At 39.9% G+C, this 122240-nt stretch overlaps 3 protein-coding genes and 1 long non-coding RNA gene across 4 annotated transcripts; 3 read left to right on the top strand and 1 right to left on the bottom strand.

Moving 5' to 3' along the window:
- The first annotated feature begins 705 nt into the window (after positions 1–705).
- On the top strand, positions 706–5414 carry NUDT7 (nudix hydrolase 7). Its single transcript, XM_050904048.1, is given in 5 exon segments — positions 706–740; positions 1147–1256; positions 1259–1299; positions 2441–2599; positions 4552–5414. Coding segments are annotated over 5 exon segments (729 nt in total). The 3' UTR covers positions 4936–5414.
- Positions 5415–28338: 22924 nt separating this feature from the next.
- VAT1L (vesicle amine transport 1 like) lies at positions 28339–92760 on the top strand. The gene is made up of 9 exons (XM_050904208.1): positions 28339–28644; positions 35202–35331; positions 39392–39607; positions 51274–51416; positions 54248–54351; positions 55592–55647; positions 57409–57603; positions 87735–87818; positions 89688–92760. The coding sequence occupies exons 1-9, from the start codon at positions 28415–28417 to the stop codon at positions 89784–89786; spliced, it is 1257 nt and encodes a 418-aa protein (XP_050760165.1). The 5' UTR covers positions 28339–28414; the 3' UTR covers positions 89787–92760.
- Positions 80916–117085, bottom strand: LOC127021234 (uncharacterized). Its single transcript, XR_007767181.1, has 2 exons — positions 117012–117085; positions 80916–81309 (listed from the first exon to the last, which is right to left on the bottom strand). It is a non-coding gene; the product is annotated as an uncharacterized LOC127021234 (long non-coding RNA).
- On the top strand, positions 107919–113737 carry CLEC3A (C-type lectin domain family 3 member A). Its single transcript, XM_050904209.1, has 3 exons — positions 107919–108033; positions 110117–110197; positions 113346–113737. The coding sequence occupies exons 1-3, from the start codon at positions 107919–107921 to the stop codon at positions 113735–113737; spliced, it is 588 nt and encodes a 195-aa protein (XP_050760166.1).
- Positions 117086–122240: the final 5155 nt, after the last annotated feature.

The following is a 122240-nucleotide window of genomic DNA, read 5'->3' as shown; positions in this document are numbered from 1 at the left end:
TGTGAATTAGTAGTACTGAGCTAGGCGCCTGTGTTCAAGAGGGTCTGTTGACATTCTTTAGCTCTTAAGAGTCCTGGGCTACAGGTGACCAAGCTCTGACAGGTGTGCAATGGTGCTTTCCAGAGCCCCCCGAGAGCTGGAGACTGTGTCTGTCACGTTATCCGCCCCTTAAAGCGGGTGAGAGGAGGAATGCTAGTGCCTGTATGACTGGACCCCTTACCTAAAGCAACGGGAACGGCTCATACTGGAGCCCAGCGCCGCTCGCTCCCTGCCGCCGCCCTTGCCCCTCTGAGGGCGGGCCACGCACGCCGCTCGGCGGGGCGCGATGCCAAACCACTCGGCGGGTTCCCGCTTTTCCCAGCTGGAGCGAGGACTGCTGGCAGCCAACGCCGCCCTTCTCCGGGTAAATGCAGCCCGGAGAAGCTGTCGCCGACTGCGCGCTGACCCTGACAGGGCACCCTGCCCGCGGCGGCGGCGCCCGGTCCGACCCTCTCCTCAGCGCCCGCCGCGGGGGCACGTGACGGTCGTCCGGGAGCGGGAACGCCGCGCGCAGCCGTCCCGTGAGGGCCTCCTCGCGTGCCCTACCCGCCGCTAATCAGAAGGCGGAGCCCGGCGATCTCGCGTGTTGATTGGAGGGACTAGCCGTCGGTCACGGGGGGGGCGGGCGGCGACAGGGAAGGGGAAAGTCCGCTTTGGGTGCCAGAGATGGCAGCTGCGGAGCGGGAGGCTGAGCTGGAAAGGTAGCGGTCGTCCCTGGCCCTTCCTCCGCCGCCCGTGGGTGCTGCCCCGTCCGCAGCGGCGTCGGCAGCCCCCGCTCTCCCCGCCAGCTGCGGGGAAAACCCGGAAGGAAGGCAGCAGAGAGGAGAGACCTTCCCGGGCCTTGCGGGAGGGGAGGGGAGGGCGGTGTCTACAGCGCCCTCTGTCGGCCGGGGGCGGACAGCCGCCGCCGCCGAGCCCTGCCCGCGTCGCCGGCAGCGGCAGGCCCGGGCGGAGGGAGGGGCGGCGAGCGGTGTGTCCGGCGCCGAGGCTCGGCGGCCGCCGGCACCCGTCAGGTTCCGCTCTGTGGGAAAACACCTCCCTCGTTGCCTGCGGGGTGCCGGGGCACAGCCTCGGCGGGTTACGGCGCTCCTTTCTGTTTGCTTCTAGAAAGAGTGTAAAAGAAAAAGCCAGGCTCCGCTTGAGGGAGTTCGATGTTGGAGACAAGTTCTCCCGCTTGCCGCTGCCCAAAGCCTCTGTCCTCCTGCCGCTGACGGTGAGGGGGGGGAGCTGCACTTGCTGCTCACGGTCAGGTCGATGCAGGTAGGTGAGCCGGGGCCGAGGCCCGCCCCAGCGCAGCCCCTGCCCTGCGCGGAGCCGAGCTCTCTGAGGGAGAGGAGCGGAGCACCGGGCAGGTCGCGTACAGGGAGATACGCGGTGTGTTCTCACCCCGGTGTTTGCACAGGTCCCATCCTTGCCACGTGTTCTAGAGCCAGCTTTCAGACTTCAGTCTGGGCAGCATGTCTCGGGTTACAAGCAGATATTTTTATACACCGACGATTCTGGTATTGTCGTGCCAGAAAAATGCCGGATACCCAGAAACCTGTGACAGTAAAAGATGATTTCCCGATCAGAAAAGGAAATTTTGATTGTTTACTATGACTTAAATAAGAAAATTGATAATGCAGTGCAGCTTTTATTAATGTGACTTTTCAATCTGCATTTAATATTACTCTTCTTTCCCTTTCATATATGAAAGGAAAGGCAACAACCTAAGTCCCCCAGAACTCTTCTGCCAGCATTTTGTTTTCTTTTACAGCTCTTGTTTTCCATTTCACCCCCCCCACCCCGATCAACTGCCTGTATTCAGAGATTATTTACTTGTCTGTTTTTCTGTTGCTGAAAAATGGAAGGTTTTTGGGGTCTGTCTTAGAAATTTTAAGACCTTAATAATTACACTTACTTAGCTGATAAACTGATTGTAAATGGGCTTTTTACTGATCTTTGGTGCACAAGCCTATTACTATAATGGACTTAAAGGTACGTTATTTAAATGTGTATTTTAGAAATTCTTGCTCTTACCGTGAGTATTTTAATCTCACTATTCAAGTTGTCTGTCTAGATTCATCTGTCAGTCTCTTATGCAAGCAAGATGATGGAAAATGTAAATTTTGAAGTATTAAAGCAGAATGTATAGTATGAATTACACAGTACCATACAAGTGATACATGCATTTCTGATAGTTAGGATTTATAGATGTTAGGTATAGGCCCAACTTTTTCTTGTGTAGCTCTTGATAAGGCACATTTCTGATCTGCAGAAACCTCCTACCCACCATTTGCAGCTGCTTTGACTGGAAAGATAAATCGAACATAAAGTGATTCTGCAGTATGAACAAGTGTCTCTGTGGATCCAAGAAGAAATGTAAAACTCTTTATATTTAACGGTATCCTTTAAATTCTAGCTGAGAAGATCACCAGGGGAAGTGTGTTTTCCAGGAGGTAAAAGTGAAGCAGTTGATAAAGATGAAATTGATACTGCTCTCCGAGAAGCTAAAGAAGAAGTGGGACTCCAGCCAGAGAAGGTGGAAGTCATCTGTAGGCTGGTGCCTGGAATTGATAAAGTAAGCAATAAACTGAGTAAGTCAGCATATCATTAGAAAATAAGCTTGGGTTATTTTCTTTTGTAAGGTTGATAATGCCTTTTCAAACCTGTAACTGTAAATAACCACCGCTTCTTAAATCGCGCAGCCTGTGTTGCCAGCAGAGTGAAGAGAAGAGATTCTTGCTCTGTATTTGGTATTTGTGAGACCACATTTGGTGTACCATGTCCAGTTATGGACACACTGGAGTACCAGAAAGACAGTGCTGAACTGGCGAGAGTTTAGTGGAGAGCCATGAAGATAGTAAGGGGGCTGGAGCACATGGATTATGAGGAGAGGCTGAGAGAAGTGGGTTTGCTCAGCCTGAAGAAGAGAAAGCTAGCAGGGGATCTAGTTGCTCTCTTCAAGTACCTGCTGGGTGGTTATAGAGAAGATGATACCAGACTCTTCTTGAGACAATGGACACAAGCAGCAACAAATGAAATTTTGATGAGATGCAAGGAAAACACTCTTTACCGTGAGGTTAGCCAAACACTGGAACAGATTTTCCTGACAGGTTGTATAATCTCCATCCTTGGAGATATGCAGAACTCATCCAGACAAGTCCCTCAGCAGCCTGATGTAACCTCAAAAGTTTTCTCGTTCAATAACCTGCTGAAAGCAGGGTTAATTCAGGTGGAAAGGGACCTCTGGCGGTTATGTGGACTGTGATTCTGTATGGAACTCTAGCAAGGAGACTTCTCTTCTGGAGGTGTTGGGAGTGTAAGTCACTGTTTGTAAATTAACAGGCTGCCAATTTCAGTAACAGTATTCAGTGTTACATAGGATCAGTGTTCCCATAGTACAGAGGGGTTACTGTTTCAAAAGGCTTTTTGTTGTTCAGGTAACAGTTTCTCTTTATTAATATGCCTGCTGTTTGTTTTTGTATCTGTTAGCCACTTACTGTTAGCAATATCCTCCCCCCATTAAAAAACAAAAGAACTAGTTTTAAAATTGTATTGCAAAATGCTTTATTTAACTTCTTAAATTATAATTTCTGTACAGGTAACACTAAAGCCACGTAGTTCAGAGGCTAGATGTAAAAAGGATCAATTTAGTTTTTATAACTCTTGGCAGTGTTTTCTAGCAAATTGCCTCAGTCAATAGAAAAGATCATGTGGTTTTGGACCACAAAAATTTTACCTGTCGGATTCTACTTTGTCTTCTCTGTACTTGCATTCCAAGTGATTCTGATTTGGATGGAGACTCTCCAGACTTGCATCAAATAGCACAAACGTTGAGTTTTGCCGTTACTGCTTTCTGCTGAACAGTGATGCTTTGTTGGTACAAATAAATAGAATTAGCAACATATCTTAAAGATTTTGGTGTCCTCTTTATGCAAGCTACTATTTCAGTAGATTTTTGCCTCCCTATCGAAGAAGGGATTATATTTAAAATAAAAATGTCCATAAATGAGCAGTTCCAAAAAGTGTATATATTTTATAGCTAAATATACTTTTACTGTATTTCTGTATCTATAGGAAAATATTCCTATATCCTAGGAAAATTCCTATATCCTAGCAAAATAGATATAGAGATATCATAAAACATAGGTGATTTGGAAAATTTGAATTAAAATCAGAACTCACTAAAGTAAATAAGGAAGACTTGTGAGAGAGCATGCATGTGTTTTATTTCTGTAGCAGATTGACAAACCTTTTTAACTGCTATATGATTATAAAGGATGAACAGAATATTAGTAAAATAATGTTTAACAAATATAAAAAGAAAATTTAAAATTGATTAAAATATATTTAAAATCAAATATAAATATTTTGCTTTTAGAGAGACTAAATTGCATTACAGTTAAGAATATTTCATAGGTTTCTGGTACTCATTTTGTAACATCTGAAATGTTTTTAAAATAAAGAACATTATTTTACTTGCTACAAACTTAGTGTTTGGGTGTTTGGTTGTTTTTTTTTTCCTTTTAGATGAATCACTTGGTAACACCAGTTGTAGGATTTATAGAGGATACATTCCAGGCCACTCCTAATCCAGATGAAGTGAGCGATGTTTTTCTTGTGCCATTGGAGTACTTTGTCAAGCCCTTAAATTACAAGACCTTGCCTTATAAAACCTCATCTGGTTACTTAAGTTGGATGCATTGCTTTACATATGATGACCATGAACGTAAAATGTCATTCAAGATATGGGGACTTACTGCACACTTTGCTGTATTTCTTGCTCTTGTAATTTTTGGAAAGAGACCTACCTTTGAAGTTGATTATGATCTTGACAACTTAATTTCATCCTCTGAGAATAACTTCATGAATTTATATGCATCCTTATATGAAAGAAAGAAGAGTAATCTATGACAAACTGGTCTGGCAATTAATTTATATTGAAGGAGGAAAAAGGTTTTTGTTTATTCCCTTTGTACCTATTACTTGTTTGAATTTCACACTTGAATTTCTTCTGAATTGGGAACTTACTAAAATTTATTTTTAAATAATATTTTTAAGTTGACAAGCCCTAACTAGATTAATGTAATTTTTAATCTGTTTTAGAGTTGCCAAAAGCACATCGTATTTTTGGTGGACTTAATATACAGTTTTGGAAGATCTGTTTCAGTTTCTGCCTTTGTTTTGTGTGATCTAAGACACTTTCTGTGGTTTGTCTTCTGTATAATGAGATAATACTGTTATCCAATTTTTGTCTGTTTGAATTAGAATATGAAAACTTTTGGGGGTCTGTCTCTTATCTGTGTGGCATACTACATATGGACAACGTAATGCATACAGTCTTGTGTGGCATCTTTAAGCACTTACAAAATGCACAATAAAAATATAAAAGTTGGCAAGTGCTTTCACAATCTTGTTTTGTTTTGGTTGGGCTTGTGGAGGGAAGAGGGAGGTTTAATGAGTTTTATTACTCTTGCTCAATTTAACGTTTCTCACAAGGAAATTCTGTAGGCTATGGAAAACTTAGTATACACACAACAGTACTGAACTTTGCTCCTCAGCATCTTGTTAGCATCACTCAGCTCCTAGAGGGAGTCATCTTAAGGAAAGAAAAGTGGAGTTGAGTATTCTTGAGGACTAAAATGCTTATCTATAGTTGAACCTTTACCAGTCACCCTGGCAATGTCAGCTACATGGTGTTCTTTGTGCTGTGAGTCCCTGTTTCCTCATTGCTGGTGAACTAGAAGCTTATTCATAGTGGTCGTGATCTTATTGCCAAATGGTTAAGTTTTTAAAAGCACAATCAACTTAGGCTGGATTTGAGATGCAGTTTGCAAGTAAACAAGTTACCAGTCCTTAAAAGCTGATCTTCTCTGAGTAACAAGTGTGAGTTGAAAGCATTCAGTGTCTCTCAGAATCGCATGCCCTAGTGCTAGTCTTGAGTAAGATGAAGAAAAACACTTGGTTGTTCTTCTGGGTGTTTGCACTTTGTGCTCCTTCCCTCTATTCACTAACGGATGCAAGTGTGATAAAGTGGCTGGCAATTCCTATTAACTGTGCTGTAATTGAGCAGAAGTCAGATTTTTACAGTAAGCAGCTTTTATAGTATACTTGAAGTTGGCTGGGACTTGAGCAAAATGCATCTTTTTTACCAATAAATATTTCCCAAGTATGGCTTGGATAGCTAATTATGACTTTGTAGGAAACCCAATTCTGATACATTTTTTTAGCTTCTCATGATTGCCTCCATAACATTCTTCAGCTGCTGTGCTAGGACAGTAGCATTTAGGCACTGAAATACCAGCTTGTGTTTGGTTGGTAACTGCAGCATGACCTTTTACTGAAGAAGAGAAAGATGCTGGAGTTGCACTCACCTGACAGAAGTGTACCAAACCCAATCAAGGCTAAAAGCAATTCAAATCTTCGTGCAAGGACTGAGTTGCCATTTGCCTCCTCTCCCTGCTACAACTGTGCAATACTTACTATTTGTCTCTACCTGAAACGTTCTCTATGCTGCGGCATTAAAAAAGTACAAGATGGGCAATCAGAATACTGGGTTGGAAAAGGCCTCAAGAATTAGCCTCGTCTCTTGCCACCCAAAGATGGAATCAGATACATGATATTCTGGTAAGTACCTAATTTGTTTTTAAGCTTCCCTGGACAATCCATTGTAGTCCTTTAGCTATGTTTTAGCCAAACAACAAAGTTTTTAATTGTAGCAAGGAACACTTACTTCTTGTCCTGTACATAGCAGAATGGTGAATAGCTCATTTCCTTAGTTACTTTCCGCGCTCCTGACAACTACATCGCTGTGTCTTCCTAAGACATCTTTAGACTTAATGATCAGATTCCCTCAGGGTTTTTTTGTCAGTCACGTTTTCTATACATCTCTTGTCATTTTTGTTGCTTTCCAGAATCTTCAGTGAACCTTCCTGCCCCATTTCCCCCCTCCCATCAAATATGTGATTATCAAACCCGGTCATAGTATTCTAGTTCACCATTTATTTGGGTTGGATGGGACAGGATTACTTCACAGCTCCTTTTTATATATCCCATTGTGATTGCTGTTTGTGAAGCAGCATGGTCATATTGACTCATATTCCACTTCTTCCACTAAAGTTGCCTCATCCTTTTCTGAAAACGCTGCTGATTGTTCCTGTATTTGTATTTATTGCATTCTGTATTTGAACAGTTGATTATTCCTACCAAATGTAGCACTTCGCATTTGTCCTTATTGAATTACATCCTGATTTTTTCAAAACAAATTGTAATGGTCTACTAATGTGTTTTTCAGACATTTCCATTTTGCTGTTATCCTCAAGTTTAATGAATATATTTTCCGTTTTGTTTACAACTTAGAGTAAGCACACTCAGAACAGGCCTCTACAGAATCCCAATTGGTAACTGCCACTTAGACAATGAACTACTAACTACTGTGTGTGGTTTTCTAACAAGCTGTGTAACATACTACTATTAGTTTCGTATAGACCAACCCTTCTTATGTTGCACACAGGAAGATTAGGCAGGGCTATATCCAAAACTTGAGGATTTATAGTTCTCCCTATACGCCAAGCCTGTTATCTGCCTCACAAAGGAAGTAAACGCATTTGTCAAAAACAGTTCATAGGAAAAAGACAACGGTTGCTACGTATGTCCTTGTTAATTAAAGTACTTATGTAGAGGTTATTTGTTCTGATATCTTCCCAGGAATTGGAACAATTTGTATGAGTTCTCCAGTTCTTTCATAGGGCACTGTTTGCCTTTTCCCAGCCTCTGTTAGGGAACAAGATAAAGTTCCCTAATTTTCAAAGATAATTGCTAATAATGTGGAGATTGGTTCTTAAGAGAATGGCTGTCGCATTGGGACGTTTCAAAAGATTTGGCCAGCTTGAACATTTTAGCATATCCAAATACTATCAAACCTTTCATAGTCCTACATTAGCTCTTTTGGCACGTGTGTTAATTATATTTGATATCAGTTGACTTTTTAAGTTAAAAGAAAAAAAGATTTTTTTTTTTTGGCTGGGATGAAATCCTTGGAGAAGTAGTAGCCACATTTATGAAGAACAGCTTTATTTTTCATTATTAAACACTTGTGAAATTGTTAAAACATTTTTAAAAGCTCAACTTTAAACTCTTCATCATATTATTCATATCCTCAGTGGTTTCTCTCAATGCTAATGTATGCAGGAAAAGTAACTAATTAAAATAAGAACATTGTTAATTAAAATAGAGCAAAGCAATTAGACCTGTGATTAGTAAACAAAACAGGTACCAAGAGACGTAATTACTGACTTACCATCCTCCTCTGTTCCCAGCAGACTTTTTTCTTCTTCATCTCTCAACCAGATCTGGCACAGAAATTGTACAGATTGTACAAATTGTACAAATTCAAACCTTAGTTTGTTTTTATTTCTCTTTTTTTTTAAACATTATTGTGTGCAACTGTAGGGACAGCAACAACAGTTACAGCTGTCACCCCTTTTAGCAAATGCAAATCTTGTTGATTTTTGAATGAAATCAACCATTTGAACTAGTTGAAAAAACAAAACTTACAGAGGTCCAACCAAAAATCCTTGAGTGATTTGCAGTAAAACCACTGGGGCTTCATGCTTCACGTTATGCATCCTACATAATTTTACTGACATTAGTTTTGAAATTTGGGAATTACTTTCTTAACTCAAAAGACATTCTTTATTTAGACATCCATCTGGGATTTGAGTGCCCAAAAAACTCCTTTGAGCACAAAAAGAATAGAAGGAAATTTAAGTGCTTGTTACTAAAACTCCAATTCTGCAAGTCCCACATTTACGAATGGGAAATTGTTTCCTTGGGCAATCTTTGGATAAAATTCTTCCACAGTTCTTGAGGCAGAAGCTAGATCATGACTCCCTCCAACCTAGGCAGGCCTCCTAACCAATCCATGCCGTGTTCGTAGTCTCTTTCCTACCTTCAAGAGGTAAGGAGTGGAGAGTGCCCCAAGCAGAGTATCATAAAGTCTGGTGATAGAGGCATTTTTCAGGATACTACCTCTGAAGTATGAGAACTGAAAGTGTGTAACCCTCACTCCTCCTGGACAAGTGCCCTGTGTAGTTAAATAGTGTATTAAAGGGAAGTTGCAGCTGCTCTGCACCTCATGTTTTTAAAGGAGAGTGTGACTGTACCTTGTTTGTGTGAGATCAAACTCATGAAAAGGTGAATCCTCCAGGGAGATGAATCTTTCCCTGGGCCTTGGGCTGCAGGGAAGCTGTGCCAACTGAAAAGGGAAAAGATCTAGCAAATGTGCTGTTCTGAGAATTTCCTGTTGGAAAATGCTGTATTCTGCCCTTAAACTGGTTCACGGCCTAGGACAATCAGCTCTCCCTTTTATTGTATACAAAAGTTTAAGCGTCTCAAAAAGGCCCTGGTTTTTTTTTAATGGGCCAGGTGTTTTGCAGTTTGACACTGCAGTGTTACAGTGTCTCAGTTCCTTTTCAGATCTGTCTTTAAAGTCATATAACAAAGCACTTACCAAGACCTGGGTGTCCCAGTGTTCTCTTACTGGTCCTGTGTTATACCTGAATATTATTAAAATAGATTTGTACCTACTTTTATTTTGAATGTGGTGATTTTAAAGGACTCCTTTACTTTGAATTATTGATTGCAAATGCATTTATGCCTTGTTTGGTTTAAGTATGGTATGTTAATATAGCTTCCAATCTGAAAAGGTGTTTTATACATATATATTTACTCTTTGCACTTTTTCTTACAAACGGTCACCAAGGCCATTGCTCAGTTGAAAAAAGGTATTAAAAATATATTCCAGATTACATTTTCTAGCTATGGGATAAGTAATGCTAGCACGACAGTAAAATGAGTGCAAAGGCTCGTATCAGAACAAGAAAATTACTGATATAAAATTAACTAAAAATAAGTGGCATGCAGTTTAATGTGAGTTGTTAGTCATTCTTTTAGTTATTGTGCAGTGATTCAGCATTTAACATTTTAATATTTTTGAGTACTTGAATAATCAGACTTTTGGTATTTAATGTTTATGTGAACATTTAATATTTATATATATTTGATATGTAAATTGGTATTTAACAATTATAACCATATAAAAATGAAAATTATTTTTAAAATGATATAGTATATGTACTAGTTTACAGCACTTCTGTGTGGGGAAAAAACATAAAATGTTCATTTCATTTCAAGAAGTTCAGTGTATGCTGCTCGGTTAAAATGCATGTCACTTGCATAGCTAGAGTTCATGCAGGGTTAAGGCAGTTATAGTTAGATGAGAATGTAAATATTCAAGAAAGGAGATTATTTATATTCAGCCTATGTCTAAATCATATATATCAAATAGAAAATCTGGAGATGTTTCTGTCTTTCCAGAAAAACCTCATGTGAGTGCTTACATGTCAATATGTATGTGATATACCTACAGTGATTCTTTTTTTTCAGCAGGTTGCCATAGCAATGCAGTTTTCACAACAGTACATGTTAAACCATCTCCAGTTAAAAAAAAAATAGTTGTAGTAGAAAGGGTCATTAGGTAATCCCTCTGTTTCTCTAACCTTATCTCTTCCCAAAACGTAATCTAAGAAATAAGGAAGACAGAAAAAGGAATCACACTTGTTTCTGATTCCTTGCAGAAGCTCTAATTCTGTAGTCAGAATGCTCACCTCGTGTATGGGATTCTGAGTTTCAACATAAATTTCTTTATGCTTTATGATGTTAATTAAATTTACTATACTGTATGGTTGCCTGTTACTTAGTACTTCAGATTTAGGGTAGATTTTGTTTGTTTTTCAAAATGAAAAGTACGTGTGCTAGGAAGGAAAACATCCAAGTAATAATGAAACACTAATGAAGAATAATCATCTTGTTTGTCAGAATCTGCTGCAGGGGGAAGACTGTTCACTGGCTAGCAATAGACTCATTATTTTGGGCACATTTACCTCTTCTCATCCTGAATTCTCTAATCCTTTAGACTGTCCAGTCATGACCATTTATTGACCCATGTCTGTCTTGATCTCCACTCTATTATAAAGTACATTTGGACATATATTGTATTAAAGATATACCCCTACAATTCATCCTGCAGCTGCTCCAGTGCTTGACTGCTAGCACAGCTGCTTTAAAATATGTGCATAGCTGTTCTTAATGCAGTGCTGGCATCCCCTTTTATGCCTATAGTAACATCCAGAACTACTGGCAACAAACAGGAACTGTTCTTCAGAGGAAAGCTAAATTTGTCTTGGAGCTCTGTGGTAGATCATAATGCTCCTCCAGAGCCCCGGTGAGAGTCAGATATCCAGTTGTTGAAATGAATACGAATAACTCCAGGCAAAGAGGTCTGTATATGTTTGAAGGATTAAGGATATAACGATGTAAATCTGTATTCAGGTGGATTTGTATATAGAAACAAACACTTGTAGAAAAGGGGTTGACAAACAAGACATTTAAATAGTGTTTATTTTATTCTCTATTTTAGAGAAAATTAATGAAACTATTTTATTTTTCTAATAATTTAATTGCTGCAGATCTGTAGTTGGCATAAATCACAGTAATTTCATTGACCTTAGCACAGTTGTGCCAAAGTACATACTCTGAGGCTTTAGTTTATACTGCATACCTACTTTAACTGATAATGTATATTATCTCAATTATATTTTATCTTGTATCTTCCAATTCATTATTTTATTTCTTAACATTTGCATTACAGGTGCTATCAATAGTTCTACTTAATAAAACAGTACTTTTAAAGAAGCCTAAGTTTGTTTAGAATATATTGTTAGTTTTTCTTAAAATATTAGGGCATAATTCTAAATCTAAGAGCAGCATCTTTTTAGATCACCTACGGTACTGATTCGCAGATATTTATGGGAAACAAACAATAAAATGGGAGTGCTATAGTTCATTGCCAGGTTTCATTGCTAAAAATGGAAGTCATACAGAATGCATTATTTGTGGATTTCAGCTATTAACTGTTAAATTAGAAATGCAGTAACTGATGAATTAGTAAGAGATGTAAATGAAGGTCCACCAATCCTTGTAAAACTGGGAATACTGTTAACAGAAAGAAAGTTGATGTTATACACCTGGCATCAAATTGTTCCTTACTTGAGGAAAAGAAAAAAGGTGTGTGCAGTGGATGGAGCACATTCTCTACCATCTTCAGGCTGAAAAGGGCTAAAAGGCAGCTGATCTGATTGAGACCTTTGTATCTGTGAGAGCCTGTTAACCTGGACAGAGCTCTAGAAGGCTGCAAAAAAAGACAGAAAAAATGAGATGATTTGGATGTAAGAGCACAAGAGTTCCGTGATTAAGAAACAGAATCTATCTGGTGAGGGGAAATAGCAAGGGGTTGCTCTAGCAGGGGCTATGGTCAGATCTTCCTTCCAGTAAGGGGAAAAGACCAAAGAATTAGAAAGGTGCCCAATGTCCAGGAAGTGATGGAGAGAAGGGACGAGCAGCCAGCATCCCAGCATACCGCCACGAGAGGGTGCCACCTCCCAGGTGCTTCAGAGCAAGCCTGGTTCAGCCGCCAGGCCAGCACAGGTAACCCTCAGGTAGCAACTGGTTAGAACTACCTTAGACTGGCTGTTGTGTTCTGTGAGGCAGCTAGATACAGGGTTATCCAAACAACATGATTTATAGCTATTTAGAATAGGACTATATTCGTATATCTCCTCAGCATCACATGATTGACTGCATATAACTTTCTGTTTTGCTCACATTATGACATCTGGAGCGATGGATTTACTAAATAATTCTCCTGGAATTTGTTCTAATGTGCTAGAAGTAACGATATTCTTCCGGTTCATTCAGACCGACTTTACGTCAATGGCTGAGCAACATGAAGATACACTATAAGCCTGGATTCATGCTTTTCTTCAAGACTGAATGAATAGCAGATCTCAAATATCCCTAGCCTGCCTTGTTCACTCTGTCTTACTAGTCCATTATATGGCTGTTTAGTGAAGCCATGCAAATTGATAATTGGTTTTCTTAAGCCCTAGTGCTCTGCTAGGAAAAATATTTCTCTCAAGTAGAAGGAAAAAATCTCTTTGGTCTGAGAACTGTCTTCCAAATATATTCCTGTTATTTGAAACTATAACACTGATTTTAATTATTAGAATTTGCTGTGGTATTTACTCTAGCTTTGACTAAAGATGACTGATTACCACACTCATTTACGTACTACATAAAACATTGCTCTGAATTTAAGAGCATCAGTCAAAATAAATGTTCCAGTAAAACTTTATTGAGTAGCGTTGTTAGTTAGATTCTTCCCAGATAGCCCAGATGAGGGCTGCTATCTAACATTGCTAATATGCCACATTTAGATATATCCTTGGGTCTTAACTGTCAGTGAGGAAGCTCTTTTATATCTGAACTGGTTATTCACAGATGTCCAAGCTGAAAAGTTTTAGGTGAGCATTTTTACCAGTTTATGTTGTGAGTGTAACATGAAGAAAAAGAAGTGAATTTAGAATTCAGAGAGACAAGCAGGGAGGGATGGAGGATGGTGAATGGGAACAAAAAGAGGGGAAAAAAGTTTCTTAGTTGCTTGAACTATTGATCCTATTTATTAATACCTACATTTGTGTCCAGAGGCCCTGCTTAAGATACAAGCGTCCTTCTGCTGAACAAAAGCATAGGAAAACTTTCTGCTCTTGAAGCTTGCTCATTAAGAAACGTTAATTTCAGAAAGTGTCTGGCATCAGGAGTTCCTCAGCTACATCCACAGAGGCAGAAATGCAGCTGTGTACGTTCTGTTGGCTATTTTGCACTTGGCAACTGCACAGCCTGCAGCTTGATTTCTGTAAATATTAAATATTTCACTTACTTATTAAACATTAAGGCTTATTAAGCAGGACAGACAGATGGTTCACAATTTTGTGTGGTGGGCAGTCATATGGTTCCTACAGATGTATTGCAGAGCTCAGGATATAAAGACGTTTCAGTCACATTTAGGCACTGTGAGTCAGACCTGCAGCTGGTGGAAATTAGTGCAGTTCCAGAGATACTGATGATTCGTCTACTGTGTGGAGTTGTCCATTAGAAAAGCAGGCATGGTAAATTCTAGCTCTATTCAGTACAAAAAATGTGCTTTGTTCAAAAGCTTGAAGAAGTTTTCCTTGCTTTCAATGAGACTGATCAGATAAATAGGACCAGAGCTCTTACTGAATTGGTAATCCAAATTTTCTCCCGGGTGCCTGTCAGCATAAGTCCTTTTACATTTGCACAGATGTCAGTGTCTTTCAGCCATCAGGGACTCAGAGTCCTGGGCTACCTTGCAAAGGCAGACAAAGCAGAGGAACTCCCAATTCCCTCTCACCAGCCTGGGCAGCAAAACTAAACTTTTCACAATTTCTCATAACATTTCTGAAATTCTTCAGAATAATCATCGGTCTTTTATTTCCACTCTATATAATTAAACCTTCTCTGGACTGAATTCCTTCAATTTGGCACTTTCTATTCACTTTCAGGTTTATGTGCCTGAGAACAACAGACTCTGAATCCTTAGGCTTCAAGCTTTCACAGTAGTACAAAAGGATGATGCACCTCAAGAACAGTCATAACATATGTCTATTCTCCTAAAGTGAGGGTTGTATCTTAAGTAAATGCTGACTTAGTTCATCCATCATTCTCTGCTTGAATCTGACAGCCCACAAATGTGATACTGAAATGTTATCCTTTAAGAATACACTATTTAAGCTTTATGTGGGGTTTTGGGGATGATTGTTGCTGGAGTTTTGAGGAAGGAGTTGGCACTTACTCTCTATCTATGTCTTTTTAAAGCAGGAAAAATATTAAAGGTAGGATTATTTCCTTTTTCTAATTTTTAAGAAATTATAATCAAAGCGATGCCAAGTAAACTCACAGAGCCAAACTGTTTAAAACTTTACTAGTTGAACCACTAGGGACTTGAGAGACAAAAATCTCTCTCAAAAAAAGTTAGTGTTTAATTTTAGGCATGAACTTATATCCCATTAGAAAAACACCAAAGCCAAAAAGGACAAAAGTAAGTGGCTTAAATGCTTTCCTGAATGAGATCCTATATTACATTCTTTACCATTTCCTATCAGACTCAATATTGGATAAAATTCACCCCAGTGTAAGCTGTTCTGTACAGAATAATGCAAACCAGACAAGGGCCACTTAAGTCTCTTCTTAAAATTCAAATATGGTTTCACTGAACATTTCCCTGGGCTAAATAGGACTTTGTGATAGATCTGATGCTTCTTTCAGGATCAAAAATCAGTCTGGGCACTACCACGATGTGACAGGGATGAAAATAACGATGATGGTGCTAACCGTTGAAGTCTATCAGGTGCTCTGTTAAGACTATGGCATGTACCTTTGTGCTTTGTTTTGTTATTTCTCGTCCATCTTCCTTCTGGTTTATGCCTTATTACCTGGGGTCTGTTTATTGCTGTTGTTAAGTCCCTCACAATATTTTCTGACAGATAAATATACAGTAGGTAAAAGATGGAACATAAAAATAGATGCTCTCAAACATTAAAAAAGCCATTTGTGCTAGATGATTGCAGGTGAATGTTATCTGTTCTTCATATTGCATTTAGGGCCTCAACCTGCAGTAACCTCAACAACTTTCTAATAAGGAACCTTTCTTTTTTATCTATTCTTTTCCTTGGTGCTTTGTGTTTTGAGGGAGGTATTGGAACAGTTATTCCTTTATGAAGCAACATTACATTCCTTTTGTAGTGAAGGCAATTAAAACTTAGTTGTGACCTGAGCATTCACTTAGATATGTCAATTATTCCAGAGCCCATAGATCTTTGGTGAGTGGAGCTATCTGAGTAACGTTGCTATGCTACATATTTCTAAAAGAGCATGCATTACCAAAACCTGCTGATTTAAAGACAACCTCAGGCTGGCTGTTGTATTTGATTGTGCTAGTTCTTTGTGTAAAAACAGATTTTATTGGCAAACAGGTGGTTTACTGTGTATTTATCCATAAACTGTCCTTTTTTCCTTTAATTATAGTAGAACTAGAAGCCAGTTCTGGAAAGGTGACCCAATCAGCCAACCTCAAGGGGAGAATGGGGAGGAGTGGGAGGAAGAGGAAGATGACAATGACTTGACCTGGATTTCTGCACTGTCAGAAGCAGCTACACTCCTGTAATGATTCCAGTTGAGGTGCTCAGAAGTGAGCGGTACTGCGTGGTACCTCATTTTCATCATTGCCTGGTTGGGAGGGGAGGAGGAGAGGCAAAGGGGTGGGGGACAGATTCATTTGCACATATACGCAAAATGCTTTGTGCTGAGGTGAAGACGATGCAGAGGACATGAGCTGCTGCTGCATACAGATATGTTTGTTTAGTTAACTGAGTTGTCATGACAACTACTTCATCTAAACTGCTACGGTGTATAGGTTGTCGTTGGCACCTGATGACTCTACACAAACCATTATACTTTCCAACAAAATCAGCAAACTCTGTTCAGTCTACTTAGAACTAGCGTTAAAGAATGTAGTTTTAATGGCAAAAAAAAAGGACTTGTTAATAGTAGGTCACCACAGCTTAATTTTAGTGAGTTCAGCTTCAGGCTGGAAGCACTCTTCTGGCTCCTCCAGAAGAGCTGGCATTTCATCTTCTAACCCACAAAATATGAAACAAAGGAGAATTATTCAGAACCTACAAAATAAGCCAATAAAGAATTGTAAGAGACTGATGATGCTCAGAAGAGCCTCTGAATATATAATGTAGGTGACTGACTGCTCAATGTTAAATACACTGTAACCTGAAGAAAAGATAGAGCAGTTTAAATTTGAGCCAAGAAATAAAATACTATCATTTTTCACATGAAGTGAATATGGTTTCATTTACAGGAAGCTAGGATTTGTTGTGATAATGCTTACCACTGAACAAAGTGCAACTGGAATATCCCTGTCCTAGTGCAATCTGGCAAGCATTCACAGCTAGAAATCCACGTTCCTTGGCACAACTGGCATGTCTGCAGTTAGAGTCTGGAGCTAGAGAGCACGCAAAAATGGGTGCTCATGGGGATGCTCCTCTTGTTAAGCTCAGAAGCAAAGTGGCACAAGTTATGGCAGTGATTTTCACTTTACAGTATCCTTGCCTTTGGGAGTGCACCTTACTGAGGCTCCTCCCCTTGAGTTTGAAATCTCAGTATTGATTGATGGGAAAGTATCTGGAAGGTAGAGGAAGAGCTGCAGCATCAGGCCCAGTCCTGGCTGAAGGGTACCTTTGTAACTGCAGAAAGGGGGAAAAATATTTAACAGCAGGAATCCCATACCTTTGCTTGTCCTCAGCTTGACACATAAGGTGACATATTTTGTGGATGAGGGTCTGTGGTACCGCATAGGAAATTAAAAGGTCTGGGAAAGAGATCATTCAGTGAAAAAGTATGAAAACTGTTCCTCTAAGTTCTTGTTGCATGGACATTTATTTTCCCGTAGTTGACACTCTGGGGCATTTTAAGCCCCAGTAATTCCATGGTGTGTCTCACAGTGTGGCCACGTAAGCGGCTGGGCCAGCCCAGCTGAGGAGGCAACACCTTGCAGCAGGTTGTGGGAATGAGCAGTGAGCAGCTGAACAAGGGGTAAGTGAGAATACCCTAAACTGCTGGAAACTTTGTCTTCATGAGTTGCAGCTTGATTTATAGTTAGTTAGTTAGTTTCTGACAGCTAATATTCCATAACTCTTTGTGGACTAATAATGTGCTCTTTGCCTACCCAGCTGTGAGGTACAATGTGTTGGGCTGGTTGAAAAAGAGGTTTACCTCACAGATTGGGTGATCTGTGGATGTGCAAAATCCATTACAGCAGCTCAGATGATAGGAAGTAACTCAGCAAGGCATGATATTGATCACAGGCATAAATCAATAAGAGGAGGACTGGAAGTTGTGACTTAGGGGTTGTTTTAAGCTCTGTCACTGATTAGCAGCATATGCATGTTGTGTAGGTTGTGATGATACAGGCGTCATGAACACACTAGATGGTGTATTACAAGATCTACTGCACAAGCACTTCCTTCTTAGATGGCACAATTCAAAGCAGAGAGCAATGATAAGGGGGAGTTACTGTCAGGATGTATCATTAAGCGTATCCTGTAATTCTGTCAAAGAGCATGTATGTTCAGGATAAGGATATGCTGCTATTAGGCTGGACTAACCCTCTCGGAATGGCTTCTTCCTGATGAAGGAATCTCCTGTTCTCCATTCTGGCAAAGAAACTCAGCTCCTGGCTGAGGTGCTTGAGCAGAAAAATCAGAGCCTGGCAGGAACCTATTCCTTCTGGGGCCACTCTGTCTCTTGCGCAGCAATGCTGTATGATGGGGCTAATGTACTGTCACTGTTTTTGACATTGACACGCCTATGTCACAGTTTCCCAATTAAAGGCCTCTTAATTTCCTCTTATTTTAATGATTAAAATGATCTCTTCCCTTTTAACTTCAGTTGTTCCACTTCTGATGTTGCTCCCCAGCAGCATGGGCTGTGATCACTGTAACTGTCCGTCAGAATCTTTGCTAAATTCTTGGCAGTTCCCTCCAAAATTTGACAAGACTTGGCTCTGTATTTTTATTTGAAGAGGGCTTTGGTCACAAAATTCACGGCTGCCTGGTCATCCAGGAAGCTTGCTGATAGGTGTTCTGTTCAATTGTTTCTGTATAACTTTTGAAGTCTCCTGCAGAGGTCAGTCTCCGTAGCCGTGAAGCTGGAACATCACTAAAGAAGTATTGTTCTGTGTCCCTGATGATTCTCGCCCACAGTACCCCAGATCACTGAACACTCATCCTGCTATTTAAAAGATTTCTTGCCTGTTTTAAAGGACTGTTTTATTTGGATAGGGCATGCATTTTCAAAAGTAACTCATGAACCTTTTTTGAACAGCTTCATATGGATTTCTCTTTTGGTGTGCTTGCTTCCTATGAAATTATACCAGATTCTTCTGCTTAGGTGTGTCTTTAGGGCACTGCCTTCTCTCTTCATTCCTTCATGTTCCTACCCACACTTCTCTCTCAAAATATAGCAAGTTCAACATCCCCCTCCCCTTGTTAAAATTTATTGCAAGAAGAGCCAAATTCTACAATGTTGACTTTCTGGAGTGCTGTTCATCTTTTCTGAACCTAGCTAATAATTGTGGATAGGTTCTTGCTCCTCTTTTAACTTGATTAACCCAACAGTAGCTTTATCTTTTCTAAACTGGAGAAATTAAACCCTTCAGTTAAAGACTTGAAAGTAGTTTAGGCCTCTTCCATTTTCCTACTAAGGAGGTGACTTCAAGGTGACTAGAGGTCTGGCATCTTATTGGAAAAATTGCTTTTTTCATAGTCTTTTGGGATTACACATGCCTGAGAATCCCACTGATTTCAAGGTCTCTGAGGAAACTTGGGTGACATTCAGCAGAAATAATTCTGATGCTGCAGCTTAACCAAGATAGTATTGGTATTTGGATCTGATTTAGTAACACAATCCCCCTTCTCCTCTACCTGAGAGTCCAGATACTAGTCAGCATCTCCACATTTAAAGACAGATGCTGACTGGTTACCTATCATGAAAGGACATTGCTTAGCTCATGGTTAAAATATCAAGCAGAAAAGTTTCTGTTTATTTTTCTTACACAACAAAAAAAAGGAAGAGCTTTTCTATTTGTATAGTGCAAAATACACATTCCCCTAGAAATCTCAATTTCCTTTCTCCTGACTTCACTCTCCATGTTAGCCCTTCCCGACTTTTATTTTTAACTGTAGATGTAGACTGCATTTTGAATTATTTCTTTAAAGAGTAAGGCAAATGCTAGCACTTGTGTAGTCCACCTTGTACTGTGATTTCACAAAGTGACTCTTGGCTGCATTCCAAACTCTTGCCTAAAATGATTTCCAATTTTAATTTAAATCATCTGATATATCGACCAGCTAGACTTTAGATATAAAATTATCTCAAAGTGAAGGGAATCAAACTGCATGCTCAGGAAGTAGTTGTGGCCCTTCCATTTTACCCTGAAAGAAAAAGATTTATCCAGAGTGCCCAAATTTTCTTGCCGTTTTTCTTAGGCTGGACAAAAGATCAAGCAAATGATTGTTTACATGGATATCTAATTGTGTTAGGTCATACAGGGAGATAGCTGGTATGATCTAAAGCTTCCACATAAAAGATCATTTTGTCAGGACTTTGAAGCCCTTTAACAATGTCTCAAAAAGACAGTAATTTTTGAAATGCACAGCAATCACAATCATGCAATGCGATTACGTCATGGTAGTAACCCCACTTTGACCCCTTAGTTGGGACTTCAAGGTCTAATGTCCACTGTGGCCAAGTTCTACAATTCATGTTTAAATACTTTCTCTGTATATTTATTCCTGGTAGTTCACAAGTTATCAAAATTAGAATCCATCTGCACAGTTTCTAGAGGGAGAAAAATATGAATGCTTCCCTTATGCAACAAGGTATGTTGTCTACCTTGAGTCTACAACCATGTCCTGCCCTGCTACTAAGATGTCTCCTACCACACAGACTTAGTACCAGTGAAAGAACTATGAAAAATCTGTATGGGCTCTTGACTCCTGACTTTTTTTCCCCCAGAAGTTCCAAATGCACTTATAAACTGTGGAGTCTATTGAACCAGATCTGATTTCTCAAAAGACTGGAGTAGTGAAGAATCATTTGTCTCGGTTGCAACTATGAAGGTTTGCTATGCAAGGTTTACATTAATTTTGTCTCCAGAAATCCCCTTTATCTAACAACTGATTATTATTGAAAAGCACAGCGGAAATTAAGCCAACACTTCTTCAAAGCTCCTAGGAAACAGAATGGCACAGTCAGTCCTCGTCTGTGGTAACACTGGTGTCAGCAAATGGTCCCATTTCAGACTACAATACTTGTTTTGCAGTTATCTTCCAGTACTGTGAAATACAGCTACAGATGCAATAAATAAGTCATAAAACTAGAACAGTTATTCTAGTGCTATTATAAATACTGGGTACAGTGCTGTTATCAATAGTATAAGCTTACCTAAAGTACTTCACTAGTATGCTTAACGGTAGTCTAAGGAACTACTTCTCCAGGTGGAAAAGGCATTAAGATTTTTCAGGCCTGTTTCCTAATTTATCAGTTTACCTGTTAAAATTACTATAAAAAGCAGACAGCTGTCTTTTTGGTTGTGTTGTGGGTTAACTCTGACAGGCAGATAAGCCCCACACAGCTGCTCGCTCTCTCCCCTGCATTGGGATGAGGGTGAGAATCGGAAGGGCAAAACTGAGACAACACATGGGTTGAGATAAAGACAGATTAACAAGTGAAGCAAAGCTTTGCGTGCAAGCAAAGCAAAATAAGGAATTTATTCACTACTTGCCAGGCAGGCAGATGTCTAGCCATTTCCAGGAAAGCAGGGCCTCAGCCATAACCCCAAATCTCCCCCCTCCCTCCTTCTTTCCTCCAGCTTATATTGCTCAGCACAATGTCATATGGTGTAGGATACCCCTTCCATCAGTTGGGGGCAGCTGTCCCAGCTGTGTCCCCTCCCAACTTCTTGTGCACCCCCAGCCTACTTGCTGCTGGGCCAGCGTGAGAAACAGAGGAGGCCTTGATGCTGTGTAAGCACTGCTCAGCAATAGCTAAAACATTGGTGTGTTATCATCAGCACTGTTGTGGTCACAAATCCAAAACATAGCATCATATAAGCTGCTGTAGAGAAAATTAGCTCCATCCCAGCAAAAAAGAATATAAGTTCTAAACCTTGCCTGCAAACTCATATGCTTTTATTCAGTGAAAATCCCTGTTTCTGCCAGCCCAAGTGAGATCTAACCTAGCAGCTTTGTAATGAACAGTTCCATTAGCATCTTAAGAGTGCTCAGAGTAAACCAATCTCCTAATAAGCTGGCGTTTATGTTTTTTGTTATGAGTATTTTTTTTTCTCCAGAGGGAGAGTAGAAGAGAATACAGCGGCACGCTCAGTTGGTTTATTAAAATCAATGAGTTAGAAAGCAATAACTAGCTATGGAACTGAGGAAGTGAGACCATTAATAGACCATGATAAAACACTCCATAGAAAACACAATTATGCTAAAGAGCATCCTGTTCCTTTCTTCAAAAGGCCTATCACAGAGGGCACAACCAGAGTGGTACCAAAAGCTGCATCAAGAATCTGTGGGGGAAAAGGAGAGTTCTTTGTATTGTAAACCCTACGGAAATTCCGTGCTGTGACAGAGCTCTCACAAGAGCTGTAAATTAGTATAATGCCTTCAAGTTTAAATTCAAGCTAGAAGCATTACTGCTTCTAGAGCAGCAACCTTTATGTCGCATGCTCTTGGACTGCAACTTCAGAAATATGCAAAACCGTGCTCAGCTTAGTAAACCTAAAAGCTTGCTTTCATTTCCTTGAGCAGATTCAGGAGCTACCTGTATTATACATATAAATACTTAACGAGAAAAAAACAACAGCCACAAAAAGGTAAAATAGCTTGGTAATTTGTAGAAGGTAACTTTGATCAAAAATACAATGCATTATTAGAAGTAATCAGTCTGGAAGATAACATTCACAGACAGATGTTCGTGATGATATTGTGCACTGTATTGTAACAGTGGACAGCAACTGGATATAACCAGTATAATAACTGGATATATCCAGTATAACAATTGGATATGCTTTTCAAACTTAGTATTGGTTGAATTCTCATTCTTCTGTACACTTCAGCTCTGTTGTAAAGTTCAGAGATGTTTTTTCACAAGCTTCTAACAAGGTACTCTGGATCCATAATTACTGAGACCAAATTGAGTCAAAATGCCAAGAGGGATTACTCTTTCTCAATGCCTGGAGTCACACAGAATGAATAAGTACATGAAGCATTGTGTGCATCCCCAAACATATAACAGTCCAATTACTGACCACAGTACTTTCAACAGGAGATTTAACATGTGCAATAATTTTTTACTTTTGCTATGAATTACCTTAAAGAACAAGGTATGAATAATGTCTTGAACCTGTTGGAATTCAGGGATGGCATTGTAATATCCTAAAAAAATCTAAGGGTACTTGCGCTTGCGCAGTACTACAAGTGAACTGTGTGTATTACTAGTTATTATTCATGAGGTAAACACGATTCACCTCAGCTTTACAAAGAGGGAAACAAGTCATAAAGAGTTGAAACGATGGAGTCAGGACAGCATAGTCAGTCTGCTTGTCTTGAGTGATGCTTTTAAGCAATGACAGTACTAACGTATGCATCTCCTGTAACTTTGCTCGTTGTGATTTACTATCCATCTCTGTATTTGTTTTCTGACCTTTTTTTCCTTCATTTCTCAGTTGAGTCCAAAAAGGAAACATACAGCTTCAATTTTACTATAAAAAATAATATAATAGTATTTTTTCCAGTGTAAAAAATACTCAGAGCTTTCAGAAAACACAACAGAAGTGTTAGAATATACAGACAGCAGGCGAAGATACTGAACAGTATTTTTTTTCATTATACCATGTATTCAGTTAGCCAAACAAATGGATAATATGGCTCTAAAAATAAATATATAAATGAAGCTTTGTTAAAAGGGCTTATTTTGGTCTGTCCATGTTTGTTGATGACTATCATCACCATGATATAAAGATTTCACAATTCATTTAAATTTTCCTAAATTGTATTATTTCTTGATCAACAATAATGTGATCCATTTATTTAATTTCTATTGTACCCATCACTGAATTAGCTGAGCACAATTTCCATACAAGACAAACGGTAAAGTAATGAAGGAACACAATAACTGAGCAGTCAACAGGATAAGTCATATTGGCATATATTGGCCTTGCCAAATCCTGTGTGAATGCTTTGATTTCTCTTCCTCTTTAATTTAAAACGCAACACATTTTCATTACTCCTGATGATTCTGAGGAGCTTTAAACTGCTTCTATACTGAAGGGAAATGTACAGTTCTTTTCAGTGACTATAAACAGAGAATTGCTTCATTGCTTCTATGATTCATACGTAGCTCCATCAGTAAGAGAAAGCCTCTGGCTAAGATAAAATAAAATAAAACAATTATCTCAATGTGAATTAACCTTAGGAAATAGAGGTCTCCTTTGTTTTTAAAAAGCCCAAACAAATAAATCTAGCATCCTATACTCTTAGAGATTCCTTTGGAAATGTCTTTCTTTGTTATATGCATTCTACACATGGATACAGGGGGGAAAAGCCACTAAAACCATTTTCCTATTGATAAGAGATGTTGTGGACTATAGGTTATAACAACATCTGAAATAGGTATTCTGAACATGCTCTCAAAACATAATACATAAGATGCATCTTCTGTCAAGCAATGTGGATGTTTTATAGCACACAAAGCTGTAGGGGGAAGATGTTGAATAAGATTGAAAAGTTAAGAGAGTCCTGAGGATTTGTTTTCTGTCCCTGCACTAAACAGAATTTTATAACAGGAGACTGTAAAGAAAACAATGTTTTGGAACTCAATGTACTAAAAGCTTCCCTGTTTATGCACTAAACCAGCCACAACATATATCAATATGATTTTACTAATGTGATGTATAAGTATTAGAAAAATACATAATTTAGCTTAAAAATATTTATAATACTTTATTCTCTAAGACAAAATGTGATTTGTGCCCCAGAGAAAATTAGTGAGATAAAAAATGCAATATTGTCCATTCTAACTGAGGGTTTGGTTTTGCCATTTATGTGTTACTTCCTTTGAGCAAAGTGATTAGCCATTATTCAGGGTCTTAAATGTTGTTCCTGCTAAGAAGAGAAACTGATACAATGACATCAAGTCCTTCTTGAACACAAACTTCATTGTTCTTCTTCCAAAAAACCCTGATACAAAGTACATAATAAGTATCTAATACAGGACAGTTCTTTTCCACAAAGATCCAAAGGTTGTTTTGTTTGGTTTTGTTTTTTTCATCTCTATACAGAATCAAACCTTGCATTTAACTCATCTACTTTAGTTTTTGATTGACCTTCCACATGGTCTCTGTTTCCAGTAACAACTTTGATTTCTTTGGCTATCTTACTCCAGAAGTATAGTAATACTACAATTAGATTTATCCTGAATGGCTGCTCCCCTCCATGAAATTCAGGCATGAACCCTCAAAACAATATCTGTGAAGAAGACTGTTTTGTCCCTGACAGAGTCATACATAGGTTCTTTTGCTGAACAAATGATTATGTTCTGAAAATAAAGGATCTGAATCAGGAAGAGATGTTGACTGTAACTGCCAGCATTTATCCACAAGTACACTGTTCCATTTCCCTTCTTTTCTACATAGCATTTTTAAAAATCACTATTGCAAAGAATAGATATCACCAACTTGACCAGCAGATAAAGATGGTGACCAAAGAACTCTTAATTCCCTTTTGTTCAGGTTCTCACAGTACGTTCATTAATACTGTCACTACTCGACTACACCCATCAAATCCAGTCCTATATTTTCACTGTTACAGGTCTAATCCACCAGCCACAGAAGTCAATGGAAAGCCCCCATTAGAATGTTTTTATTGAAGTCTTAAGTGATATGAATGGCCATCCCACAGCCTATTTCTAGAGTGGTTAAATTTACAGTCAACTGTCAGAATAAATCCTGCTTTTACATCTTAGTGTAAGCTTCTGTACTGCATCATCTAATATTCTTAAAGAAGTGGTTATGAATTAAATCAAAATAATGGAATCAGGATTATGCAAAAATATCTGCTACATGTTACCTCAGTTGCCACAACCGACATGTGCAAGTACTGGTTCTACCATAAGCAAGACATTATGTTTCTACAAAATGGCCATCCTTCAATCATTTTGACTTGCAAACAGTACATGGTTAAATCACGTAGGATAAATTACTTTTGGTTCAGGACCAAGGAGAAATAGAGATAGCTTTAAATCATTATGGGTAGGGTCAATCAGAAAACTCCCAAGTCATCAGCATAAAACAGGACTACAGTAGCAGACAAACCAATGCAAAACAAATGCAGTCTAAAGGTCCAGATTCACTGCTTTGGATGTTTCGGACCACTGGAGTGATGCGAGTGAGCTGCCTCACGGCCTCTTCATTATTGTGGATGTCACTTAGTTGACATATGCTATCTGCTTTACTTTCCCCACTCATTCTGCACTTTACCATTCATTTGAGTTAGAACTGTAATAAGATGCCAGCTGAGTGAATCATTTGGAGTCAAATGCATGTTATTCTTTATTCAGCCGCTGCCCGCCTGGTCGTGCATTCAAATGGCCAGATCTAAAGTGACAGAACTTTGTATTCCCTATTACAGCACTGAATTAGCCAAATATAGGGAACAGGGAAGGGAATATGCATGGTATTACCAGGGGAGAAAGGGAGTAAGAAAGCTTCCTGATGTTTAAAACAGTTAGATCCCTCCACAAGCTGTTACTTAGAACGAAGCGGATGACATCACTTTAATACGTCACACAGAAAATTCTCGATGGTGTTAATAAGCTGGTTTTGAATCTTTGTCCAAAACATATCTTAAGGACAACATAAGAGGTGTTTGAGGAATCAGACTTCACTTTTGATAAAATCTGTTTGAACTTCTTGAGATAGTGAAGCTAGTGAAGTTTCCCTGTGGCTAGTACTCCTCCTTTGCTCCTAACATGTATTTGTTCACTGCTTCATTTATGACGGGCTTAGATGACAAATTCACAGAAATGGGCTGTAAAAAATATTTGTCTGTAAACTTTTTACAGACTAGACAGAAAAAACCCAGAAGTGTACATACTAAGTACAAAGAAATATGACAATTCTATCCATTCCTCCACTATCTCACTTTGTTCATTGATGTGAATGAGAATGTTTTACCCCATTACTCATTATAGCTAAGACATTGCCAAGTTTTTTTGATTCCTCCAAGTACAATACACTGAATACGTAACCCAAGATAAAATCAATGCGTATTGTGAAATTAAGGAATATTGATGAACTCAGACTTCAATAAATCCACAGCCCAAAGAGACGGTGGTGCTAATCCCTACCATGAGTCAGAAAGGTCCTGAAACTTCTTAAGAAGAACTCAGTTGCTGCAGGGGGGTTGATAGAAGAACTGTGTCCACGAAGAGGTCTGCAGGAACGCTCGCTATACACACAGCACGCTGCAATGAATTTTGAAACTCCATAAATACATGTGTCATTTTAGGCACGTAAGAAGTGGATTTATTCAGACCGAGGGGCCATCAACAAACTGATGCAGGCATCTAATACTGAACTCAACAGACAAAATTTGGATGCCCATGGAACCACAACTAGCGATCCCCCCAAATCCACATTCAGCTGTCATAGGTGAGGCTGCAGGCACCCACCCTCATTAACACAGAGCTAAGTGGCTGATGCCTGAGCCTCGTTAGGGCCCCCAAACCAGGCCAGTCCCAGGAAGCTCCAGCTGGTGGATGTCTTACAGCACACCCTGTGCTCGCGTGAAAGGATTAAGCTCCCTGCTGAAACCAGCAAACGCTGGCATTGATCACCAGGAAGAGACCTGTTGTATAAAGGCTTAAACGTGCATTACAGCAGAGCTTCAAGCTTGGGTCTCTTGCTTGCAAGTGTGTCTGTCGGCCGTGAGGCAACTGCCCGCCTGTACGATTTTCCTGATGCTAAGAGTGTTCTCGTAGTTGGCCCCGAGAACAGCTTCAGGACAAGCAATGGGTAAGGAGTGACTTTGCACACCCAGTTCCCCAGCAATGATCAAGACCTGGGCACCTCAAGTGGAGATTTAAGCTGTGATGCCATTAGGCGTGGGGCACGGAGGGGATGAGGGTGTCGGAGGGAGGCCAATCCAATTAGACAACCTTTTGTCCGGCCCCAGCTTGCACACCAAGCTCCTCGGGGGCTTTGGGCTGTGCCCAAGCCTAAGATGAAAGTATCAGGGGGGTATTTTTTGGCTTTGCCTCACAGCGGTGTGGAAGCACCTCCAGCACCCGACCCCTGCTCCAGGGCTCCAACCTGCGGCTTCAGGCGCTTCGCTCCCGTTCGCGGGCCCAGCCGTGAGGAGAGGAGCCAGGCTGTCTCCTGAGGGCCGGCGGGCGGGCCGCCCGCAGCCTCGGCAGCCCCTCACTCAGGAGCGAGCGCGGGGCCCGCCCGAGGCCGCCTCAGGGGAACGCCCGCCCCGCCCGGCCGCCAGGTGCGATTTTCGGCACGGCGGCGGCCCCGGGCGTTCTCCTCACGACGCCGGCGGCGCCCTGCTCCCGCTCCGGCGGCCGGGCAAGGACACGGGACCCGCGAGGGGCGCCGCGGGGCCGCCTCCCGCCGCGCCGGGGCGGCGGATGGCGCTGCGCAGCTAGTCGGTGCATTGCGGCGGGCGGGCGGGCGGACCGCCGTGCCGCTCCGCGCCGCGCCCGCGGCCATTCCACACGGCGGCACCGCGCCTCGCAGAGGAGCAGCCGGCGGGAGCCGCGCCGCCGCAGCCCCGCCATGGCCAAGGAGGGAGCGCAGCGAGCGGAGGAGACGGAGCAGATGATCGAGAAGGAGGGCGGCAAGGAAGCCGCCGAGGGCAGCGCCGCCGGCAGCCTGCGGGCTGGGGACACGAAGGAGATGAGAGCCGTGGTGCTGTCCGCCTTCGGGGGGCTCAACAAGCTCCGCGTGTCCAAGAAAGCCATGCCGGAGCCGCAGGAGGGGGAGCTGAAGATCCGCGTCAAAGCCTGGTCCAGTATCGCCTCTCCTTCCCTCTGGGGGCGGCTGAGGGGCCGCAGCCCCGCGGGGGGCGGGCGGGGTGCGGGCCCCCCGCGGGCGGGCGGGAGGCCGGGGTCTCCCCCACGCACACCCGCGTCGCGCCGCCCGCCTCTCCCCGTTCTGGCGGCTTTGCCCTGCGGCGGGGCTTTCCTGGCCTCGGAGGGGGCCGGGGGCGGCGGGCGGAGGCTCCCGGCGGGCCGGGGTGCGGGTGTGAGTCCCGCAGCCTCCCCTCCCGCTGCCCGGGGCGGGCGGCTGTTGCACGAACGAACTTCCCTCACTTGTGGCTTCCCCCTCGGTGGGGAGCCCCGCTCCGAGCTGCCTCTGCAGCTTCCTGCCCCGCTGCCGCCGGCTGTTCCCCGAGGCAGCAGCTGGGAAAGCCACCCCGGGGTCAGGGCTGAGCTCGGAGTCGCTTGGTACAAGGCGGGCATGGAGTAAAACCGGGGGCTTGTGTGCTGTCAGCAGCAGCTAGAAGGAAAAAAAAAAACCTGTCGTTGATTTTCACGGTACCAGCAGGGAGAAATGGGGGAAAAAGCTGGCCAGCTGTGTTCAGGGTTTTGTTGTTTTCTTTCTGAAAATGTGGATGCCGGCTCGTGTGTGTTGCTCAGCACCGGTCCCTTTCCCTTCTGATACTAGCTGTTGGTTTTCTCCTGGGAATCACTTACTTCAATCATCATAATTTTTCTTCGGAGATGGTGTGACAGCGTAGCTGGAGCTGAGGGTAACTTACCAGTGTTTAATTCCTGTGCCCGGTTGACAAGTGGCTAGCAATCTGGTAGCATCCTGAAACGAGCTTTCCTAGAAGGCTAATTTTTTTTCCCAGACAATTGGAGCAGACTGTTCTTCCTAGATAGCTGGTTCTCAGTGCACATGTTCCTTCATGAAAACAGGATTATTTTTTTAAGTGACAGAAGCAACATTAGGATCTTATTACACAACTTGATGTGTACCAAAGACCAAATTAATTTCTCCTGGACGGGGATTTATCTTTTGTTGTCCTCCTCCGCTATGTGAAAACATGGTGCTTCCAGAAGATAAATTCCAAGGTGAAGGCCAAGTTGTTTATTTTAGAAGTAACTTGCATTAAAAATTATACTGCTCTTGGGCAGTGAGCTTGTTTTGAATGATGTATCTGGTGGATGTGCCTCAGATCTTGGAATATCCCAGTAGGTTAATGTAGCTGAATGTCTTGGCCTGTTCAGACACTGGGCTTTCCATCCTGTATTTAATGGGGATCACAAGTTTTGTGACCTATTTGAGTATTTCCCCCCCCCCCCCCGCCACCACAAGATGTTGCCCATGCAAAATGGTGATATCCGTCAATCTGAATGAGAACTAATAAATGAAGGGCTGAGATTTTTTTCATTCTCTTCCCCCCCCCCCCCCCGTCACAATGGGAAATGAAAGAAATTCCATGCTAGGTGAATATAAGAAATAATGGTAGCATAGTAGCTGCTGGGTAGCTCATTTTGCTGTCAAGCAGGGCTGTAATTCCATTTAAGAATAGGCTGTGTTGTTTTCTGAGGGATTTTTTTTTCAGCCACTGAGTTAACAAAAGTTAACATGCAAAACCTAAAATGTTCTGAGCACGTGGACGTATTCCTTTAAATGCCTGAGGGGTTTACAGCACTCTCCAGTACCTGTATGAATTCCACTTTCATCAAAGCAGTAGATATGTGTGTATCACAAATAGCAAGTTACCTGCAAAAGAACACTTGGCTGTAAAATAGAAACGGCCAGCTCTGCTACAACTGCAGTTGCTTTTCAGGGTTGCATTATCACTAGTGAACTGTGCGAGTTGCATGCTTGCTGTTTGACATCAGTAGACCCGCTCAACTGCTTCATAGTTACTGCCAGGTTGCACAATACCATGTGTGTTTTGGAAGCTTCCCTTTGTGCCAGAGGAGCCTGTAGGCTGTATAGCGTCTGCTCGTCATTCCTGGCTGGAAATGGCCATAGGGCTGAAATGTGATCAGGTCACCAAAGTGGGCTTCCAAACAAGGCAAAAATCAATTTGCCGATCTTCTTGACCCAAGTCTGTAAATACAGAAGATTGATCAGGATGATGATGGACTTGCAGTCTAGTCTGGGAGACTGAGTGAGAAAAATGTCTGTTGCCCAGTGTAGTATGCATATGTTAATGCATGCAGTGCTGAACATGCCAAAGATTGGCTGCTCTAGTAAGACACATTGATGACAAATAATGTTTTAGTTGAATCAGTTTTGCAGTTGACCATCATTATAGATGATGATTATTCTTCTCCACAAGTGGATGGAGAAAAATAATCTTTATTTTAAGAAGAATGTGTGCATGCCTAATAAATAGTCTATATCAGTAAAAAGTGCAAGTTCTATGTGGTCTCTGTATTCACTGGGGGATGAAACCAGTTGAATCATATGTATACACCAGTTAAATCGTATGTATACGTTTTGTGGTATGGTACTATAAATGTAGGAGACAGAGGATATGTTGCTATTAGCACTAAGCCAGCTGAATAATCCTTTTGAAGGTCTGGAATATCAATGATCCAATTGAAAATGTGTCAGCTGAGATGAGTCATGTGTTAGCCTCATTCAGTGACTAAGAAATGGAACAGCCATCAATGTCCAAGCTGAGTCACAGCTTCTGCATATTTCCTGAAATAATTTTTGATTGATAACGACGGAGCAGTTGAAATTGCTGTATTTGTTTGTATTGTAATTTGCAGTCTGCAGAACACTAGTATACATATTGTTTAAAAGATTAGACAAGTAGCTAGAACAAACCGAAGCAGTATTTCAGATAGGGTGTGTGAATAAGGAATGGTGTCCTGTAATTACTTCCCTTTATTTTTCTTTTCTCTGTTATAATTATTTCTTCCTTGTGCTACTATACATGTGCGTCATGAGGAATGAGGCAGAAGTGACCCTTCTGACTCTGTGAGTGTGAGATAACAGCACTTAAAAAACTGGTAGCAAATAAAAGAAAACCTAAGTATAGCACAGTAGCGGACAGTGTATCAATTTTGTTCTTAAAGGCAGTCATGTTCATATACTGTGAGTGTTTCTGGATAAAAAGCATGAGATCGGATCATTTTAAACCTTTTTTTTTTTTTTTTTTTTTTTAAAGATTGTCAGGCAATTTGCTGGCCAGGGGTAAGAGGAAGGATTTTAAGAATGTAAAACTCGGTGGTCCTCTTATTTGCTCTGTTGTATTTCATTAACTTCAGTAATTCATTTCAGTGGAGTCTTACAGTGAAATAAGAAAGAAATCAAAAGCAGCACCTCTCCAAACCAGAGAGTGAAGAATGGTCTGTGTGATTTGGTACTTTGCAATGGAGGCTATCAGGCATCCTTGAGTGCATGGGACAGAGCAAGGAGAACCAAGTTGACCATTGCTGGTCTGATGGTGAAAGAACAGCTTTCAATCTGCAGGACTTTCCACACTTAAAAAAAAGAAAATAAAAACGCAGCAAAGCTAAACCACAAGTATAGAAAATAATACTCAAGATCCTCAAAACTGGTGTTAAGGCAGAGCGTTGCAGACTTAAAGTCAGATTCAAAGATACTTCCATGTTTGATAAACTCTGCCTCCAGAGATGCACAGGTAATTCAGTCTATGCAGTTCACACCAATATCCCTGCCCTTTCACGGAAAGGTTCTTGCAGAACCCCTATGTCAATGTATTGATCTTGGTAATTCATATCCTTCCCTATCTTTATTTGCATCCAGCTCTTGATTTAGGACTAAAAACATACACCTGCAAGAAATTGTGCACTTTTTGTCACTGAATCGCTGTGCATTTACGCTTCTCCCTCTGCATATGCCCGCCCTTAAAGTTCAGGAGTCACTTTCTCTGGCTACACACCAGAACAGGCTATCCTGGTTTGTACTGATACAAGAAATAAATCGTGCTTATTCTCTAAAACCATCGCTCTTCATGAGACATATTTTCTTGTGATGTTCTGTGCAGCCAAACTTCCCTTTTTCTGTGTCTGCTGTAGGTTGAATCTCAGTGAAGGACTTGATAAGGTTCAGTGTCTCAGGGGTAATTACTAAACTAGCCATTCGTCTTTGGGCCCTCCAGGTTATTCAGTGGGGGGAAAAAAAAAAATGCTGGTTTTACCATACAACATCATTGTGCTTTCAGGTCTATTGGTGTTGATAAGGTTTGTTCAAATTTGGCAGGTAAAATAAAACAACTTATTTCTGTCCTTATTTGAAAGCGGAGAAGAATGGAAGCAAATGCATGTATGAGAGTAACAGGGATGTGACAACACATAGATATATAGGAGACTAAAGATGAAGTGAATGAAGAAGAAACTCTCTGGAAAGTGACTAGAAATTATTAGAAATGCTGATCAACACTCTCTGTTCCAGTTAGTAATGAAAATGATAAAAACATGTGACTTAGGTATTATGTACCTCATGTAGTGTTTTTTCTCTCCTTATCACACCTGTTCTAGTATCAAGTCTTGTAAGTTCATTGTAATAAAGATGAACTCTCTATCCTCAATAAAAGGCAGCAACATTAAATAAAATAAAGACAGATGGAAGAGAAACTGAGCTAGAACAGAACTGAATTGCTAGTATTATGTTGTTAGATGCAAAAATGAGTACGTACCCTTTCAAAAATTGTCTGACAAGTTATTTTGTAAGAAGGAATGTTTCTAGAAAGAGCTGCAATAATGTATTTGTAATCATATGTCATTATCAAATAGCTGTGGTCTTTGCCATATCCATCTGTCTGCTTGTTGCCTACTTGTTATGACATCATGGTGCGTGTGCCTACTACAGGTTTCCACATCACAGTTCTGCCTCCAGCTGCCCTTTCTTGCAGTAATGTAGAAAAAGTTAACTTTTTGTAAAATGCTCATAGTGTGGACAGATATATTCAAAAGATCATCACTGAAGTTAATGTACACAGACAATGGTTACCACCATGTATGTTGTGGGGTTTTTGGTTTCGTGGTGTTTCTTTTCCCAAATGATGACTGCCTTGCAGGCATTTTGTTATTTGGAATTTCTCTTTCATTATCAACATTACAGTGGTGATGTAGGAGGTGGTCTTAGCCACTGGATAAGAAGTGGCCTTTCCAAAATAATTTCAAAGCTCCCAACTTAATTGTGCCAAACCCCTCCTAACCTTCCATATGGTTAATGTTATGAGCTTTGTGTATGAGCAAGTTGGGGGTTTTTTGTTTGTTTGTTTTTAATTTTTAATTTTTCTCCTGAGTTTGTCAAGCTAGATTGTCAAAGTCATGTTTTTCAAAAATAATCTGTAATCTTGCTTTTGCAGAGCTAAAAGTTGTGGGTTCAGGTTGCTCTTAAACCCTCCACCACAATTACAAATATTTACATTGGTGGAATTTCCTTCCCCCCTCCCCAGTGACCTACATCTCATGAATGCTGTCTTGTCTTCGCGCTTACGCTGTGCGTCTACTCTGTCTTTTTGTTTGTTGGGTCTGTTCAATCTGTTTGTGTCTTGATTAGTATCTGACTAAAGCTCCATCTTATAAATACTTCTGCACATCAGTAATTTTATGTATCCAAGCAGTTGCTGGTATCATATGCATGAGTAGGACTGGCTGTGTGCATAGCTTCGTAGAGTCGGAGGAGTTAGTATGCAGCAATTTTGGCTAACAGTAAATACAGGGCTGTGTTTTGGAACAATGGATTAATGCTGAAGCATGTTTTAGCTAGTTAGGAGTTTTAGGAGTTTTAACTATGTATGGCATTTGTGCCAGTAATCAGTATATGCACATAGTAGATAAACGGTACCTTTTTTGGTTTGGTTTTTTTTTTTGTGGCTGCCTAGAAAACCACAAAATTTTACTTAATAAAATTGGATAGCGTATAAAAGACAAAGCAAAGATGCCTCGAGATTTTTGCAAAACTGAGACTATAGGGGAAGACCTGTATTTTTTTGTGAGCGGCAACCCTGAGGGCTCCAAAGACCTAAATAACCTTTGCAAAGCTGTACAAAAGTGATCCAGGAGGAACAGTTTTAAAACAACAGCCTATCTGATACCTAATAAGTTCATGTCAAAGTTTGGACTCCTGCCTGGGACGAACACAAGATTTGTTCCTCCCTAACCAAGAGGTTAGGACAGTTACATCAGGTTGCTCTTGGCCCAAAACATCTATAATGTGTGAAGTTTGGGGTTTTCTTCTTAAATTGAACTGGGTTTACTTGCCAGCTAGTAGTGCATTCATAGAAATCTTAATGTTTCACTGTATTGAATTTTTAAATGCCCTTTGTGAATTTCCACATGTGACTCCTAAACAGCCTTGTAAGCTTTGGGGCTAATGACAGATGTGGTTGCCTTGCATGTGTACTTTTCTGCCTGAGGCCTGTACAGCACAGTGTAGTCAGTCTGTTCCACGCATGAAGAGTGTGAATGTCTACTGGGTCCCTCTTATGCTATGGAGCCCAGCTTTTTAATGCTGCCCTGAAGTTTTCTGGCTTTCCCATCTCTCAGGTCAAGTTTTCCTTCTCTGCTTTGATCTATGGTAATAGTCTTGATTTTATTTTTTTTCCTGTGTTTTACAGTGGTTTGAACTTTATTGATTTGATGGTGCGACAGGGGAATATCGACAACCCTCCTAAGACGCCACTTGTTCCTGGGTTTGAATGTTCTGGAATTGTAGAAGCCCTTGGAGATAGTGTGAAAGGATTTGAGGTAATATTTTCTTTATTTTCAGAGCAAGACTAAATAATCACCAGTTCACTGAGTATGTTGTCCATAATCCCTTCTGGTCTGCCAGCGACAGCAGCCTTCACCACCCTGTTGAGATTTGAAAGGGCAATTTTTCCTTGCTGCTTCCCAAGCATGAGAATGACCTCTTGAATTAGTTTCTAAAGCTACCACTGTCATCTCCTTCAAATGCTTCCTGAAAAGTCACTTGTGCCATGTGCATATCCTGATGGCTAAATAGGAACTGGAAAGCAAGACTGATGTGCTTTAAGAAAGTAAAAGAAATTGAGTTAACTTGTTAAGTTTCTTTTCTTGGCCATGTTTGCTATCATCGTTGCTCTGTTCCTCAAAGCCCATGCGCTGCTGATTCTAGTTCCAGCTTTTGATCTTAATGAGACCCCCATCTACAATAAGCATTGTTTCTTACAAGCATGTGCACTCATGAGACGCAGATAAAATTGGGACCCTGATTCTGGGTATATGACTTATTCTGATCGCTTAGGAGAAGGATCTATTTCACCTAACAGCATAGTGATAAATGACAAATAGTTGATGTGTATAATAAAGCTTTCATAACTGGTTGGCATTATGTACTCTTCGGTATCTCTTATTACATATAAACAGCATTCTGTCCTACCTCCTATTCCATTATTGATGTTAAACATCTATATTCCCTCCAATCTTGCACTTTATTTTGTAAGTAGATAGAAAAATTTTGAAATAAAAACTGAGTTAATGCACGTCAATCCTATCTTAGTTATTTGCTAAGTCAGTCATGTTATCAAGTAATTGCATTTTCTGGATTTTTATTGTATCTTGATCTTAAGAAGGCAAGTACCTAAAATATTTTTATTTAAAGGTAACATTTTTGCTCTTCTAGAAGAGCTGTAAAATTTCTCAGTTAAGTGAAGATAATGGCCAATTTAGTTTCTAGTAGGGTCTCAGTGATGGGCTCCTCTTAGGACATTTCTCTACCTTCCCCCTCTGGCCCCATCTCTGCCTTGAAACAAGTCATAACCTTCCAATGTTTTTTGTGACAAACAATAACTGAACAATAACTTTGCTGTTTGAAAAACTCTGCTGCTTCAGTTGTTCTGCTGCAGCGTCTGTGTTTTATAGTTACGCTCCATATCGAAGAATATTCTATGAAAGGAGTATAGAAAGTTTCTGCTCTGAATCAGCATTCTCAGTTTAAAAGTTCTTGCTATTTTTAAAGGGCATCATGAGGCTACAGCATATGGTGCTTGTTTGAGTAACATTGCACCTGACTGACTATACTGGGTCTCTTAAAGTTATATCTTTGTTCTGACTATAGAACATGTTTGTGCTCTGGTGTATTTCCTGAAATTGAAGCAAGCCGTGGTATTTTATTTTATGCATATAATCTGCATAACCATGGTAGTGTTTGAGTGATCTAGAAGAAGGGTCGACACTTGGAATAACTGCTGTGCACGAGTATGAACCCATCAACAGGAGAACGTACCATGAGGAAGATGCAAGACCGTTCTGTCAGTTTCTTTGTGGATTTCTTGCATGAATAGGAGCACGGCGGATGCTTGTTGTCTCCTTGACATGTGCTGTTACCACTGTCCATAGCAATGGCAGGAATGGTAAAGGTTGCACCCTACATCTTCTGACCTTCTTTCCCTTTGTAGATCTCTTCCAGTTCAAATCACATTAAAGTCGTGGGTGTTTCATGCTCTGGAAAAATGTGTCTTACTGGCCCTTAGTCTGTACTGCCTGAGATACTACGCTTGAGATATTGCCAGCCATTTATTGTCTTCATTTGCTGTGATTGCGTTATCGTATGACAAATGACAGCATTGAATGGCAGTCCATTTTGACAGCAATGTGTAAGAACATATTTTACATTGAAAGAAAGCCTTTTTTGTGGAATAATGGTGTAATGCCTATTCCTTCTCCCACTAAAAGAAAAACCTTATTTCTACTGAGCTCAAATGTATCAGGCCTGATCTCTTTCTCGTGGTCGGGATGATTCTCAGGCACTGAAGTCTAATCTGACGTGATGACTAGGCTCTATATAGTGTTTGTGGTAAAATATGGTATTTATTATTACTAAGAAATCCCTTGGGAGTCACCAAGAGGGACTTCTCTGCATTCTTTTTGGTAATCATTTATGTTTGTTTGCAAGGATATAGGACATATTAACATCTTCACTAATTAATCCTAGCAGACTTCAGGTTTTAGATGCTTCTCTAACAGCAAAAGGGAACCACAGAGTGGTTACCAGTGAGGCATTGTTAATTTGAATGTGTTTTTCAAAAGGAGGAGGCATTTCGGTGAAATTGGAATGACAGTTCTGTTGCAGCATCCTCATTCTAAAAGAGACAAACCCTTCAGAACTGTCAGCAGCACCTTAGCTTTTAGCAAACCTGCAATATCCCAAAGCCAAAGTGATGACAAGTACTTGGGAGACCAAAATATGCTTGTGCTATAAACGTTTGCTTGAAGGTAAAAGTGTTGTGCTTTACTCCATTGCTGTGGAATATAGTTGAAATAGTCCAAGAACAACCTGTAGTATTTCTAAAGCACTGGTGGGTATTAGTAGAATGTAAGATAGAGAATATCAGGCAGATAAGCAAAGGTATTTTAGAGGGACAGCTGCTGTTAGTTTTAGTTAAAACATGAAGTCCTGAAGTTTGATGCTATTTCTGCCTTATTACTTACACTGTGGCTCCTTTGAAGAGCTCCTTTCATAATTAAGGATGCTATTTCTGTTGGTGTATTATAGAAAGGCAAAGAGGTTTAAGACAATGCATAGGGGCTGCTGGTGACAAGCCATTATCAAGAATTTGTAAAAGCCATGCCTATGAAGGTTTTAATATACACTGGCCAAACGTTTGCTCACTGTGGCTCTCCCTAGTAGCCCCAGCAGACCAATTTCTACTTTTACGTGAGTGTTGCTTTCCGAGTCTGGTTGTACCCCTGCAGAGGCCTCGGAGCTCCAGTTGCCTTGTTATTATTCTTGTCCATCTGTGGGGAGTCGCTATCTCCATTTTAAAAACCTGAAGCTGCAATGAAGGCCATTATACGAACGTATGAATTTGATATGCCTGGACCTCCGAAAGGGTCCTAGGAGCAACCAACTGTATCTAATATTAACATAAAATCTTTATTTCTCCATAGTGAAATACCCTTTCACTACTATATATTTTCCAAAGAAATTGAGTAGAGAAATGTTGCATTCAAAGAGAATATTTCATTGCTCCTTTAAATCCTGTCAAATTCACTTTGTAGGCTTAGTAGTGCCTCAGAATCCAGAGGTATATTTTTGATGTTTAAGGTGGCTTATTTGAAGTTGCAGGATCAAATTCTGCTCTGACACATGGCTGTAGAAATGACAATGATGGAAATGTATTGATAGAATCAGTTATTAAGATAATAAAAATAGAGAGTGGATACAGATGGTGTTATCTTCTAAATGAGAGATTTCCGAACCCTTTCATGTGCTCTGTCTACCAGAGTACAAGGCCTCGCCTTCTCAATCTGCAGAGAGGAAAAGTAGCTCTACATTAGTGTGAACACTGAGAAAGCAAAGTGAAAATTATCTTAGGTGTAATTTTGTTTATTCCGTGTATCTCATCAATATCATTATAATCTTTTTTCCCCCCTTTTTTTTCTTTTTTCTGTAAGCAAATTTCCTGGTTATTAGTAAGAATGCTATTTTCGTTGTTTACAGCCCCGCTTGTTATTTAGGAGCTCTGCTAGCAAAAGATGATCTGTATTAGTGATGATAGAAGACTGCTCCATCAGAGAAGCCGTGTAGCAAAAAAGAAGAGGTGGCTTTAACTTTGTTTGGATATTTCTGTTGAATTCAACTTTTTAAATAAATACAATTAAAAAATGGTAAAAGCCTAAAGCTGAGCAGTTTAACTGCTGTTTTGCCAAAGATGTGGAGCGCCATTAACTTCACAGTCAGTCAGTGACCCACAGCTTGAACAGGAGAGTTGCAGGTCTTACAAGTTGCTCTCTATAGTCTCAATTGCAGCCATATCCTCAACGTTTTCTTCTTCCTTGTTTGTAGATTGGAGACAGAGTCATGGCTTTTGTAAACTACAACGCATGGGCTGAAGTAGTATGTACCCCAGTAGAATTTGTCTACAAGATCCCAGATGACATGAATTTTTCTGAAGCTGCTGCGTTTCCCATGAACTTTGTAACTGCCTACATGATGCTCTTTGAAGTTGCTAACCTAAGAGAAGGCATGTCTGTGCTGGTTCACTCGGCAGGAGGTGGGGTGGTAAGTTGGAACTTTTCTTACTTTCCTGTCACCAAGTAACTGAAGCAGTCTGATACATCTCAATTTCTGAAATGAGCCAGAACCTGCAGTCCGATTTGATATCGGACTTCCCTATGTGAGGGACTGCGGTGGGAGGAACTGCATCTTTTTTTCCCATCAAAAAGATGATGTGAATGGTTGGCAGGAGCCTTTGGTGAAATAAAAATGTTCTGACAATAAACTCTACCCAAAAACCCCTAACTGGTTGTCAGAGGTCAAGGAGCAAGCGTTGTCCCAAACATTGCATTCCTGAACTTATGCACCTTGTACTTCTATGTAAAAGAAGGCTGTAATGAAAGGAATAAATAAATCAACTGCCTGCACAAGGTATTTGTAGGTAACCATAATCCTCCTTGCAGTAAATGGCCCTCTTGGAATACTCCTGGAAATACCGTGTGTGAGTGTGTGTGATGCTTTCTCTGTGAAAGACTTTTTTTTTTTTCCTTTGTTGTAGAGGGATTGAAAGCAATGAAAAGCATTATCATGCCAACCCTGAGGAAAATATACAAATGCTGAATTTGAGTCAGTGGTGGCTGCTGCATGTCATAGTTTGGATCATTAGTAAGGAGGCATTGTGTTGCATGGGCAAAGCAACAGTAGGATGAATTCAGTGGAATACCAGGCCACACAATGAAATAAAAAGTCAGCATTTTGTGTTACTAGTTCCTTGAACTATCCTTTAGGAAAATCTCTCTTCTTTGGAAAATATTTAAGCTTGTGCAAAATAGTAAGATACTGACAGGGGAGTTTGTTTACATTTGAAATTATGCAGTCCTTTTCCATAAGACATTTTACGACCTGAGAACATTAGCAGATGTCAGCCTTTCAAATTGGAGTACCTCTTCTGTTTTCCTGTTATGCCTTATTTATGCTAAATTAATATTCTGTTGTCTACTGAGGTCTGGTGGGCAGCCCCAAACACCTTATCCTTAATTCCATGCCCTTAGACCTTCTTTCAGGATCTCATATAAAAGAAGGCTGTAATCAAAGGAATAAATTCATGAGTACCCTGTACAAAGTATTTTTAGTTAACGATAATCCTACTTGCAGTAAATGGTCCTCTTGGAATACTTCTGTAAATGAATGGAATTTATAATCGTATTATGCTTTGGCACAGTACAACCTAGAGCGCTATGGCTGACTTTATTGTTCTTTAATATTAAATCTTTTCATGTGGAATTTAGGGCTGTTAAAGCAACATGAGGCCACACATTCAGGGGGATTGTATATTCTACAGGAATCAAAGGCTCAGCTTTAGCTGTAAGGCCATTTGCCCAGCTGACACTCTACAGACCCAGGCTGAGCATACAGAGTTAGCAAAACACCCAAAAGCAGTCCTTGTGCATATGGATGTATCTAGAGAAAATTAACTCCTTGTCCTTATTAAGATAGTGTCCTTGCTAAATGTCTTCATTTCTTTCTCTCTTCCTCTTTCTAACCTCACTCGCCTCTGTTATTTCTTCCTTCTCTTCCTGAAGCACTGTTAATGCTCTACCAACTCTCATGTAGTCTTCTTCACTAGTGCCTGATCTCTGTGCTGGGCTGTTCCTGTAAGGAGCTGCTGGCTTCCTCTCTTTTATCGCAGATGCTCAATGAGCAGCTTTTGACTCATCCTCTGCTGTGGTTGCTTGTGGACCTTGTCTGAGAGAAGGTAAAGGAAGGATGGGTCCTGGTTGGCTGCCAGAAGAACAAGGAGAAACCAGATCCATCACCTGCTAAGTAGTTAAATAAAACAGAGTTTCCAAGGGAAAGAGCAGAGATGCAGGAAGAACAGCCAAGTTGGCCAATAACTGATAAAGGTCTGTGTATGATCCAGGGGGGACTGTACGTAAGAGGGAGACAGGGCTGGCTGGCCTGCAAGCCAGGGTGCTGATCGCTCTGTCACAAGGGAGAGCGCCTCATGCAGCCTGTTCTTCCTTGTAAGGGAAGAGCATGTATAGCTAGAATTGGAAAGGAAAGACGCTTCCCATTGCTTGATAGGTCTTACAGGTAAAATATCACTCTGGAGATGCATGGAATTTTTTCCTTTCTGCTAACTAGACATAAAGATTTCAGAGGGGTTACTCTTTAAACCAGTCTAATAATCTGTCTGTTAATCCTTTGAAAAATTTAATAGCCTCAATCCAACAAATCATTCTCACAAAGTTCTTAGTTAATAAAACAGAAAACTGGCACTGAAATCGCTATGGGAAGAGGTATTTTTTTGTGCTGTTGCTTTAATAGATAGAAGGCCTATTCCCACTTTCAGCAAGTGGGAAACCTGTCCAGTTTGTTTCTAAATGTCATAGAAGTTCCAGAACACTTTAATGAGACAATAGGCTCCCTGTGGGACTAGAAGTTTGTAATTGTTCCTTTCTCATTATGCGAGATCATTATTTTAGCTGCTTCAGGCGGTTTATGAAAAAGAACTTGTTGCTTCAAAAATGTTTGTGAGGTTCTTTGTTCTGGCTCCCCAGCCCCCTTTAGGAGGATCCTGCAGCTTTTTCAATAAATTGAGTCAGGGAAAATTCCCTAGGACCTTTACTTAAGTATTGCCTCAGTTCATTTCTGTGGTCTTATTTTTGTTTATAGATATTTTTGTTAGTGAGGTAACTATAGCAATTGTCTTCCCATTTGTGCCTGGGGTATGATTAGTATGTGATGGTATCCTTTAATGTCTGACAGGATGCTTTAGATAAGTCAGTTTACTTATTTCCAGAAGCTCCAGGGGACATCAGAAGATGATGTAGAGAAAAAGGAAATGTATCAAGATAACTTATCTCAAACAAAGTCTCACATACCGGTCTCTGTTACAGAGAGTTGAATCCTGGTCTGTATACCAAATGAGTACCCTCCCTGCCGCCCACTCAGCTGAAGGGTCAGGGCATCATGCAATCTTCCCTGTTCATGGTAGGAAACACGGCTAGTTGTAGGGAAGCACCTTGTCTCTCTGAACCAGGGGGAGAGAGGTGGACACTCACAAACTCTGCTTCTGACACTGTTGGTATATTGTAGCCTTCCATCTGAAGAGGAGGACCTGCTGCAGTGCTTAGAAAGGGGGTTTGAAAGGAGAGATTGTATTTGCTGTTATTTCCTAGGGCCGGCTTGTTGATTTTGATTGTTTGGAAAGGGGGCCGCTTTGGGGGCTGGTTTGGTTTTCCTGTCTCTTTTTCCCCCTTGAGATAGGGGCGGTTAAGAGAGACTGACTCAGCTCTCGGCCTGGACAGCGAAGTAGGCTGGAGAAATTTTAGAGGCCTTCTAGGAAAGCATGGTACAGGCTCACAGTTGCATTGCATGTTTCAATCAGACTTCGACGAGAAATTAATACCTTGCAAAGCATTCTGTTATCATTGCTCAAGCTGCTGCTGACCAAGATCTAACAAGGACAACGGTTGTCATACGCTGCCTTTCAGGCCTGTGCTTGGCAGGACGCTTAACACTTCTGCTTAAACCGTTATATTGAGTAGCAGGGCAGTTTGATAATTAACAAAAGATATAATTGTGTAATACAAATAGAGTTTAAATGCTTAAAGATACGAAAGTGTTTAAGTGTCCTTCTGAACTGATTGCTAAAATAAGGAGAAAGTCAGCTAACACTGAACTTCAGAAACTTCCTGTTATCCATACATAGAAATTAATGCTCAGAAATATGAGTTTGCAAGAACATATGACTTACTGTAGGACATATATTGGCCTATCTTAACTGTAAAACACTGTAATTAATGTTTGAAATGACTGGAAGACAATGGTAGAGTAGCTCCCTTCACAAATATACTCCCACGTCTTTTTTTTAAAGTGAAGCAAAGTGGCAACTGAAGAAAATACACTGAGAAAACTGAGCAGTAGCACGCACCCCGCTGGGAATGGTCTGCTGTATGAAGCAATTAGTTCTTTAAAATGAAGACTGTTTAAGTCAGTGCATTCAGTGCAAGTCACAGCACAGGCTTGTCTGTGTGTATAGTTGCTCTTAAAATTGTTAATGTAAACTTGTAAACTGTATCCTGGATTAGCTGAATTAGTATAAATACAGGACTGTTGTATTAAAAAAAGCAAAAAAACCTGAAGCAAAAAGACTTAGGCTTTTCTCTTCTGGCTTTAATAAATCCGGTCTCTATCTCTGATAGCTACCTGGCAAATGAATTCTTTCAGGGATTTAGATTTGTTGAGAGACAGCCATTATGCCCATTTGCTTATTTGTTCACTCTTTATGTACTTCCTATTCTGAATATTTAGAGCACAAAACTTTGGTCATTTACCAAGATTGTGTAAACGTTCCATCACTTAACCCCTCAGACACAAGGCAGAATTGTTAGCCAGTTCTTTAGCATTTCGATATTACAGATGCTAAAATTAAGCTGCCTTTCATGCAGGAGTATCGATTGCTATCCTGAAGCTGTGATCTGACCTTCCCTTTCAGGCTCACCAGCAGAGGAAGTCCAAGCAGAGTAAGTTACAGATGCAGCTCTCGTGTTTGAATTTGAAGGGTAAATCTGACTTGGCAACAGATTTAGGTCATCCTGGCAGGATTGGTTACTGCTTGGCAGGAACCCTCTTTTTTTATTGTGTCTCCCCTGCATAAATTGCAAATATTTGAGGATGTGTTCCAAACTGAATCACTGAAGTGATTCAATTTTATCTGACAAAGAACTGGCACTCCTTAGTAAATCTAGTCACCCCCTATCACAGGCAGCATATAGGAAGCCTTTCAAGAGAATTATCAAATTTCTTCTTAAAAAAAATACCTATGTGTTTATCCCTTCAAATTCTCTCTGCTCTGTCTTGCTCGGTGAGAAATCTTTCTCAATTTCCAGACTATTTGTGGCCAGTTGATGCATCTTTGTTCTTTTGCTGATATTGTCCATTAATTAAAATTAGCTATTCTTTCCTGTTGGGGCACTTCTTTCAGATCTTTTTGGTAGGATGTATATGTGTTTATGGCTAGAACAAGCTCAGAATCAAATCCCTCCTTGGCCTGTTGTATTTTTCAGGCTGAAAGCAGGCTGGTTTGTTCATACCCCTTTTTTGTAAGGTCAGATGTCTGTTTCCTTGGTCATCCTGCAGACACTGGTCCAGGCAGATACATACACATTTTCTGGGCTCTGAGCTGGTTGGCAGCAAAGCAGCAGTAAGCTGGTATGAAAGCCAGAGCCTTTTAAAATAGGTCTCTCAGCATCCCTGATCCTTTTAAACATTGTATGGCTAGACTGAATTTAGGTCTGTCTGCACCTAGCAGGTAGGAGCACATTAAATAGCACTCTTGTGTTTGAGTCAGTCCTTCCTGAATGTGAATAATTAGAATTTACTCTGCTCTTCTGATGGTCCTGGCCAGCATACTGTACAATGGCATTAATACTTCCCCCTTTGCTGAAATCTTTACCTGGTACTTCCCAGGTCTGCACTTGCTACTTTCATATTAGCAGTTCATAGCCGTTCTGCATTTGATGAAGTGCTTTCCTCTTATTTCATCTCCAGCAGCCGAGGAAGGGAATAAATCAGCTCACACAGAGCTCTGTGTAACCAAGACTAGGCTGCTTTAAGTACCCAAGCTATCTCACTTAAAGCCAGACAGGGTATCTCGATGCTGAGCTGCCCTGTGCCACTGAATGCCTCTAAAGCAATGGATGTGCTCCCTTAGCAGCTCAGGAGAGTCTCAGTGCCATGCCTGAGTCTATTTCCAGACACTGCCTCAGAGCATAATCTGTTAATCAAACACAAAAGCCTGGCAAGTCATACACAAAAAGCAATTTCCCTGACCAAAGCAGGCTGCAGTCTCTGAAGGTCTTTCTTTTTGCCTCTCCAAGCCCTGCACTCCCCAGAGGACTTGTCCTTTCCCTGAATCCCCTGCTGAGTCACCTCACGGACTGGCAGTGCTTAACTCTTCCTTGGCTGTTCTACCTTTTCAGATAGAGCTTATACCCTCTGGGCAAGGATCTCGGCTGGGATATGTTGTCGTAGCTCCATTAAACTAAAGAGGGTTTGTACTAGATGGAGATTCAGTTCTGAGTTTTGGATGCATCTCAGCCGCACAATTTTGCAAGCGGGTAGGAAAAAACACACCCTGCTAATTGTTGCAGAAAATAAGAGGTTTTGAGGGTGAAAGAGATCGTTATCTCATGGTGACTCTTTCTTCCCCTCCCTCTACTCCAAAACTTATTTGTGGTGCACTGAGTGTAGCAGATGCTGCCTTATGCTTGTTCAAGAATCACACTTCACTTTGTCCACTCTGCGATGTTCACTTTAGTGTTTGGTTTCCAATTTCCTCTGCTGTAATTGGAAAAATGACACCTTCAGGAGATGGAGTGTTGTGTATCTGACTTCTAACACCAGAGAAAAGTTTTCCTTGATGCCAGGAGATTAGTAGATGTCTTCTCTTGCAGTTCTTTTACTATGTTTGTGTACTTCATACCGCCTTCAGATATGGTTATGTGGCATCAAAGCATTTTGGAAATGGGGATTCTCCTCACGTTCGGTTCCAGACAGGTTTCTTGTCCAAGATTAACTCTGAGTGATTTTTTTTTTTTAAATGCTGTAGCACCTTTGGGCTGCAAAAATATATCCTAGAAATTATAATTTCTATGATATCTATTGGTTCTAATAGATGTCATTTTGCAGGTTGGTAACTTTTAGATGGTTTGTTCCTATAGCCCCTGCTATAAAGCTGGCCTCAGTTTACATAATAGCAGAAAAGATGCTTTCTTGAAAGTATGCTGGTCTATAACTGCTGTAATTCAGTGCACAGTTTGCACATCAGACTGAGGTCTGGCTTGTGCCATTAGGTCAGACCCTTTCAGAAATCCACTAACTTATACCCCTTATTTATACTTCATCCAGTGTTAAGTTAGTATTAATTAGCTAATTAGATTAGTAAATTTTCTTCTATTCATGCTTTCTATATTGACTTTTAAATGTCAATGACTTTTTTTTTACTTTGAAATTGTTTAAATGCACAGAACAGTCTATTTCATTTTTACTTCTTAAAAAATCTACTTTTCTGTTCTTTTATGTGATTATGTCAGTGTGAGAAGTTTCCAGTCCTGCAGGTTTAAAGTTGGGTTTTAAAGCAAAGGAATGTAAAGAAATCTCAATCTTTTTACTGGATATACTACTATAAGGATATCCATTTATAATAAATTCTGTAATAATCATATGTGTAGATTAGGTTCAACATACTGGTTTTATAAATTGATAGGATACCTTGAAAAGGAATCCATCAAACAGACTTTGAAGCTAAAGAGACACAAGACTTCTGTGCCAAATCCGGTATTAGGAGACATGCTTCATTTCCACAGAATGCTTTAATCCAAGTTATTAATTTCTTTGAGGACTCACCGTGTGGAGTTCTGCATGATAAGTACTATATAAAATATATATCTCTTAAAGGAGATTAATTCCATTTGAAGGGAATATTTTGTAACCATGTCTATCGCTTCAGTGAAGCAATTGATCATTTTTTTCAAAGACTGCTAAATCCTGTTAAAGGTAAAATTAATTGTCCAAGTGAGAATTATTTTTTGCCACTTATTAATTTTCCCAGGTTCAGGAAGCAAGAATCTAGTCAGTACTTACATGTAGAAATTTGCATCATATACGAAAAATTAGATGTGTGAAGAGTTTTATTTTCATTTTTCAAATCATGCTGTTGTGGTTTAACCCCAGCCAGTAACTAAGCACCATGCAGCGCCTCACCCCTCCCCGTGGGATGGGGAGGAGGATCGGGGGAAAAAAAAAAAGTAAAACTCGTGGGTTGAGATAAGAACAATTTAATAACGAAAGTAAAATAAAATATATTAATAACTAATAATAATAAAAATGTAATAATAATTGTAATGACAAGGAATATAGCCAAAAAAGAGAGAGAAATAAAACCCAAGAAAAGACAAGTGATGCACAATGCAATTGCTCACCACTCACTGACTGATGCCGGAGCAGCAATCTGCCCCTCCCGGCCAACTGCCTCCAGTTTGTATACTGGGCATGATGTTCTATTGTATGGAATACCCCTTTGGCTAGTTCGGGTCAGCTGTCCTGGCTGTGCTCCCTCCCAGCTTCTTGCACACCTGCTTGCTGGCAGCGCATGGGAAACTGAAAAGTCCTTAACTTAGGATAAGTGCTACTCAGCAACAACTAAAACATCAGTGTGTTATCAACAGTATTCTCACACTAAATCCAAAACGCTGTACCAGCTGCTAAGAAGAAAATTAACTCTATCCCAGCCAAACACAGGACACATGCCTATCTAATTAGACACCCTCTTGGAAGGTTTTAGAGTTCATAGACTATTTCTGATAACGTGGTGCCTCCTTCCATACCCATGTGGTCTCCACGGTGAAAGCTGGTACCAGAGATGATGTGGTTTTGTCTGGGCAGGGAGGAGACAGAAAGCCCTTTTGTCTCTGTCTACCACAAAGTAGTTTTTAGGAGGGGAATGGCTTTGGAATCCAAAAGACAGGTCAGGGCTTGTGTGCCCCTGTGATCAAAGGGTTCTTCCTGGTGGGAGTGTGCAGGGGGACAGGAGCCGGCATGGGTACCTCGCCTGCCCCTCCACGGCCCGGGAGGAGGATGTGCTTCCTTCCAGCTGCAGAACCCTTTGTGCATACTTCATTTGTGAACTGTGGACATTCTGAACACCGGGGCCTCGCATACTTGCAATTAAAATGTATAGCCCTCTAAGCACTAGCTACTAATCCAGAGGTAGCTAGATGACTTGAGGGATTAGAAGAGAGACTTAAAAGTGACTTGCGTAGCCACAGTGCTGTTTTGGAGCTTAGTCGAATTCCACAGAAATTAGTGAAATGTTTGAGTTCATAGGTTGAGTTCAATTCGCCTATTTTGGTGGGGAAAGCATGAAAAGTCCAATATCAGCCTTTACTCCTAGATTTCTGAGATACAAGTACGAAGAATACTTTGCACAAAAATAAGTACAAGTCAATGTCAAATTAAGATCTTCAGAAAGCTGTAGAAGAATGTTTTGTGGAGTTGCCTCAAAATACTTCAGTGATGTTGTTCATCCAATTATAAAAGTACTGGTCATATGAGTCAGTTTTAGGCTTTAAATATCTACAGAAAGCTGGAAAGTATTCTGATCTGGGATTTTAGATAAGCTTATCTCTATGGGGGGAGGGAGGGGTGTACTAATGAGTTTGAGTTGGGAGGAAAATAGGTTATACACATCCTGGGGTTTTTGTGCATTTTTCCTATTCATCTGACTGTCAGTTTGTTCAATGTTAATCATCTTCTGCAGGAAAAAAATCAACATGTTTTCTGCTCTAATATTTGACCTTTAAACATTCAATGTTTTTGATTCAGGACATACTCATTATCCCTCGTCTTCCCAAGTTAGAAAATGCAGAAAACTAATTAGAGAATAGATCAATAATATCAGAATTTCAGTCAACTAGCATACGTTATAAAATACGGACTTATCTAAATCACTGTGGGTGATGGTTTTCTGGGAGACACAGAAAGTGAGAAAAGAGGATTGCTAGTGAAAATGACTAAGAAAAGGAGAGATCCAAAATCCAGATTAATTTTTTTTCTTGTAATTTTATGTTACAATATTTGTGGAGGCTGGAACCTGGGCTTCAGAATGGTAAGTAATAGAGAAATGAAGTATGAGAACAGTGAAACGTTTTCTCCTCCCTGAAGACATTACGGCTTGTGAGATGAGGCCCCTCAGGAATGGATTTTCCTATGATTTCTAAGAGATGAGGGATTCCAACCCAGGAAAATGGTGGATGATTTTAAAAAGAAAAGGTCATTTATGTTTGGTATTGGATTACCATGCTACGCATTCATACCTGGGTCCTGCTGTAAGTTTCTCTGAGCTGTTGGACAGGTGGTTCAATTTGCTGTGCTATTCCACTTCTCATCTTTAAAGTAAGAATGAGAATGCATCCCTTCTCCTGCTCTCTTCTCTGTGTCTATTGGTACCTGTCCAAAGGATCACATAAAACGTGCCTTGCTGTGTAGCTGTTTACTGACTAATCCAGTAGGAAACCAATCTGAAACTCCTGGATGCCACCATATATAAATAATAATATTGTCCTCTCTTGCGATGTTCAGCTCAGAGGATTGTCACTAGCAATTAGATTCAGCATTATATGTGAGGATGCCAAGACCCCCAGGGTATGCAGGGTTATCTAATTATTCTACTGTAAATAAAACCAAAGCACTGATTACTGGTATTTACATACTAATAATCAGGGTTTCTGGTTGGAATGAACAGAAATGTGTTTATCCATGGATGATTTTACTGGTCATGCATACAGTTTACAAATGACAATCTTCTGGCTGTAAATATAGGTAAGAATCTGCTGAATTCCATCAGACATTATTTTTAGAATGACGGTGCCATTTCTTGCTTCTGGGCACATCCATGAAACTGTGCTAGCTCTAGTGGAATAATGTGGTTACAACAAGAGGCAGGATGTGGCTACCAAAAGCCTGTCTTCTATTTCTTAGTGTATTAAGAGTAAAACAAAACCCAGGGCTGTAGAAAGATGACCTGTTAGGATCTTCTTTGAAATCTAGATGGCTCAGCATTTATGCAGTGCTTCCCTTCTCTCAGCCACAAGAAATTAGAGGTTAAAACTTAGAGAAGTTAAAGCCTTCTGGGGCCTGAAGCTAGAAAGTCGAAGTACAGACATTTGAATGCACAAATTCTCTAACGCCCCAAGTCCTACCTAAACACTGACATAGCATCTGATTGACTCCACGGGATTCCTGCCCAGTCACAGGAGGGATACACTAGGAGAATGATTTTCCTATACATGCTCTAGGCCATTTTATTCCCTTTGCTGTTGATCAGTTTTGAGGTTGGGGCACTGGCCTAACCAGACCTGTTAGTGTGACTCAAGGCTATTTCTGCCTTTTGAGTAATCAGTGATAATTCTTCTTATTAATAAGAGGTAAGCCAGATTTGCTTTACTATGCAGTATTTGTTATACCAACTTGCTGTCTCCCACTGAAACCATAAGAAAATGTGATTGCTTAGGAACGGTAGACTACATGCTGTCCTGGGCCTGACTACACTAGACCTTCTGTATCAGGACTGCAAAAACCTGAAGCATAAAAGCTGTATCTGAGTATCAGAGGAGCCAAGTATTTTCACATTATCTGCCAGAAATTCTGTTCTGGCATCAGGTGCTGCAAGGCCTTCCCCGTGAGCAGAGAGGATTTGAATCCCACGCAGAAGCAGTCAACACTGTTCTGAGGTATGAAGTGCAAAGAGGACTGCCGACATTACTCAAGGGGCTCTGGGGGAAGTGCATATAGGATGCAAGTAGCAAATGAGAAATATTTCTCTGGCACTCTTTGAGTAATCATTTTTGGTGGTCCTCATAACTTAATGCCGTTTCCCTTAAATTATACTGCCTTTGTTAAAAGATCAAGAACATCTCTTTTCCAGTCCAATTTTTATACATTAAATTATTTTTATCGCTGCAGTTGCTTTGTCTTCAGAATATCCTTTTGATTTAAGTGTATTTTTCTTCCTGTGGCTGAACGGCATGGCACTGGCAAGAAATTAGTTTGGGAAGTCCTTGCACATGTTTGGTCTTGGATTTTGCTGTGTCATGAGTGAATTGGCAGCTGCAAAGTCTGTCAACCAATTTCCATGTCAGTGAACTAACATAATAATGTGTTTGCAGGGTCAAGCTGTTGCTCAGCTCTGTTCAACTATTCCCAATGTTACTGTTTTTGGAACAGCTTCATCTTTCAAACATGAAGCAATCAAAGACTCAGTAACTCACCTGTTTGACAGAAATGCAGACTATGTTCAAGAAGTAAAAAGGTAATCTTTTATTTTCCTGAGTAAGGGTTGTATAGTATCTGGCAAAATACTATGAAAGACACTGGGCTGGTCATATTTATGGGAAGAGATTACACTTGTGAGTTTGGGAATTGTTTATTCCAGATATTCCATCTGTCCACTACAAGGGACAAGATAGCAAGCATCTCCCTATTTCTTTATAAGCGACATAAGCTTTGTTAGTCCATGTTCATACTCGGACATCTATTGTGAGCAAAGTAAATTAAGTGAAAAAGAATAAAGGTCTTAACAGAAGGATGTACTCAGCTATTATCTGCATATGTAGTAGCTCACTGTAATGCACTAAGATATTTTCAGTGGATCTGTAAGTTATCCAGGTTTTGGAGTTCTCTGGTGTGTTTCTATCTGCCTGGGTTTTTATCCTCTGCCAGGGATTGATATCAGAGCATGTGATGTCTGTTTTAATTTCAGATCCTTAGATTTTGTTTGTTTGTGTTCAGATTAGAATCGTCCTGTTGCCTTTTGAAGTCATCATGTGTGTTTCTATTTACATGCTTTCAAATACTTTGTCTAACTGTTTTTAGATATTGATGTTGATACAGGTGGCAAAACTTTAGAATTGATAAGAAAATCGTAGTAAAAAATGTCTTTTTGATTTTACTTGTCAGACAGAGGAGAATAATGTTTTCCCTTCATCTTGTATCTGTCAAAACACTAGATTGTGTAGCTGGGCATAAAACAAGAAATTTCTCAAAGGGGCACCCCAAGGTAGTACAGTTGACAGGCTTCCTGTCAAACTTATGCATTCCTCAGAGTGACATGCAAAGTCTCAGAAGATCTCTTAGTGTGAGGGTTACAAAGGGGTGGAATTCTGCTCTGTTAAGTCTGTTAAAATCCCTTTTGGTGATCCTGCATTTTCACATACTTTTTCACCTCGCAATAGACCAATGAGGCAGAGAACCAGTGGGTACAAAAGATAAAATGTAGATACAACAGGCTAGTTTTGTGCTTCTTTCCTGGTATAGAGGTGCGTAGTATTAGCACAATTGATAGTCCTGATTAAAAGTCAGAATTGGCACCCTGTAGAATATGCCAGTACTCTGATTTGTTGCTCAGATCCGTGTATTTTCACTTTGCATTGAAAAAATAAAAAAGTACAGGGGTAATTCTGAGAATTTCAAAAGACAATTTGTCTTTATAGCAAAGGCAGTGGGGGGAACAGTGTAGTTGGTTGGTTTGCTGGATATTAGCTGTATACTATGTTCTGCTTAAAATGTTTGCCTGGCCAGCAGGGAGGACAGCTAGTCTGCATTTGCCTGCTGCGCACTGGGTCCGGGGGAGTCCTAAGGGAAGGGGAAGGCTCTTCATTTCTTGAGAGTTTGTGAGCAGGAAGGGGTGGGCCTGTGGTTGAGAAAGGATAGTGGTAGGAACCTGCTTTATTGCGGGTGACTGGGGTATTCCAGGGAAGAGCTTTCATCAGGAAGCAAAGTCCAAAAACTAAAACGACCCCCAAAAACCCCAAACAAATGAACAAACAAAAAGAAAAAAAACCCAGAAGTGATATGAATGTGGAAATGTTCCTAGGGGATGAGGAATCAGTTCAACCGTGGAAGCCACTGAAAGCTTTTTGATTGCAGAGTCAGTATTCGTTTACAGTGAAAGCTCATCCAGTGGCCTGAATATAAACAATTTATTACCCCACATACGGCAGCAATACCGAAGAGTAAAGTTGTTGGATTTTGTTGCTGTTTGTAACCAGTGGATGTCTGAGTATCACCTTTGTTTTGTGAGGAACCAGAAAGGTGCATTACAAGCCATAAAGCTTTACCTCTTTCCTGACTTCTAATTGCAGTTATACCACTGCAGAAGGCATGGTCATCAGGAGCTAATTGATGTTCCTGGGGATTAGATGCTATTGACTGCCCCTTAAATCTTTGATAGTCTCCAGGTTGCAATTTTCTTGTAGTGTCTGCACCAGTTATTTGCATAATTGTTTAAGAGTATTAATCAAGAATTTACAACTGCTTGGGCTGTTTACTTGATTAGGAGGTAGGATATTAGATTTAGATCAAACTGGTGATAGGATTTTGCAGGCTGGTGTTTTGCCAGAAAAAAAAGAACTAAATCAGGATATTTGAGTGTATTTTTTTCTTCGTCAGCATCTTATTAATGTTGCATTCACAAAGCTATTTATTGGAAAATTATAAATATGCAAACTATTTATTGAAACAGTATAAATACAATCAGGCCATATTATAGAAAGCAGAAAGTATCCTTAGAGCTGGCTTTCTAGCTCTTGGTGACTTCTCTTTATGCTTGATTTAACTCTGCTGACGTCTAGTTGATACAAAGTCTGAAACAGAAGACTCTTTAAATAACTTTACAAGGCCATCATTTTATCTGAGAGGATAAGAACTGTTTCCTTACAAATTCAGAAAAAGAATGTAAGATGTGAATAACAAAAATGTCCTTTTTCTCTGACATTCATTGGTCAAAAAAAAAGACATCTGACATTTGCATTCACTCAAAAAGAACTTTATATCTATCACCTGTTTTTTGATAATATAATTTTACTGAAAGCCCTCAAAAAGGGGGAACGAGATGGTTTCCCACTCTTCTAAGCCTGAAGGGCGTGGGTTGGCTAGTGCAACAAACTCACATTCCAGCACTGAATGAGTTTGAATTGCCTTTTGATGAGGAGAAAGTTTTCACGTAGTCAAAGCCTCAGCCTTAGAGTCCTTTCTAAAGTACTTGGAAAATGTTAGTATTATGTTAACAATCAGCCTGTATCATGCTGGCTGACTAGTCCTGTGGATCTTATTGCAAAGTGAGATTTCTTTCTTGCTTTTTAGAATCTCAACAGATGGAGTAGATATTGTTTTGGACTGTCTTTGTGGAGAAAATACTGGGAAAGGCCTCAGTCTTCTCAAACCACTTGGGACTTATATTTTATATGGTGAGTGGAAAAAGCCAGGTGCATATTTCAAAACTAAAGCTTTGCAAAGCTTAAAATCTCTTAAAATCACCCATGCCACTCCTTCCAGAACTGGAGGCTGCCATGTTATACTTTCTCAATTTGACCATTTCCAATCAAGGATTTTAGTGAAGCTGAGCATGGACTAAGTTTATTGAGAAACAATAGGTCATACAAAGAAACTCTTAAAAAAAATTTAAAAAAATAATCCAAAAGTGAAACTGAACGTACGTTTCAGGTTGTTAAACGTTATTGGGTGATACAGGAGAAGTGTAGGAGAAAGCTTGGATCTCTCATTCTACACACCATAGGAATCACAGCGTGGCCAAGGAAACTGTAATATAGTTCTTGTGGGAGGGAAGCTGGGAGGAAGATTTCAGAAAGAATGCTATCGTTTTTATTTGACATGACTTTAAGGAATTCAAGCCCAGGCTTCTGTTCACAAATTTCCATTCATGTACATGGACTGCTTCACACACTGAGTAAACATGTCTTTCTTGCAGTTCTGCCGGGTTGCCATGTTGTGTGTTGATAAAGCAGGCCAAGCTTCTGTAGGAGGACAGCTGAAGGGATTGCTAAACTTTTGAAATGAAGAATGTATCTGTATCGCAGTGGAAGGTGCAGTGGCATCATGGATAAGCGTATCTGCTTCCTCGGGCGTTCATCTAGCTAGCTGGGTGGCAATAACAAACGCATTGTCACTCGGATATCTGCTTGGACTGTACAACCCAGCCTGGCTGCCTGTTTATAATGAAGTCCCTGCCAGTGAATTGTCATTGCGTTTGTTAACAGGTTGTGGTGTACAATGCATGTATGGTCACACATGTGGTGGTCAGATAAATGTATCTTTACAGATACAGAGGAAGGACACCTGTGTGGTGATCGCTGCTAAGTCATAGTGTCTCAGAGACAAATGGCATTTTACTGCAGAGAAGGAGAGCGCCATAGAAGAGTTTTAGTAGCACCTAACCTGTTCCTGCTTTTGGAAGATTTGATAGATTGTTTTTGTCATCGCAGAATACCTATAGCCTTGTAGGGCTTAGTCACCTTGGCCTCTTTGTTATTTATTCCCAAAGTATAAGGATGTCTACTAATCCCTTTGAAACCTGGGGAATTTTTTTTTTTTTCTTAAATATGAATCATGGAAATGATCTTGCATATAATAAATGATCTGCTTGTCAGCATGTAATAAGTTGTGTGTGAATGTACTCATCTTTTACAGGTTCATCTAACATGGTTACTGGGGAGACAAAAAGCTTCTTCAGTTTCGCAAAATCAGTAAGTGTCCCAGTGCTGTGATTCTGCTCTTTCCTCTAAGTTCAGTCTTTTCTGCAGCATTTTCATCTTTATCATTCTCATTTATCTCTACTAAGTTGTGGCTTCTGATGTTGATAAAGAGAGTGTTTTTCTGACTTCAGTGTGGTCTGGCATGTCTTCTTCTAATACGACAGCTAGACAGGAATTGGATCTGTGTGCAATGCATATTTAAATTGTTAGCTATCAGACATATATCTCTTATATAGCTAAGTTTAAAGTTAGACTGCATTATTTATTTACTTATGGCAGAATATCATATACATGGATATGGATAACTGTACCCCGTAGGTTCCTCATATCTGAAAACACTGTCGGGACAGTGCAGTGGATTAAAGGAGATATATCTCCTTTAATATCTCTTAAGATGGGGCTTGTGTCCAGTCATTTCCAGCTTTTCAGAAGTCAGTTCCGTACAGAAATGCATTTTTCAGGTCTCCATGTTCATTTCAAGTGATGTCAAAGAGATGATGATGTTGCATTTGTTTCCTAACTGATGATGTCAACAAATCCAAAATTCAAATGTTAAATTTTTTTTCTTCAGCTTACTACAACAGCAAAAATCTGTTCAGAAATCCTAGAGATCAAAAAAGGGACAAATTATCAACTAAACTGCTAGCGAGAAATAAGTTAACCAAGAGTGAAAGTGATTCCTTCAGACAAGAAAAACAGGGAGAAGTCTTGACTAAAGATCTATCATATGATCTTTCTGCCAAGAGCTCATTTAGTGCTTCCAGCAACAACCCCTTCCCAGGAGAGATTAGCTTCAAAAGTCTCTATGTAGTTGAAAACAAGATAAATCAAAGACTGTAGCAAGAAGCTATCTTTGCCTCCTACATTTTCTTAATGGTTGTAGTGGCACGATCTTTGTTATTGTCATGTGTTTGTGAGCTAAAACAAGATAATCTTTACTATGCAGCCTTTTTACTGTTAATATAAACATATCCAGATACGTATAATTTGTAGGGTAGGTTGGCCCAATGAAATCAATTTCACCTGAAATGTTTTTCAGATACTACTGGTGTTTATTGAATGAATAAATATGAATAAATGGAATTAATTAAAAAATCATATCAAATTTTGTGTAAAAGTATAACTAGATTCTTTATGTAATTATACTGCAAAATTAACGCATCAAAATTGTATGAAAATTTTAATTAAAAATTGACCCATTCAAATAAAACTTGCTAGGAAGTGCTGTCTCAGTCTCAAGGATGCTTTTGGGCTAAATGAGATAAAATAATTTCATTAGATATTATGAGGCTTGCTCCAATATCACAAACATAATAATGGGTGAGACGTAAATGGAAGCTGATAAGCAGTGCATGGATTCCTTGTTTTTGAGAGAAGAGTAATAGTCAGGAGTTGCTTGTGAACGTTTGGGAAGCTCGCATGGCTCTCTTGAGATAACAAAGAAGGATAGCAGAAGTAAGAAGGGAGGTCCAAATTCGTTACTTCTAGACCCATGTCCTAAAACCAGATCTGTCCACCAGTCTGCTAACACCCTAATCTCATGCAACAGAAGGCTGTGTTTTATTTCCACATGTCAGCTGCATACTTTTTTGCCTCTTCCTTAAATAAATCCTTACTGCTTCTCTTGGCTGTTGCTTCAGATCTGACAGATGAGTCGGGTATCACATCTGCCCAGACCGTTTTCTTGTGAACTTTCCTGTACATGTCTTGAAAAATGTTTTTCTAACCCTGCTGTTGTTTATTGCTTTCCAGTGGTGGCAGGTTGAGAAAGTAAATCCTATCAAGCTGTATGAGGAGAACAAAGTCATTGCTGGATTTTCCCTGTTGAATCTACTTTTCAAACAGAATCGAGGTGGCCTGATCAAGGGTGTGATGGACAAACTGCTAAATCTATATAACAATAAGAAGATCAAGCCTGTGGTTGATTCATTATGGGCCTTGGAAGAGGTAGGAGCAAAATTTCTTTCCCCACTTTGAAATTTCTGAACTATATGCACCTTTAGATGTAAAATTAGATTTAAATATGTTTTCTAGTTATTAACATATTCTGCTTTTTAGTTTGTGCACAAGTTGTCTCCAAAGCCCCTGCTATTCAGAAACTCCATGATCCAGAGTTATCCACACATTTCTCTAATAAATATTTCTGGAGTTTCAAATGCTCTGTGCAAAGTCCTTGAAAATACTAATAATAAATGTGGTTTTTCAATCTTAGAGAATTGTTTCTGTTTCCTAAGTGCATGAAACATGTGACTAACAAGTGCAGCATGAAACGCAGACATTATAATTGAAAACAACTTAAAATCCATTCGGAGGAAAAGATCTAATACTTAAGCTTTAGTTTCAGTATTATATTTGTGCTAGCAAACCTTGGAAGCTTGGAGATTTTCAGGAAGTTACTGAAAAGGTATCACAGGCAGTCAAATCAGGAATCACTTTTAATGTAAGTTACGTTTGTGGAGTGTGGGTCTTTTGGTTCTTTTTTTCCTTCTAATTGCTCAGCTCTCCCTAAAGACATGTAAAGAAACTAATCTGATCATAGCCTGGGCAATTATAAGCCCCTTGACCAAAGCACTGTTTCTGAGACCTTTATACTTAAGATGCTGATAAACGAACGTGAGTATTTTTGGAGGTGTGAACAGACATTAACATATAAAGAAACAGCATGATGATAGTAGCACCGCCAGATTAATATTTGTGTTTTGTCTGTTTGTGAAGTGCGCTGGCCCTGACACATCACTTAAGATGCATGAGCTGTAAGAGCTCTGCTGAATGTGGATTGTAGTCGTATCAGTGTATGGTTGCTGTTCAGAAGGTGCTGCAACAAAATTCTCTCTGTGTCTGAACACATTAGCTGGTATTACCACGCATCCATGAGGAAATAGTAACCATCAGACTTAATACATGAATAATTTTGTATTTTATTAAGATTTTTAATGCCCTGTGGGCAGGGTTTTGAGCCCAGCAAGTTGTTTCTTATTCAAGTGGCATTATAGCACCACCATTGTCATGGACACAGGTAAGATATCTTGAGTTGCGTGGCAGGACTCCACAGCCTATGACAGTTCTTGGAGCAGGATGGATTGCATGTTCACTGGGGCTCGTACGTGCCTGGGCCAGGTTATATGACAAGGCGTGTACTGCCTTCGGTTGTGCTCACATCGGAACTATATGTCTCTTCATGCCATCACTGCGTCTGCCCCAGTGTACCCCAACATGCCACTTTACGTGGTACAGCAGATGCAAACCGTCCGGCAGGATATGGGCTCCGTTTGTTCCTCTCCAGCAAAACAGAGGAATGACAACTTCCCCAGGAATCTCCTCCTGTTTCTCCAAAATGAGAGGCCACACTGTCACTGACAGCAACTCAGTAACACCTCGGGGTTTTACCAGCCAGTGGCGTGGGAGTGGCTAATTCTCACCATTGAACTGCTGAAGGGAAGTCAGATGTTGTGATAAGATCAGCTGGCTCAGGCAAGACAAAATCCTCTGCTATTGTCTGAGAGGGAGAGCCCTTTGAAGAGCAGTGTAAAATAGAAATGGGATCAGATTTAGGTTTTTGATGTGGTTTTTTTTATTTAATTATGAAATAAGCTTACAAAGTGTTTTGAAACTTTAAGTGGTACAAGTGTCTAGATAGGCATTCTGCAATTTCTTTGTTCATGTATTGGTGAGTAAGAAAAGAATAATTAAAATAGTAGCAATAGCTTAAAAAAATCTTGATCGAGGACATAACATGAAAAATTGCACATGGCAGGCTGATCTTACTAGACAACATGATGGGAATTTGTTGGGAGACTTCTGTTTGATAACATTTCATCTAACATTTGGCAGTAACACGCACCATCCCTACCGGTAGATTGCGAAATGTGTAAATACATCTGTTAAAAAGTGCAGTCTCGAAAACTACAGCTCATTTGTCGCGCCTGCTCACTTTCCATGAGCTCTCTGGTAGTTTACAAAGGAAATGTCTGGCTAGTGTCTTCAGGGATGTAACAGTGCTAGAGGTGTCCTTGATCGATTGCAAAGTATTACTGAAATATTACGCATTCAGGGCATTATCATTTGGGGGATATATTTTTGTGGCTATAAAAATAACTTAGGGCTGACTCTCAAGTTAATATGATACACAGAAAAATGTGTCATAATTGAGGACTAAATGGAACCAGACTGAAGAAAGGTTGGTATGTATTTTTGTTCTGTTTTGGGAGGTTTCTTTTTTTAACTCCATAGCTCTAACATCTTCCCCCTTCAGCGTTTGATATCTGATTGCTTTTCATTTCCTGTTGGGTAAGCCTGATTTTTCTCCAAATGTCCACTTTCATTTGACCCTTCTCAGTAGTCTTCATTAGATACTAAACAAAAATGACCAATTTTTACCATTGATGCTTTGTGAGGAAATTTCCTGACCCATAAGAGCATTGAGAATAAATACGTTTAACTGAAGAGTGACGGAAAGGTGGACTCCCTGCGTGGCATTTGAAAATGAATGATTGAATAGTTTTTTATGGAGGAATATCACCCTCTCCAGAGGCTCACGGGAGAATCCATTTGTCCTCTGACTAGCAATTCTGCCATAGAGATGAGCTTGAATCCAGTAAGTGACATTCAAAATGAAAATATTTTAAAGAAAAATCTCAGAGGAGCCTTAACCATGGGACACCTTTCCAAATGTTTAAATACCTGAATATATCATCACATACATAAGTTTTGATCTATACATGAAAAGCATATCCCCAACATATTCCTTCAGCTTGCTTTATTCACTCTGCATCTGCATTTGTTTTCATGTATTCCTTCTTTGTGCAAGTATCAATTCACAAATTAATGCAGATTCTCTAAAGCCAACATGGAAGACACCTGGTTTTCTTCCAAAACTGTGTTACAGTACAAATACTTACCTCTTCAATCCTATATCAGTTGCAATAGCCATCTATGTATCAGAGCTGAAAAGCGTTTTTGCAGTCTTAGAAGACAATGAGTTGTATCTACAGTGGTGTTCCCCTGTGCTGCTTAAGGCTGGTTGCTACAGGACCGCTTCCTTGCATGATAACCCCAAAATTGAGGGCTTTATGTTCTAGTGCTTGTGAGAACAGCCAGCGAAAGGTTTTTTGTCTGTTTTAATAGGTCTCCATGAACTGTGTGAAAAAGATTTCATTGTTCTAAAAGCCTGGTATGGTTCCTTGAACAGCATTTATTTCTTAATGCTTTCTGCAGGAGTACACAGTTTGAATTTAAGAATATACTGATTAGAGAATATTGTAATTGCAGTGAGATTTTTGCATTTTAAAGTGTTTCAAGTGGCAGTAGTACAGGGTTTAGAGAAAGTTATTAGATTCCCATTTGTCTATCACGTAGTATATGTTGTGATGTCTAGTTGATTGTCAAATAATATTCAAGATAGCAGAAATTATTAGACAGACTTAGTTTGATACTATTCCTGTTGAACAATGCAGCATTGTCTGAGTATCAATGAGATCATTCTAATTAGGATATAATCCCTTCTGGTGTTCTGATTTCTGGTTTAGGGCCTTGTCCAAAGGCCATGGAAGTCGGTGGAAGAACTCCTAGTTTCACTGGCCTTTGTTTTAGGATGAGGATTGCCCTGCGTCTTCAGTACAGGCTGCTTAAACAAATTTACCAATTGACTGAAGAGAGAGTGGGACAGAATTTATTCTGGATGGAAACTTAGAAGTGACTTCACTTTCTTCAGTGCATCAGATTATTGCTGACACAAGGGAGATCACGATCTAGACTACTGACTACTGCTATGGAGCAAAACTATTTGTATTGCTGTGTTATCTGTTGGTGTTGGCTTGGGAAGGGTAATTTTTATCGCAAATTTACATCCATAAATCCTAGTAAAGTCAAGTCTGTTCTCAAGTAGGCCATTAGAGCTGTTTTATGATGTTAATGTAAGAAAGATTTAACTAAGAGAGACAGTAACAAAATCCACAGATACTTTAAAATGGAAATCTGACTGGGGAATTATTCATCATGAGATGAGTGAAGTCCTACAATAAATTAGCCGCTGTTGAGATGTCTCGCTATTTTGCAGCTATTTGTTTATGCATTCAAGTGTTTAAAAGACGAGATAATTTGTAGATGGTGCATGCTTAAAATACTGTTCTGTAGTAAAAAGCTGATTGTCTGGTAAGATAGCATTTCATTACAAATAGTAGAGTTTAAAACAGAATTAGTATTCAGTGAATATTTGTTGAGCTTTGTGGTTGTTTCTTTGTTAGTAACTACTTATCTAATCCTTAATTTGCAGTTGATCGCTCTTCTTCATTCTGATTAATTTGTAGAGTGCATTTATGCATTAGCATTCTCCTGAGGGTCTGTGAATCTTTGGCTTTACACAGTAGATGGTTGGAGGTTATTAAGCAGGATGAAAACTGAAGGTTCTCAAAAAACCTAGTGTGAATAAAAATGTACACGTTGCACTTTTTTCTATTAAAATTCTGTTTTCTTCAGCTTTTTATAATTGCAAAAGAAAATATATACTTAAGGTAGAACGAGTTATTGACAGAGAAGTTACATGCATCTTCTTTGGTGATTTACAGCAGTTAAAAGCAGCACTGATAGCATGTAAAACAGAAACGCAGAAATTCTTGCACATGAACTGCCGGTCAGGAAAGTGACAGTGCAAAATACGGTCCGTGTCATCAAAATATCTGTAGGCCCCTTTCCCTCACACTAGACTACCTGTTTCAAAAAGGACTCTCAGTATGTCAGACAGTTTTCAGACTTGGGCTATTTTGGCCCATATGGGTGACCAGTGAGGTTTTGGAAAAACATCCTGACTACAGATCGATGTTGTGTACCAAAGGATTCATTGCATTCTTGTCTCTCACATGATTTGAAGGAGTGCACTGTTACACAGTAATAATGGTATCAAAGACCTGTACTGCCCTAGGGCCAGTAAGAAAGATGAAGATACTGAAACCTGTGAAATAGAGTTGCTGCTTACTCTTAAAAAGTAACAGGATATTGCAAGATCAGGCCGGTACCTTATAGTAGGCACTGAACGTCACCCCACGTCATTGTTTTGTAGTGATAATGTAATAATGTCTTCAGCGGCTCCTGAGGAAATAGTAATGCAACAACTCTAGCCCAGATCCAGGAATATACTGTGGCACTCAGCTGTGATTGAAATCAGTGGAATCAAAGCACTAAATACACTGACGGATCAAGCCCTGTGGGTCTTGATATGAGTGTCAAAGGACTCTAATGACTGTGCCTTGTGGTCAGCGCATAAAATATTTTTGACTGGAAAGAGCCCTGCACCTTAATTTAGTTTGTAAGGATCACTGCACTATCTGTCGCTGGTTTTTCTGGCTGAATAATTATGAGCGATGTTGCAGGTCTAGCTGTAAATACAATTTCTATATAATTGAGATTTCCTTGTCTTGAAGCCAGAGCTTTTGTCTATAGTAAATTGCTAAGGAAAAACCAAGCTGTGTTTAAGAACCTAAACCTAAAGGAGTGCGGTGCCACTGATCGCATTATAGTAACATTATAGGATACCTGCTGATACAATAATTGCCTTTAAAAGAAACATTTTCTCATATGTTGCTGTTCTCATATACCTTCTGTTCTCTGCGTTAGCTTTCAATGTTATTAGCGTGCAAAGGAAAACAGTAGAAACCTTACATCTAAGATCACAGCCTTATCACGTTGCAATCCAGTGACGAGAACTGAGTGAAGGAACGCTTTCCATACGGAATTTATAGCATGTTTTGGGGAGGGCAAAGCCATCACAATATGTCTGGTTTTAGCACTGTTCTGTGGCTTCAAAGGATTCAGGTATGGTAAACCTGTTTTCTTCCACTGAACTCATCGGCTTGTATAAATTACCATCTCAGTGCATGCTTTTAGATATCAATGATATCAACGTTATTCGGGGCGGGGGGGAGGGGGGCCGGGAAATCTCAAACCCGTGATAGCAGAATAATAACAGTGAACCCCCTAAAGCAGAGACTTTAATTTCATCAAAAGCTATTCATGCCTTTCACTGATCTTAGCTTTAGGGCAAAAAACCTTGCATATATCACTGTAGTAAGACATAGAGAAAATTGACCCATTAGTTACTCTTAACATAGTAAGAGGGCAATCTAATAATATCAGATCAGGCTGGTACCTTGTTATGAATACTAAATGCCATCTCGTGTCTATTTTCTTTTTTTGTGATAATATAATAAAGGCATGCACAAGTTTTTCTCTTTTCTGCTTGATGAAAACAGATTCTTCAGCTGAACAAACTGCACCCTTTTTGAAGTCAAGTGACTTCTATAGCATTTAGAACCTGTATTTGTTCTTCAAGGTAAGCAAAATAATCTACAGCAACATGATAAAAGTGGAAGTTCATTTATAACCAAAGTAATAACCCACCCTGAAATACAGAAAAGAGTAATTTTTTCATAAGCATAATTTGCAGTATTATATTGTAGAAAGAGGGAGATGTAACTCATTCTGTGAAAACTCCCATGAGCATATCGGTGTTTCCTTTTGCTATGATTGCTCCGCTAGCATTACAGTGCAGAGTCTGCTTGGTTTGATGCTGCGAATATTTCTTTGACAGTACTTCACTTGCAGTTGTTCATGAACTGCTTTCTTGATTTAGGGGTATTAGCTCTGCGCATATACTGTCCTGTGATACTGCCTTAGAACTCTCTTTATTTTTCCTGTGTGTGAGATTGTGTTCCCTTTGATTGTATAAAATAAACATCTGTAGTTCAAAGTAAATTTAAATGTTTTCTCTGTACATCACCATTGTTTCTTTCTATACAAACAAGTCTAACACAAGTTTAATACGAGCTTCATGCAGATATCAAAGCGTACAAAAATGCAAGGAGCTATGTCTTACTGATGTAACAGGTTTCCAAATAGAGATGTGGGGAAAGCAAATTGAGAAGCAAACCCTGAATAATTCAGGGTAGCTTGCTTCTGTGTTCACGATCAAATTATACACAGTTATAGGCCAAAATATCTTTCAAATTTTGGGAAGAGTAAAGGGAGAGTTATTCCACTTGAGTTTTACCTCACTAACATTAAATGTGATGAACACAAGTTCTAAATGAATGAAAATTGAGCCATGAGTAAGGTGGTTTTTAATAAGGACTTTGCAAGGAATTTTTCCCAAGATGCTTATCTGAAGTAAATATGAATTAAAACTCCAAATAACTTCAGTACTATATGCTTAGAGGAATAAAACATACCTTGAAAGTACTGGAAATTAATCAGGTATTGCAATTGTTTTCCCTCTAAAACATTGTGTATACCTGATCATGGGATCCTCACTGCTCTTACATGAAATATTCAGTTCCTACTAAATGCCTATGCAATTTCATTTACATTTCTTCCCCATTTACTGCTGTTTAACAGGACTTCATATTATTTCATAATACATTCTACCCTTCCTACCTGTATCAGCGAGTGATGGCATAACCCAGTACTCTTTTTGGCTTCACACACTGTTGAAGGCAATGTAATGTGATTATGATTTTATTAAGAGTGAGATAGAAAGAAGCAAGACAAGACTTAGTTATAGGCACTGTGGCTCCATAATAAGGCCTCAGATATGTAACATTAGCTATGATTACCACAAAATCAGGTTGGGTAAATGAGCTGTTTTAGGAAACTCAGACTTCACTTGTTAAGTCTGTTAAGTATGTAAGCAGAAGTCAATTATTTTCAATTGCTATATATTATTCATAAACACTGTGTGAAATTCAAGCTACATAAATGGAATTTAATTAAGTAATTTATTTCAGCTCTGTGCTTTCCTTTCTTTTATTTTCTTTACCGCTTCTGAAATTTAGCTTGTTTTGTCTAGCCTGCCAGTTGAATACCTGTGTTTAAATGATTTTGCCATCTAGAGTCTTCAGAATGCTCCTTTGTGCATGCTAAGAATATTCATGCTATAATACTTATTTAATACATAAATAACAAAAGAGACAGTGGATATCTTCACTTGCCTGATGCCATGCAGCATGTTAGTGGAAAGATCATGGATCAGCCTGAAAATCTCTAATTTCCAGTTCTGGCCTCTAACAGCCAAGCCCCTGGGCTGTGTCTCAGCATCTCTGAGTGATTCAGCATCTCAGCATCCTTTGTGATTCACTGCGTTTATTGGGGGCTCTAATCTCCGAATGGTATGTGTCCTACCAAATTTCAGTAAGCTGTTTCACTTCACGGGAGTGGTATCTTAATGTTTTGGAATGAAGCAGCAGACATAGAGAAGTATTTTGGCAATATTTCTGGTGGACATTGATTCTGTGTTCAAATGTTGCAGTTACAAAGGTTAGAAGCTGACTAGTGTGAGACTAAACCTCTCTCAATTAACATAAATACACCCTGCAGCTACAGCACTTTTCTAATCTACGTAGCACTCTGCTAAGAATTAATTAGTTATGGAGATACACAGGCAGAAAATACTTTTCTAGAAGGCATGAGACACTGGAAGTTGAAAGTGCAGTGGTGAGTCATGATACATGTTTCTGGGTCAGGACAGATTGTCATTTCTGCTTGCCCTTGTGTGCCACAGATTATAGCTTTCTGTAACTGCAGGCCAAAGGAAAACAACATGTAGACTTGGTTCCTGATGGGTAATGTGAGGGCGGGGGGAAATAGGCAGGAAAATAATATAGGAAGCATTGGTAGATTCCACTCAAGAAGGTGTGCTGCTTCCAGTTAATTAAATTAGCAACAGGAGATTGTGTATGGGAAAAACTGGTTTGTCATTTATTAGAAAAAATAAGAAACCTGTTACATGGAGCAAGCTGCTGATTGATTACTGTGAAGAAGCAGTATTTTACAGGAGTAGTCTGCTTACTGAAATGTATTAGCTGGCTTTTAAGTAATTGGCACACATTCCTTATGTATTGAACTGATACGGTGATACTGTACCTGTGCAAGAAAATAACAAGAGACCTAGCTAGGGAAAGCTTTACCAAAGCAGAGGGGATATACTTTAGACATCAAGGACACCTTTAAAAACACCAATGTGTGTGCGTAACTCCAGGATATAGAGTATATTTCTTCTATGTTTATGTTGAATGTTTGACTCTTAACACGTTTGTTTTACACTTCATTTTTACTGTTTGTGTCGTAGAATTCAAGCTGTTCTCAAGAGTCAGGAAAACAGGGTTTCATGGAGTCATTTCCCTGTTCAAAAACAATTTCTAGACTCTTCATGAAGTATTAGAGAACAAAAGCTACTTACTTTTATACCCTTGATCCAAACGTGCCTCAATCCTTTCCTTTTTATTTCTACCTGACAATGCAATGAAACATCTGCCTGTCTTCTCCTAGTCTTGCATGCAGGTTGATTAAATATATGCCAATACATTACATCCACCAGCAGAAATAATTTTAAATGGCTTCTAACAGAAAGTTTACTTTATCTCCTGTTCCACAGAGTTGGTAGTACCACTAACTGGAAAGGAATTCTTAAGATTTGGAACAGTGAATGTTTTCTGTCACTCAGAGAAATAACTATTGGATGCCATAAATGAAAAACACGAGATAAATAGCAGGTACTAAAGGGAAAATATTAGAAACTCAGTTTTCAAAGACACATTTAGATGCTATTTCATTCTTGTGCTATGCGCTATTAATGTGTGTAGTTTAAGCCACAGAGTCTGTGAATGGAACCTCGGATTTTCCTCTGTGTCAAAAAATTCCACTCACGCTTCTTTGTTAATTAGTTGACTGGTTCAGAAAGAAAGCTCTCGGTTGTACAAGTTGAACTGGCAGGGACTGCTAATGTGAGAAATTCAGCTTTTCTCCCAGAGTATCATGAAATCTGAGGTTTGTGTTAACAATTCCTAGCGATTGTTTTCATTCTCTCAGAAACTTTTTTTGGTCTCAGTTCAAATTTAAAAAGACCTATTTTCCTAAGTGCTCAGGATTTAAAAAAAACCCTGAGATAGAAATAATGAAGTCTACTTGGTGATGTTGAGAGAGCTGAGAGATGTCATCCTTATGTCTGGCACAATACAGAATACAAATAATTCAGATTCCTCCTGCCTTTGAAACCTTCCCATTTTCAAACTGGGAAGAGATCCCTGATGATGATTTTGGATGAGGTTTTGGCCTCTGATTTGCAAAAAATCAGACTAGTTAGTTTGGGGTTTTTTTCTAGCTATAATCTATGAGTCTAATAGTTCATTAATCAATGAATGCCTAGAAAGCCATCTAAGGAGTCACTGAAAAGAATCAAAAGGGAGTGGGAGATAAGAATAAGGAAAACATCTCTCTCTATCTAAATGTGATAGGTCCATTTTGTCTAAATGGTGCTACGTTGGCAGCGTTGGTCCCTGTGGCCATCTTCCATGACTGACAGTGAGCAGAAAGGTTAATAGAGCAGAAGGGAATGAGATGCTTTCAGAGACTGCAAAGTTACTGTGGTGAGAAACATCAGTAGGTACTATGCTTTCAGCATTTCTGCTGTATATTCTAGCTCACATTTTTCTGTTTTGGGGGATTTTGGGTGCTTGGCCTATAAAGAGATAGCATTGACAAGCTTTTAGCTGTGGTAGAAGGATATTTAGTTGTTAGTAGACACAGAACTTTGGTAAATGAAATTAATTGGTCCTTTTTGGTTTTAGAAATGCCTTTCTAAAGTGAACATTCTAGCTCTTCTCCTGGGATCTGCTTATCAGTGTATCTATGTAACAATAGCCAAAGAAAAAGTAAGTTGTTAGTTCCATCAGCAAAACCAAGTTTGTCTCAGCAACTAATCATGTTGATGAGTAGTTTTGGCAGACTGGTAGAATTTTTGGAAATCTCTTGAGCAGTAGCACAAAATTCATCTAGCAGTAGCACAAAATTAATCTCCTGAGTGGTTGTTTTCTTTTTTTATTTTTATTTTCATACTAGTAGTCTAATTAAGTTACTAGATTCTCTTTATTGCAAAGAAGACACAAGTTTTGTGTTCTATTTCATACAACTTTGCCGATATCCCCAAAAAAGCACTTATTACTGTCTTATCTACAAAACTTGTAGATAAGATAATTTTGTAGTTTTATGTAGATAATCTACACATTAACCAGATGATCCATTGCTGGTATTGACTGTAATTAGGAAGGACAGTTGAATATTCGACTTGATGAGTCAACATATTATGGTGTTTGAGTCCTACCTTACACACATTGAGATTCATTACTAGACCATCACAACATGGACCAATTCATTACTGTCTAGAGAGCAAGAGAATGAGTATCCTGGTCAGTGGAAACTGGCATCTTCCAGGGTGTGCTTTAAGCCCACTCTTGGGGCTCACCAAGAGACTCATGCGGTTTCCCCAAAGGCTGTGAAAGTTGGTCCTGCACACTTACTCAGTAGTAGCAGCAGCACGCACTATGTACAACTCTGTTCTGATGCCACCTGAGTATTGGGCTGTTCTGATTCGGAAATTTTTTTTCTATTATCCAAAATCCCCTGTCGTGATTTTTAAAGTCTTAAAGCTTTAAGATTTTATAACATTTTACAACATTAATGCATAGTATGATTAAATTCTCCTCTTCTAAGTATAATGGGGAACTTTTTAGTTGAAAGCAATTTTACCCTGAACAAAATGCAATGATTGTATCCAAAATAACACTTTATTTTAGTGCATAACAGTCATTAATCAAGATAAATGTTCTCACCTAATGAAAATGGCTCATATATTCTTTTCAATCGTTTTAAACACAGATGAGTTTTAAAAGCAAAATTACTCTTGGGCATAAAGACATGTCTTAGCATAATATAACCCAAATTTAATGTAATAATTGAGAGTTTTATGTGGTATTGCAGTTTAGTAATGATATTATTGCTCATTGCAGATAATGATATAAATTAACACCAAGGCAGCAAAGCAGATATATTGTCGATACTAAAAGGTTCCTATATATATTAGCCTGCTGTGAATGATTGAACACAGAGATTTTGTAGGCCAAACCTGTATGTTACGATCACTGACTCAGAGAAAACAATACTAAAAGGAAGCAATGTAATTTAAGATTTTCAAATGAGCAACTGATTTTCCACTGGGTTGATTTTACTAAATATGCTAGTTTGAATATTAAAATCCAGGCTTTGAATGTGGTATTAAAGTGCACACATTTGAAAATGTGGGCCATATCTATAAGAAATAAAGCCTTGCACATCAGACAGCTCCAAATCTTTGTTTAAATGCATTTAGTTTAGTAGAATAAAGGCTGTGTAAAAGTGAATTCCCTACCGTCACCAGATATCGACAACCTCGAGAAGAACCTGAGTTTTTTTCTATTACATGCTATGGTTATGTCCTGGGTAAAATATCTTAAAGATCTTAAACCTTCCTGAGGAAGAAGGGCACAACCTTTGAATTCTTTAGCAGAAGTAACACAATGCTGTATCTTTTCCTTCAATTTAAAGGAAACATCCAGTGTAACTCTAAGAGTTCCTGCAGTTAAGCCTACGTTAGCCTAGAGCTAGCAAAATGTGTGTTATTAAAATTCTTGCCTATTTTCCTGAATTACTGTAGCTAATATACATGCCATTTGCTTTTTTGGTGCATCTACATGTGCAAGTTTAATTGAATTAGATTAGAAACTGTCTCAGCTGAATCAGTGGCGTTCTATCACATGACCACTTCTGCTTTGGCTCCCTGCTACCAATTACATAGCAATTTGATTTCAGTCGATACAATGTAATGCTAAGCTGAATGAGTATTCACACATGAGCATTAAACTTCTTGTAAACTAAATCAATTTTTATAGCAATCACGTTGGTACAATGCTTATGTGGAGTTAAGATCTTAGTATAGGCTTAGAATGAGACATTTTTTAATAGTGCCAGGAGAAATATTAAGTAATAAAGCAAATAGGACTGCAAAATATATTGTGAAACTGTCAACTAGCGAACAAGATAAATTCAAATACCTTTCATCTAACGTAGATGAATGATTTCAATCTTACTGTAAACTGATATAGCTCAAACTGAGGATAAGCATGAGTCATCCTCTCTAACATTACAACTGTATTACAATTTAATATATCACCGGGTTTTGTTTTTGTTTAAGTATAATTTTAATGAAGTTGTGGAGTGGCACCCAATGGTAGGATCTGACTTAGCTTTTTGATTAATCAAAAAATGCAGTGATGACTTACGAATAATTAATTTGCAATCCTCATGGTACTACTTTCTGAAACAAAAAAAAAATTATACAAGAAATCAAAGGAGAAATATTTTCTCATTTGGATCGTTAGAGACCTTTGGGATTTACCTTGATGAGTTTCAAGAATTTACATAATTGGTTTGCTGATTAGGGATGAATTTTATTGGAGAGAATCCATTGTTACAAAAGAACATGGAGATTTTTTCCAAAGACACAATATTAATGTGCTCTTGTAATTTGATCCTAGTAGGTGGATTTGTATATGAAGCTTCTCAGACTTTGGAAATTATAGTGAGAAGGCTTTTTAATGATTACGTCTTTACTATCTGGATGAGTGAATGTTTACTGTATTTTGTAATCAGTAAGCTTAGTTGCCATGGTTTGGAATAGTGGTTCTGGAATAGAGCAAAATTTCTTCTCCATAGTAGTAATAAAGGAAGACTTAAACTTCCTTGGAATAAGCAGACAGGTAGTACAGGAATTTCTGATTTTTTATTACTGATTTTAAGATCCCATACTGTGAAATAAATAGCTCAAAATAGAACTCAAGGAAGAGTCCGAGGCATATGTGATAGAAGGTCTTTGGGAGTAAAAATATTTGACTCACTTGAATTGGTTAGAAAATATGATGAAAAGTTACAGTGGCAGAAGTCATGTTGGTCACAGGTTTTGTGCCTGACTTAATCACCTGCCATTTGGGAAAGGTAGGGGAAGAAGCACATGTTTTCATGAGGCAGGATCTTATTACAAGGTTCAAGTAGAAGAAAGCAAGGCACAGTAAGCAACCCCTACTACTGCAAGACAAAGAAGAGAGGCCATGACAGGGAAGGTTAAGGGAGAAAAAAAGGAAACTACTGTCATGCAGGCTGTACTGCTTTAAGTCTGGATTTAAAAGTGTTGGTGAGAAGTAGTGAAAAAATTGGTGGTGCTGGTAAGCTATGGAGAAGTCTCTAATAGTGAGGCTGTAGAAATGAGTTTTTTGTGAAGATCCAGTTATTGAATGATGGTTCTGGTGGATTAGAGAACTGGAACAAGCCTGAAAGACAAATGAGGGGGGAGTAATATAGGCCATCAGCATGGAGTGCTGGTCAAATAATAGGAGATTAAAAAGGACCTTCCTTTTGGAAAGTTTTCTGTAGTTTTGCAGCTTCCTAAAACAAAGCAAATCCACTCTAGTGAGGTACACACATAGAAACGTCTCCTTCATATAAGAAACTGTTTTGTTGCCAATAAACAGAAATTTGAATAAACAGGTACTGATAAAAGCTTGGGAAAGAGCAAGAAAGTAACCACATGCGGGTTTTTGGTTTTGTTGTATCCAGAAGGTACTTGGAAGGGCTTTTGGCCTAAACATACAACTGTAAAAAGAATAGCTGTGTTTTCACCATAGTAGCAAAAAAGTGATAGTACAAATTACCTTTTGCATACACACACAAACCCAAATGGTGCGTGTAGGACTGCATCCTGGAATGGGGCAGAGTAACCAATACTAATAATACATAGGAGTTAAATGTCCATCTTTATTCACGCCTCAAACCTCAGTGTACCCGGCTGAGCTCAGGTTGCATTATCCCTGATTTGATCACATTTGGAGCACGTGAACAGTCATATGAGGAGAAGGGCTGTTGGTTAGAGAGACAATAAAAGAAACAGCATCTAGAACAGGCACTTTGAGCTTTCTGGAATAATTTTCTTATATTATTTGGCTCTGAACACTAAAAATTGTGCTAGCCTGTACACTAAAGCTGTGGTATGGTTTAAAGGGCCACCTGGCTGAAGCACTAGCACACAGCAGTATTCCTATGGACTATGTACATATTGTGTGTTGTTGTAAAGACAAAGAAACCAAGGCATGTAATTCGAATGTTTTGCACACAGCCATACAGTGAAGCAGTGTTAAATCCATAAATAATATCCACAGGTGCTGTCACTGTGAAGGTTTAACACTGCCATTAATGTAAAGTCTGCTGTGCCTGGAAACCTCGGGAATCAGGGCCCTGTAGTCCCAAGTGTTGCTCAAATGAAGCGGAGTCCCTGCAGAAAAGAACCTAGTCTTTGGTATTTCATGTATATTCTGGTGTAACTGCATACACGTACAAAAACATGGTAGAATTGGCATTGATTCTTGATAATACATGTTCAAGAATCACCTAATATTTTGCAAGCTGGTTTGTTGGGTTTCCCCCTACTCCCCCCAAGTGCCAGTGCTTGTGCCCATTTGCCCAGAGGCAGAGTTAAGACATGGATTGACTTGGAACACCTTGAAGCTAGTTAGCTCAGAGGCAATTCAGAATGTGGTGTCAAAGAAAAGATTCTTCTGTCTTTAAATAGTGTCCTGCAAATGTCTAGACGGTCTGTGTGAAAAGCTGTGGTTCTGGAAGTATTTCAGACTTGGAGCTCTCGTATGGCTGTGAAACAATATAGTTCCAGAAGGGCTGTCTGATCTTTTGCTTGTGTGTGAAGAGGGATCTCTTGTTTGCCAGATTCCCACAGAGAAGTAACCAGACAGGGTTGCTGCTGCAAGGCTGTGCAGAGGAGATCAACAACATTCACCTTCTACAGTCCAGGCATTATAATTAGAAAGACAACAATACAACACCACGCAAAGCAGCATGCTTATAATTAAGTCTGCATGTTCTGGGGGTGGAGGAGGGGGAGAGTTTAATGACACTCTAACTGTTAGAGCATGCTTATGCAAAAGAGAACAAATAAGACATACTTGTGGGTTGGTGCAGTTTTTCTCCAAACATTTTTTTAAAGAGATCACAAGGCAACATTGCTGAGGTGAGAGTTTAAAAACTGATGTCATGGAGTTTGATAGTCAATAACAACATAAAATGTCTTTTTTTTTAATTGCATAGTGGTGAATGTAATAAACTTTATTTCCTGCCATAAATTGTTATAACAGATTGTGATGGAATACAGAAATACACCAAACTGAACATTGTATATGAATTCAATTTAGGCAGGAGACTGCTGCATCTTAACTGAATACAAAGGGCCTGTTTCTTTTGCCCGCGACTGCCAAAACTCCTTTGCAGCCAAAGGAGTTTTCCCCAGTGTCAGAGCTGCTGCTGCGGACCAAACCAGACTCACCACAGTGGAATCTGAACCGCTACACTTTTGAATACCCCAAGGTTCAGGAGTGTCTGGGGCATCCCTGTGTGCACAGTTGGCTGCAACTTACTGTAAGATGCATTATTGCTCAGAATGGAGAAAGGTACCATAAAGGTGACCAGTTCTGTGCTCCTCTACTCGTGGCTTTGATGTGCTTAAAGCCATCTTCCTCCTATAAACTGGGACCATGCTATTGTAATTTCCACCAGGAATCCCAAAGACTCAGACAGCAGCTGGGAGTCAGTGGCTCACAGGCATATAGTGGCAACCAGAAGTGTGATGTAGGAGGGATCCCCCTTTGGTCAGTGGATTTGAGGAACTTTTTAACTTTATCACAATAGTTCTATATCCCTTCCACACAACACTCTGCTCATCTTCAGACTGGTTAGTCTCAGTATAGAGTCAATATGATTGTAATGTGCTGTTGACTAGACAGACTGCTGCAGAAGATCTGGGTCCAGGAGTTCTGTTTTTATTCCCGCTCTAAAAGAAATTCCAGCACAGGATCCTTAAAGCTTCATCCTGATTCACAAGATGTGGCTTTTCTGCTTGAGTGTGTTCCAGGGATTTCTTCACCAAATCTCTACCCTTCAGAAACAACCCTTGACTTTGAAAGTAATAAGGTAATTATTTCCCGTATTAATGCAGAAAAAATTCCCTTTTTCTTCAAGCTTATGTTAATAACAAGCGATAATGAGAAAAGCTGTGCTGTGCCAGTTTAAATCAAAAATAGCTTTCCTTCTCACTCTGTGCAGGTTTTCCTAAGATAATACACATCATCTTATAGAGGTGTTCTTTCTATAGTACTTCGCTTGCAACCAAAACGCTAGTCGTTAACTGTCAAAGTGCTGAATACCCCTGAGCTGTCCTAACTTGCTGGAATTCTCTGTGTTGATGGATCAAATTTCAAGGTCTTTTCTCCTCTTTTACCATGTAGGAAAGCTCCCACCAAATTGATAATCTAGGCACTGCTGTTTAGTACTTCTAAATATTTAATCTGATGTTGGTTCTGCCTTTTTTCTGCTTTATTCGTGTTGACTCCGTAAGTAGAAGCTGGCAAGATTTGGCTCAGTTATTCTGTAATTACAAGGCTTTAAATCTCTCTTTCTTTGAATTTTACTGAGGCAAAACAAATACTCATTGACGTCAGCAGGAGCTTATAGGAATAAGGGAAGAGTGAAAACAGCACAGTTCTGCAGCTGTAGCTCTCCATCTAAAAGATGTATAACTTAATAGATGTCTTCAGTAGCCGAGGAAGGACTCAGAGTCAGAATTTGCCTGTAGCATCAGTTTTTATTCCTTTGACATTTTTCTCATCTTGGGTCTGGTTTCAGTCTTGCTGCCATGGCAACATACAGCAAGGCTAAAAGGTATTCCAGAGAAAAGGTCTCTCCTCGCTGACAGGCAGCAGAAGGGAATAGAGGCCAGAGCTGCTGTTTGCAGCTGTGAATAGCAATGGAGGAATGAAAGGGATTTAAAAAGTACTTTCTATTTGCGTGTATGCAGGCAAAAACATTGGTGCAAAAGTTCAGCATAACAGAGCATAAAAAGGTGAGTTGGATAAAATCATTTTTGATTTCAGATGGATACTACCAGAATGACATGACATGTTAGCTTCACAGCAAGGAAATAGACTCCATGACCCAAGTTATTTTGCTACTCTTGTGTCTAAAATACTCTAATCAGCTCAAAATCGCTGCTAATGATACTAACTTTTTAACACTTTAGCAGTTGATTTTGATTGTATCCATGTTTTCCCCATGCACTTTTTTTTCAGTAGGTGTTGATGCAAATTGCGCCCCAGATGCCCTGAGTTTGATGTGTCTTCTTGCATATGCTCGGTGCTTGATTTCTGCATGTTAAGAGCTGGCTGTATTCACCGTGGGCAGGAATAGAGCCTATTCAAAATCCTGTAAATATTATGCTTCTTTTCCATCTGTCTTGCAAGATGCTGCATACCCTCAGCCTCCAGGAGAACAAAGGGAGTTTGAGAGGTCTCTTTAGAATTAATGGTGTAGGTAAGAGGGGAGAATCAGCCTAGGAAAGAGAGGATAATCCAGGCCAACTGCAGATGCAGGTTTGCCAGCCTCCTATATACCCAGCTCCCATGCAAACAGATAATTGGAGGATTTTGTCAGAGCAGTTAGGTCAATTAAATACTAGAAGCACTTTTCTGCTAGCTATTCTGCTACACAGTGCAAGGAAAATATTCCTATTATGAATGCAGATCATTCCCATGGAAATGTGTTGTGGTCAATACAGGTTATTCCATTGTTCCCAAGGGAAATAATCCCTACCAGCAAAAGGATGGTTTTGTCTAAATAACTGTCTGTGGTAGGGTAATTGTCAGTAATCACACCCAGACAAACAGCTTTTGTAGAAAAGCTTGTACAGAAGACTTAGCCTGAGAAAGGAAAAGTATTGCAAACTCATTTGAAACAAAAAAAGCTTTAAAAAAAAAAGTCAACATGTTTCCTAATGAAATATTACTCCACTAAACATGAGAGAGACATTTCAAGATTAGCGAGGAGGAAATATGCCACCAAAACAAGAGGACTAAATTTTGACAGATGTCACACTTGAGAGTAGGACACAGTCATTAGTGCAAAGGAGCCCAGTGACTGCTCACTCTGTGTGTGTCACAGGATATCCAGGGAGCCCGTGTCCTGTCCCTTCTCTTACCCCAAGCCACATTAACAGGGCTGTGGCAAATGTAGCCTAAAAGGGAGATTTACTTTCGCTCTATACTTCCCGTGCCCTAACGCCCTGGCAAAATCTGCATGGAGTAGTGTACCAGTTCAGTTCCCTCAGAGCTGCCAGCAAGTTAAGAAACTGTTATCCTTGGTTTCTTGAGTTTCCTCCCTTCCACAGACCAAAGCTAGACAGACTACATGATTTTTCTTTGTATGGAGTGCTGTGTTCAGTTTTAAAAGCCATATAGGCCAATGACATGAAAGAAAACTCTTCTCCTGGTCTGAGAAGAGCATCTACAATTATGATGCAGCTCACAATTTGTATTAAAGACAACATAGCTTTGTAATAGACCACAGCAGTGAGTCTGATAATAAAAATCATGTTGCCTTATAGCGCTAATGAAAGCTATAGTATTAAAGCTTTTCTTATGTGATATCTCAGCTAGAATAGACTGCAGTATGCATCTTTTTCTTCATCACTGCATACAAATGATGCTTAAATAAATATTATTGATATTAGTGTTTGTAATTGTAGTGGAGATAGCTCTGGGCTCGTTGAAATAGTGTCTGTTACAAACAGCAACAGAACAGAACCAACCCTAGAATGAAAAACAGGCAAGTTTTTAATTTAGATTATTCTTTCATAAATCTGAACAGGATGTGGATCATTACCTGTGACACTTGGGTTGCCAAAGTAACCTTGACTAGCCAGCTGATGTTTGCATACCGCATGACACTATCACCATGGAGATCCTGTCCATGTGATTTTGCAGACGTGATGCAGTTGCAGGCTTCTCAGACACACGACTGAGCAAGAGAGGAATTAATTATTGGTAAGGAATGCTCTTGCAGACAGCTCTTCTCTCTGTCAGCTAAACTTCTCCTTATTGTTTTAGCTGCATGTAGAGGACTAGCGCAAGGGTAATAGGAGGAAGCTCTCTCAGCTTTCATAAGGAAAATACTGCGTTCTCCTAATGGAAAGTTCATGCTCTGCCAAGATTGAAGGAGTGGTCAGAAAGTGCTGACCTGTGTGAAAACCATGTTTGAAGGATAATACTCATTTACAGAATGTATGTTCGAGTAATTGAAGCCTATTGAACACTACTAGTATTCCTTTATAAACTGGGGCTTTTATCCTCTCCCAATACCTGCTCTTCTCCTTCACCTGCAACCTAGTGATGTCAGAGAAGTTACATCAGTGGAACAGGGAGTCGAATTTGGAACAGGGAGTGAAATTTGTTCATATACACAGAATATTCCAAATTTTCCTCAAAAAGTAGCTGTCATGCTGTGCGCTTTCCTTTCCAACATCTACTGAACCTCACAATAGCATTATGAAGTGGATTTTGGACCTGTTCTGCACAACAATACCAAACCAAAGACCATGCTGAGTGTTAGAAAGATCCCATGGGATAATCTAGTATTTCTTTGTCTTTTCCAACCTATTTCTGAACCAAGGTTTCTAACTTTAAGTTCTAGCACATGCCTGAATGTTTAGACAATTATCTAACTCCCTTCACTAATTTCTGCATTTCTTGTATTTGGCCTCTACATTACTGCTATTTCTTTCTCCCCTGAACTTGAAAGTTCTTTTATTGACGATACAGTTAAACAACAAAACTTTTGAGAAAAGACATGATTCTGTTTCTGATGGTTAAGCAGGCTAAATGGGTGCTCCCTCCTTTCTCCCTATATTCTTTGGAGAACAGAGGCAAGAGCCTCGGGATAAAGCTATTTTGCTGTTGCAAAATGCTTTGTTCTGCCTCTTTTACTTATGTATGAAATTGGCTGTACAATGACAGATGGTTAAAAGGTGCTGTTACTATTTCTGTGTGCTACAGCCATGATTAGCAGGCTTGGCTATGATCAGGTGGGGGTTCTGTTGACATGATATACGCACCCCTAAGAAGACACAGTCCCTGCTTCAAAAACTGTCCAAGAGCATCATGTGGTGTGAGCCAGGAAGGGGTGACTGTTACCTGACTATGGCAGCTACTTCTCAAATAATCAGCTGTTTTCAGCCTCCTGTATACACACCAAAAGAGACTTATGAAGAATTTGAGGGGTGTAATGATGTTGCCATTTTGGGGATTACTGTAAAGAATCACTAAAGCACCAGCTTTAGAGATGTCTTTGTTGGACTCTCTCTTACATATAAATGCAGCACAGGAAAAATTGTGCAGGTGCTTAAAATAATACTGGGTAAAAGTACTCATAGGAGGTGATGTGGGCAGAAAAGACTTGGGTTGATGGCCAGATGCAGAGAGTAAATGTTGCTACTTGTGTCTTCACTTTTAGTCAAGAACCAGCTGAAAGATTAAAGAGGGAAGGGACGTAGCTGGAAAAGTAAGACTTTGGGGTGATCTTTGCAGCGCAGGTTACAATGGATGAGGGGATTATTTCACGGCTAGAGGGCAACGGTCTTGACATGCTGGAAGGCTTGGACATTTTCAATGTGTAAACAGAGGACAAAAGGTGATTCTCTGAGATCATGTATGAAAATAAACAGCAATATTGAACCTAAATATATGGAACTAGTGAGAGGGAAAAATTACGGTTGTAGATCATAAACTAAATTGATGCTCTGTTCCACTGTGCCCATCTGGAGGTGAGGGACTTTCCCTTTATTTGGGTGCTGATTACCTTTTTGACAATACGTGATGATACAGCATTAGAATGATTGGTGAGTTTGACAGATTACACTGAGATAATTGAACTAATTTCACTTCTGGCTTGGAAGCACAAATACAGGCTGGGCGATGAGTGGATTGAGAGCAGCCCTGCAGAGAAGGACTGGGGGCTGTTGGCTGACAAGAAGCTCATCATGACCTGGCAATGTGCACTTGCAGCCCAGAAAGCCAACCATATCCTGGGCCGCATCAAAAGAAGCGTGACCAGCAGGTTGAGGGATGTGATTCTCCCCCTCTACTCCGCTCTGGTGAGACCCCACCTGGAGTACTGTGTTCACCTCTGGGGCCCTCAACATAAGAAGGACATGGACCTGTTGGAGCAAGTCCAGAGGAGGACCACAAAGTTGATCAGAGGGCTGGAGCACCTCTCCTATGAAGACAGGCTGAGAGAGTTGGGGTTGTTCAGCCTGGAGAAGAGAAGGCTCCGGGGAGACCTTATAGCAGCCTTCCAGTACCTAAAGGGGGCCTACAAGAAAGCTGGAGAGGGACTTGTTACAAGGGCATGTAGTGATAGGACAAAGGCTAATGGCTTTAAACTGAAAGAGGGTAGATTTAGATTAGATGTAAGAAAGACGTTCTTCACTGTGAGGGTGGTGAGGCACTGGAACAGGTTGCCCAGAGAAGTTGTGGATGCCCTGTCCCTGGAATTGTTCAAGGCCAGGTCGGATGGGGCTTTGAGCAACCTGGTCTAGTGGAAGGTGTCCCTGCCTATGGCAGGGGGGTTGGAACTACATGATCTTTAAGGTGCCTTCCAACCCAAACCATTCTCTGATTCTATGATTAAATTTGTAACCTTGGCATAAGATTCTTCAGCCTTTCCTGCTACGGCCTAATTTAGCAAAAAGGGGAATGAAGGATTCCTTTATTGTAAGCAGGAATCCCTTCATATACCTCAGGGAAACCCACTATCACCACAGGGGGCCAAGAAAAGAAAGTACACAGTCCTCTGCCACCATCCAATAAACCTACCTTAGCTGAGAGTGAGGGGTTAAAGAAGTCATCTGCAAAAATGAAACTGTAATCTGTAGATGGCAGTTTGTGCAACAAACTGCATTCAACCTCATGGAGTTAAAAGAATATCCACTCATCTGTTGCACTGGTGTCTTTCAATTCCTTTTTTTTTTTTCCCCTGAAGTAAATGTGCAACTTGACTGAAAAAAATTGATAAAATTACTGAGCTGAACAGCTTCATGTAGGATGTGAAAGCATTATGTTTTGACATTTCCACTAGGAAGTTTTTCCATGGCATGTTGCCTTCATTGTTTGTCTCTGCTAAACATCAGTATTACTAACATGGGCCTAAAGCCCCCAATGTGTTATATTGGCATAGCGAGAGGTTTAGTGTTCCAACTTTGCAGTCTCTCTTATTTTACTCCTGAGGTTGGTTCCTTATAAGAGCCAAATACAGAAATGGATCATTATGTTTAAAATAATATCCAAAGGCTTGAAAATAGCATCCGTTTCTTAGGCAGGCTGCATTTCTCTTTCACGCTGTGAAATGGTGCAACAGATAATTAGTAATACATTTGCCATTTAACTTTTCCTATATTTATAAAGCAGTAGACTGCTTTTGCTATATTCTAACAACAAAATGAAGTTCCAGAGACAACTGAATGTCAGCAAACATTTATGAACACCTCAGTAGAGATTACTGTTGGCCCTTGATTTCAAATGGAGAACAGCCAACAAATTAGTTTGAAGTAAAATGGGTAAATAAGTGGAGGCTTGACTACAGCAATACAAAGTTGGAGCATAATTGTTTGTTTCAGGCATATATTATTTATAAAGGGTCAGACTTACACCCAGGAAAACATCTCTATTCAGGAACTTTCCAAAGTAATCATGGTCTCAGTCCAGTTTTCAAGCTTGTTCTGTAATGGGGATCCAAGGTTAAATCGTAAGATATCTTCTGTAAGGCACTGCACTCCTCACTTGGTCTCACTTCAGTTGCAGACTTCAGCGATGGAAGGATCAGTGCCATGACTACCAGGACAGTAGAGGTGGAGACCTGAAATGAATGACTTAAGATGAAAAGGCAGACAAGAAATCTGTCCCAGTTACTAATTTCACCCGGGGAAAAAAAAGTGCTAAAAACAAACAAGAAAAATCCAAGGAGAAGATAGGAAAAACACTAGTACTAAGGCAGGTGTACAAGATGCATTTCAGGAGAAAAAGTCTTTTAGTCAATTTAAAATGGACTGTTTTTACACACTCCCATCAAAAGCTATGGAAAACCAATGTAATCACAAGCTAGCTGCAAATATCCAAATGTAATATCATCTGATAGCATATTATGTTACTTGCTCTGTTTGGAATACACCTTGTTTTTCATGATTTTAGATTTGCAGAAACTATTTGAGTAAAAAAATATGTTGTGGCTGCTATTTTTAATTTCAGTATGAAGATCTTTTCTGCAGTCTGAGTGGTTACAGGTAATAACATGCTTCATTTTGTGCTTTTTTTATATATAAATCTCACATAGAAATGTATTGCAAATTAGTCAGGAGGGCTGACAGAGCACTTCATTGAACTTATGTAAGTCATTTGTGGATATAATGTGATTCTTAAAAGCTGGTTTCTTAGTTGCAGTATTAGTACTTTACTATTAGTACTCTGCTATTATTAGTACTTCACTATTTTAGAAGTGCTAGTAAGAAACTAAAATAATTTTTTTCTCTTTTTTTATGCAAGCTTGTACTTTATTTTAAATTAGAATTGCTATCAGCTCACTAATGACCAAATGACTACAATAAAATCATACCATGTTCCCAATGCATACACTGGTGGTGTATTCAGTAGAGGAAAATAATTTATGGCTGTTATTATAGAGTATTCTCTTTTGCTTTTAGTGAAATAAAAACTTATTGCCATGAGGTATTAGCTAAAGAAATATGGAAAGCTGTCTTTCTTTTAGAGATACTATATTAATTTAGCATATCATTGCTACAAGGAACAGGAAATCTATTGTATTTATAATACCATGCTATTTCTTTTTAACAATATCTAGAGCTAATGTGATACTACTAAATTAACTGTTTTGTTAAAATGAGATTATATAGGCAGCTCCGTGAACTACAGCCCAGCTGAAAACATTCTCTTTGCTGCAGTGACAACAATTTTTTTACAAAAAGATACCATTTTAAAATTTCACAGACAAACTTTAAAAATTACTTAATTTTTGTGTCTTCTTTTTTGGCTTATTTTGGTAATAGGTAGCATCAAGACCTAAGTATCAGTAATTTCAAGGTACATAATCAGTCTTTCTAAAATGATATCAAATTCCCCAAATCCAATAGAATCAGCAACACTGAATGAATCATTTTAGCAACCTACTCCATTGGAAAGTTATCTTTAAAAAAACCCACAAAGTAAAGACCAGACTAATCTTTTCCCCATCGCAAAGCACAGAAATAAACACTCACCCAAAACACACAAACAGAATACCCCAAAATACATACACCTGTCTCATCCAGGCATTGTCCTGAGATGTGCTGAGGTTTTCCTGTTGATTTCTTTGTGTTGCTCTTGTATGAACTGGACAGGATTGTAATATTCAATAATTTTAATTTTTTAATCAGTGAAGGAAGGTTGAGCAGAATGCTGCATGCCGTTACCCCGAGTGTGGCATCATTTCTGAATTTGCAGACAACTATTGGCACAGCCAGTTACTGTCAAAGTTCTCATTGGGAGGAACAAGTACTGAGCTTTCTCAAACCAGGTTTTAAAAATCTGTTAGACCCACATGGAATTCCAGACTTACCCATCGTTAGAATTTCCAAAATTCTATTCTTTACTGTAAATCATTACCTGCATTGTCTTTGAAAGCCTGTAGAGCTCAGATGTTTGAAAGTAGGAAGACAAGGCAGATATCTGTCCCTTGAATGTAGAACCCAGTGTGCGTTGTCAACTTGCTTTTTCTTTGCTTTTCTGTTTTAGTTTGTATGCAGACTTTTAAAAATACTAACTTTTTGCAATACTTACCTGTATAAAAATTGTTAGAGGGGTGCCTTGTTGTTACAGCTTGTTTTTGAAGACAGAGAAAATCTAGTCTGGTAGGAGATGAAAGTATGAAACAATATGCTGAAAATTAGCATTGTTGGTTAAGATAAGTGCCTCAGCTTGAGGCTGGAGAAGATGAGCCTATTGGAAGCGGAATAAGAAATTTTAAAAAGGACACAATATCCAAAGTTCTTGATACTTTTGAGGAGTACCCCAAGAGAGACACTACGGTGGTGTTGGAGAGGATTCAGTACAGCCATCAAACTTTATACTTCGAGAGAACACAGCTGTGGTGAAACTGCTTTTAGAACATTCTCTGACCGATGACATGAAGGCATTTCTACCCTTACTCTCCTACCAAGGTCTATTGACAGTAATTGTTGCTCTTCTCAGTATGATACACAATACGGATGGACTGTATTGTGGCTCTGATCCAAGATCCTGACCGTAACATCCCCTCAGGAAAATATACTTGAATAGGCTTTTTCACAACAGGCCTTCTTTGCCAGCTTTGTGATTTTTTTATCCTGTGTTTGTATCAAGACTTCTTTGAAGAAATCTGTTGGTAGCATAACACCTTTTTAAATGTGCGTGTGTTAATAGATTAAAATTTTCTAAGAAATGTTAAAGCTGCTAAATTTTGCCTATAAGGCTAACACAGTGCAATGGTTCTGTACATTCCCAATTAAGCTCTATGTATTTTATATTCCTTGCCTCTCTGCTTGGGTCCAGCAGAGTGGTATGAGGAAGGAGCTCGTAGAAGGCTCAGAAAATCTGCAGCACTTGAGGAGTTATGATGGAAAATGAGAATTTGAATATTTCTCACAGGGCATGGTAAGCATGACTTGTAAAAGACCTTGAGGTACATTGGTTTTGTCTTTCTAGACCATGTTTTTTGTTTTACAGATGACCTCATTATTGCATAGGTCGTCTCAATTTCCAGATTCACTGTCATTGCTGAAAAACACTTGAACGAGGGTATGTGATAACATATCCATGACTGTACCGTTTGTAGAGCTGAAAGGGGTGGGAGAAATATACTTGCTCAAAATTGTTTCTCCAATTATAAAAGCATATTCCCTAAAGCAAATGCAAATTGTTTCAAACTGAGTTAGGTCCTTTTCCTGTGTTTGTTATCATTTTCCACTAGACTGAACAGATAGGGGAAGATGATTCTACTCTAGAGTATGCTTAAAAACAGTATGTCAAACTAAAATATGAATTAATGCAAGTGTGCTTGAGGGAAAAGGCAAACTTGGGATTCTTTTTATTTCTCCTTTGCTATTAATCATTTTCCTCTACTGCTGCCTAGGAGTGCCTGTGTTGGATTCATCAGACAGTGCATGTCTGTGCAGCATTCTGGGTCTTTCTTGGTTTTCAGTAACTGGTTTGCCAACTTTCCTTACGTAAATAACATGGAAAGTGGAAGCATTTTCCAATTGTCCACTAACGTGTAAAAGTAGTTCTGATTCCAGTGCAGAGCTCTGTGATACATATTGTGTCAGTTTTGGGGCTCTCAAGGCTCAAATCTGTAGTTCAGCATTAGTTTAGGCACAAACCCTCTAAGGGCTGAGCTATACTGAAAGCAGACAAAGGCCAACAGAATTTTTGTCCTTTATTCCAATGGAATCTCTTTATATTAGCAAACACTCCTGTGCACTATTTCCAATCCAAGAGCCCTCTGCTGATGATACTGCACAAGAAGAAATTCAATTAACTCGTCCATGTAAATAAAAGTACATCAGATCCATTTACTTGGATTTGAGCTGACAAATGCAAATAGCAACCAATATAGAATAATTGGTGAAAAGTAATTTAGGGACACAATTCTGTAAGAAGAGGGAAACCCTTTTGATCCTTGCTACTGGAAGGGATATTTATTTTGAATCAAACTTCGGCCACTTCAGAGAACCTCCAGTAAATTCCAGGATTTCCACATGCCTCACCGTACTACCAGTTAAGTCTGGGTCTGATTTTAACCAAGTGCAGAGTGATTCACTGTCTTCATTGGTAATGTGCAAACACGCAGGCACAGACTTAGCAGAAGCTCCGTACCACACTCTGTGAAAGGCAGACTGTATGCAGCACTTAAATGTTCACATGAAAAAGTAAATGCTTTTATATAGTCTGCATAGAACAACTTAAGCCTTAACCATACTTGCATAGCAAAGAAGGTTTATAATGCTCTCTGCCCTCTATAGTATAAGAGGGAATGGTTTTAATATTCAGGCACCTTGGGAAACAAGTAGTTGCAGTCTTGGTTGAGTAAGTGGGCTGTTAGCAGCCATAAACAGAAAAATTTCTCATTTATAGAATAGCTCATGGTTCTTAACTCAGACATAGTGTACTGAATGGCATTGCACTAGTACAGAATTTGACTAACGGGGTAGGCAAGTTGCAAATAACACTAAAATATACAGCTGTTGTATCAGCTCTTCAAACATCTTTTCAAATTTTGTATATATTTTAATAGCTCCACCTGGATTCCATAGCCACTATTATTGTTACAAGTTTTATGGTTCCCTTTGCCCCTGCCTGCTGTTTGCATTTGCAGGATACTTACAAGTGTCCTGGCAACAACTCCTGAACCTTTCTCCAGGTCTTAAATTTGATACTGTGCATGTGAAAAATGCAGGGAAACCACATTTTCTCAAATTTGCCTTGCTAAAGATGATATGGTACAAATTAAAATAAATGTTGCATATCCTGCTTTCCATGTGATGTTCTGGTAATAAATTTCAATGGACAGGCAAGTGTGTTTGCTGATTTCTCCAATTCTGTCACATCTGTGTTGGTTATTTATGCCATGCTATAGACTCCTAAAGCTTGATTTGGCTAATAGGAGTCATAAAAAATAATACAGCTGCTGCTGCTTCAGAGTCTTTTTTGGATATTCTTAAAGGAATATTGTCCATAATGCAGAACAAGTCTTATAGGATAGTTAGGTATTGTTTATGCTGTAAGGTAACTTCATAAAAGTTATTGTGATTTTGTGGACTACATTTAGAGGTCAACCTTCTATCCAGTGGGATTCATAAGATTGTGTTTTCCAAGGTTAATTTACAATTATGCCCTAAGTTACAAAGTCATTGTGTTTTGCAGTGCAATTTTTCTTTTGTTCTAACAGATTTTTTTTTTTTTTTTTTTTAAGTCTGGTATTTACTAATTGAGGGAACCACTTTGCAAAATTAAGGTTGTACTATTGAGTTCACTGCAGTCAGCTTTCAAAATAAGGCCAACAGATGGTAAAGACATTTTGTGCCCAGCATCCATTAAATTTAATTGGAAGTTGAAAGCTGTATTCGCTTAGTATCTTTAAAAATCTCATACCTCCTTCTGTATTAGACATTCAGTAATTATCTTAGGTGCCTGGACCCCAATTCAGGCTTTTAAATGTACTGTGGGACTCACCTGTTCCCAAGTCAGCATATTGTTTCAAACTTCTGTGCTATTATTCTTAAAATATTCAATAAAACTATGTCACAGATGGTAGATCCTATTAACATAAAACTCTTTCTTGTCTCAACATATCCTGTTATGCCGGCAAAAAATAGTGTGGTGAGGATATGAAACAGCCTTTATGTGTACATTTTCAATTCCTGAAGTTTCTCACCATGAAAGTGAGGAAACTCTTGACATCTTCCAATTTTCAGTGATTTAATAGTGGTCTGCATGCTGCACATTGAACATTCAGTGCAACACACACACACAATTTCAATTCATCAACACTGAGCTCTCATGAGTTCTGAAACTTCATACATCAAAATAAACTCCTCTCCAGTGCACTATTAAGAAGAGGTTTTTGTTCCTTTCTCACATGTACTAATTGCAGCCAGCTGCTAAATGTCAAGTCTTAGTGGTATCGGTAGGACACTACTTATTTAAAATAAAAAAAAAAAATGAAAAAAAGTGGAAAAAAGAAGGAAAGAAATACAATGAGAACCACAGTATTGCATTAATCACAGCCACTGCCTGGATACGGCATTCCCTCTATAGGAATGCAAAATAAATTAATTCAAAAATATCATAGATCAATTAGAAAAACATTTCATACTTTCAGTGAAAGTAGGGTTTCTTGATAAATATTCTGCAAAGACAAAATCTAATGAACAACCTGTAAGGATTAACTCCCTGAGCCTATATTTCTCTCTGCACCTCAGCTAATCATTACTGTTGTACTGCATTAACATTACGTATGTATTATGCTATTCAGAAACTGTCATCAAGATTCACATCCCATTTTGGCAAACACAATGCAAAAATCAGGCCTTACAAATTCACTAAAAAATGTTTAACTATAATTTTGTTTCAAGCAGCTGTTTGAATGACCTTGCACCTAGCATGCCTTAAATATATTGCTGGTTTTGGAAGGAAGGAGTTCAGGCTTCTCTTAGCGTGTGCCTGAAAATTATCAATAGGTTATCTTTCTTTCAGGTGAAGGAGGCCATGCAGAGAATCCATGACCGAGGAAATATAGGAAAACTAATTCTGGATGTGGAGAAAGCACCCACTCCCCTGGTGAGTGCAAAGCACTACATACATGGTGTACAGTCACACAAGTTAAAGCATGGTAGTGACTTTTGGACACATCCCTTATAATTTTTTTTTAATACTGTTTTCTTCTAAATCCATAGCACCTAAATACAACCAATAATCTTAATTTATATATTTAACCCAAAGTAAAATATAATTGTAATTCCTAGAGTCCCAGCAGTTACTTTGCTGTACTGAATGGCTATCTGCCTCTCCAAAAATGTGTTTGCAAGTCTTAGATCTGGGTAAAACTGCCACATCTATTTCTGTCCCTGTGATGGAAAACAAATAGACGTTTTACATAATACAAAATTCCTGTATTAATAAGTGGATTGAACAGAAAAAGACACAGTCAATATTACTTCAGTGTACAAACATAGAAGTGCTTTCTGATTCCCATACAAAAGTCGGAGTCTACCTTTGCTAGAAATTTCTTCTACTTTTTTTTATAATGTATGAAGTATAGTATCTAAATACTTCCTTCTAGAAATGTCCTGAAGGAAGATAGTTGTGATGGAGCTCCGGCCCACTGGATTTGGAGCACTTAGCATGATACTGAAATATTACAAAGAGCAGTAGTAAATGATAGTCAGGCTTACGCCTAAACGTTCACTGATGATGTAGGAAAGAGCAGTAAAGAAGATAATGAAAAACTGCCTTCAAATCAATACCGATGTGTGAAGTTTGCTTTCAGACCTGAGATATTGCCTGTTTCAAAAGAACAGAAAGGAATCTGGAGTTACAGTTAAGCTCTTACTCACGCTTACTCTAAAATTGGCCCCAAATCTCGTACAAAATGGCTGCAAGGAAAAGGAAGGCTTTTGGGGCCTCACATACGAAAACTGGGCATTATTTAGTGGCCGAATTGCATCTTAAAATTTCCAGCAGAGGCTGGTAATCAAACAGGGAAGGTACAATGTCACTGCATTTCTCTTTAAAAAGTAAATGGGTCCCTTGCTTAGTTGGTTTTGAAATAGTTATAAGCTAATACAAGAATCTTCTTGTGTCCTAAGAGAGGTAATGTTGGTGTATAAGAGAATTCCATGCTGTTAAGCACTACTACCTGTCCAGCTAACCAGACTTTTGTTGTGCTTCCAGAGACGAGTCAGACTGACAAGGTGAAGTACAGGAGAGTCTTGCACCTTTACACAGCTTGTAATAAATATTCCTGTGTGAAGAAACACAATGTGCTCCTTAAATGCTATCCTGAACTACAAATTTCTGCAATTGCCTACTACCTGTACAGGCATCTTCAATAAAATATGGAAATGCAGTTTCTCCCCACTCCTGTATGATTCAGGATTTGCACTCTGTCATGGGTATATTCTGCCAGCATCTACATATCCACTGCTCTATAAAGTTTCATTGTTTTTTGTATAAAACAGTTGCTCTCTGAGTTTTCATGATGCTATGCCTCACGCGAGGCTAGATCCCATCCATTAGCTGGCATTAAAGAATAGTGTTACCTGTTTCTGGAAGAGCAGATACAGAAGGAGTTGTAAACCAGAGGTCTCACACATTCTGTAAACTTCCTACACAGTCATATTTCCTATCTGAGCGCCTTAGTATCAGTTAGGTACAACTGCACAGATCAGAGTCCGCTTGCGCAACTGTCCTACAAAGTAGCTTTCTGTTATGTAATTCAGCTGTAAGCCGTGGGGGAACAGCTTACAATTTTCACTGGAAGTGGCGTAGTGCCAACAGAAGTTTTCCACAGACAGAATGTTTATTTTCATGTTGCAACCATGTCTTCTTTCATTTTTAAAGTCACTTTATCACATGAATCAAACTGAAATAAGAATGAATAAAACAATGTGAAAGGTGCTCTGATGTCCTTCATCTTTCATCCCACAGATGGCCAACGACAGCACAGAGACCAGTGAGGCTGGAGAAGAGGAAGAAGACCATGAAGGGGACAATGAGAATAAAGAGCGCATGCCATTCATCCAGTAACAGCCAGTGGGGGAAGCAGAAAGATTGATGAACTAGAAGGGAACAAGACTGGGAAATCTATTCTGTGCATCAGTGAACAAATGCTGTAGTACAGTGTGTGTTGTATTTGTCTGCAGTCAGCTGAGCTATGAGCTGTTGATCATTGTTGTTTTGAACTCAAGTGCCATTCTCATCCAGTGCAGTATTATGACATTCCTGTGTAATACCCAATTTCCCTGTAGGAGTCCCATGGATTTTTCTGTTCTGGTTTAAAAGCCTTATTAACCTACTGTGTAATTTTAGATGGGCATCTTTCTCATGCAAATTCCAACATTTTGCATAAAGTTACTTGGGGGGGTTGGGCTTTTTTTGCAAGTTGGAAACAGTAACAAAAAAAATTCCCCACTTGCTGTCTGGAAAATTCTAGTAACTGGAGGAAGGATTTTAAGTTTGTGTATTTTCAGTGTTAAAATAGTTTTCCTTTTATGAACCACAGATAAAAGTTGCAAAAAAGATGAGTTTTCATTTTCCTCAGTCATACTTTATCATTTTATAAGCAATCCTATCTTCATTTTCAAAAATACCTCATTTAGAATTGTGGAATCTGAAATTGTGCAAGAAATCATTAATTGAGAGAGTTTGATTTGTATTGTATAATCACGTTAGTCATCAGCACCAGTAATTAAACACTTCATTCAGAGTGCCAACTATCATGCTTTCCTGTTGATCTGAGCTATCACCCCGTACGTTACAGGCAAAGAAAAAGGTCAGTGAGCCGCTCTTTTTAGACCCAGAACTTTTAATTGCCTGTAGCGATTAGCATTGTTATTGACAGATCAATATCTTCTGCTAAGGACACATTGACTCATCTGTGTCCAAATTCCAAACCAATTTTAAATTTCATTTTTAAATCGTATTGGTAAGGATCACTCATCATTATGTGGAAAGAAATTTGTTGATGGAGTTTACTGCTCTGAAATCGCCAATGTGTTGATCAACTATCAAGCTGGAGCTGAACTCCTACGGAAGTTAACCCTGTTAAAAATGAGTTTTAGGCCTTAATCCCATCAGAAATTATGCACAGGGATAACTTTATCTAGGTGAGTAGTTCTATCAAAAGCTCTGCTCCATATGTACAGTTATGTTTGTAATTATTTGCAGGATCAAGTATTCAAAGACCAGCTAGTCTTATCTACCTCCCACTAGTGGAAACTATATCTAAACATGACAAAAGTAAGTATTTTTTCCATGTCTTTCACCTATCCAAGCAGCAGCTACTCAGGTCCTCAATTGTCTTGTTAAAACAATTATTTTAAAATAACTGCAATCACCTACAGTAGAAATGCTAAAGGAATGACAGAGACCTTGTATAATGCCATATATCTTTGAATGAATATATTTTTTTTCAAAAGAAAGTATTTCCCCAGGCATGGCTAGTTGTTCACCTAAATCTACAAGTATCCTGTAGTGATAGAAGTTAAAAAACTAATATAGAAAAGTGGAGAGGGAGGGCTTCTCAGGCTTTTCTCAATGTGAACGGACTTGTGGGTCTGGATGACTTTTATGTGTGGTTTTAGACGATTCTCTCTTGTTTTTTCTGTTTGTTTCATCTTGCTGCCTGAGTATTAATGTCCATCTCTTTATACCGTACTCATGAAGTTGCTGTTCTAATACCAGATAATTGTGCAGAATGTTCATTCTGAAGGAGTTTCCCTTGGGTTAAACAAATTCAAAAATAATGAGAAGAAATAACTGTGGAGAAAAATGCCAAAAAAGCTTTTGAAATATTAATCGAACCAGAACTTCAGTTTTCTCTAGACGTTGATGCAGAACTTCAGTATAGTTGATTTTCTTTTCAGGCTGGACTTGCCTACACTTCCAGTGCTGTATCAGGCCCAAACAGGGACTTTATCCACAGAAAAGATATATATTCAGTGAGAGTTTTTCCACGTATTGGGCTTGCCAATTGGGATTTTAAGAAAGGCCATTAAGTTTTCATGACTCATAAGCTGACAACGGTAGGAAACATGCCCAATTTTGTTTTGCAGTTAGTGTAACGATGTTGTCCTGCAACAAACCTTAACATAACTAGGAATTTTGATTTGACGCCAAAGTGAGCAATATTGCTGGTCACCTTCGAGCTGGCAGTAAAGTGGCATTCTCAAGGCCTTAAATTAGTAGGGCAAGCAGAATAGCAAATCCGTTCTTCTGTTATAAACTACAGTATGGTTGGCTCTACAGTTAAGTTACCCTTCAAGACAAATACAGATGGGTGATCTTGGTCAGGGCCACAGACACCATAGGGACAACAATCAAATGAAATAATTTTGGCTAGTTCTTTCTGGTTTTGTTAGCAAGGCAAAAATGCTCTTCATGCTAATTCATACCAATTTTAGGGCCATTTTCTGATCAGCAGAATATCAGGTAATTGCAGTGAGTACAAAGGAATACTTCTGGATCTACCTAAGTGCAACACAGATGAGTGTTACCATCAGCAAGCTAAACTCTACTCTGTGTTTTACTGGTGTTAATATGGCATATATGAAGGTTACTACTGAAATGACTGGAAATTTTTCAGGTTCTGGAAGCAGGATTTGTGCTGGCAGAATTTGGCCCACAAGCCCTAAGTACCTTTTAGAATACCACAAGCAGTAGTATCGCGTCTGAAGTGGTAGAGGGCATGCTATACAAAATGACAATGCTGAGACTTGCTACTGACCAAGTCTCATTGTAGTAGAAATGAAGGTTTGTGCTTACTACTGACAGTGTTGTTTAAACAACTCTAAGACAATTGGATAGTTTCTTCAAGTGAAACAAATTATTTCTCAATTTGCCTTAAAGGAACTGTGAAAGCTTCTCTTTAACTTAAGCCTGATTGAAGTGAACTGAAACACTGTTTAATTGTATTTGTTGCTTTAGAGCTTTTGTTATATTGTGCCTACAAAGCAAATTATGTTTACATAAAAATATAAATAAAATATTGAGCATAGCATTATCTTTGGCTCACATGTTTTATTCTAATATTATGGTCACAGTAGGGAACTGACCTGGAATTGGTTAAGAGGAAAATTTGAGGTCTTATTTTCCATTTTGGTCACTGAGGGATATACAAAGAATTTTTTTTTTATTACAGAGTACATTGAGGTTATTAAAATGGCTGAGTGTGCTACTTTATAGAACATTAACGATTTAGATAGACTGTAACATTCAACATTTTATAAGAAATTCAAAACATTATATAAGCACCATTCATGAAGTGTTCAGGGAAGTGTATTTTGATACAGATAGAAACTAGTTTCCAGAATTTTAGCACTCCAATTGCATTGGGAGATGGATTGACACACAAGTTCTCCTCAGAGAGACAGTTCCTTTCAGAAATGAATATAAGGGAATAATCTTAAAATAGGATCCAAAACAGCCACCACCAAATTAGCTAACAGAAAGCAGGAGGACATGATTGAATCTAAAATCTCACTCTCCCTGGGTCTTAATCTTAACTCAGGGCTGCAAGGAGGCTTACACCCTTTCTTTCAAAGAACTGATTCAAGTCATCTCAAGCCTGTAGTTGAGTACATGGCTTTAAAGGTCTCCCTGCATGGAAGGAAGAAATGGTTCAATGAAACTTCAGTTTAACATCTAAACAAAGAGGAAGTGTTAGCCTTGGTTCATTCCAGTCATGCAGGACATGTTCTAAAGCCTGTAACGTCCCTGGAAAATCTCACTTCAGTAGGTACTGCATCTGCTCTACAATCTAAAAGCTTGTATGAACACTTGCTGATTGTGAAGAGGAGCAGAGTAAATTTCTGCCCTCTGTTTTCAAGTCTTAATAAGCAAATAATGATCAGTGCATCCCTAATCACAGGGTCAGGATAAGGCTGAAAGCAAACAGCCATAGCCTTTTGCAAACTCTCTGTGATTACTAATAAAGCTCTGCCTTTTACCAGCTTTTCCACTGGGCCATCTATACTCGACTGTCATACAATCTATCTAACACACAGAGGCTGCTAGCAGGCAAGCAGGGATGCAGCAGGCTGCCTTTGTGTGCTACATCGCCAGATAAAATGCAAAAATCATCCTAGGATACAGAGTATCCCTGGATCTCACCTCATCCTCCATTTTGTGCTTCCTCTCTCATTTTCTGTGAGCTTAGTGATTAATCCTGGTGGTTTTTTGTCAGAAAAGATTCTTCTGGTATGGCCGTGATTGCCAGCACACAACACACTTAAAACCTGCAGCTCCTAGAGAACCGTGCAGGAGTTTCTTCCCCCTGGCAGCGCCTAAGTCCCTTGATGCGAGTTAGTGTTTTGTTTCACTGCAGAAAGAGCCAAAGCAATCAACACAGTATAATTGCTATCTGCATCAAGGCACCTTTTTTCCAAGTAATTTGTAACATCTAGGCAAACATCCTAATGCTCTCCTTTGAGAAAACAGGTTAGCGTATAAATGCAAACGCAGCTTTATCTCCTCAGTCTGAGCTGTCGTGCTGATTGATTGTGCTCAGTTGATCCTAACTTAGCCATTCCTTTCATGTTTACCTGGCCTATCTCTGTCAACTACCTCTGCAGCAAATGGCGTGGTTTTCTGAACATTGCCTTGATCTTTGCTATTTGTAACAATGCTGTGTTGGGCACCTCAGCACCAGTATGCTGTGCAGAAACTGGAAGGTGTTGTGAGAACAGTGCAGATGATGAAGAGTTAAAGGATGAAGATATGAAAAGAAATGAATCACGTATGTCTCTGCCCAAGAGTAACAAGTGAGTAGAATTTGCAGCATGTTATCTGTTGATTTATTTGTATGCTTGAAAGGGAGGCTGTGGGGAGGTTTGTTACGGGTGAGGGGTTTACTCACTGCCCAGACTGTTGCACTGCTCTGTGGCAGCCTCTAAGGCTTTCTGGTCTTGCTCTGTTTTTTACCACATTGCTGGAAACCTGACTCACTTCAGGGAACGTGTTCAGTACTCAGAGTTCAGTTTAGCTCCTGTCTCTCTGTATGAAGCCATGCATGTTTATCAGGCTGCAGCACAGCCCATCAACACAGACCTGGGAGGTAAAGTGGGCAGCTGCACCATTGCTTCCTACCCCAGCCAGCCAGGCCTGCGCAAAGCCGAAAAAGGGAAGGTTCAAAGATGCTGCTTTTTACTGTATAAAGGGGTGCCTGACACTGCTGTTGCTGAAGTCAGTATCCTCCTTGGAGCTACTTTAACAGCCCCCCACCTCTCACCAGGTTTGACATGGGGGTCCCAGCCTTCCTCTGCAGGGTTTCTAGAGTCCCTGCAATACTCAATAATCATTGTTGTTCTCTGGTAGCACTTCAGGAAAATTAATTTTTTACCTCCTGAAGAATACTGGGTCATGTCCATTTTCATCCCCCACAGAGAGTGACAGACAAACTCCTAGTGGACTTAACACAGGTAGATTAACCCTTCACATATGGGAACCTTTCTTCTCTTCTGCAGGCATTTTGGGCAAGACGAGAAAAAAAGGCCAGGAAGAAGCGCTGACAGCCTTCACAGTGATTGGCCTGTCTCTTAAAAACTCAAACACCTGCCATCATATAAGATCAGCTTTCATTTAGAAAGGAACAGTCTTCACAGTTGTTAGTAAAAGCTTTAAAACTGACTGAACTAAAACATAATCGAAAAAGACAAAGGAAGACTCTTTAATCTTGCAGCTTCTGAACCCTCATGATGTTTAATGCTTGGTACAGACACCACTAGACAGAGTTACAAACTGGGCAGCCAGGGATTAAATGGGTGGGCCAAGAGATGCCACTGCCACTTGTTAGTTTAGGAACAGCAGCTGCCAGCTATAAAAAGGGGAAGAGGCTTTTATTTTGCATGGATGGGGTCTGTGACTGAGGGAGGGCTGCAGGGGTGGGGGCCTGCTTGTTTTCCTTCTGAGATTAGGAGGGCTTTGATCTGTCTGGAACAGCTTTTTTTTTTTTTTCTGGCTCAGTGACCATGCTGAGGTGCTACAATTAGCCCAAAAGAACTGGGAAAAATAGTGCAGGAAAAACTGTTCTACTGTGAGGGCTGAGGGGTTGGGGAATAGGAGGTGAGCACTTCTCTGGGGGCAGGTTTGCTCTTAGAGCTACAGCTGTGAAGTACTTGCACCACCCATGCCCACAGCTGCTGCAAGCTGCTGTGCCCACCAGGCTCAGGGGCTCTCTGCCAGTCCCAGGTCAAAGGCCTGTCTGCCATCAATCGGCCTCCTGCTACCTGCAGCCCTGCCTCTGCAACCACCAGAACTGGAAACGTGCTACGTTCTGCCAGACATCAGCTGTGTCCCTGCCAAACATCATTTTCCTGATAAGCTGCAGGTTGCAGTACAAATCATTTTGTGCTCTTCTGCTGGGTAATCTTTGTAAATACATTTCCCATATGGAGAGATGTGTTTCACTCTATAGTGGAGCAGTAAATGATGCAGCATCTTAACTGCCCTAGAAGAACAGTGAGACAGCAGATATGCTAGATGCATTATTTATGATAAGGATTTCTGTACTTTCCCTGAAATGGCTGGCCAAGTGATAAGCTAATAACCAAACAATATTTGTAAAGGCTGGTGGGTGAAGTTAGCTGAATGGTGACTGGGGGTGTCTTCTGGTGATACAGGCATCATGCAGCCTGGAGGATGTGTCAGATCAGTGATGTTTTCCAGAGGCTTCCAGGAAAAAACATTTCTTTTGTTGCTAACACAGAAGAGAGATGATGACAAGTGAAGTGTTTTTCTTTTCTAAGTCAGTTTGCTTTGGCAGATTATTGTTCTGTTTCTCTGCTGCTGTTTTTTCCTTCTAGTGTTTGCATTTTATATTAGGAATATTTTCCCACTGTTAAAAAAAAAAAAAAAAAAATCGAACCAAGTCTCCTATGACTCACCAAGTATCTCATTGGTCGTATAATAGCATCTCTTTGAGTTCCTGGACTATTTCTATTGCAGACAGGAAAAATGAAATTAAGTGACTTGTCCAATGCCATAATACTGCCATTTGGTTTAAGGACTTATGGTTCTCTGGCATTTAATACTCCACTTACTGAAGGAATCCTGACTGAACTTTGCGGCTGAGCTGGAAGTTTTGCCTCCATGGCTGAAAGCTGTGTCTAAACTCATACCTGCTCCAAAGCAAAGAAGGTACACAGAACCTTATGCTGAATGCCCTCAGCTGAGACCCTGTCAGCAAAGCCCCATAGAAATATATGCAGTTGAGAGACAATAGTCTAAATTTTCCTTGCTTTCTGATCAAATAGGATGGCTCAGAGCCTGAACCAACACTGAATGTGGCCATTATAAGCATTTTCTACTATTTTCTTGATCATCCTCTCCACGCATATCTGAGTAATTGCCTCTGGTAGGGCATCACGGGGAAAGGAGCAACCCGGATCCCTGAACCCAGCCTTTTCCAACAAGCAGTGCCTGGATTCAGATGAGACTGCAGATCCAGCTGTTCTGGCTCATCCTCACCTCACGGGTGGAACTGGGATTGCTCCATCTGGGGATCAGATGGGAAATGGTGTTCCATACGGGGCTGTAAAAATGAGTGCCATAATAAAGTCTGATTACCAAGTGATGTTGGACCCATACATCAGTGGTGTGTTTATGCAGTGTGTCACTAGAGAGAGGCAGTACTCAGTCTCAGCACAGGCATGCAACAGGAGATTTGCAGAAGGAATTGTCTTTAAGGTCTCACTTGAATGATCAATCTAAAACCACTCACCTAAACGTATTAGATGCCATTGGCTGTGCTGTGTGACACTTGCTCTAACCAATTCTCACAGTTCACATATTAAATGTTAGTCTTATTTCTGTATTGTCTTCTTGGAGCACATTCCCTGGCCTTGTAGGTTAATTTAATAAAGCATACATAATATGATTCATATGAGATTTTTGATCTGCATTTTGTTCAACATGTCAGCAATGTATGAAGTTATTACACAGTGTTCTGTTTGCTAATCATCAAGCAAAACAGGATAATAAAAGGATAATTGTTGCAAGCTTCCTTCCTTATTCCCATTAAGATGGTAAACTCAAACTGGAATCTCACAGGAGTTTTACCACTGGCTTTGATAGGGACAGCATCAAGCTGATTGGTCCTCTAAATGAACCTAATCATAGCTGCAGTATTAAAAATTCAGGGAGTAATATTTATTTCCATGTTGTAACTTATTTGGTGGGGAAAAACCCCACAGGAATCTTTTTAATCTTTACTCTGTTCTCCATATTAAAATACACTATATACATTGCCAAACCCAATTATCTTTCTTGAGGATGCAGTATTGGTTTATACTGGTTTTATGGAGCCGCTGGAGCAAGTAAATGAAGTACAAAATGGAAAATCCTTGCACAGAGAATACAGCTGCTCCTCTGCATTTGCAGCTGTGCTGCTTCTGACGCACCAGGGGACTCACGGCCCTCCACTCTACCAGAGGCAGCATGCAAAGGCCGGCCAAGCTCCTGCATCGAGTGCCACGTTGTTTAAGAAGCTTGGATATGCAAAGCAAGCACTTGTCTTACAGGTCCTACATTGAGAGATGAATTTGCTAGCCTTTCTTTAGAACAGCTGTTTTGTTTCCTGGTCACATTTGATCCCTTGTAAAGGGACTGCCTTGATAGAGACCATTCATTGCTTGCAACCTGGGGAGCTACATCAAGTAGCAGTATGCAGTGCCAAGTTCCTCAAATTAACGGAGACCAGAGCTGTTAAGTCTATGTAGCAGCACAAGGCACTGCACAAACCTACCAGCTCCTATCGGGAAGCAGTCTTGCCACCTCAGCAGGTTGGACTAGCTCAGATCTAGTGCTGCACAAATATTACTGGCTCATTTGTACATGTCCAGCTTTGGCGACCTGGCACCACTTTTCTTCTGAATGGGGAGACGGTCCTGGACTGTTTTGCCATTAGTTATCAGAGAAGGAGCAAAGGCTGTTGGCCTTCTGCAGGCAAAACTCTGTTGCCTTTAGTGAGAATTTAACCCATAGGAACTTCCCCATTTCTGTGGGCTGAGAGCCTTCCAGTAACATGCAAGTCTGTTGAGCAAGGGAGAGCCCAGGGCTTGATACAGCCATAAAAAACCCCATCTCTCTCCACTATTTGCCCAGTGCATGTGAGAGGGGAGGAACCATGGCACATGGCTGCAACCTGAACCTGCGCTTGCCCGCACTGCACTGCAGCTGTGTACAGCTGCCAGTGCTGTAAGAGGAAAAGCACAGGGCAAGGAGCAAGGTAAAGCATAAGACTTAGCAGGTACACATTAGCTGCAGGCCTCCATGTCAGCGGGGAACCTGGCCCTGCAGGGAGGGGTATGAGAACTGCAAAGATTTGTCCTGTGGCTGCAGAGGCACTGAACATGAACATGGGCAGTGAATGTCAAATCCAGGCAAACCTAACCTGTTCATTCTCCCACTGCGATGAAGTGGTATCAAACACATGATCCTGAGATTCAAAGATCTTTAGAAGATTAATCAGGCAATTTAATTAGCCAGATGTCCATGTAACTTGTGAAACCATGTTACCTTGTTTTATGAGGCTGATTTAATCCAGGCGGAGCCCATAGCGTTATTTTAGGAAACAATATTGACAAAGCCAGGACAAACGATCTCCCATTCCTTTTGAAACCCCAATTGTACAAACGTGTTTGACCTGATGGGTGTGTGTCTGCAACTGCTCTTCCTACAGTAATGAAGCATCTAGAAGATGCATAATCAGACTGAGCCTGATCCTCTACTGGGTAACACTGATGTAAGGCCATACAAAGTGGATTTACCCTGAGTATTATGCAGACAGAGGAGAGCCTGGTCTTTTCTCTTTTACTTTGATGGATAAGCAATATAAAAATCAGAGCTCTCCTAATCATTCCTAGGGCACTTAAGACATCTGCTGGAAATGAGATAAACTGCAGTAAGAATGTACATGACTGAATGAATAATGAAAAGTTCTGTGAAGTTTATGTTTACACAGTGTCTAAATTACTTGGCAAATGCCAGAATATTTTCCATTTGAAAGTATTATTTGAAAATATTTGAATAAATAGTTTGTTTATTCCTGCTGTTCTAGTTGCCACTGAGGAATCAAATTTCAGTTTGAAAAAACTTCCAGCCTGAATGCAGTCTTTGAACTCCCTTCTTCCCTGATGTCTAAGGTCACACAACAGACATACATGCACAATATGTAGCATCACGTGCTGGGACTAAAGTACAGGCCAGGTTTCAGGCTTTGGATGGATGCAAACATCAGCTGCCTTTGCACTTGGATACAGGGGATCACATAAATCTCTCTTTCCCTCTTTACTTACAAATCCTGTTTACAAATGCCTTGCTTACAAATAAAGAAGACTTGGAGTCACAACATGAAAGAGCTTCCCAGAACATTTTATATTTTGTTAGGGTGTGTGGCCCTGCCACTTGCATATCCCCAGCTGCTTAATCCCACACTATAAACCCACAGCTCAGGATCTCTGGCTGCACCTGGCTTGTAGGGTCATGGCACAGGGAGAGGATGCTGCACTGGGCTGGATACTCATGGGAGAAGGACAGTGATCCAGGAGTGTGACATGAGGTTCACACATAGCCCAAGCAGTGCAGGGAGATACATGTTTTACAGCATCCTGCAACTCTACCAGAGGAATCTCATTTTTCAGGAAGAAAAGAAGATGAGGAGAAGTGGGGGTTTATATCCCCCTTTTCATGACCAACAGCCACTTTTAGCTAGTTATAAGGTTACAACAAGAATTCCTTCAGTTCTGAAGGATGCTATGTCCAGACCCATAATCCTCACTTCTGAAATCTCCCTGAAATGCAGATGAGTCCACCCTCTCAGGTGTAACTGCAGCCACCTTCTTGCTGATTCCAATAAAGTTTTCATTTAAAAACTCTAGGGTTCTCTCAAACATGTAGTGCAGGAGTTGGAATGTCCTGCAATTTCTGAAACGGACTAATCCTACTCATTAAATATTGCCAGTATCTTAGCCAGGGTCTGTCTGCACTGTAGACAGTGCAGTGAGTGCATTTTATATAGACGTTACCAAGCTAGCTTTATACTAGATAGCTTGAGCACTACCAGCAAACAAGCTACAGAACATATCGGAAAAGATAGGTAAATATATGTTTGGCTAGTATGCACTGGAGGCCATGCTAGTCTGGCTACAGTATCCACCCATGACGTACTAAGATTTCAAATCCTTAAAGACAGCAGCTAGCAGGGAAAAGCAATGAAGACTTCAAAAAAGCCCTTACAGATTTCTGTGTTGTAATCAGGAAAATTTTAGGGACAGCGTTTGAAGTGACATCTAATACAGTAACAGCATATAACTGATCTGTATGTTATCAAAACACAGCCTTAAGGGCAGGAGAGCTGAAGACAGGAGGGGATGTTATACCACTGACCTTTCACAAGAGGGCAGCATTCCCAGAAACAAACGTTACTTCTCAATAGAGCTATTGGGCTGTTAGTGAAAATTGCACAGATACAGGTTATTTTTTCTTTTCCACTCTCAGCATCCTTGTGTGAGCATCTCCCAGTAGGTGATGCGTGGTTTGCACTTTCATCCCATCATGGGGGCAGGGACATGCACAGTGTATGGTGGTAGGGCTTGTTACATTATTTGTCTCTGCCCCCAGCTGCCCCTTCCCCCGCCTCCAGCAAGGCAGGGCCACTTCCCACTGCTTGAGTTTGCCTGCAGAGACAAGCAGACGTCTCCCAAGCATTTACATTTAGGTACTATTTTTCCTTCCTGACCAGGCAGCTAAAAACTTCCTTTACATTTTAAAGAACGGTGTTTTATTTGGACTACATCACGTGTTTTCCAGCCCTGGGGCCTGGTGCATGAGCTGATTATGCCTGTGCATGGGGTAGTGCTGCTTCTAAGACACAGTGAAGCAGGGTCAGCTGTTTGCAGATCCTGTGACAGCCTTGAACTGCAGAGCCGTGGTTTGGCTTCTTGCCCTGAGCCAGGCTGGCAGCCCCCAACCAAAGCATCTCCTTGTCAGAGGACAGCCACACTGGCTGGCTGGGAGCAGCAGCACTGGGAGCGTCTCTGAGAGCACCTCTGCAGAAGGGCCACGGCGCAGGAGTTAGGGACCTCAAAGGTCATATGGCCATACATGAAGTGGGAACTCGAGTTTCTGGGTTGGCAAAGCAGAATGCCTCAGCCCCTGAGCAGAACCTTTGAGTCCTCAGTGAAGTGCGGCCACCAAAGGGAGACATGATCACACTCCTGAGAAGGTCTGATTTTCCATCTGGTATAGGAAAATCCTACAAACATCTACACAAGCCAAAACATAATCCTCACTCTGGCCGGCCCTACTGGCAGTATGCAAAGCTGCACTGTTGGTAACCTGCTATGAACCTATGAATGTGCAATTCAGACTGTCTGGAGAGCTTCACAGTGCCTAAATCAAGGCTTTGTCCAAATTGTTTTGTCTGGCACATGTAAGGATGAGCAGAACCTATTAAGATTATGTTAGTGTGAAGCTAGAAAACCTCATATTAGGGAGACTGTGATGATGAAAAATAAAATATTTAAAGGGAGAAACTAAATGCTCAGGATGTTTTCAGACCATTTCCAGGAAGGAAAAAAGGCAGTACACATTACAAGAGAAAAATTAGTACAACAGGTAATTCGTGTTTACAAAAGAGAAAGAGAGACACATTCTCACACACATCCCTAGGGCTAAACAAGCTGAGCTGCTGCCAGTAATTCCCAACATGGAAACTTTGCCAAGTCCGCATTTTAAAAGACCCCATTCAACTCTTCTGTTTGCACCTGGACTGCAAAGAAACAGCTTTAAATTTTCTCCTGAAGTCCCTTATCTTTAGAGATGACACAGAGTCAGCTGATCTGTAAAAAGTCTCTGTTTTGAGGGGGATTATGGTTTGCTCTCTTTGCACATTTCACATAGCCATCAAAACATTTATCACTACATAAATACCTATTTCTTTGGGGTCCTTCCTGCCTAAAGAAATAGGCAATGACAGTCAGCAAAACACTCAGCACCTACTTATTTTTGCAGCTAAAGGCCTGAAGTAAAAAGGATTTGGCAACTGTGCCATTCCTTTGATATCTGAACACAGTAAGAAGGCAACTTTATCAGTGCAGAGCGGCATTGGATAGGTAACCAAAAAAAAGAGTGCAACGGCTTTGCTAACATTGCTTCATGTAGATTTGGTGAATCCCTTCTGAATTCTGAATCTCTTCTGACTTTGAGAAGAAGTATTTTCTTAGCTTTACAACCTATAATCTATATTCACTGCCATTACAAGAGAATGAAAGGAGTACAGATGAGATAGTTTGGTTACATAGACAAGATAATGACATTTGCCTTAAATATGTGGTAGATGTAAGACAAGTCTTTCTGCTGCCTTTTGCAAATTGTTTACCCTCCTCTCTGCTTGCTAAGACCCAGCTGTGAGATGCTTTGTGACAAAGACCCCAAATAAGAGATACAAAAAGCACTTATTCCAGAAGCTCAAGATACTGCCCTGATTCATCTTTTCAGTACACATACATTATTTATATCTCCAACTTCTTCATTTTTCGAAGCTTGTATTTACAGCATGGGAATTGAAAAGCACCAGACCTGTAGGTAATAACAGATAGGTTTGGAACTGAAAAATACTACCTTGAGAAGCCTATTTATTCATCAATCCCATTATCAGTGCCACAGTGCCAAGGTAAGGCATGCATTTGAGATAGCAGCATCACATATCTAAAGACGACATGAATGCCCTCCTTTCAACACTCAGTGACATTCAGTGCAGGTCACTGGTGGGCAGTCTGGTTTTGCAATAAACCTGGAGCCTTCTTTAATTCTAATGGACAGAGCAGATCACTTGTAGCCAGAAAATTTCCTTTCAAAAGAGCAAATTAGCATGACAGGAAAAAGCTTAAACTGATTGCAAAAACCCAAAATATCATTAATAAGTTTCACAAAACCTCACATACCATAAGGTTAGCCCTTCCCTTTTCTAAACACACAGTTTGTTTGTACAAGTTTCCCCAAAATAACTTTGGTGTTGGGATGTCGGCCATAATCCGACCTCATACCTGGTTGGACTGAGATCAAATCCTTAAGAAAGACTTTCCAAGACTTTTCAAGGCCAAAGAAACCAAGCGTACAGTAATTTTCCAAGCACGACATAATCCATGACTAGCGAACTTGCAAAATTTGTTACAATTAATTGAAACAAATTAAAATCAAGCAGTGGATCCCGTTAACCACCCAAGACAGTCATAAAAACTGATGCATGGGAGGTGATAAACCTTTTACTAACCTTTGTGTTATCTGCTTTTGTTGGCTATACTGGCTCTTGGGATTGCCCCACTTGAAATTCCTTAGCCTGGGAACAACTCTGATCAGCTTTCATTTTCTCTTTATACTCTGAGTAGAAGTGGCAAATAGTTACCCACATACAAGCTTTTTTCCCAAATCCTACGCTGAGCTGAATTTTCCACAACTGAAATGCTGCGCAAAAAAAAAAGTTCACTATGATTTCAGTAGCAGACACAGCCCATCAGTTTCGCATTTGGTCAAACATGCCACAACACAATTAGCTCTGAAGCATGGAGGGGACTGTAGATCTCATTAAAACATAGCCACTCTACTAGCAATACGTGAGCAGTTCGCTTTTCAACAGACTGAAGCATTAATTTTCTTTAAAGATATTTTTTACAAGTAGTATTCTATTTGTAGCTCTACTACCTCAGGAGATAAGTAGAGGACATATCCCCCTACATAGGATCTTACTCCACACAACAGGAAATGGCTTCTGCAGCCAGACCTATTTCAGGATCTCAGCCTAGCATCCAGTCCTCATCTCACACCGACTTCTCATACTCTGTGCCCAATTGCATGTTCTTTCCACAAACCCAGTGATGGCTGAGAATGGAGAGGAAAAAACAGCTGTATGAAGAGTTTTTCTGAGCAAGTTTACAGGAGCATATAAAGGTAGAACTGTCTCCAAGGGGAATAGACTTTTTACCTTGAAAAGCCTCTGTGGAGAAACTGAAATAAACCTTTTACCAAAGGATGCTTATGCTCTGAATGGTTCAATTGTCTGAAAGTTGACAGGAGCCAAAAACCCAGGTGCCTGCGCAGTACAGCAGCTATGGCTTTTACAAGATGTTTCGTATCAAACAAAGCACTTCAAGAGTGCTTTGAAGTGAACTAAGCACTGCAAGAGAAACCACGATTTTTTCTATATGCAGAAGTTCTACTATACTGGTGTAAATAAAAAAGCGCAATCCCACCCTAGTCTGGATGCAGCTATAAAGGTATGAGGCTATTTATATTTGTATAGCACATTCTCATATAGAAAGAGGAATTATTTGTCCCAGGAAAAATTACTTTATACATATATAACTGTGTTCACTTTCTGGGATGTATTATATTACTATAACTATGCTAGTAAAAGAAAAAATACAACTCTAAATGACATTGTAACGCTGGTTTCAAGACCGTACACAGACCAGGTACTCATTCAGTGAGGCTCTAGGCCTCCTATGTGGTTCCATTTTCTGCTTCCTCACAGTAGCACTGGGAGTTTACGTCTTCTCAGCAACATATTTTGACTTTTCTCTGACTCTTCTGCCCACACACTGTATACAAGAAGTTAAACTTGCTTCCTCAGTTGCTATAGATTAGTTATAAGCATGACACCTATTTCTCAGGTACTCTAGACAAGTTCTGGACAAACAAGCCCCTATACCCTTGTGGTCTCTCACAGCAGCTGCAAGGACAGCTTTGTGATTCAGGTTTTAGGAGTGAAGTCCAGCTGAGCTACCTGCAGACTGGTAAAATGGTCAAAGAGACTACCGCATGAGGGAGATGAATCTTTCAAAACAGAGTTTCAGTCTGTTTTTAAAAGGACATAACATGGCATACTCTAAAAAGCACAAGTTTTTACTCAGGCTCTTGGCCAAGAACTCTCAGAATACCAAATCTGTGTTTTCTTTATACCTCCATTTCTAGTGAGTTGTGTGCTTGCCTCAGTAGAGTACAAATCTTTTTCTGTCAGACTCATTTCACAGAAAGAAAAGAAAGCCTGTGTTAGAAAACTCAAGTTCCTAGGAGCAGGAACAAATACATTTTGGTACTGAGTCCTTAAACACACACACTAAAATGCTTGCTGACCCCAGCTACTGGTCCTGCCTCTCTCAAAGCCTGTGGGACAGCTAAGCTCCACGTGAAACAGCTCCAGGGGTTTACAGCTCCCTTATCAAGGTAACCCAAAATTAGCACTAGTTCAATATGTCAGGCTACAAGCTGCAATGGTTCAGGATCAGCTTCACATGCAATTCTACAACCTCTGAGAAGGCACCAAGTGAAAAACTAACTGGAGGTAGTTATTGATTCAGCTGTCTGCCCTTAATTAACTTATATTGATGCCCCAATATCACTGGGATAAAATATGGATCAACCCTGAACTTTGGGTTAGTTCTACATGACCGATTAAATCTTGAACTAGACCCTTGCAAAGCTCCTTTTTTTCCCCCTCTCTGACAGCTCACATTTCAGTTTCTGGTGTGCTAGTTGGAATGACAGCCCTTCCCACATTTAACTGTGTACTGAAATGTGCAGCTGTGTGAGTGATTTGTGAGACAGTTCTGGGTGGGTGGGACCCTGCAATAGCCATCTCTGGTGTGCTGTGCTCCATAACAACACTGAGGACTTACCATTGGTGATCCAGAGGTTCCCCTGCACAAAGTGACATACTTCAATATTTTGAAGCAGGACCACTGAAACTAAGTTTTATCATACCAGGATGCATTTATGAAAAGTTTATTAACTAATGATTAATAGATGCTTACTGGTTATAGATTATCAGAATACAGCTAATTGTTTAAAGGTATCCAAACAGATGGTGTAGGTGTGTTTTACATTAAGTACTGAAGTGCTTTTAGACTGCATGTGGGGGTTAGAAAAAGCCAGTATGCATTCATGTAGTATAACAGCTTGTCCCTAAATCTCAGCTTTCCTTTAATAAAGTAATAAGTCTCTTGCTGTTACAGTACTGAAAAAATCTGGCAACATGAGCATAATGTAACCAGGGTAGAGATGGCAAAGATGTCTGGAACAACAGCTCTGAAGGGAATGAACTACGCCTGCCAGCACCCCATCACCCAACAATGACTTTGGTGTCAATGTTTTAAAGAAACCCTCTCTTACGGGGCGCGGGGACAGGGAGAAAGAGAGAAAGAGAAAAGAGTGTGATGGATGGGCACATTATTGTGACAATTTGTCCACCTAAATCAGTGAGAGGTTCTACTACTTATAGCAATCCCAATTAAAAGGCAGCCCCACAAAACTCAACAGAGCCCAAGGGCAAATGAAAGAGATCCAAACGCAGAGAGCTCTCCAGAGTCCAGAGAGACACTGTCTTGCTTCAAGCATCTTGTGCTTTACTCTTCCTCTGACCATATAGTCAGGACTTGGGAACTTTTGGAAGAGTATCGCTATCTTTTGTTCCCCTGACTAGACCCTGCTGATAGCACACACTGTTCTTAATCAGAAATGCAGTCATATCTATTAGGCTTTTATTAACTCTTCATAAAATAATAAATGCACTCCTTACATAATGTGATCTTAATGTATATATACTCTGTGTGTGTGTATGTGTAGCTTCAGTGTTTGCATTTACTCAGAGGGCAACATTCTTTTTTTGTTTCAGTGTAAATAAGATCATGACCATTGTCATGACTTAACCAGCTTGCGACACAGCCATGCTGGGTGAGCCTGTTACATTTGTGGAAATATTTTGGCTACCCCTCCTTGAGGCTAGCATTGCACAAGGTGTTTTTGAGCATTCATCTGCTTTTCCATACATTTTGGCTTCAAAGTTAAAACAGGAGATATGGCGCTTATTAGTGGCAATCAGTGCACTGTTTAGTGCTGGTATGGCCTCTGTAAAAGCAACTTGTCCCAGCTGAACTCAAAATGGAAACAGGAATTTCAGATGAGATGAGAGAACAAAGAGGTACCTTATGCTACAGCGAGCTTAAGTATTAAACACATTTCGTAAGCAAGGAATACAGCCAACCCTATCACTGCACTTTTATAAAACTGACCTCAGTCAGTCCCTGCCGAGATGTGTCTATGTGACTTGCTCTCATAGCTGCTAAAGAGAATCTCTTGAAGCTTCTTGTTAAGCTCTTTTAAAGAGACATGGCACAAGCCGGACTTATGATTTTTCTACTCATAAGCATACTACTGCTGGATCAGACCATCAGCCAGGCTTCCAAATTCAAAGCCAGGAAGCACAGCAAACGTAGAGTGAAAGGTACTGGGTTTTAACTGGGAGGAGGGATAGAAGCTTATAGACTATGCAAGTTTACTATGTACTTAAATAACATTGCATGAACCAGCAACTAACATTATACAAATGCTTATTAACAAAGGACATTTGAGTCTGTATTATATCTGTCTTTAAAATATTTTTGTGAGTTAGCAAAGCCAAGAATAAGGTGCCAGAATGAGTTACGGAAATAGAGCTGTATAACAGTTGTAAATATATTGCCCTGTTATGCCTATTCATCTCTGTCAACATTATTCAGGACTCACAGGTACAGCTGAGAGAGGACTCTGGCTGATCATTCTCAGTTACGTAGTTATATTGACTAAGATCATGGAAATTCAGGTACATATGGTGGAAAAGAGCAGAATAAAATATTCAGTCTCCAAGGGTTATTGTTCAGATTTTTGCACCATTTCTTAATTTTAACAGAAGGTCTGTCTAATATTTGTGGAATATTACTTTACCTGTGTGAAAAGTACTGTGAAATGGCAAGTCAAACTAATGAAAAAGAATTAGCAGAAAAAGATATAGCATAAATTCCCAGAGCAAAGCTTACAGAGCAAACAAAACGGCTGAATGTTGTTTGGAAATGTCTGTGTATTTAATTTAAAGACTTATTTCTAATAAAAGAGGGTCTGATGGAGGTTACACTAATGGCAAATATTTAAACTCCTAGTCAATGAAAAAACTACAGCTTTGATGAAGCCATTGTACAACATGATTACACTGCTCTGGAGCTATACAGTTATATATACTTCCTTCTCCTTTGGAATCTCTATGGTTTTAAGCTTGGTGTCCTAAGGACAGGCTGCTAATACATCTGTTTTGCCAGCACATTTGTCTGTCAACCTTCCACTAGTAACTTTTCAACTTGAAACAATTTGGCAGAAGAATGTAGTTCCTGAGGATAAGTTTCCCAATATTTTAGGGGGGGGAAATCTGCATTAGTGTCCCACTATGAAGGGGTTGCACCAGGAGCTTGTTCTGTTTTTTGCCTCTTTTGAAGCAGAGGAACATGGAGGGGCTCTTGTAAACTGGGACTTGCAGGGAGTAGCATGGATTGGGGAACTGGGAGTCATGAAGGACAGCTGGGGTTATCCCCACAGGCAGTAGGGAACATGAAGAGACAAGCTTTCTGGGGTGCAGCTGGAGGATTAGGTGATGTAACACAGATCTGTAGGAACTGTGGTTTTGTTAGTTCTGCTATGTGTGCAAGAGCTTATTTATTCCTCGTGTTCTTTACTGTGGCTTCTGGAAGGTCTGGTTACTGCTGCAATCAAATTGTCGTCTTGTGCAATGGAAACATGCCTGCTAGTTGTTTGATGGTGGTAGAATATTATAATGATTAAGAAAAAAAGAATAGAAAACAGGACATGAAAATGGAGTTAAACGCAAATTAGCTTATTTTCTTGTCCCACCATCTTCTTGGTGCTTTTGTAAGTGCTACAAAATGGTGATTCAGCCTAAATTTGTGTGACTCAAGTCACCAGGCCCTCTGTACTGGCAGAGAAAAGAAAGCTCCTCCTGGGGAGGGGAAATTGCAGCTCAGCAAGCTTGTCTGCATACATTCAGACTGTGAAGTTGGATTATATTAGTTGTTCCTCACTGTGTTAAAACAAGAGTTGCGTGAAACTTTCATGCTTACAGAATAACATTTCTTTGAATAAACACAACTTGTGTCCTGCTATTATTTGTGTGTCATATATATACACCATAGTGTATAGGTTCAAAAGTAAACAGGCAAATTTTGCTGTAAATTAGATACTGGCATGCTAAATAATGATTAACTGCAACAATGCATGGTTTTCAAACAGTTACTAGGATACAGTCCAACTGAAAATGAGATTTAAACTATGAGGCTGAAAGGTAAAGGTGGGTTCTTCCTGTTTTTATATAGGAACCCTACAGGAACCCTTTCATTAAGGAAAAATCTTTAAAAGAAATCAAAACATATCTCAACGATGCAGAAACCCATGATATTTTGAAACAGCTTTTAACATATAATTTTGTGAATTTTCTTTTTTTTCTGTGCATATCTATTAATTTCTCTATATTTCTTTTACTTAAGAAAAAGATGACCTAAAGACCCAGATTGACAAATTGTGGCGAGAAGTGAATGCTCTGAAAGAAATGCAAGCACTTCAGACAGGTAAAGCAGCTTACACTGGTCAATGGTTTCCAAAAGTTATCACTGCCTTTCCTCTCTCCTTCACTCCCATCCTTCTCTTTAATGGGGATTTGTGACTGAGAAATACAACTCCTTAAGAGCATAGTATGCCATAGCTGTAATGGTAAGACAAATGTTGAAGGAAGCATTCAAGTAAAATCAAGTCTGAACTAAAGGTGTACAAGTGACCATTCTTCACTAAGAGCAAGAATTAATCTGGAGCAAGAACTACTTTTGTCTTTGCTATGCACAACCCCAAGCTGTGAGTTTAGGTATAATCAGACAAAGGCAACACAATGAGGGTTGCTGGGTTTGAGAGTTTAGATGGTCAATGAGTTAGGTCCCCAGCTTTGATATGAACATGGGCTAACAAGGCAAAAATATTCACAGAAAAGGCTGAGAATACCCCCGAAAGGAAGCTAAAAGGACTGAGCCTTTTTAAAAGTGTGCAGTTCGCAACATTCAAATGTGAATGTTGCCATAAAACTTCAAAGTAATACCCACTGTGAGTTCAGAAATACCCTGTATTGATGTGCAGAGTCCTTTAAGTATTTAAATAGCCAGATGGAAATTTCCAAACAAAATAAGAAGGGTAAATACACATGCACCTACTAGACAGTTGTGCTTTTTCACAGTGTTGACACAAAACTTGGCATTTAAACATGTACAAGAGGACACTACAGAGGAAATGACATCATTCATATGAAACAGAACATATTTTCCTTAGGGATGGTAATATTTGGGTTGTCCTGTTTTACATCTTGGGTTACATAGAGCTTTTTGAACTTTACAAAATATTTTTATTTTAAATTTCTTATAAGAAGACTTTAGAAGTTTCTTAAAAGAGGGAGCCTGTGCTAGACAAGTAACTCTTGTTTGAAAGTAATTCTTGTGTTGCTTCCAGAAGGAGCTTGAGAGTAAGCATGCAGTGGCTTAGAAATGAAACCAGAGCCAGGAGATTTTCTATCCTCAAAACTTATTTTGAGCTATATTCTAAACTCAGAACCCACACTGTTCAGCTGGATTCCAAATTTAGCAAAGAGAGATCTATCACCCCTCTAGCTCTGACTGCTTTTATTAATGGCATTATGATACTTGAAAAAGGAGCTGCTTTCTTAGCTTATGGACATTTCCGAGACACACATTACAATCTGATTTCTTCTTTTGCTTGAATTTCCTAGGTCTCCTTTCTACATACTGTGAAATGTTGCCACACGCCATTTAGCAGCACATACTTTCTTGCTAAAGAGGGCCAGTCTCCATCATTACTGCAGTATTGTTGAAGTAGATAAGGTCTCTCTGATCTTTCCCATGAATATAAATTTGTTAAAGAATTCAACATTTAGCAAATACGTTCATTACTTTTCTTTGGCCATTAGCAGTTGGAAAGGTCAAAATTTGAAGGATAAGCCCTAATATAAAATGATGATCCTGAAAATGCAGCTAAGGAATGCAATGAACACTACAACTGGAAATACTAAAAAACTGGGACATACAGGATATGGACCAAAGTGGATTTGCATGTTCTGTTGATTAGATACATAATTACTTTTTTTACAAGAACAGATGACAGGAATTAGAAAGAGATTATAGAAAACATCAGGACAGAAGATGTTCGTATTGTTTCATGACATATTTCTCATATAAGTACAAGATGAGTTTGAGCAATAAACTGAATAATCTCAAAGTAGTCATATGCAGGATTCTAAAAATAATTGTTACAGGAGTTTATTCAAGGCCTTTGCTACCTTCCTCAGCTCAGAAGGAACACTCCTTTGAGGAGGGTTCTCTTCTTGTAAGTATTTTTCTTGGGAGAATCAGTTTTTCACATATCTGTATTAGGAGAGCTGGAAAGCAAAGTTCAAGGATTCACTTCTGCAAGCCTGCCCACACAGACCTTGGGCTGGAAGAACTCTGACAGCGGTTCTGCAAGGCAATTCCAGTTACAGAGCATATGCCAAAATAACGTTCTAGTACATTTGGACTTTACACCAAGACTTCCCTGATATGTTCCAGTAGAACTAAAAGCAAACAGATTTATAAATGCAAATGTTTAGATTATTTGGTTCAGATTGTCATGCAAGCTCAGAAATAAGTGTACACATTTTAAAAGTGTTTATAAATTTAAGTCACTTTACCTCATTTGAATTTAGAGTTTGAAGGGATAGACTTTGCTGGAAAGACCAGAAATCAAGAGCTAAAGTGGCAAACGTGTACTCTTCCGCAGGTGGAAATATATTTTTATCAATCATCCAGACAGAAATTTGCATTATGAATTTCAAATCAATATTTTTCTGGTGAGCAGGACACATTTAAAATAGCACTTTTCTGTCCTGCCTTTGTTTGCTAGGAACTAGGCTTAGTTAATGCATAAAACTTTACTTTTCTTTGGCACCTAAATGTCATAAATATGAGAAGACCTTTAGATCTGTCTCTCTACTATAAAGCCAAGTATAGAGTTCCTGATGACCAGCTCACATCTGCCAACAATACAAACATCCATACTTCATCCATTCCATCAGTTTTGAGACTGATGAAATAAGGTAAAAATGTGTGAAAGCAGGACTATTTGCTAAAAGAAGACTGAAGATACACTGACAACAGGCCTGGGTTATATTTCAGCATTCTGAAACAGCAAAATAAAAAAATCCTTGAGAGAATTACATTGCTTGAGGGAATCTGGGGCTCAAGATCATGCCTGAGGTTTATCAGCATAAACACAGGAAAGATTCTCCAAAGCACTTTATGGTGTTAAGATCACAGCTATGTCTGTCCTTCCTCTTAAGTGCCTCTTCTCTGGAGCAGCTATAAGAACATGCTCTGCTTTTGGCCATCCCTTGTAGTCCAAGGTGCTTTACAAAGTGCCTGTGAGCAGTCTGTTCAGACTTCCCAAAGGCACGCTAAAATGCTGGCTGCATACAAGGTCCTACACGAACAGGAGGAATAGCAGGGAAGTCTGATCTTACTGGTACTTTCAGGCCCACTCTGTGGAGGCAAGAGCCTTTCACCTGCTGAGGGACTTGTCTGCTTAATTCCCTACATACCTTTAGAAAATTATCATTTTAGGAAACATTATTCAAAGCTATAGCCCAAGTTTTTACTGAACATGCAAACCAATATCTATTCACAGTCTGTCTTCGTGGGACAAAGGCCTATAAGAAGTGCTACCTCATATCAGAAGGCACCAAACATTTTCATGAAGCCAATGAAGACTGCATAGCCAAGGGAGGGACCTTGGCTATCCCAAGGAATAACGATGAAACAAACGCTCTTCGAGATTATGGCAAGAAAAGTATGCCTAGAGTGTCTGAGTTTTGGTTGGGTGTCAATGACATGATAAATGAAGGGAAATTTGTTGATGTCAATGGCATGGCTTTACAGTACTTCAACTGGGATCGCGCCCAACCAAATGGGGGGAAGCACGAAAACTGTGTCTTTTTTTCTCAGTCATCACAAGGCAAGTGGGTGGATGAAGTCTGTCGTACTGCCAAAAGATATATTTGTGAATTTCTGATCCCATAATTACATATACAAATGACCATGTTTTGGGTTATTAACATGCAGTTTTGCTTGTTAGTAACTGCTCCCACTTAGACAGTGGCAAGTTAAAAATACCCGTCTCCTGCATTGTACTCACTCTTTCCTGAAACAGAAGTTCTCTCCATTAATTTATTTTCTATTCAGATGCTAAAAATGTTATGTTTAGCGAGTGCTCTCATTACGTACAGGAACATATATTATGTTTTGACCTACATTGTATCATATTTTGGCATATTATTTCAGCCTGATGTTCAGGTTGCTGGAATTCACCTCCTATTTCTGTACTTTGTATCTCCACAGTAGGGCAGTATTTACTTGAACTCAGAACTCTAGTGAGTTTATTGAAAGTTTACAAAAGATTGCTGTATGATGACATGTGCCAATATGAGGTGTAGGGATCCTTTCAGTTCCAGTGCTTAAGAGGGACTTGGGATTATGTGAGCTCCTGTGAAAAATGGCTGTCATCCTTATAGTTTAACAGGACAGATCTGTGACCAAGAGTTTTATCTATGGGTTGAGAAAGCCAAATGAAACAGAAAAATCTGATGTTAATTTTTAAACTACATGGAATTAAAAGTGATACACTACTAGAAAATGGGGGAAGTAGCTGTTCTAAAATATCAGTTAGTCTAAACGTGTTTGCTTCTAAATGTCTCAATTATGGTTAAATATTAGATGTCATTTGGAACATTCCCATGGAAAAACCAACCTGGGACTAGATCATACCTCTACTGCGTAATGCCTTAAGATGTGCAAAAGCCTTCTCTCCTGCAGGATCAGAAAGAAGCTTTATAATTCAGAGAGTAACACTACCTGAAAGCACAAGTAGAGAGGAAGGATCCCCTTTCTGGGCACATCATCACTGCTCATTCACCTCTCCCCACGTGGCAGGCACCATGCCCGATTGGCACAAAAGAGTGGGGCCAAACCGTGGCTCATTCGGCCACACGCAAATTTTCCCAATTTAACACCTGACATTTGAAAATAAAGTAAAAAGCGCTGCTTGTTTTTTGCTGTTCTTAACCTCACAATAGAGATTTGCCTTCATGTTATAAATAGCAGTTTCTCTCTTGTGTAAAGGAATTTCATTTAAATATTTAAATATATTGCTGCTTGGAGGTTAAATTCCTACTTTTTATCTTTTAGTTGCGCAAGATATTCTTAAATTATGCAATAAATTTGCGATTACTGGTATTTAATTGTAGTAGTATTTCTGACAGCTTATGCATCCATGTGAAGGCCATTCTTTCCTAGGACTTTTCTTGAGGATTCAAAAGGGGTACTGTCTTTGGGCACATTATATTATACTTTTTTTTTTTTTTACACTAGTGTACCTACATGCAACAGGACAAAATTTGGATCCCTGCTTGCCTAAGTGCTGCATGAGATGCAACTGTTCAATGCACCACTGTAATGTGTTGTAATTAATTTCATTTTCCAACACTTAATGTATTTGTAAAATAGGCCTGATTCTGAATTCCCTCACTTAGATCCTGAGTTAAAATAAAGGAGCAAAGAGTCCCCAAATATCTCCAATTTTCTTTCAAAATCTACCAACCTTTGCTAAGGTTGGGATCAATATTCCTTTTACCTACATTTTAACATGATTAAAAGTCCGCAGTAATTTTGTATGGCTTCTTTACCTCTGGCTTGTCTGAAATAGGTCAGTATCTCAGCATATTCCTACAGCTACAGTCAAACTGAAAATTCACCACAAATTCCAGAACTTGTTTACCTTTGAGGAGTTTATAAATTTATGTCCTATTCAATCTATTTCAGCCAATCTTCTAAAGTTGTACACAGGAATTGAAAACTTTTATAGATGTTATTGCTGGACTTTTATCAACCAGTGGATACAGATACCAGAGACAGAAATAATTATTTGTTTAGTAGTGATTTACTGCCCAAAGACAAAACCCACCATACAGAAATCAGTATCATTTTGAAGATTCCCAGCAGAATGCTTAGTTAAGAAATAACATAGGGACATACAGTAAACGGGAAAAATGATGGAGGAAAAATCAAGTGGATAGAGTTTGAGAGAAGATGGTAGGAGGATAAAAAACTCCTCCAGAAAAGCCTCTGATGGGAGCAAGACAGGCAGAAAACAAAGCAGAAGCACAGCAGGGAGACAAACTTTGTCCTGTCAAGTTAACTGCCACTCTCTTTCCTCTCAATGTCCGAATGTGCCTGTGCAAAGTGAGCTCAGAGTGAGGATGAGTATGCGCTGCCTGGTCGGCCGGCTCTGACCCGCTGCTGCACCAGTTCTTGTCCCCAGACCTTCGCTCCCTACCTTTCCTCTCTCCTGATAAACACGTGATATTGCCCATCTTTTCCATTCAAGCAGATTAGGCTCCTTTCTCTACACCAGTCTCCTGCAATTAGTTTCTGAAATCCTCTGAGATCTCCCAGTGACGTTTTTCCTTCAAATTCCGACTCTGGGTTCCTCATCTCTGCAAAAGTCACACAAAACTGTGCACTAGGGACCCCTGCTCCCCAGTAGGTGCATGTACAGCTGGCAAAAAGGGTGTAAGACCTGGAGTTTCACGTGCAGCTGGGATATTCTGCTCTGCAGATGGGTGCTGTATCATGAAGTGGGCAGTCACTTAGTGATTTCCCATTTGCACACTGGATAGTCATCACGGTTCAGTTGGGAATTGCTTGGGTGACTGGGAATTCAACAGGACGCACGATAGCAACTTTTATACACGTTACTGCAAAACCAACAACAGAAAAAGCTCCAACACTCACACCTAGTGGTGTAACAGGAGAATGCAGAGTTTACAAAGTGTGACGTGCCACTTAAATGCGATTGCTGTAACAAATCCTGCTTCTAGTTGCTTGCTAAAGGAAAAAGATCCAATGTAACATGTCCAAACATCTACTAGCATCTTTGCAAGAAAATAGAAAATAAGATTTTTTGAAAGACTTTATACTAATTTTCAAAAGTGCTTAACACTCAGCTGCTAAACCTACATTCTTTTTTTTTTTTATGATAAATATTATCAAATTTTCATTTTAGGCAGAAAAAAAAAGTTGTGGTTTTTTTTTTTTTTTTTAACTCAAACTGTTTCATGGACTCTATCTTGACAGACCAAGCAGTCATTGTGATAAAAACCTCAGGAATGGTGCCCTGAATATATGATATGACAACATAAAAAACCTAAAACCACTGCTTGCATTGCAGCATCACAACAGGTTAAATAATATGTGATTTTTCTCCCTACTTATTTCGTACTCATATTTGTCCTCCTACCTTCCATCTGATGTGTCCATGGATTTCCCTCCTCCTCTGCCTCACCCCAAGGGAGGTCTCATTCTTCCACCTTCCTGCCCTAAAGGAATGCAAAGCTGGCAGTGGGCACCTAAGTGAGCAAGTTCCCTCCCCAGCCTTTATGACTCGATAACAGAAGATGTTCACAGTCAAGTTACCATATAGGGTAGCACAGGGTTAGGTCACCATTCTCCGCTCTGTCCCTAGGCAGCTCATCTCTTATTAGAGCAAGAGGTTGTCCCTTGCAGCATTCACATCTCTCTGCTTCTGCCTTGCTATGTGTTTTAGCAGTAATTGGTTTCTATCATAAGAGGTAGTAGTTACAAGAGGTTGTCAGAAAGAGAAACTCTTTCATCCTGTTCATTCCACACAATATACATCCAGTATCATTTGGTCTGGCTTCAGCTGTGTGACATCTCACAGGATTTTCAACAAAGGCAAGCATTCGCAAGTGCTCCTGCAGAAGATGGCTGTTCAAAAGATGGTGTTGCCAGGTCCTTTTGCTTTTTCAGAAAATTCAACTGTAAATTAAAGGACTCATTCCTCCTTCAATAGCAGTGAATTTTTCCTTCCCAGTGAAGGAAACACAGAAGCAGAACTAGGTCTTAGTGGTGCTTGCTTTGGAGATGTATTCACTAGTGAAATCCTTCAGTCCATTCAGGATACAAAGGCCTGATCTGCAAACTATTGAAGGAAAAGGACTGTTTTTCAATTTACTTCAACAGACTTTGGGTCAAAACAGGAACTTGTCATTCCTCGTCTATTTTTACTGGCTATCGCTCTGGTTTCATTTCTGGAGGTGTTTAAACTACTAAATGCAGACATCAGCTCAAGAAGGAAAGGAGCAGAGAAAACCCTGATATTTTTCCTATTACTGCCCAGCCCCAAAGAGGCGTGAATCCTCAGTGGGCTAAGGTGGTGTCTCAGCAGCAAGAGATTTCGTCTTTCAGCGTAGCAGCGCCCGTGAGTGCTGGCTGCCCTAAGTACCGATGCCATCTGCTACATCACCGCTGGCCCTCGACGGTCCCTGCTTAGAAATCTCCACCGTGAGAGCGGCTCCCCTGCCTGCTCTGCTGGGACCCAGAGGGAGCTGTTGGTGGGCAAGGGGATTTTCGGGGGAAGCTGCTGCATGCTGGAGGAGCTGTTTCCACGCTGCTTTCGCGCTTCCCCCGTGCACGCAGACAGCACTCACCGCCCACCCGACGGCGGCTCCCGGGGCACAGAGCCGCACCCCGGGATCTGCCGGTCCGGCAAACTCAGAGCTCCACGATGGCCAGCACGCTACTAGCTGGGCTTTTTTTTTTTGAGATGATTTTTTTTGTCCCCCGAGGTCAGCAGTGATCAAGATGCGGCCATGCGGAAGCGCTGGGGCTGGGCGCCGGGAGAGCTCCGGCTCCCAGGCAGCTCCCCGGCCCCCGGCGGCGGCCCCGGCCGCGCGGCCTCCCGCGGCGAGGCGGCGGTCGGGGCGGCGCTGCGCGGGGCGCTGTCCCCCGCGCCCGGTGCTGAAGCTGCCCGCGGAGGAGGCGCGCAGCGTCCGGCCCTGGAGGCGAGGAGCGCTTCGCCGCCGCGGCAGCCGCTGAGCACCGCGGAGGAGAGGAGACGGCGGGTGAGCGCCCCTTCCCCTGTGACTGTCCCAGAGCGGGATCCGCAAAGCGGGGAAGGCTCCCTCTGGCTGTACGGCGGAGACTCGGTGGAGTTTCGTCCCTGGCCCCGGCTGCGAGCAGGGCTGCTACACTTAGCCCCCCAGACTACCTGCACAGTCTTTACCCTCCAGCCTCTGCTTCTGAGCGCGGGCTGCATCTCCTGCGCGGCACCCGTTGGCAAAACCAGTTTCTCACTCTTTGAAACACGTAGGATTTAGGAAATTTTCTTTAAGTTTTTGGGGTAACTTTTACCAATTTTTTGTTGAGCTGGAGTTAGTGTGCAATATCAGAGGTATTGCTCTTCTGTGAGATGTTGTTCAAGACATCTAGAAAAACAGTTGAAATGTGTTTTTGATCACAGTTTCTGTCCAGGCAAAAAGATATTTACCATGTATTAAACATGTTGGTAGGAAAATGTATCCCTGCTAGTCCTGCTGTCTGCTTTTGGAGGAACGGAATGCAAAAGAGTATGAGAAGGAGGAGAAAAAGGAATTGTGGGACTCTTGAGAAAGGAAAGAGGTAGGGATTAAAAAAGCAAGCTGTTTTCTTAGGGCAGAATCAGCTTTAATCAGAAGTGCCCAGCAGCTGCAGAACTAGCCCTTTTCAAAAGGTGACTGATTTGTTTAATTTTTCCCTATATGTAATCAGAGTTACTTACTCTAACTTCAAATATTAGCATATCCTGTGTTCAAGGCCTTCTTGTGTACATGGTAAAACAAAGAGTCTGTTCCAAAAAGTTTACAGTCTAGGTAGACAAAAGGAAGATTATTATCCCCATTTTACAAAAGGGAAGCTGAAGCACTAAGAAATTAAGGATTGTAATAAAGCATCATCGAGCAAGGAAAAGAAAATGAAATCTTCTGGACCCAATATCTCAGCCACTAGGTTATCCTTCTTTCCCAAGAGCCAGATCTGGGGTCTGTAATGAATTATAACAAACGTATACCTCCATCGTGAGTGCAGCAGTTGAGTGTGCATGTGTGGGAGTAGCACAGGGACTGACCAGGTTGAAGGATCTGGGTGCCAGACAACAAAGATGGCAGCTGGGAGGGTGAGGAGGGCAAGGACTGCTCCTGCCAGAACTACCCTGTCCTCTGACAGAGACCCTGAATTCCCTCCTATGAAAAAGCCCATATTAAATTAACTTTATTGTTAATTCTTGAGTCAGGTAATGCTATGCCAAGCATTCAATTGATAAATATTATATTTCATATTTACTCCAGTACGTCTACAGTAATTATGTTAGTGTGTGCTACATGATTAGTGTAGCTAATAATGAGTTACTGTTGAACTGCTCTATAAATCTAACATGCTGTTAAACTAATTATCATCTTATACATTTAGCTGAGCAATCAGTCTAAGCTAGCTAAAGCAATGTGAAAAATATCAAGATTAAAAGCATGAAACAAACTGTGGCTAGTATCTAATTAAGCAGGCAACAATATGGTGAATGCAAACATGGATACTGCAGGCAAATTTATTTTAGGAAACCTGTCCAAGTTTGAGAAGGCACTATTTCAGTTAATGTCACTGTAGTCTGCTGAAGACTGAGATATTTGTCTTGATTCAAATATGTATTGTTACATTTATAATGTTACAATTTTAACTGCTTAGAGAAATAGAAAGAAGAGAAAACTACTTCTGTTCCTATTGCAAATATATTTCATACGTGTTACACAAAGTTAAACCATTTCCTATAAAAATATGGCTAATGCAAAGATTTAGGACTGTGTAGTCTGTACTCTCTAGGCATAATTATGTTGGTACGCTAGATGAGAAACAGCTTCCTTTGTTCCAAGCCCCAAGGTCAGAGGTTCAAACATTATCTTCAAAGATGTTTACTCATGCCTAACTTTATCTTGGCTCTGGAATTATTGACATTATCAACCCATTCTTATTGTTTATCATCATACGTATTACCTGCAACCATCTAGTATGATCTTTTGCTGATTAAAACACAATATTTGCTGAGAATATTGCTTACTAAGAATCACTGTAACCATTTGGAACATTATAAAAGATAGTTGAAAGGCATTGCTAAGAAGCTCTTTGGCCACCGTAAGTCCTACATTTCATAAAATATGTTGTGTAAAGACAATTATGTGATCATTGCTTAGTCTCCAGTTCATGAAAACTTTGGTACTAACTCTGTGCAAAGACCTCAGTGGAATTTCTCCACTGCTTTAAATGAAATTAAATTCTAACTGCTTAATCTCTTAGGCTGCATCCCATGTCTATAAAATGGAACATACATAACTAGTTCAAGGTGCTATCAGGTGCAAAATTTTACTAATACTGCTGCAGTACTTTGAGATCTTTCTAAAGAATTGGCAGGTGTGTTTAGTCTGGACACGGGATCTTTCAAATGAGGTGTAATGTTTTTGTTTATGTTTTCTTGTAACTTATTCCTAATGAGTTTAACTGACATAGAACTACATTTTCCTAGGTCGTTTTGCTGGTATACCCATTATAAAGAACATGAACTACTTCATGCATTTTCCCTAGCAAATGTAAAATAATCATGTATGAATATCCTTTTTAAAAAATTATTTTTCAGGTGATTCTGTAAGGAAGCATTTATCTTGAGACTGGCCAAAAAAACCTGTGGTAGTGGATGGATCTTGTGGAGAATCCAGTTCAGTTCTTGGGATCAGCCCAGATTACATTGTGGAATCTTGGAATGCATATGGAGCAAATGCAGCTTTTGAGATCAGAAACAGGTAACAAAGAAAACAGCTTCAGCTTTCTTTTGTATTCTCTGCTATAGAGACACTGTGATAAATGGAAGACAATGGGCTCATAGGGATTTTATAGGCATGTAAATCTTCCCAAACTTTTGTCTGCACAGCACTGTAGTTTTTCCTACAATATTTTTGCCAATATATGGCAATTAAGTAACATCCACTGGATCTCGCTGACATAGCAGAGACACTAGGAGACTTAATGTAGTCCTTAACCACCAGAAGACAAGCTTTGCTGCCTTTTTTCAAAATTTTAAATCCAGATTTTTCATTCTTCATTAGATGCCCTACTGAAACTCGATATTCTACTAGTGTTAAATTAAAACCAGATGGTTTCTTAGGAAATATAAACTGTATCTGCGTGCATGTGTGTGTACGCAGCTGTTCAATAATGTTAATGACTGGAAGCTAAGTCCATGAGTACACTTCTAGTAAGAGTTAATAAAAAACCTGCTAATAGCACCTTACATGAGCAGTGTGTACCATACATCACTATGCCTCAACCTGGATCACTGATGGTTTTCCAGACATCACAAGGTAGCCTGCAAAATGGTCTCTCTCCCTTCCAAAAAAATGGTCTCACAAACAATCCTGTGCACATGACCAAACCATCAAGGCAAAATAAAAAGACGTATGTTAATATGAATAATAAAATATAATTAATTCATATGAAACACATTATAGCAATGATGCACAAAAGAGTCCATTTCTACAGGACTAGGCAGTCAGCATTTTTTTCAGGATAGTAGGTGGCCCTTTGTTTTTAGAAAGGTTGAGAAGTACTCTAAGCACATCAGAAGAGCTTTTATAGTTATAAGCAATGTATT

Source organism: Gymnogyps californianus, chromosome 12, assembly GCF_018139145.2.
Source record: "Gymnogyps californianus isolate 813 chromosome 12, ASM1813914v2, whole genome shotgun sequence".
In the NCBI taxonomy this organism is placed as follows: domain Eukaryota; kingdom Metazoa; phylum Chordata; class Aves; order Accipitriformes; family Cathartidae; genus Gymnogyps; species Gymnogyps californianus.
The sequence above is the reverse complement of the archived record's forward strand: the minus strand, read 5'-3'. Positions and strand labels throughout refer to the sequence as shown.

Excerpts from the sequence above, each read along its gene's own strand:
- VAT1L (XM_050904208.1), top strand. The coding sequence starts at position 28,415 with ATGGCCAAGGAGGGAGCGCAGCGAGCGGAGGAGACGGAGCAGATGATC. Across the intron at positions 39,608-51,273 it reads ACTCGGCAGGAGGTGGGGTG|GGTCAAGCTGTTGCTCAGCT; the intron begins GTAAGTTGGAAC and ends ATGTGTTTGCAG. Across the intron at positions 51,417-54,247 it reads TATGTTCAAGAAGTAAAAAG|AATCTCAACAGATGGAGTAG; the intron begins GTAATCTTTTAT and ends CTTGCTTTTTAG.
- CLEC3A (XM_050904209.1), top strand. The coding sequence starts at position 107,919 with ATGGCACAAGCCGGACTTATGATTTTTCTACTCATAAGCATACTACTG. Across the intron at positions 108,034-110,116 it reads CAGCAAACGTAGAGTGAAAG|AAAAAGATGACCTAAAGACC; the intron begins GTACTGGGTTTT and ends CTTTTACTTAAG. Across the intron at positions 110,198-113,345 it reads AATGCAAGCACTTCAGACAG|TCTGTCTTCGTGGGACAAAG; the intron begins GTAAAGCAGCTT and ends ATCTATTCACAG.